Source organism: Corvus moneduloides, chromosome 10, assembly GCF_009650955.1.
Source record: "Corvus moneduloides isolate bCorMon1 chromosome 10, bCorMon1.pri, whole genome shotgun sequence".
Classification (NCBI taxonomy): domain Eukaryota; kingdom Metazoa; phylum Chordata; class Aves; order Passeriformes; family Corvidae; genus Corvus; species Corvus moneduloides.
In genome coordinates this window covers 16,080,009-16,224,187 of record NC_045485.1, presented here as the reverse complement: position 1 = coordinate 16,224,187, position 144,179 = coordinate 16,080,009, and the positions used below count along the sequence as shown (strand labels likewise).

The 144,179-nt window shown below is 45.2% G+C and overlaps 1 protein-coding gene and 1 long non-coding RNA gene across 3 annotated transcripts; one reads left to right on the top strand and one right to left on the bottom strand.

Moving 5' to 3' along the window:
* Positions 1-50,747: 50,747 nt before the first annotated feature.
* On the bottom strand, positions 50,748-110,055 carry MB21D2 (Mab-21 domain containing 2). 2 transcript variants are annotated; one of them, XM_032119810.1, is made up of 3 exons: positions 109,966-110,055; positions 108,823-109,027; positions 50,748-54,422 (listed from the first exon to the last, which is right to left on the bottom strand). In XM_032119810.1, exons 1-3 carry the CDS (start codon positions 110,038-110,040, stop codon positions 53,158-53,160), a joined length of 1,545 nt encoding a protein of 514 aa, XP_031975701.1. In that variant the 5' UTR covers positions 110,041-110,055; the 3' UTR covers positions 50,748-53,157. The 2 variants fall into 2 exon arrangements, with proteins under 2 accessions (XP_031975701.1, XP_031975702.1); XM_032119811.1 differs by lacking the exon at positions 109,966-110,055 and having other exon boundaries at positions 108,823-109,188.
* On the top strand, positions 83,871-99,211 carry LOC116448838. The gene is made up of 3 exons (XR_004242129.1): positions 83,871-83,887; positions 91,595-91,603; positions 99,101-99,211. It is a non-coding gene; the product is annotated as an uncharacterized LOC116448838 (long non-coding RNA).
* Positions 110,056-144,179: the final 34,124 nt, after the last annotated feature.

The window sequence follows — 144,179 nt, the reverse complement described above, 5'->3', positions numbered from 1 at the left end:
CTAGTTCCAGCTAGACAGTAGAAGACGTTTCAAGCAGCACCTTCCTCTAGACCAGGTTACTCAGAACCCCATCCAGCCTGATCCTGAGCACATCCATGGGTGGGGAGTCCACCACCTCTCTGGTAATTTAAGTCCTTCAGCAGGTTTTCTTAACAAGCTCTTTGACTTCTGGGCACCAGAGGCTTGTTTCCTCAGGGCTTGCACTGCAGTGTAGTGCATGAGGAGCCTTGGACTCCCCACCTCAAGCCCAGTTCTCTCACCACATGCCATGAAAGCATTTGCAGCTCCAGCCTTTTGGTACAAACCTATTCCTCCTCTTCTGTCCCTTACATTTAAGTACAAATCAATGTTTCCTGCCCTACACGCAGCATACAGACACTGTTTTTAAGGGAAACACAACTACAGAACAGAACCCAATACCACAAATCAGAAATGCAAAAAGCTGCTGGTGGATTTCTAGGAATGAGGGCCTGGGGAAGAAGGGGAGAGAGTTTGGCTAGAGGCAAAAGCAGCCTATAGAACAACCAGCAGCAGGCTGCCTATGTGTAACCATTCATTAATTCAGTTTATAACAGCCACAGCCCAAGGCAGAGTTGAACTCCTCTCTGCACGTAGGTGCATCATGCAGCAGCCTTCACAGCAAAGGCTCTGCTGAAAAATTCCCAGCCCTGTCCCTCTGCCGAGCCTGCTGCTCCACTCCTCATTCCTGCATGGAGCCACTGATGTTTTGGAGGGGGTGGGAGCCCGTCCCTTTCTGGCAACGCAGGCACCTCATGTAAATTCATTGAATAAATGCAGTCATTTCTCTCAGCTGATCCATCCCCACGTGCGTGTGCTGAAGCTGTGCCAGACCCTCAATGCAGCCAACTCTCCCACAGTTCATCACTCCTGAAGGTGAAACTGTTCGTCACCCTTGTCAGCATTTCCCCCTTTCCTTTCTCCTCCCCAACTGCCTTTTCTGAATTTCCTGGCCTTCCTTTCTCACAGGAGCCTGACTCTGCACAAGTCAAAATCAAACCCAGGCAGAGCCTTGAAAGAGACCTTGGAGAGTAAAGGACATTATAAAGTTATTTTAAGCTGAGGAAAACTGCATTTTCCCTTAGAGATTGACTTCAGTCTCTAGAGCCCTTGAATTTTTAGACTTAAATCTGTCTCCTTGATAAGGCTCCATAGTAGCTGAGACCCACAAAGAAGTTTCCAAAGCACAAGTTGGCATAAATAACTAGAAACAAAACTAGAGCATCATCACTAGATGCTCACATGAGCTCTGGCTTCTGCAGTCAGTCCATGTGAGCCTTTAGTCATCTGAAACAGCACAACCCTCAGCTCTTCATGGATGAGGAAAGCTGTGCTGGATTAGCTGGAGCCGATTCTTTCTCCCCTCTATATTTGAGTAACAACCAACGCTTAGTTCCAAGCCTGACTTGAAGAAATTACTCCAATTAAACGAGGGTCTGATGAGCAGAGCTGCAGTGTGGAGCCCACCCCACCTGCTACTGACCCCAAGCTCCATGCAGGTCGGCAACACCCCATCACATCCCACAGGGCTGGACAGAACACAAAAAAGATTTCCTTCCTGCAAGGGATGCTTGTCACCTCTGGATGCTGCTCTGAGCAGAACCCCCCACACTAACCATGCACATCCAGGGCTTTCAGTGGCTGTTTTGCCTTGTAAAGTGTAACTACTAGAAGCTGAAAACACATGGTCAAAACAGACTTCAGAATTCACAGACTCAAAACTTTTATCCAGCTGTGGAAGCTCTATGGGCTTAAGTTTACATCATCTTCACTTTTATTAACTTCAGCAGCTGTAGAAGCCTTCTCAAACAGGAAAATGAGGGTTTGGTTCTCTGATATTAAGAACCTTGGATAGTAAAGCAAGGGAGGTACTCAGAGCACACAGTGAGAAATCTGTCAGAAAAGATGGAAATAATCTATTATTTTAAAGAGCACACAAGCACCCAGCCAGCCAAGGAATCTTTCAATTTTTTAATTAGAGATGCTTCTCCGGCTTTTTTGAATTTGGGGAGGGAGTGATAGAGATCTTTATCAGACTCTTTTCCAGATTCAGTTATATAGCTCTAGCTCTGTATGCGCTTCTAAAGAAATTAAACATTACTTACTTTCCAGAAGTGACTGGTGATTGAGGATGCCTTAAATTGAGACTTTGAGACCCTTGATATGGCTTTTAATTGCATTTTAAAAAGTGTGCAATCATTTATCAAATCTGTTACCTTTCAAAGCATTGTCAAGTTAATTTCTTCAAAGAGGCACTAGTTTCCAACCACCAAAAAATTTCTGTCAATACCTTGAATGTTTTCAAAGTACATTTTCACACCCAGAGCAGCAATGACAGAAGTAATCCCATGGGGACATCCATAATAATACTTTTAAAAACAGGGTGCATCAGACTTGTTCCTTAAAAAAAAAAAAAAAAAAGGATCTCTACATGTCAAACCTACACAAAATTCAAACCTGAGGACAGCCAAAAATTCGGCATTACAGCTCAGATCCATTTGGTTCCCTCCCTGACTCCCTCTGCTCAGACAGGCAGTTTTTTGCATCTGCTCAGCACATGCAGCCTTGCCATGCTGCCAGAGCCAGGAGCCACACGCCCCTGCCAGTGGCAAGCAGCCCATCAGTAGCATCTCATTCCTGGAAAAGGCACAGCTTCAGACCCAGCAGAGCTCCAAACTATGGGGGAACAGACAGCCAATAGCAAAAGCAGAGAAGCTCCTTGCCTTTTTTCTCCTCATGCATTGTACAAGCTAATCTGTCTGTCATTGGATCTTGTGGAATCAAGACTACATCACCATTTGAAAACCCAGATCCTGATTCCAGCTAAAGGTCTCCTGGTAAATCAAAGATGCTCCTTAAACATGGTGACACAGTAATTACCTGCACACATGCTCCTCTAACAGGACACACTATGACACTAGAAGCCAAGCCACAGGCACTTCTTAGTCTGAGAGTCCAAGAGAAGCTGCTGCAGTTAATTGGGTTTAACCTGCACCACAAAGCATAGCACTGCATGTCTGGGTTGGACATATTGAAGCAAATCTGTGTTTTGATCTCGTTAGCCCGAGATCAGTGTTACCTTTTCCACAAGTAAATCTAATATCTGCTAAACTCTCTGCAGTCCTCACCCTCTAATGTGGACAGCATCAAGTCTAGCTCCCTCTGCATGTGGCTCCACCTGCATGCTTGGGGCTCAGATGTGACACACCTGCTTCAGCATTGGTAACTATACCATAACTTCTTAGTGAGATTTAGGAGGCAGTACTTGACCAGTGAATCCAGGCTGGCACTGTGTAATCGTGTGCTGCAGCTCTAAAGACACTGAAGGGAGGCAGCACATCTCCAAGGAGGAGCTGAGCCACGTGCAAAGCTTTGCAAACCACTTCTGCTTAGAGCTGCTTTGAATGGGCCACAGCCACCTCTGCCTGGCCTCCAGCTACAGGGATGAAGAGGCCTGAGCTTGCAGCAGTTCTGGAAGCTAAAGGTGTCAAAGTTTTGCCCATTTTTTTCTGTGCTCCCCTACTTCATGCATTAATAAGATCAAGCCACCACCTCCAGATTTCCCTCAGCTTTAGAGAGCTTGTTATTAAACACTGCAGAAACATATAAACCATATTTGAGCTCTCTAAAGACATATTCCCTGAAGGGGGAAAAATTTCCCTAGACTGTCACGCTCAGCTCCTCTATGCATCGTAACTGCAACTTAATACTTTTCAGGAGTAATGCCCTGAAGGAATGCCTGGAACCTGGACTGAAAGCACCAGTTACCAGACACAGACACCCAAAAGGGACCATGCTTCTCAAGTATTTGCAGTCTTAACAGGTAAATAAATAAATAAAAAAAAAAACCCTGAGTGCACATCAAAAGCATGGTAAAGGGACAAAGCTCGATCAGGGTGCGGACAGGCAAGATTACCAGCACATCCTGAAATGCTTCCAGGAGCTTTTTCTCCTTCCCTGCCCAGCTGCCAACCTGCTGAACTTGATCCTTGGCTGTAACTTCTTTGTAGAACTATCTTATTGATGCAGAAATGTTAAGAGTAAGTGGAGCTGCACCACAGCTGCAGTCATCATCAGATATTCTTCTCAGCAGCCACGGGATGATTTGTCACTTCTGCATCAACATCCATTTTGGGTGCTCAGCTCCACAAACAGTCCAAACAGTAGTCATTCATTTACTATTTGATCCATAAATAGACTTGGGTTGGCAAGAAACAGGTCACCAGGAAAATGTAATTCAGCAGACACAATCAGCAGCTATCACTACCCCCAGCAAACCAAAGTCACCCCTGGCAACTTCGAATCAATGAGCGCACAAGAATAACCAGCCCAGTTCCTGATGTCAACTTCTTCATAAATACACTTCCATTCATCTTCCATCTCTTCTCATCTCCCAACTCAAAGTCATCGTCCAGATCTCAAATACATAACAGAACAGGTCTTTTTTAGCACAACTCAGAAGGTCCAACCTTGTTTCTGCTTCCAGGTCAGGTTATTTCTCTCACTCCCACAATGTCTATGCTGGATCAACTGAATGTTGTTAGAGCTGCAGTCTCCGTTCTGAAGTGCTGATAGAGGAATTAGCTTTGAATTTACTTGTGTAACTTTAAATGCTAGAGGCGACTTAGAAAAAAGCCAAAACATTTTAGCAATGTTGCTCTAAATAAGCTAATTTGCTATCAGAGTTCAGGTGCCATTTGCCATCACTACTTCCTATCAGTTGCACAGACAGTGTGATAAACAGCTGCTGTTGTAGTTAATAAGCACAGGTATTTTTTGCACTTGTGTATACACACAAACAATAATGCAGAATGTGTATGTTCTTGGTCCATAGTCACCGGCCAAATAGAGCTGCTGTTTGGTACTACCAGAGAAATCTCTGTTACAAGAGGACAAAACTTCAGACCTGGAGCAATTCAGGGTACCATCCGACAGTACTCAGTGTACTTTTGGTGCACTTCTGACATTTGACACAGACAACACCTGGAACTGCTGGCTCCCAGGAGCTCCTAGGGGAAACAAAGTGCTCCCAGCTGGCTCTTTAAGAAGTTTTTTGGTCATAAATGCATTTTAATTGAAGCTTAATTAGAAGAAGCAATCTTGATTAAATTTACTTATGGAAAAGGTTTCTCAGGTCCAGGTTAGAAATAAAGACAAGTACTCTGAACAGATGGGGTTATCCAGGTATCCTGGACTATTTCACTGTCTGTAAATAAAGAGTGGGAAAGCATCTATAATACCAAGAAAAAGCTGTGGAAAAAAAAAAAATCATTTTTAACTGCCAGTAAAATGACCTGCAGCAGTTGCTGTGTATGTGGTTGCAGAAAGGCAGGATAATTCCCAAGATTCTACTTGGATTTAGCAGACAAGAGATAAGCATTTGATTCCCTGCTTGCCAAACACTCAAGGAGGCAGAAAACTAAGAACTGTTTCTGTGAAGCATATTGTTATTGCAAGGCTGCATCTTGCACGGCCGTGCTGGCCAGAGGCCCCACTGAGAGGGCGAGTTTGGAGAACTGGCTCCTTGAGCCAGCCCAGTCTTCCAACACTGCAGCAACTGGCATGAAAACCCTCCTCCCAGGCCGCTATGGAGAAAGCAGAGATTTATGCTTGTCATGTCCACAAAGAAAGTGTGATGGCTCTGTGCTTAGATGTAGAGCATCAACCGCTATATTAAGAATATATATTAAGCTATATTAAGAAGTATGAAGAATTTCCCAAACAGCTTTTATTGGTCAGGCACTAATCTCAACCCAGAATTTTATTAGGTATTACCTGCTATTTTCTTTTTCATTCTCACAACACCTGCAGGTGATAACTGTCAGAATGATATTAAAGGTTTGGTTTAGAAGCATCCGATTTTTACTTGAGAGCAATGCCAGCATCTCTTTTCTCTATTCACTAGGAAGATGCCAGTGTTTTCATGTGTCTGCTGTGTCAACAAAGACAGTTGGGGACCATTATAAATGCCCTCTACAGCAGGCACCATCCCAAAGTTCAGAACATTTCACAAACACTAACTAAGCCTTACGGCATCCACAGTGATTTATTATGACCTCCCTTTCACAGATGGACACACTGAGGTTGTGACTTGCCAGTGGACAATGCTATTTCTATTTCTGCTTCTGGCTCCAGCTTACAGAGCATCCTGGCACAGGTCCCTGCACCAAGCGCCTCCCTGGTGTGGGCAGCACTTCTCCACACACTTCCAAAAGCTTGCACCAGGCCTGCTCCTCATTTAACAAAGACACAGGACTCCGCACATCAGGAAAGGATCACAGCTTTGGAAGCTCCTGCAATGACTGTTCTGAAAGGCTAGCAACCTTCAGGGCTTCTCCTGGAAGCCTGAAGTCCAGGGCTCTAACTGTCCTTCAAAGAGGAAAGTTTAAATTGCAGCCCATAGGAAAAGCATGTGTATCTATACAGAAATGCAGCAGAATGAACCCGCTTGAATTAGTTTTTAAGTTTTTTTTAAAACACTCCTCCCCACTTTACCCCATGTTAACCAGCCCAGCAACACTGCCAGCATCAAGTTAGAGCTATGAGACACATTTATCAACAACCATTCCTCCAATAACTAAGTGAAAGGCTGTATGGAACCCTGCTGTTACCACAGAGAGGCACTTACCCCATCTCAAAGCTTATTTTATGCTCATAAGCTTATACCCCGATTTCATTCTCTGCTACAAGCAAGCTGTTTAAAGGGTTTCTAACTTAAAATGGAAAATGGCTTTTTTTAAGCTTAAAAGTTGCAACAGAATGCTCCACACGCCCAGCATGCCAAGCCAACATGCACAGAGCAAGACAACCATAATGCAGCATCTTCTTAGGCAGCTTCATAATACCTTCCTGCCTCAGGAGAGCCTTCCTTCACTCCCTGTTTTCCCCTCCTGCTGGCATATTTTTGTAAGCCCCTCAAGCATCATCTCAGTATTGCTGCTTCATTCTGGTATGCCAGGGTGCTGCTGGAGGTGCTCAAGGGTTTTAGCATTACCAGAGGTGTGCACAACTAACCTGTAGCTTGCAGCCTTCCTTCTCCCAGGCAGACAGATGTTAAGTTCAGCTGAAGCTATTAGGGAAGACAAACCAGGTTTCCATGGTTATGGGAGCCTGAGCTACTCATCTCAGGGAAAAATGCAATGCACGAACCACTGTTAGGAAGCAGCAGAAACAAGGCCAGACTTCTGGGCAGCTCTGTAGAGCAGCTCCTTGATGTTTTACATGCGAGCACCAGCACAAAAAAATCAACCAAACAACAACTTTCTTGACAGCCTGGAGATCTTCAGGCTTAGACAGCAACAGAGTCTTATACATGTTCCACTGCACTTGAGCTGTGACAATATCTGCAGCACAGATGGGCAGGGCTGTGCTTCTGGCCCTTGCTCACCTGGGAGAGCCTTACTACCCTCTAAAGGGGGTCCATGCTGCAGAATGAGGCATCTATTTATTACCAGAGAATAAACTGTCAATAGATCTGAGCTGCTGGTCTCACAGGCGAGGTGAAGCAGGTGCAGGCTGTTCTACAGGGCACGAATAAAAAGCTTGTGCATGAAAACCCTGTGAAGACAAAATCTGCAGGTGTGAATTTGCAAATCTGTCCCATTAAATTAGAAGGTTTTGGCTCAGCGTGCTGCAAAAATACACACAGAAAGCCATAGACCTCTCCTTCTCCAGAGAAGGCATAATACACATTCCTTCATGCTGTCCCAAAAGTAAAATGGTTTACGATCAAAAGCCTGCACTGCTTCAAACTGAAACACTGATGAGGCTGAGGATGCTGATACAATGAGGAAGTGACAACTGCAGAGCCCCAGCAAATTTCGGAGGCAGTGACTCTCCAGGGCAGGGAACATCACATTCTCAATCCCATTTACGGTGCTAGAATAGCAACACAGCTATGTTAATTCCCAGGCAAGGAAATTATTCTTTCAGAGCAGAATAAAATAGATTTCAGGGTTATTTTGGGAGTTCAGACCAGGGAATCAGTTGATCACCTTGCCCCATCCCCCCTGATATTTCTCTCTACAGCTACATGTTGACTGCCTGTCCTGACATCAGAGCAGCCCAGGCTTAGCAACACCTATGCCTGGTAATCAAACTCCACCAACACCTTGCAAACCTGTAAATCCTGTGCTGCCAAAGCAGCAACCAGCCAAGACTGAAGCTCATGACCTCCTGCCAGGGCAGGAACCATGTGCTCCACCAGCAATGGGCACTGCCATGCACACTCCCAGCTTGTTTCATTCCCCTAAGCCACTGCTCCATTGCATAGCACAGGGGTACCAGAGCTAATGAATGCTGGAATAGAGACACTTATCCAGTAAGGAATCAGATCAAGATAAGCCAATTACTTTTCCACAGTGTTTGACCCTGATCTACAATTAATAAATCAATGAAAATATTATTTTCCCTTCTTCTGAAGAGAAACAAGCTGTCACCATCAATAATGATGTATCCTAGTCTCTAGGATTTTCCAGTAGAGCAAAAAAGGCTTGAAGAAAAGAAACTCAGAAGCATCCAAGAAGGAGGGCTTTTTTTTCCTATTTCAGGGCAGATTTGGCTGGTATTGACCACTCAAGAATAACTTCACTTTCTAAAGAGTCAACTGTGGGACACTAATTTGTTCAACAAATGAGACTCTGTGGGGTGCAAAAGCACAAACACACACACGATGCCAAGGCAGTGATTAGATCCACACAAAAACTTCTCCAAAGTGCCTAGCTGGAAAATAGGCTTTCACAGATCCATATTCTGTAGGACAAACAATGATTTTGTAATTTCTTTGACCAGACCATACTGCATATTGCAGCAGACCTAAGCAATCTCCTCATAACCACACAAAAGAATTGCTGGAGCTCAGCACCTGCCCATCAGAATGTCTTAGGCAAACTGCTTGCTGAGGCAGACATTTGAGACTCTATTTAAAATATATTTGCCTTATCAAGGGTTATTCCTAAACAATTAGTGCCACTCTGCTCAAGGCTGTACATTATTCATTTAGCTCCTCTGAGGCACCCGAGAAGGATCCAAGATGTACAAGCCTTATGGGCAATTCAAACTCAGGGCAGGGATCTGATGCTGTTCTCTCCCCAGTAAAACTCTGCTGGCCAAAGGCACCCAAGAGTGGCTCATGAGCTCCTCAAGCTGCACACATCAAATGCATGGAGGTTTTTAATTTGTCCAGTCTGCCATTTACTGCAATGACTTGTGTGCCATAAAGTCTCATCCGCTTGACCTTCTCCCCCTAAATCCCTGCAATAAAAACTGCAGTAATTCGTGCTCCTTGCAACCAAACTTGATCCCTCTTCCCTGCATTCAAACCAAGTGCATTTTAACAGCACTGGGAATGCCTTGGGACACTCAGGTGCATCTGCTGTGGTTCATTTTCCTCTCTTAGGCAGAGATCAAGAAGGAAAGCCACACACACACACAAAGCACTGCTGCTCTGCGAGGGGCTGCAGGCTCTCAACAAAAGGAAATGTCCCTTCTCCTACTGATTACAGCCCTCAACTCAGCTTGGCTTTGGTCTCTGACTTGCAGAGTCAAATATCAATCTCAAGGGCTCTGGCTAGAATTGGGAAGAAACTGTCCTGCACTGGACAGGTAAGGATACCAAATGTCTGTGTCTGCATCCCACTAGGCATCCCTATTACTGCCTGGCAAGCAGGATGGCCTACAAATGAGTGAAGGTTTGGGCTGTCACACCTGTTTCTTGAAATGACCACACAGAGACTGAAAGGAAAGGAACTCTAGATCTATTATCAGTATAATCCTTCCATGTAATAAGCTAATAAGTATAGTTCCAAATAAATCAATAAACCCAAGTAACCAACAGAGGAAGGAATTTCTTGATGACAGAAACATCCATTAGTGTCTTGTTGGTTGAGCTTCAGAAAAGGCCTGGCAAATCTATAAATAGCTATACATAGTGTTTCCTATTCAAAAACAAGAACAAGAATGAAGTGCAAAGGCAAACTAATCTGTAAGGCTGGTGCCCAGTGACATGGAGTGCTGGCACACTTTTCTGTCATTCACACAGGGCCAGAGATTAAGTCAGTCTCTACACGGTTAAACAGCTTTCCAAAAGTAGTGCTGGCACGGGGTAAGGCAGCAGTGGAAGCAGGACTCTGCTGTCCCACAGCATATATCACAGAGCTGACACTTTTGATAGCTTTTCTCTCACAGCTCTGTGCAGCAGCCAGGGTTTGTCCCACCAGGACTACAGATCTGAGAAGAGGCAAACCCTCCCAGCATGGCCCTACATGCAGCTCTCACACAGCCAAGACTGAAACAACTCCAGAACCCGGCCAGCATCCCACCCTCCACCTGCACACCCCAACCTTTGCTGTGGGTGCTCCCAGCAAGCAGTGGGGGGCTGCCTCAAGCACAATACACCTCCAGGGCAGCTCAGTACAGACCACTGTTCCATGAGACCCTGGGCTAGGAAAAGCCCAGAAAATAGGTGAGATTGCACCAGCTGTATGATTGGTTCTGTGGCAGCAGGAGCCTCCAGGAGCTCTGCACTGACTCAGGTACCTCAGTTTGTAGCCCAGAATAAACTTGCTTTTCAGCTGTCCCCATGGAGCAGGGACCACTACCCACACTCAGACTGGAGCACAACCCTTTGGTTTTAAGTTACCATGACAAAGAAAGTAGCCAGGGTTTAAACTAATACTCCATGGTCCTGCCAACCCTACAGTCCATGCAGGAATGTACTACAGTAACATTCTCATGTCGACCCTAAGCTTCTGGTTGGTTTCTAGGTGGAATTTAACAAAACCAGGATTTTTTGGACTTGCATAAGAAGCAGCCTGTCACCCAGGTAAAACCCTTGAAGATAACTAGCCAGCAGCATAGATTTACACAAATTTAAGAAATCACTTCTCATGGCATACATTACTTTTTGAAGAAAGCCCACGCTATAAAACAGCTCTTATCTTGAGCCTTTTCCTTCAAGTTTTGAGAAGCGTCTTACTATTTGTTTGTTGCTTTTCAATACTATCTGAGCAGAGATTAGACAGCAACTGATGTTGTGAACACTGTGCATAGATCTTTGAGAAATATCCATCTTCCATACAGAGCAATCAACCATGAGACACTGAACCACTGAGACTGAATAGTTTCAATTTAGAGTAAAAGCAAAAACTAAATCTGCCCAGATATATGTTATTTTCTATATTAAGTCTAGGCTTTCCAATAAATTACACTTCATAAAAACCGGAGGACCAGGAAAGCTGTATTATCTTTTCACAAAGTGTATTCTTATGTGTCGGCTACAGAAATAAACACTATGATTTGATATCTCCTTTTCCATAACAGGCAGCAGTATCACCTACACATAGATACTTCTGCATACTTCCATTTCTACTAATTTCTTGGGATCTAAGGTCCTACCTACTCAAAGGTACATCTTAATGAATGCATACTCACCTCTCAATCTCTGAGCAGTTCACACCCATCTCTGGGAAAAACATACATTTAAATCTGCATTATGTAACCATTCCCCCGTACTCCCTGATTTTTCAGCAGGTAACTTGTTTTTGAAGTTGCAAATCAAAGGCTGACTTTGAAGGATGGGCTACGCCTCTAAGAGCACAGCTTCCATGCTTGCCACCCCAAGCAAAGGCATTGCTCTGTCCTCAGAGCAGCCCTCTTCTGAGTCAGTGTTACTCCTGCAGGGAGCCTAAGGCTTGGAGGCAGTCAAAACCTTTTTGCAGGTACTGAACTCTGATTTATAAGGACCACAGTACTCCTATGGGAATGCTCAGGATGCTGGCAGGTGGAGGAAGAAAGTGAACACCCTGGAGATCTAGCTTTCTCTTAACTCCACAAAAATCTTCATTTAAGACTTAAAAACTGCATCCTTTAATCTCTATAAATACACTGAAATATTTACACATGGGTCAATAGCAGAAAACATCACATTTCCTCAAAGCCCCTAAACCTGGGAATCGTACATGCTAAAAGCAAGCATAACTACTGTGCTGACTTATTGCTGCTCCATTTCTTTATGCCAAAGGGGGGCAACTGTATCCCCACTCAGAGATCATCTGCTTATGAACCAGGTCACAGATGCTTCCTCAACAAGCCCCCAGACTTTCTCTACTACCACTGTTGAGAATTGCCTTTTGGATTCCTACCCCACCCCACCAATTATGCAAGAACAACTCTGCATTTTCCAACAATGAGACAGTCATCAGGGTGACTGCAGTGAAGTATCATACAGGGCCAAATAAAAATGTTCTGCCGTCTTCAACTAACCCAAAAATAGTTGAAGAATATTTTTAATAAGTTCAGCTGCCTTTCCCTACTAACACACTGCTTCAAACTTGTGGTTCACACCCCCATTCTCTTATTAAGGGAAAGTCCCTGGAGAACTCAATCTTTCACACTGCAATAAGGAGTCTCCCTATCGTTCATTGTAGATACGAATTTTCTGATGTTCTATCTCAGAGTATCAAGGAAAAGGTGTTTTATTCCTAATTGTGCTAGAATGAGAGTTTTCCTTGAACTTTCAAGAGTGACCTTGAGCAAGTTGCTTTACTCTGTGCCTCATTTTCCTTTCTAGCACTGATAAAGCTTCCTTTTTGTAGCACTGATACTCATGCATGCAAAGAGCTATATAACAATTTAGTGTTGTATGTCACAAAGGTTGGCATTTCACCAGGCAGACTGATTTGAGAGGAGGAAAGAATGGAGTCCAGCTGCCAGACTCAGCTCCAGAAGCCACATGGCATTAGGAAAAATATTGAAATTGATGAGAATGAAGCTTTTGGGCTCTTTTGGCAAAACATGAAATGCCACATGAACATGTGTCACCTGAACATGCTTAAGATGCTGATCTAGGTTCAAACAGACGTATCAAAACAAAGCAATTCAATATTGATGAAGTGACTTCATGTCCCACAGATTTCCCATTCTGTCTGTTTTTTTAGTCTGGATAACTGCTAGTATTGAAACATTTGAACTTTTTAGGAAATAGGTATTTCAAAAGTTATTCAAGTCTATACCAGAGCCGAAAGGCTTTACCTTTGCCAGTATTTCTGATTGGCTCCTGGGACAGTAGTTGGGTACACAAGGTGAGCTGCAGTACCACCAGAAGGAGCTGGCATTGCTTGTTCCTGACTGTTGTAAAAACAGAACAATATGGACCATTTTCAGAAAAGAATTTTAGGTTCTTTGTGTTCTACCCTGTATTGTTGAAATAGCTACATTATTCAGGCAATATCAGGTGTGGAGCATTACAGCACCTCTGCTTAAGCACCAGCAGCATAAGATGCATACGAATCTGAGATGCTGACTTGAGATGTGCCAGTTCTATTGCTGGCACAGATGGGTGTGCCAGGACAGGGGAGACTGCAAAAATCAAAGGCAACATGACAAGGCAAAGACAGGAAAAGCACCCACTGATACAGGTGCTTATTGATTTGGGCCCCTCATTCCTCAACGGCAAATGTACACTTTTATGTAACTAATTAGTGGTGTGCCCTCATCAGGGTTTGGCAATATGGACTCATGGATCTCTCTGAACAGTCCCAAATACATCCATCACTCACAGAAACAGCCAACTAGTACCTGAGAGACCTCAAACATTAAAGCAGCACAACTCTCCTTCCCCTTCCCTCCCAAAAAGGCAATTATAAATAGCCACCTGCTAGAAGCACGCACATCCACACAAAGCCCTGGGTATTTACCTCCAGCAAAGAGCCATAAGATAACAATTACCCAAAGAATAACGTTCTTTCACATCATTTCTCTATGTTGCCTTTTTTATTACTGCAAATATTTGTCTTTGAAGATCATTTTCTGCATGAAAAATTAGACTTACTGTGCATAGAACCTTTACAGGTTATTAAGCCAGACCAACTATAACTATTTTAAACTTAGAATACAGTTGCTATAATAACTTTATAAAACACGTATGGATTTTAAAATTAAAGGTGATTATATACACAATTCATAACATCTTCATAGCTCTATAAAAATTCTCTGATATTTAAAAGTATTAAATGTTTTATGTAGGAGAACCCTCTCTTATCCTGAAGGATTTCAGTCCCACCAGGAAGTGCCTATCAATTGATTCTTTTTAGTAGGGAAAATATTAGCAATATCTTTTACAAAGAGGTCTAGTGTATCCTGCAAAATGGTGCAAACAAATGAACAAGCCCTCCAGTCCTGGTTGATGGAAACATTACCCATGCAGGACAAAATGTGAAGAGGGCAGTGATGCACACAGGCGTTTGATCACATGCACTCGTAACTCCATTTACCATTCAAGGGAATCTTCATCCGCCGGCCTCGCAGCAAACCAACTATAAAACAATTATGGGATTGCAATCTTCTGCCATCCCAATGATTGCAAGACTGTACAGCAAGTATTGGAGCTGACAGCACAGGAGGAGAAAAAGATGTTATGAAATGCCAGGTGATTAGCAATTGTAACAGAAATTGGACAATTACATAGACAGCTACTTCCGTCTCTTCGTCTGTGTTTCTGTAAGGGAGCCCTTCTGTGAGAGCATAGATCAGCCTAGAGAACACAGCAAACTTACAGGAACACTTCTCAGACCTCATGTTCTCCTAATGCCCCTGCATCGCTGTCTTTACCAGGGACAAGATTAGGGCTGAGGCACAGCAGGGACATTACCACCCATATAGGACTCACATCAAGTGACTGCCTAAACATACAGGCCTGACAACAGCTACAAAAAAACCCCACAGAATACAAGATGTTACCATGGTGATCAGCTGGAAAGAAAAGAAAGCAGAACTGAGGTTTCCTTGTGTCCTTGTCTATCCTGCCAAACAGGTCAGATGCACTTTCCTCCTTCTACAATCTTCAACCACCATTTAGGCTGCTGCAGCACTAATGCAATGCCTCCAGGCCCAACACTATGACCTTACCCATTGTTACTAAACACTGCTGCTCTGTTTGTTGCTGAAGTGGTGAAAAAATATTAGGAGTCATCATCCAAAAAATAACTAGTAAACTTCAACTTTGCTAATCATGATGGCAGCTAGCATGGGATGCATCTCTCCGGTTTAAACTCATCTGAGATGTTTCAGAGAACAGTTGTGAGCTATGAACTTCAGAGAAAGGTACAGAGGGAAGCTAACATCACGCCACTAGGCTGGGGGTGAACTTGTGCTTTAGTAGTATAATGGCTCAAAACCTTTTGGATTAGCAGGAGAAAACAAAACATCACTGCCTTGGTTTCAGAGCTGCATTACCCACTAACCTTCATTCCACTGAGCAGCACAAAAGATTTAAAAGCAATCTCAACACCTGAACATTCAGAGGTAAAATTTAACCCAGGAGTCCTGCTGCTCTGAACTGTCCTCTTCCTCATCACCAACAAGATGAATTTTCCAAAGTTCCCTAGCCAACAACACAACATCAACAGCTGGATCCAACCACTCCCAAATTGTAAATGCTACCCAGGCAAGGTCTCAGATCAGCACTGATCTGACACTAAAGCCACACTGGGTTCCTAATACTACTCCTACACAAGGTAATGAAGATGTCAACCCCAGAGCACACATGAACACATACTGTCCAGACAGCCTCCCACTTATGTCCAGGGCCAAAGTCACACAGTCCCCACGCACAGTAACTCCACTAACCAGAGGGTTCTGTAGCCACTTTTTCTTGATAGAGTACAGACAATAAGGGGGTAAACCCCGGTGATTTACAAGCTGGTGTATTGAACTTGGCACAGCTGTGTGAAACTCTGGCTCTCCATCCCCACACTTTTTTGCCAGCATGGGTTGAGCTGAGAGCCAAGGGGTTTCTTTTCCAGAGGAGCAGGAGCTGATTTATTGCCTCATGTAGCTGTAATTAGCCCCTCCAGGAACAGAAATGACAGTCCAATATGTCTTTCAGCAAAAAAGAAGGATCCAATATCAGGCCCATCCAGGTTTGTCTTATATCAAGGAAGTTCACTGAGTTCACTGCCCATGCTGCGATATTTCTGGATTGCTCCATCATTATCTAGGGTCATAATTAGGGACAAGCTGATTGTATTTTCCCCTCAAGGAGGTACATGAGCTTTTCAATTTGTTACACTCAGGGCATTCAGCAGTCATTGGCTGATAGCCACCTTGGTCACTATTTCTGGGACCATGCACCACCACTATAAATACATGGAGTTCATAGCCATCAGTGCCAGCTGGGGCTATTGTGGGACATGAGGTGAAAGCCACATAATTCATAAACCAAGACAGCACAATGTGATTTGAATGGTGCTTTTTTGGTAAAGCTACAAGATAATCTATCTAGATGAGATCACGTCTTTATGGAACTAAACAGTTTCACATGGCCTTCCCTGTCACTTGAGCCAATAATCACTGGCAGAGAAGGGGCAGAACACTTGCAGGTGGTATCTTCTGCACAGAAATATGTGATATAGCCAATTGTAACACCTGCTATTTAGTCATCAGTTCTGTTGAACTTTCCTGGGAAATCCTAGGGAGAAAGTAAGTTTTAAAGTTTTCAATAACTCATTACTGTTTGTTAACAGTATCAGTAACATAACAGTAATTAATAATTTTTTCCCCAAGGAAGTAATTTCAAAATGACTTCAAACTAACACGTTATTTAGAACTGAAATACAGTATTTTTGAAGAGAAGAATACACAGGCTTTCCTGACAATGTGTCTCTCCTTTCTGGCAAGCAGCACTGTGTCTCTTTTACAAAGGAAGTTAAAATGGAAACCTGGAAACAACCATTTTCCTCATCAACTTAAGCTCCAAACTTCAACAGATAGAAGATGTATAAGGTTGATTAGGGAAATAGTATAAGAGATAAAAACAGTGATAAAGCTTTATGGTCCATATGTACCTCCACCTGGAAAGGCCTTAAAAGCATCCCGTGAAATCCACAGCCCCACAGAAATCTGTAAGAGTTGGCTATTGTGATACCTCCTTACAAAAACAGCACACAGTAAAACTGTTTAGCTTGCAAACATGAGCTTTTACTCTCAGTTGCACTGTTTATACTACCACAGGTGTTGACAAACTCTTGTGAATCCAAGGCAAGAGCCATCAGAAAGTGCAGCGTCCAGGAAGCCCTTGACTGGCCTGGATGGTGAGGAAAATACTGGGTCCAATCCACTTCAGCACAGAAATTTCATAAAATTGGATTTTCCGCAAAATAGATCTGATTTTCAGGCACCTCCATTGCAAACAGGAGGGAGAAGAGGTAGATGCTTAACTTCAGTGCTCCTGACAGACAACAGCCCAGAGTGTCCTGCCTTAAGCTTTGCTAGAACACCAACTCCCCCTAAGGCTGCTGTCCCACACACTAAGGAGAGGGACTGTCCACAGGCAGGGAAATCGCCGAAGACAAAGTCCTCACACATGTGAGGAGGCAGGATGGAGAGCCAAGCACCAAGCACTCCTGCTGAGTACCATGGGCAGGCTCCGAGCCAAAGCCCAACTCACAGAACTGATGTACAGGTACTGGGGAGGGACTGAAGTGGGAGATACCCACCTACGTGGTCCTGATTTTCTCCAAGCCAATTGCCCACCACAGCTACTTTCTAGATCAGCTGGAGCTGCAGTCAGGACATGCTCTGTTTGGTTTGGATTACCAAATCACCATGCAGCTTCTGGGTAACAAAGCTGACTTCAGGAACACAAGAGCAGCAAGGCAGCTGTGCAGCAGCCTTACCTTTGAGGTTACTGAGTATAAACTCATGCTCCACATGAGCATAAATGCATTTTCAGTGATGGTGATGCCAGCTTTAACAGTGCTGAGATTGAGACTGTTCTGGATTCACTGTTCCCAAGAACCTTTAAATAAAAAAGGAACTTCCTTTGTTTTCAGGTATACAGCCATATATCTACAACGGGCCATCCATCCAAAAATTCCCACTGTTTGGCTGACTTGCACAGCACAGAGCACTGCTTGCACTAGAAGATCCCCCTGCATGCAAAGCTCAGCATCAGCCTCAATGCCCTGTTCTCAATTTCACAGACAGCAGAGCATGAGGCTAAATTCTGCACTTGGATCTGCTGTCATCAACCTTAGCATGGTGCCACAGAAGGGACAATTTAACCAAAACCAGTATTTTCTTACTATAAATAATTAAAATTTTAAACACACTCTGTTCTTTGTCTCTGTATACTGCCCACAGCTGTATGCTTTAGTATGTCAGGCTTGTCCTCACTAGTTCTGGGAACCTTCTAATCAAAGGGGGTGGGAAATTCATCCTTAGTGCCTTTACTTTTCCTTTTTTAAAGAAGCAAACAAAAAACCCCACAAAGTCTTGCTGTTCCTGGATGTTAATATTTTTTGAGAGGGGAATGCACTAAAAGCACCATTTAGGTCTGAGAGCCCAGAATTAATGTTACTGAGAGATGAATCATGCAAATAAAACTGACAGGTAAATCTAGATATCTGGCACTATGTTTAGTAGCAATGGCAGAGACACGTCTCAGCACAGAGCAACTTGTTGTAATTCATAGTCAGTTTTAAGATGAGGTGGATATTCTGACTTTTGAAGATACCATATAGTAATTTTAATAGCAGTTGCTAACACAAATGCCTCAAGGCTATATAACTTGTAAAGTAAATCACCTTCAAAGTGGTAGGAAGAAAGTAAAAGTTAAATAAGCCACAAATGTTTGGGTTTTTAGCATCACCTTGAAACAATATAAAATTACTTCTTTAAACCTTTACTACTTCTTCAATAGTTAACAATTGAGGTCTAAAGGCATTTAATTAGGTCTTAAACCATATAATCAGTATTATTTCCTCTGTTTTCAGTTCAGTAAGACATTAGAGACCTGAACTTTGCCTACTGCCCAAATGAGGCATTTACCTACACCAGTTCAAATTGAGAACAGCTCCATGTACTTCATTTAAAATCTTGACTGGAAGAGGAGACTCAGGACAGTAATTTTTAAACTTCTCTGCTGATTCCCCCATCACTTCTCATATTGCAACAAAATGGTTATAATTTGCAGTATGATATTTCTCCACTGGGGCACACTAATAGGAATGAAAAGTTTAAAAATTAACAGATGACTTTGTCAATACAATTATTTGATAATGTATGGCACCGGTTAACAGGCAGGCTCAGAATACCAGGAGCACTGGTCAATACTAAAAGGGAATATGAATTCAAAGCCAGAAAAATATCTCAAAAGCTCAGATTCAGCCTTCAAAAGATCAAATAAGCTGGAAATACTATAAAAAGCAGGTCTTGCTGAGGAAGCCTATTCTACTGTCAACCCAGTTATGCTGCAATGGCTTGTTAGTATCAAATTAGAAAATCCAAGTCTCCCTTCATGTATAATTAACTTTTTTTCCCCCTCCATTTACTAGAAGGTGCTGGATTCTACATCTTTTTTTCATTTTGTTGGCATTACTGCTGTTCCCCTGTCACTTACAGTGTGGTAGAGCCACTAGTATGTATAAGACTGAATTCAGGCCTATTCTAAAGGGGCATAGAAATGGACATTTCTGCATCACAGCAAGCACAGTGTGTGCAAGGATTCTCAAGCAGAGAATTAATTCATACTGTATGTCTTCTTGAAAAATTTCAGAAAACTAAGCTGACTCTCAATATCATCTATGATGAAATAATAATTCTGGATATGCGGAATATTTTGGTATTTGTTTATTATCTTTCTAAGGCCACTGCTGCAAAATATTCTTAACAAGTTTTATACTCACTGAAGTGCTCCCCCAAAATATATATTCAGGACTACACATCAATTAAGGATGAAGCGCTGAAGGCTGTCCTTCAAAGCAGAACTTTATTCCACTCTGCTCAATTTCATACAGGTTTGATCTTTCAAACTGCACAGACACCTGTAATTCCACTCCACCTCAAATCACAGTCAAACAAGCACCACAACATCTGGATCCTGCTCTTCAATGCCCCAAGTAAGGATAAACACTCAGAAATGAGAAGGGTGTAGAGACCAGTGTGCAAACGAGAGGGGGAAGTGGCGAGGTCCAGAATCCAGAACCAGAGAGTTCAAGCTCCTCAGTAGGGTCATGTCAGAGACCAACATCAACCGAAGATCCCTTCAGGTCTCTAGTCATACATTTGCTTGCACAGTGACTATCACAACACTTAAGCACACCCATTCTACCAATAACCTTGTCTGCCTGGACTTGGAGAGAAAAATAAACAATGATAGCACTTTGTATTGGAGTAAGCATGGCATACAACTCCCAGCGACCAGATGGGCCTCAGTCTTCCTGAGGAGGCCTTCCTGCTTGTCAGCCTCTTTTGGAAATAGCGTTATATGCCAGGAAAGTGTTTTTGCATTAATAATACATTCTCAGTGACTGAGAAGGAAGGCAACTTTCCCTCATTACGCCAATAAGACATTCAGCACTTCTGGAGGATTTGTGAAGAAAATCCAAGTAGCTACATTCAGCAAATTAACCTTACCTATTGAAGGCTGATGGCAGATAAAGCCAGCCTTAAGCCAGCCTCCAGTGGCAGGATGAAACATAGGAGGAAGAAGCACAGCTCAAGAAAAAACCAGTTTTCCAAATTAGAAATGCTGTTCCATGCTTCCCTGATTTCTTGCTTTGCACATGCTATTAAAAATAGCAAGCAGAAACGCCTTACTTCTCCAAGTGCACATCCTGATGCACACACAGCCTCCCTCGGCCACGCGGCACGCCGCAGGATTGCTCCGGCGCTCTACGGAGCGGCCATCATCGCCAGCCACAAGATCTCTACTGAAACATGACGACACCATAAATGGTTTAATTCAATCTGAGGAAAAAAGCCGTAGCTTTCAAGGTGCATCCCGCATAAGTATCAAATCATAAGGTTCATCCAAACCTGAGACCTGGGAGAAGAAACTCAATGAATTAGCCCGATGATTTGTAGTCTTATTGACTATAAAGAACACTCTGAAAAAACAGGAATATAGGAGATAGCAAACATCCTTGTATCACTGACAGGAAAATAGTCAACTTTTTCTTCAGTCATTTTAAGCATAACAGCATTATTAAAGTCTTTATACTTGGAGTGAAAGCATTAATTACTACACCCATCAGGAATATTTTTCATTGTCAAATTGCCTTTTACCATGCTAATAAACACCAAGATTTGCATGTAAAAATTAATAACATTACCTCATTTATAGGTCAAAACACACTGACTAAAATAGTTTCTGCAATTCTCCCTAAATAACTAGCTCTTGCATATCACGTTTTATGGCACATTAGAAATGAGTGCAATTCAGACAAGATTTGAATAGCTGAGTAGATAGGGAAAGATAAGAGCAGAGAAGAAAAATCTTGTGGTAAGCTAAGCCTAAAAAAAAAAGCTTAAAAAAATTTTTTTTTTTTTTAATTTCTGGACCCCAAGTGACCTAGGGATGAAACAGCTGTATGCAGGTCATTACTCAAAGTATCCACAGATTATGCCTCCAGCCACTCTATGTATAAATGGTATGTCAGAACAACTGAATGCATTTAAAAAAAAAAAAAAAAAAAATCACTTTCAATTACTCTCGCATTTCATTCAGTCTAAATGCAACATCCACAGTTCCCATGTAACTTGTGGAAGTGGGTTGAAGGATTTGGGTATTTTCATAAGAGCCAGATGACAAAGTCCTGCACCAATTTTTACGAGATTTAAGACTATTATGAGGGTCCTCTTCCCCCTTTGTTCAGTAACATGGTGTGTTTGTTGGTATGGAGGACTACGAGCACAGCCATTTACTTTTCCCCCCTCATTACCCACTTGAGCACATTCGAGGCCTGTTAGAGCACAGATACTTCCTGGGGTACCATATCTACTTCCCTCTGCATGAGATAGGCTTGGGTCACCCTTCTCATTCAGAAGTTGAGGATGCCCACCCACAGTATTTCAGCAGCTACCAAACGATGGCTAATAAAGGTATTAGACTGCTACCTGCTCTTCTAGGTGGCAGCAAATAGCCAAGGTTGGCTCATTTTGCAAGTACCACACAGCAACCCAAGCTCTTATCCTCTTTGAGCCCTCCCAGGACAGTCATATTTGTGTTGAGTTTAATGTGATTTCTAAAGCAAGAGGAACAGACATTTCTCTCCCTTTCTGAAATGCGTTCAAAAAAAGCAAGAATGCTGAGTGCTAACTTAGTGCCTGACATTCCCCTCCTCTTTCAGTGGAGACTGAGTCTGAAGAACAGCACCAAAGTAATCTCTCACAGCACCCAACTCCAGCCTCAGGGATAAGGTGTTAAGGTCAGGCAATCAGTGTTCCCCCACTATAGCAAAAGCTGGTACCTACACTGAAATGCACAGCCTGGGGGAGATAGCAAAAAAAAAGATCAGGCCACTTACGTACCTCCCCAAACACACTTCCCTGTGTCAAACTTCAAGCAGCCAGTTTGAGAACTGCAGATCTAAGTAACACGCCCTGCATCTCACACAGCACATCACTGTGAAAGGCTGAGAACAGGGAACTGCCTCCTCTATGGCAAATGCTCTGCCCAAAGAAGCCTCTGACCACCTTGACAGAGATGCAAGTATTCCCCAAAGAAAGAAAACAGTTTTGTAACAAAAGTAACCGTGCCACTATTTTGATTGTGTTACAAACAAGCACATAAGATGGCTTGTGTGACCCAGCCTTTCCCAAAGCAATCTGCACTACTCCAGCACATGTGTGTGACAGTATGTGCTGCAGACTCACCTCTAACAAACACAGGATGTGTCAAAAGTTTGACGTGAGCATTTCTGACAGCTTCAGGACATGAACTATGTCTTGGATCTTTAAGATCTCTCCTTTGATTGTTGAAGAAAGCCACAAAGGTGGGAACAGTGCACAGCAACCGCTAGAACTGCATGTTCTCACTTGCCACCCTCTCTCACCTTGTCCACAAAGTCTGTCTTCAATCCTAACATCCACCAGCTCTTGTTGGGTTTTGATCACAAGTTCTTCAAGGTGAAGATTCTGTCCTTTACAGGCATAGCATGCAGGCAGCTGCACAGAGGAAGCTGGCCCACAATGCTGGGGCTGGCCAAGGAGGCTTCAGAGCACTTCTGGTCGGACAAGATGGATTAAAACACACTGTCCATGCCCATATCCACAAGACAGCACAATGCAAAGAGCTCAGACCTGTTTGCCAGTCCCAGGAAGGGGAACTCTGTGCCCTAAGTAAATGGGATCTTACTGTTTAAGGCCTCCCACTTAAAGGTTTGAACATCCCATGCGTACGAACAGCAACATTGTGGCTTTTCTACAAAGCAAGAATCCTGCTCCCAGCATTGTGACTGGGAAGAGAACATGACTCAGGTAGCACTACTGTGGCAGCATCTGCTTAGGACAGTCACACTGCAGAGATGTCCTCTGCAGACATCTTCTCAAAGCCCTTCTGCTTTGGGACCCTGAGCAGAAGAGAGCTGTAAGGCCAGGTTCCCTGGCTTCTCCCACACAGCCTTCTGAACACAAGGATAAGGGTCCTGTGGGACCCACTGCATGGAGAATATCTCTCCAACAGGGCAGGACCATGGCTCAAGGGACTGACAAGAGCATCTCCACATCTCAGCTAACATGGTTTAGCTTTGCTGTCCCCATAGACCAGCTGACAAGAACAAGTCCTGCTGTATTTCCTAGCTAACAGCATGCATCCTATGCTGAAAGCAGCCTGCCCTGCACCCAGGCAATCAAGCTGCCCCAGAGCCACCAGAGCCTAGCACTGACATCCACGGACAGCAGAGAGTACCAAAAACTGGCTGGGCCCCTGAAGAAGGTTCAGGCAGGCAGCCTGCCCCTGCCCCCCCCCCATACAACACTGACACATCAAGACCCCAATCCCCACATCAGGCAAGATAAAAGTAGTAATCTGTGTTTTCTGGCAGTAAGGGAAAAAGGGATTTCTGTGTTCTCAGGAGTACAGAAAAGGATACAGCACCTTCAGAGGAAGGGAGTCCTCCCTGCAGCAAGGCTAGCCTGCAGTCCCTCTCTACTCCATCCAGAAGCCCAGGGATCCATTCCACACTGTGCGGCTTGACTCTTGTTCGGCCGATTCCTTTTCCAGCCTCTGAGTCTGAACATCAGTGCATGACATTTCTTCCTCTGCTAAGCATCTTTCTAACTGTGACTGAAGAATCTGGCAAATGACCAAGTATTCTTTAACCTCCACATTAACTATTGTTAGCTTTGGCAAAGTCCAGCTCCTGGGATGCCTGGTGTGGTATCGCTTACTGCTGCAGCCTACAGGAACTGCTGTAGTGGCGAGATTCAGAGAAGAGGGATCAGGTAGCAGATGCAAAACAGAGCTCTCACCCACGGTGCCCTCCATCCCCCCATTGCCTAATGAGCTTTGGGAACAGCCACAACTTTTAAGCTCCTTACTTCTGCAAAAGCTTTGGAGACAGTGAATGTGAAGAACAGAGTAAGTCAGAGAAGCTGTAAGTTAGATGAGGCCAAATGCTACTTTTAGATCACCAAGATGTGTTGGTAACACTGCAGCTCCATAGTGTTATTTATCTTTTAGGCATCATGAAGAGATAGAGATGTTTGGCTCTAGCCAGCTTTGTCTGCTGGAAGGCTGCACCACCTCCTCAATCCTCACCAGACCCTTCCTGGCTTGTAATTTTACTGCAAAAGTCCTAACAGTAAAGTCCTTAGTCCCACATCCCACTGCACAAAAACTAGGATATGTCCTTCTCCCCTCATTCTCATGAATAAGTCCAACCAGTGAAATCAGTTATGGCTGCTCTGAGCAGTGCCAGAGATGGCTCTTTAGCCCATTTTTACGGCAGACTGCAGGCTTTGCAAAGCATCAGCTCCAGCCATATTCAGACAACCAAGTTCTACTGATGGCAAATCGTATGCAGAAATGTCCACAGCAGTCATCAGGGATAGCTGAATTCAGGGACCAGACGGCAGGTTTTCTTAAACAGACTTCATGTTGCTTAATATAGCACACACTCTTCCCCAGTATCTGCACAACACTGAGTTGGAGATGTTCTGAGATTTGCACTGAGGAAGACTGGAGGGGTGGGAGAAAGGCTGCAGGAGGAAGCATTTAAAAAGCAAGAGATGACTTTGGAGAAACATCGTCTTCAAGCAACAATCTCCTAACAGAGGACTCGCAATACAGAGGCCTGGTTAGTAATGAAAACAAAATGTAAACCAGTGCCTAGTAAGGCAATGCAGTTGCAAGTCCATCTAGGATTAGTGTCAAAAGCTGAGGAGGTGAAGAGTTTAGTCTGGCTCATCCTTTCCATGGGGGGAGATGTCCTGCATTGTACCTCTCTATACACCTACACAAAACTGCTCCATGAGACCCGTGCACCACAGGCCTTCTCATGCTGCTCCAATGCCATTCAAGTTACAAAAATTACTTCAGTGCCAACACAACTGGATCCCTGCCGTGAGAAGACTTCCTTTGCCTTCTCGTTTCTTCACCGAGATGCCGAAGTTCCTTGTGTATTTCCTTTTACATCATCCTTGCTTTGGACCTGTCCCATTTTGGTGCCTTGATTTCTGCTGGTTTTGCTCTTGACAGCCCTTCTTTTTACATAGATAGGGGAAACCCGGAAGAGTATTTGTTCCCTACCTCTACCCCACGAAGGAAAATCTCTAGTAACAGCAAACTGCTCAGAATATTTTGCACAAAAACAAGTAGTGACTCTTGGGCTTGCCTATCCCTTCCACCAAAGCCAAGCACCTGGAAACACGGACTGCTGTGGAGCCCATCTTGCAATTAATAAACACCAGTACCAGCAGCCCCAAAATCTGCCTTATCAGACGCTCCCTGCCAATTCAGGCAGCGACTGCACCATAACAGTTGCTGTTTGCACAGGATAGGAGCTGGGTGACCCTCCTTCTGGAGGTGCTTTTGCCACCAGCTACCTGGACCCTTGCTGTTTTATTGCAGATGTTTCCTTCCTGCTCCCTGCACAGCTCCTCCAGCTACACAAGCACCACCTGAAGTTCCACTGAGAGCCTTTTGCCTGCTCGTGTAGTGCATGACAAGGCATGCAGTGTGTTATACTAAAGTCACAGTCCATTTGTTTCGCATCAAGACAAGTACCGACAGGACATTCAAAAGGCAAAGATGGCCCATCTCAGGTTAACTGTGAAAACAGCATGGACAGTAAAAATAAATTATCTTTAAGGCTAACATAACTGCTGTGAGCTTTTTAATTTAAGTAAAGTCTTTGCAGATACGCTTTCTTAGGAGGTACTTACCTGTCCCCAAGCCCTGGTAGTTCTATCGATCACTGCCCACAAGAAACTGTACTTTATAGGACATACTGCCTCCTTATGATTGAAATAGCTTCCTTCCTTAATCAGCATATAATCAGATATTCCCACACAGGAGAACTATAGCCCTGATTGACAAGATAGTTATAAAAATAAACCTGAGGTTTAAATATAGCTTGCTCGTCTCCCTGGAAGGTATGTAGTATTGTGTTATACAAGTCTACCATAATTTTCCTTGAATTAATATAGTCCATATTGTCCCACTGCCTTGATCACTATCAATTAAACTGCTCCCAGATTTGTGTTATACAGGAGAGCTGGCAGCTACGTTGGGTGGGAATGGCAACTCGCCTTTCCTCCGCATGGACTGACTTACCATCAGTATTTCATTGGCAATTAACACGTACAGGTTTTGAGTTCACGTACCAGTTGAATGTGTGATTTCCAACGAAACTGTAGAGGTGGATAGGTAAATAAGTGTGCAGGACCGCACAGCTACATATGGAAACAAAATGCATATGCTCAACCTGAAGAGATATATGTGGATGAGATATCTCTGTATGCAAACACACAAACTAGCCAGGCAAGATTTAATTATCTCCTCTTTCTAGGGTGGACAGCTCAATAGCACAATACTCATTGCATTTCTCCCAATCTATCAGGATATTCTGATGTATTAAATATGCAATATAACGAGGGCAGAGCTCTATAGCTCTGATCTCGTTTCAGAAAAAAGAAAAATTAGATTTTTTTTTTTTTTTTAAACCCATTCTAATCGTAAAATGCTTCTCATCTGTTAAAAACCTCCCCATTGCTGACTGGCTAAAAAAACATGGGACAGACCTCATATTTATTATGCAAATCCTCAGCATTAAGAAAACAAATCACCAACTAACATCTGTCTCGCCCTAAAGGAAAATAAATTAAAAAAATCAGCCACCCTTCCCCTCACTCCCTACGCAGCGGGCTGAGCACCCCGCGGGATCGGCAGGGACGCGCCTCCCGCCCGCTCCCCGCCGGTGCTGCAATGTCCCCAGCACAGCGGCAGCCTCGGCCGCCCGGCCCCGCACCAGCCCGGCCACTGCGGTCCTTTCGCCGCCGCCCCCCCCGCGCCCGACCCACCTTTCCCTTCCATCGCGGAGCCTTGCGAGCGCCGGCAAGTTGCGGGAAGACGCGCACACTCCTCAGCCGAGAGCCCGGCGGGTAGAGCCGGCCGCCGCTGCCTCGCTCCGCGGTAGGGACGGCGCTGTCACAGCCCCGGAGCTGCAAGCAAGCAAGCGGCGGGGGGGGACGGCGTGAGCCGCCGGGCCCCCCGCAGCCCCCGCGGCGCGGGGAGCGGCGCGGAGCGGGGCGCGGCCGCGGGGGAAGCGCGCGTTACCTGGGCGCCGGCGGGAGCTGTCCCTGGGCGAGCGGTGCTGCGGGGGCGAGTGGCTCCGCGGCCCGCCGCGCTGCCTGGCACCGCCCGCATGCGCGCCCCGCCCGCGCCCCGCCCCCGCGCCCGCACCGCGGCACCGCCGGGCCCGGCTGCGGGATCCGCGCCGCGCAGCGAGCGCGGCACCCGGCGAGCGGCGGCGGCTCCGGCCGCGCCGCCCCGTCCCGCGCCCCGGCGGGCGGCAGCGCTCGGGTGCACGGCGCGGGCACGGGGACCGGACAGCGCCGGCGGGAGCCCCCCGCCCCGGGCCGGGACCCCGCAGCCGTGCGCCGCACGGCCCCGCTGCTGCAGGAGCGCGGCCGGTGCCGCGGGTGCCCCGCAAACCCCCGGACCACGACTCCCCACACGCCGGGCGGGTCGGGGAGATCACTCCGCTCGTCCCCAGCCTCCCTGGATCCTGCGCGCCAGGCTGAGCCCGCACACCTGCAGACTCGGAGAGGATCTCTCAGGAGATGCCCAGTCTCAGGTTCAGGCCTTCCCTGGATGTGTTGTTTCAAGATTAATTATGCTGATTCATAAAACATCCACCTCATGGCTAGTTTATGCTTTTCCGCCTTCACATCCAGCCACTGGATTTCACTCATCCTCTAACTCATTAATAAAATAAGCAGTCCTCTGTTAATAAGAAGTTGATAAAACATTCATACCAGGATCAAGTCACTTTTTTTGGAGAACAAAGAGTTTATCCCTGTAAGAAAGTTTCTCCACACTGGAATTACCTCAAATTTTTTTCAGATTTTTAACTTTGGTGCAATGGGGATGGTAAACCCAGTTCTGTGTTTATTTTTACAATTTGTGCTACTGAAAAGGCAGCTCAAGGTATCCATTGTGCTGGGAGCTGTACAAATAGAGGATAGATGGCTCCGGCACCACGTAAGTTTCTAAACACAGGAACTTCTGTATTTAACAGTAACTCCTTTCTCACTGCTCTCCTTTATACAACATGATGTTCATATCATCCTTCTTACCTAGGGCTGGCAAAACACTCAGTGTAGTTACATGGTCTCTCATGCACTTCATTCTGGACTACTGCAAACCATCCTGCAGACACTACCTATGGGCATCCTCATCCCAAAGCCAAACCCTGAATTTGGTTATGGAGGTGAACATTGCACACATTACTCCACCTTAGAACACAGCCCCAACAGTTCAGAGCAACATCTGCTCAAATCTCAGCTGCCATCCCCCACAAGGTAGCAGGGAACTTTAACTTTTAGAGATGGCCTATTAGTGCAAAAACAATCAACTAGAAACAGCCCAGGATGAAGACCCAGCATGTAAAATTCAAATTTTAACTGGCTCCTACCCATTTATTAGGTCCTACACTATTGTGAAGAATGACATTAGGGCTTTTTTAATTTCAGGACTGAATAGTCAGGTACAGCAGGCAAGCTGTGAGTCAAACTGTGCTTAGAGAACTGATGAAGCAGACTTAGAGACTGAAGAGGCAACAGACAAGACATTTACTTTGACCTTCTAGTCAAATTATCAATTCTTTCTTTGACTGATGTGGGATCCTATTTCCCTTTTGCTATGTCTTTATCCACCATCAATGCCAGACTGACTAGACTACACTTCCACGGGCAATCTATGGGCTTTTTCTGAAAAGCGATGAAACAATGACTCATTCAAGGTCTATTAGTCCTCACTAATGTTCCAAAACACAATCAGAATATACAAAAGAGTGCTCCACAACTCCTCAGAGTTTTTTTATAACTCTTGGACTCAAGTTATCAACTCCCACAGATTAAAATCAGGCAGAATCTCAGAGAACATTGAAGTTCCTGGCATCCAAGTTCAAGAACAACTTTCAACAGAAAGAAGAGAAGGCAAAGAAACACCCTAACTTTTAAGGTACAGCAAGGCTGTTTACCAAGAACACCATCTAAGGCATCATTTATAATAGCAGCGACTGCACCAAAGAACTAGGAGCCTCATTTCAAAGCTGTGCACTCCCTGGAAAGCTAACAGCCATCAATAACTCAGCTTCACAGAAAAAGCTGGGTAACAGTTCCAAACTGAAGGCAGCAGGCTGAGCCCCACTGCCATGAGAATACATGAAGACCAAGTTTCCCAAATACAGGAAGTGTATTTTTCCAGTGTTTTGACAGGATCAGCCATAATAGGCTCCCCACTGGCAAAGATAAATTGAGATTTGGGGTTTTTGTGGCAGTCCTGTCAATGGAGGGGGACATGAATTAGCTGTTCAGAGGTCTCACTCTTGGAGAGCAAGGCAAAATTACATTCCTGTTATTTTTTTGTTTTGCTTTTGAGATGTGAAGCATTTCTTCCTTTGAGGTAACAGAGGGTAGAAACATAGTTCAAGCAAAACATCTAAACCCACTAATCCACACATTCAATTTTCAATCACAGTTTATCAAAGCTTCCTGGTCACATCTGGGATATCACAATTTCTCTTCCAAATCATGAAACCATCACAAGGCCCTAAGATTCATGTTCTTAAAAAGCCAGCTTGAAGAGAGAAGTCCCTCCCTTTGCTCCCTTCAAGGCTTCTCTCCTCAATGCAAAGAAGCAAATTCAAAGGAACAAATCCAGTGAATATTTTCCCTCCCTTGCCATTTACTGGTCATCTTTCAAATTACTTATCAGTAGAAAGAAATATAATATTGCCTGTGCTCTATTCTACATTAAAGTACATCCTGCATTAAAGTATCAAGTGAGCTGGACCAGCTCAAGTTAGATCACTCTTTCTCCTTTAGTCCCTCAGGAAAGTCTGAGCCTACTCTGGCTTTGCAAGTATCAAACATCAAATAACACCACACACACTAATGGCATCTCAGTAGTGCATCAAGTTCTTCCCCAAACCACAGCAAGAGAAAGCATTGCAGCACTCAGGAGGTGCAGATGTTCTGAGCCTGCAATCCTTCCTGCTCACACACTTTAGCCGAGATGGAAGAAGAAACTTTGAAGCACCACTCTGCTGTATCAAGTCCACAGGGTCACTGGGGTTGCTTCCTTCACATGTTCAAGCTTTGGGAGTAAGCTGGAATCATGGTACAAATAAGAAGGTGGCTCAATCCAACCACAAACCACTCTGTACAGACCCTCCTCTCCCAAGATGCCTCAGCATATACTTGGCCCCTGTCATGGCAAGGAGATGGCTGTTTGCAAAAGGCAGAGTTATTCCCTCTTGATGTTAGTCTTGAGTGGTTTCTGCAGGGCTGCAAACACAGGGCTTCTTCATGGCCACCTGCATTTTTGTTTGATCAGCAGGGCTCTTGCTCAGCCTGTGCTGCTGAAGACCTGCCCAGCTCCACCAGACTGACTCACTCTGAACAGCAGAGAGCTACCCCCTTGTCCCAAGGGTGGCAGGACAGTGTGTAAGGTCCTACTGGTAGAGGCGAGGTTCTACTTGACCAAGAGCTCAGCCTGTACAGGTGAGAGGGAACAGCAAGGACTCAGCTTGGCTGCTCTTACAGGGTGCTCCAGAGAGAAATAGAAATGTTTCCTGGGCCTTCAGCCCTTGAGGAACCTGCTGCTTCCCACCTTGATGATGGATGCTGGGCAGAGCCTACTACCTGCCCCTGTACCTTTCCATAAGCTGCTGCCGTAGAAACAGCCCCGAGCACAGACAGGATAAAGCCAAGTGGTCTTTTTGGCATTGCTACAGATCATAAGCCCACATGATGATCATACATGGCCTCCCAGCTGCTGCTGCTCCTGCCCATCTGCTACCCTGGCACAGAGCCTCCTTCTCTAAGAGGGAGCCTCCATTCAGGAGGGCAGAGACACCAGCCAGCCTGCAAGGTTGTGCACATAGCCACAGACGCTGCCATGCCTACATGGGGCACTTTTGCATGAGGCTGGAAATGCCAGGAGGGAGCAGATTGCCCGTGGTGGGATATCATCTGCCCAGTGCCAGTTTTTGGTGATGACCATCCAAAATGGAAACAAACCGTGGCAAAGAAGTACAATCTCAAGGGCCAGGGGACCTACTGGCTTCTATGCCAAGCTCTGCAGAAAACCAGCCACAAGCCAGCTTCACTTTCATTTCAAGAGAGAGTGCAAATTGAGATGATCATGTCTCAGCCTGTTCCCAAAGTGCCCAGAAGCCAACTTCAGCACCCAGATAAGAGTTCCCAGCCAGAAACAGAGCTGCTCTCACTGCAGGCGACAGAATAAACTTTGTCTCACACAAAGTTTAAAGACAATGTTTCTTACAGGCAATTAACAACTCAATCAAAGCTGAGTTCTGGCCAAGGGGGAGAATTAGCTACTAACCTTGATGTTCAGTGTGGCTCTAACCTCAAAGCCAGCTGCAATGGGGAGCAAGACTCAGCCAAGTGCTTATGAAAGTCCTTTTTTGAACTCTGAAGCATATACCCAAAACCACCAGTGGGCATTGTTAGCTAGCTGCCATCATTAGCCAGCAGAACAGATTCCTTAAAGACAGAAAAAGAAAACAGCTCTGTACCACGCCATGCTCAGAAGATGCTCACGTGCCATGAGCTGGGCTCAGATAAGCACAAGCCAGAGCAGCAGGTTCCAAGAAAGTAGGCCATGACACAGCAGCAGCAGGAAGGACCTCTAACACTACTGAGAAAGCGAAGAACACAGTGGGGGGAAAGAGGAGTAAACAGAGACCAGAATTTTTAAAAAATATAGATAGAGAAGAATACAAAAAAACATTCTAGAAGCTGTAATCCATCACCCTGATGATGAACAAAACACAAATGATTACTACATCATCAGCTGATGTCACCTCCTTGCATCACCCAAGTAGTTGCTAGAAGCAGAGTAAGTGCATTAGGAGCTGATGTGTGAAATAAAGATCAAAGTAATACAGAACCTTTGAGCTAGCACAGACTTAATTACATAAAATTATTGATTAAATGTTGTTGAGATTAATCAGAAAATATTATATTAATAAAGGAAAAAGCACTAATGTCCCAAAAGTACCAAAACAAGGGAGAAGTTTTGCAATTACTTGCTACTAAGTCAAAAATTACTATGGAAGATAACCATGGGTGGGGGAACCATCCTGTTATTGACACAGACGAAGTTCCTTCTGAGCACTTCTTCTGCTACTATTCTTCATAAGCATCCATATGCACCCATTTACACCAACAAGAGTCTTGATGTTGATTTTAACAGTAGTTAGATCTGACACAGCTCAACTCCCAATTTTAGTTTTCTGTGAGATACTGAGCACCCTGAGCTCACCAAAATCTATGGAAGGTGGAAGTCATTCTCAGTCCTTGCAGCAAAAGGCTTTGTGTTTTCAGGGCTAGCTCTCAGACCCTCTGAGACCCACCCCAGGCTTCTAGTTACTCAGCATAGTAAATAACTTTGTCACCTCCTCAACCAGATGGAGACAGGGAGGAAGCTGTCTGAAGTCAGGTTATTCTACCATTATAAAAGCTTGAGAATTTCATGTAAGTAGATAATATATGAAAATTAGCAGCTGAATGGAGCTCCTTAAGCTCTAGTCCCTTTTTGACTTGATTAGAAAAGGTAATTACATGCAGTTGGAATTTACGCAAGGTTAAAAAACTTTACAGGGCAGAGGCAGGAAAGAGCTTCCTGCTGACAGCTCAGCCCTCCTAAGAGCCAGGTGCTTGAATGCTTGCAGAGAATAGACTATTCACCTTAAAATCTTATTTGCCTGTATCTATTTCCTACAATTAAAAAAAAAAATCTATTAGCTCATCACTAATCTACAGCCATCAGGGCTGAGTAGTATTCACATTCTTTATCTGCTATTTCAAGAAATCATGGAAAGCTGACATCTACCAAGGCCCAGAAAGCAATTTCTTTGCCTTATCACCCCATAAGAGCCATTTCTAGAACCCTGATCTCTGCCCTCAGACACCACAGTCCTGAGATACCCCCTAAGGTGGCTATTCAATGCCAACACCCACCCCAAAATCCTAAGCATGTGTCAGACTGCTCCAGTGACCCTGGGGTAGGGAACAATAGAGTCTTGAGCACAAAGACTCATCTCCTATCCAGCTCCAACATCTTTTTCCATTTGTCTGTTTATCCTGTTCATTTTAATGCTATGTTTTGCAGAATGTTAGAAAATAACAAATGCAATAAAACCTGCAGAGCCAAGACTATTATCATCAGTGTGTTCATAGTGGAGCTTTTCCATGCCTCAGGGACTTGATGTCTGTGATATTTCAGGATGAAACTCAGTTTGTTCAAATACAAGAGACAGATAAGCACTGCTTGATACCAGCACCACTGACAGCCTTTTTGGCTGGACCAGTTCAGAGCTTAAACTCCTCTTGGCCTGTGTCATGAAAAATAGTGAGAAATGAAATTCAAATAAAAGTGAGATGTGCAATGGAAAACAAGGGGAAGAGAAGTGAAGAAGGGAAAATGGCAAAATCAGGGGACAATCCTAACTGAACTCACTCACTCTCACCTGAAAGAATAGCAAGAAGAGTTCTTAGGAGTGAAGCTCTTCACTGGGGAGTTCAGCTGCCTCACCCTTCTGCCCAACCAAATCTCATGCCTTTAACCTAAGCCTTGCAAAGCATGACTGCTTAGAAGGAGCTCAGCAAGTGAGTACAACTCTCCTCCTTTCTAAACGTTGCAGCAGCATTTTCAAAGTGACAGTTAAATATAAATGTAGAAAATAGCGGAGACTCAAGAAAGAATCGGGAGTTGCACTCAGTGTAGCCAGCAAGTTACTTCAGTCCCGTTCATTCTACAGCAGTTCCCCATCTCTGCTCTGTCCCAGACCTTTCAGCAAAGGACGAAGCAAGACTGAGATCATGGGCAGCATTTGTAACCTGCTGCCTGTTAGATGTTCAAATAGGCTGCAGCAAGTGTAACCCTGAGTTAGAAGAGCCACATGCTCCTGGGAAGAGTCTTCCTTTATTCGACCGAGCTTAACTCATGTTAAGTACAAGAGGCTGATTTTCCCATCAAGGAGAGATGTCCAAGCTGGGTTTGAGAGGCATTTGCAAGAACAAGGTCCTGAAAGCACTCAACACCTAGGTGAGATCAGAAAGGTTCCTGTTTCTCTGCCCATCTTCCACTCTTGCCTCTGAAGATCCTGCTGTGGCCCAGAAGCCCTGAAATAGCAGAGCTTTTTAGCTGTTGGAATTACACACACATGCCATGCAGACCAGAGCTGGCCATAACAGCTTAGCCAGCTAAGAGGCTGTCCAGGAGCACAGTCCTGCCCATCCCAGCCATGCCCAAAGCTGATCTCCTTTGGCTCCAGGAGGGTCAGATTGGAATCACTATTGTCCTTTCCCAAAATCTCATTTTCTACTGCACATAAAATAAGCCTTTTCTGCCCAGCATTTTTTAGCAGACTGATGAGGAAAAAGTGTGTTTCTGTTTCTTAGTTGAAATGGTTACCCTTTAAAATGTAAATATCAGAACCAAACAGCAGCTTCAGCAAACAGTGCCAAGAGGACTTTCCTCTCTTGTCAGTGGACTAGTTGCACAGGTACAGAATGGTGAGAAAAAGAAAACAGCAATCCCTTGGGCATTATTACAGTATTTGCTGCATGAGGGGTCAGGTTTGTAGAAACACAAACTCCAAGAGACATTTTTTCTGGGCTAGGGGAAGGATCACCTTGAAATCAAAACTTAGCATAGACAGAAGAAGCCTGGGATCAGTCTCATCAAGGAGGGAAAACTGTGTCAGTAAGAGAAAAAGATGCCAGTGGAGGTTTGTGTGGTGTGGGAGAAGGAACTTTACACAGTATGCATTAAAATAGCTGTGACCTGAGAATCCAGTGCCATACTCAAGTTAAGTGACATGTACTTTGAGGGCCTTACAGCAATGTCGGTTGTCACTGGAAAAGCAGGAATGGACTGAAGGTGAAGGGATGCTGAAAATCTCTGATTGAAGCAAATACCTGGATCTGCACAGAGATCTTTGAGACATACCTCTCTCCTCCTGTACTCAGACTGAGGAGAGGGGACAAGGCAAACACAAAGGCAATTTACTGCTTGGATTAGATCAGTCAAATAAGATGTAAAGGGAGGAGAGAAAGAGCCCAAGGACAGAGTGATATAGGACACTCAAACAAATTTAGATTGGAAAAGGCCAAAGGGAAGAACTGCATCCTCCAAGGAACTTTGTGGATAACAGTCTAGGGAGGGAAGGAAAGAACAGAGGAGTAACATCCCAAGTGAAAAGAGTAAGGACATAAGAGGAAAGAAGGGCTGGCTGATGAAGACACGTTGCAAGTCAAGGTGCAGTATTTAGAGAAATACGTGGGGGCTTGAATAGCAAGTTTGTTTTTTAAGGAAGAGCTGCCAGAAGAGAGGGTGGGCTGAAGGGAAAGAATAACAGCATGGACAGGAATAGATACAGGGAGTCTAGAAGATGGGAGAAGGTGCTGATGCTCACATCAGAGACAAGGGACAAGGACAAGAAAGGAGAGCATATCATCTTGCATTTCTTTTTAAATGTAAAAGAAGTTGAAGAGATTTTGGTCAGAAAAAGAAATGAAGGCAGAGGAGGAAGGTTTGGACTGACTCAAGGTGGCAGGAAGCCAGTTGTGACTGAATCCCATGCCAACAAGAAAGCTAGAGAAGGAAAACTATTTAGTCAGCAAGGTGGCAAAACTGGAAAAGTTTAGCACACTCAGCATGGCAATATGGTTTGAGACCCTCCAAGTAACGGGAGCAAAGCCCAGGATAGAGTGAACCAGGACTGGGAATCAACAAGTGCCACATTACAGTGGAGAAGACAAGGTTCAGAATGAGAGGAGATCAGCTAGAGCAAACAAGAGGATGGACAGCAAGGAAACAAGAAGATGCAATGTCAAGGCTAAAAGCACTAGAAGCACCAAGTGATGGGATGTGCAGCCAAGCAGGGGCAGGGGAAAAAAAATAATAAATAAAGCCAGCAGGTGGGAAAGGCAAAGGAATTGTTTTCCAGGGGAAGATGTTTTCCTGTCAGCCTCAAGAAAACACCGTCCAAGGGCTCCAAACTAAAATCATTTGCTGGAAACAATGCTTGATCCTGAAGACTTCCCACATCACGAATATGTCAGCAACAAAATAACATCCTCAGTGCAGGGGTCAGAGTTCCACCTCTAAGGTGACAGCCCCGGTAGAAGCGATGCTGAACTGAAACACCCTGGGCAGTGCGTGCAGGCTCCTTCCCGAGGCAGATCCCAGGCTGAGAGCTCCAGCTAAGCCGTCTCCCCCGTTCCCCGGCTGCAGCCCTCCTACGTGCACGAAGCACTGCAATTCTGGCATCTGCACAACGACACGAGCCACGTTTGCCACATGAAGGGAAAGCTCATCTCCCTGCCCGCTGCCACCTGCTATTCCTCCCATTGCTGCAGCACCCATTCTCTCCTGGGTTTTTTCCCCCCACTCCTCCTCCCCCCTGCGCTTTCCACCCGTGCAGAGCCTCCGTCCCCTCACAGCGGAGCATCCTGGTGCCGCAGCTGCCCCGCAGCGCTCCCGCTCCGGGGGAGGACCCGCAGCCCCGGGGGGCTCCCGAGGCTGCGCGCGCCGCCGCCCTCTCCCGGCGGGATCGGGAATTCCCGGGCTCGGCCGCGCCCGCTGGCGCCGGACCGCAGCGCTGAGCATCAGCCTCGCTCCGACAGCCCTCGTGGGGCCGGGGGCTGCGCAGGATACAGGTTTTGTACCTTTCTAAGCGCTGTAAATGCACATTGGCATTTCTCAAATGCATTACCGATACATCGCTTATAGGCACCGTGGTAAAAGCCCAGTGTGGATTGTGACACTCACCTGTGCATGGAGCTGCTCCAAACACACCCATTATCCCAAATATTAAGGTACAATTATCGCTGAGTAAGGCTCTGCTCAGCTACTAGAGCCAGGTTCATTCAGGACATGGAGAAAGTTACCTGTTTATTTTCCCTTTAGCAGCTGTTACTCCTATGTGCACACATTTAGGCAGCTCTCACAATAATCCATTTCTGGTTGGGGGAGTTAAATAAACTGGGTACCAGTTCCTCTGTAGGACCTCGTGCTTCAGGTGTTAGGAATCTAAATCCCTGCCTTTTGGACCAAATTTGGTAACAAGCCCACAGTCCCCCTTTTAGGCACCACTACCAACACATGCCCAGGCAGCTTCTTTCCCAACCCACAGTGGGAGAGCCTTGGAGGATTTCAGTATCACAATTGCCAGAATTCCTTGTTTATCACCTGCATGTAACTGCTTTGCCAGAGATGGGATCACTTCACCCAGCTCTCCTGCAGCAGTAGGAAAGGAGTCCTGCCTCAGCTGACACCACCTGTTCCTCCTACTGGACCGGATCATTCTCTTTACCACACCAATTCATTTAAATTGGCATCATACAACAGTTCCCTCACACATACACTTTGTGAGAATTCACAGAAAGCAAATGCAGGAGTCTCTGTAGCCCCCAAACCACTTGATAACAAACTTCTTACTTACAAACAGTGAGAAACACCCGGAGACTCCCATTGCAATGCCAGTGGCAACAGAGCACCACCACAAACCCTTATTTATTTAAATGCATTACAGATATTGCCTCAAACAAGGGACTCCAAGTGCTACAGATGCACAAGGGGGCAATCACCCACTATTTCTGCCTGATCCTGGCCTTGCAATCCCCATCCTGATTAAATTACTGAGGGTAGGATTATCAGCAGGATAATCAGATGCAGTGTCTAATCTGGATAACCCAGCATTACTGGGCCTCACGACACAGGATTTCACTGACCACCCAGCCAGGGCATTCCAGAGCATTACATCTCATTTTCACCACTTAAAGGATTCAAACACCCTAGAGACTTGTGCAGCAGGGAAAGCTAAGGAACATACTCACAATTTCAGTCAAATGCAGTAGTGTTTGCATAACTGCTGTGTTTCCAAGAACCCCAGAACCAGCACAACCAGGATTTCAGAGCAATCACTTATCTGAACAACTCACTGTGTATTTACAGGCTTCAGAAACTACACCTTTGGGTTTTTAATACAGCCTCAAGTTCTCAACCCATCTGTTAGGAGCAGCAACATGCAGCTTCATCTGTCTCAAAGCAATGGCACTGTCCAAACAGCTTTTTTTGGTCTGGATACCTCCCTCAACCCTCCTCCAGGATTTCCATTTTCTTGGCCTTAGCCTTGCCAAATAACATATGTGTTTGTAGGCAGCCATGAAACCTCCCAAGAGGTTTCTGAGGTTCTGAGGATAGGGACAAGTTCTGGAAATAAGAATTGTCTTATACTTGGAGGATTTCAATACCACAGTTGTAAAAATTCCTTGTTTACCACCTGCATGTAATTGCTCACCCCCAGTCTGGCTTCCCCTCAGCCAAGACTTTCCTCCCCATGGTTCTACAAGTTTCTCATTCTGGAACAGAAGGTAGGAGCTCAGTGATGTTCTGAAAAAAAGATCCAGCTTTGGGAATCTAAACTTGCTTAGCTCTCATCGCACAGCAAGCAGGGTTTTTGTTCAGTAACAAAATGGCCTGGATAAGGCACAAAGACAGAAAATGAACCTGATCTTTCACCTAGTCCTCCATTGTTCACAGACAGCATGAGAGGGTATTTTAAAATCTCTTCTGATGATCTGCACAGACTGAACTCCTGTTCTGCTCAAAAAATGAAACACTTAGAGGCTTTCATCACCTTATCAAAGTCCCTAGTGGCCCCTGCTTGCCCTCCTATGAAGAGTTTCATCTCCTTTTAGGAAGAGGATAAAGCTGTCCTTGAGCAAAGCTGCTTTTCAGTGAAGTATTGTTCTGTTTTTGTGAGAACATCAGACCTCCAGGTGTCCCTCAAACATGTATCCCTCAATAGTTTCAGCTCAGATTTTTTCCAAGCAGCTCACAGAAAATAGACTGTAGGCATCTGACTTGTGTTTGAAGGGCACATTAGAAATGTGCTTCATGGAAGAGATGTCTAGATTACATTTCTGATGCTGCATAACTGTGTGGGTCCATCTTATCTCCAATTACAAGGGCAAATACAAAAAAGAGGACTGGGAAGGAAGAAGTTGAGCTGAGAACAAATGAAAACATTGCTGGCTGCCTTCATTTCATGCTCACTGCCAAAAGCAAGGTCATGCAATACTATCTCCCTGCATTGTTAAAAATCTCAAAGGTAAAAGGGTACTATCATTTCAAGAATAAAAAATGGCTGCATGAAACAACCTTATCTCCCATGAGGGATGATGTCTTTTTACCCAGGATAACCACATCCTTCAGCAGCTACAAAAATGCACAAGATCTGGAGCATCACTGCTGATTTAGCTCATCTCCATATAGAAATCAACAGCCCTCATTCACTAAAGCATCAGGGATAGGAAACAGGAACAGCAGCTGGCTGAGTCAGACACCAAGAAGGGAGCACATTTATGGTGAGAATGTTCATCATGCACTTAATACCCAACAGGTAAAACAAAGGTAGATAAAGAAGCACCCTTCCCATTAGGTTTTCACATTAAACCAGAGGTTGAAATACAGAAAAGAGAAACTCCCATTCTACCACACTGGAAAATGGTAGGTAAAGGCAGTTATTAGAGCCTCATAGGAGGGAGAGCACAGGAGAACAAAGGTGGGGGTTTTTCTTTTCATACTCTAACATTAAAATTCTGAAATTGAGAGCTCTGACTTCTGCCCATTTCCAGTGATATACGACTCAGGCTATGCAGAGAGAAACAACAATGAAACTACCACCTGCCTGAAATTCTCACTTCAGGGCCAGTATAATGAGCCTCTCCAGCACTTGGTGGATTTGCTTCTTTGGAGTTTTGTTTGTATTTTTTAAAAGTCATCTATAGGGAAACTTTCCCTTGGCTCCACACCCTCAAAATAAGTCACACGAGGGCTTCACTAAGAAATCAGACAGCAACTGCTCTCATTTCCACGTCTAGGATCAGCAGAGATAGACAGCATAACCAGACTCCTTAGCTATGTTCACAGGCAAGCAGAGCTGTAACAACGGGATAGGAATTGTGGTCTAAACAACACTTCTCCAGAACAGGACTTTGCCATCCCAGGCCATTCTTTCCTTTCTTTAAGAAAGATAAGGAAATGAGGTGGTGTAGCACAGTGAGGAATTACAGCCTATAAAATGCAACAAGCCCAAATCAGGCTGCATTGCACGATTTTTGCTTTTAAAAACCTGGGGACTTTAGGAAGGCAGTAAGGACTTTGAGAACACAGCCTGGGACACTTGTGCATTACCATTAAAAATACACCTGTGCTCTGCTGATGACTCTCACATTGCTTGGGTCAGTGAAGTCATTCCTGCAAGCATTTCAGGCAGGGGTAATCCAAAGTCAACCTGCAGGTGACATGTGCCTCAAGTAAGGAAATAACATCAAGAGAGCTTGGAGCCCAGCTGGGCAAACTCTGGGCTTCACAGCAGGCACCCTGAAAGGCAAACAGGCCCTTCAAGCACCCATCCAGAGCAGAAACAGGGCTCACAGACACACCTGCACCCCAAACTGCATTGAGTGAGCCCCTGGAGCACAAACACAAAGCACATAGACCACAATACTCTACAGGGTCCCTCAACTCACACTGTAAAGGAATGCACCTTCCCAGCAGCTTGAAGCATAAGCCAAGGGAACATTTCACCTTCTCTCTGTGACACCTCACAAGGCTTTATAACCACTGATAAGCACCTGCTAAAGTCTAGCTCGCTAGTGACAGTAGCAAGCAAAGCTGACTGTATGCCAGGATGTGCCCTTTCTTTCCAGTCTGACCACACAATTCCCCACAGAAGGAAGTCTGCAGGCTGAGTAGTGTTACCACACAGGGAACCAACAGCTTCAGACAACTCAAGCCCAGCAGGTTTTCCAAGGCATCCTGCCTTCAAGATCAAACAAATCTCTCCTGCTTGGCTCTCCCCAAACCAGACTCCTCCAGAGAGCACATCTGGAAGGCAGTCACACTAACTTCTTGTTTTGTTTCCTTGATACTTTCCTAGGGAAAGAGCAGGCAGCAGGACAGTTGCTGCTTCAAATTCCCAGAACATTGCCTCAGGCTTTCCAGGCACCCCAGCTCCCGGCATACACAAGCAAGCCCTGGCCTTTCATCTCACTCAGTTCACAAGCTTGCTTGCAGCTTTGCTGTAATCACTAGATAAGAGGAAATAGAGAAGTGAGAACGACAAGTACACCCTTCCACCAAAATGAGAGTTCATCCTCTCCCACCATTTCACAGCTCAAGATGTACCCCCTTTACAACTGCAGGGTCTGCCTAAAGCTCCTCAGGGGCCAGGCTCAGGACACAGAGCTGCTTTTTACACTGTGCACAGATTCCCACCAGTACCACATAAAGGCTCACTTACTTCCCCATCCATCGCTGACCTTCCTCCGACAGCAGCCCCCAAACAGTCACCTTCAGAGCACAAAGACCTCTCCCTCAAAGACCTTCCTAAAGCCTCTCTTTCCTTCTTTATAACCTTGCTAATGGTTGCTAATGCCCGTCACCTGGGCTGTTGCTGTGCCCAGCCTTGCTGAGCACTCAGTTCCCTGGGATAGGACCAGCTCCAGCTGGGAAGGGTGAACCTTCCCAAATACAGCCATGGCCAGGTGTGCCACGATGGTCAGGGCAGCCCTGCAGAAAGAAACAAGAAAACAAAGAGGTTTTTTTTTCTCCTAATCCACTTTTCATTGTGTGACAAAGGGAGAAGGAGGTCAGTACTGCAATTGCTCCAGGTTACAGATGGAGTAAGATGTAATCCCAGACCCTGAGGACCTGCCTGTCATCAGTGGTCTCCCTCCACTCGTCACCTGTGTGTTCAGAGCAGATGAATTGGTTTTCAGCATGAGCACATTCCAGGTCCAGCCACTGGCACTCCTGAGGACATGCAGCTCCTGTTTAGCTGGTGTGAGCAGCAGGTTCTCGGCTACACGGGCTGTCAGGTCCAGCTTCAGGCTGAGTGGCTGGTCAGTGGCTGGCAATGCAGGATGCAGAGTGGGGGTGCCTGGGAGCTACACAGGAGGATGTAATAGCCAGGCACCAGATCTGCCTAGAGCTGAGTCAGGGGCATGTACCTCCTTTGGTAGGAATCAAGATAGGAGCTGAAAGGCACTGAGGAGATGAGGGGGGCAGAACCCAGCAAACTGTGTCCTGATAGGCTTGGAGATAGCCCAGGATGGCTCAACTGTCCTTGAGTGTGTGAGCAACAGACATTTGTCCCAAAAGGAGAGGTGCTCTTTTTTTAATTTTGGCTGCTATTACCTTCTGCAGATTCAGCAACTCTCTCTCTCTCTCTTTTTTTTTCCCCCCCCATAAGATACACAAACCACAAAAAATAGAGGAACTATTGGGAATTATTTAGGAAATAGAGAAGTCAGTCCTGTTTCTTTGCTTGTTTGAGCAGCTGTGCTCTCTGTGAGAGGTAGGGTTTGCATAAAGAGCATAAGAGCTGCACTTAACAGTTTCAGGTGCTGCATTTCCACTATTGATTGCCACCATTCAAGCCCAGCTTTAATGCCCGACAGCAGACAGAAGCTATGAGGCAGCTATGTCCCCACTGGGAGCAATGATATATTATCACTCTCTTTAAATGAACCTGGAGAAGTACTATATATATTTAACAGGAAGTCTTGTCTCTAACTGACTGCAAAGGAATTTCTGTGGTTGCAGAAGTGGAAACCAACATAGCCCCTCTGTGACTAGACTGAAAATCAGGTACTAAAAGTGAGTCATGCATACAGGAGATTATTTTACAAACACATTCATTAGTTCGTGTTGCTATTCTGTCCTCATGCCCCTCTCTTCATCTTTTGAATTCAGGCTGGCAAATGTGGACATTTGCTGAAGTACTGTGTGTTAAATTGACAACAGCAGATATCTTCCCCATCATCACCCTGACCTCAAAATATTGCCTTTTCCTGCCAGATGTGTGAAGGGACAAGACCATGGGCAGATGAGATGAGAAGGTTGTTTCCAGTAAGAACTGGGAGGCTGCAGTTCTGCTGCGAGACATTATTTAGCTTTGCAAGCAGAGGGGATGTGTTCCCATCTGGCAAATGCCACGCAGCCAAGAGATACCCGAGCTGGCTCTAAAAGAGCTCTTCCCAGAAATGGGAGCTGGTTGTGGTCTCATTAGTGCCATGGAAGGAGAGAGCAGGTCAGTGCAGGGCTGCCTTGCCTGGGAGAGCTGGGCTGGCCCCGCGTGGGGCTGTGCTGTTCAGGTGCTGAATGTCCCCAGGAAAACACCCAGGTGTTGACTCCAAGCCAAGCACAGAGCACTGGGAGGGGAGGCAGACAAACCCCATCTCCTCCTGGCTGTGCCTGGCCCTTGGCTCCCGGGCAGAGCTCTTTGGGCTCACAGGGTGCCTTGTCAAGGGAAGAGTTCAGTGAGAGCGGTAACTATTGAAGGAGAAATGGCATTTGGATCTTAAGAACCTTTTTGCAGTCAGGTCAGAGGAGTACATGTGGTTACACTGGGCCCAAGCAGCCCGTGGGGTGAGTTATTATATGACAATGTGTCTCGGTTTTGAAAGACAGGTGTCTGCTAAGGAAGGCAGAGGCCCCCCCCTTGAAGTGGCAGATATAACCCCTTTTCCCTCCAAGTTATTATATTTTGAAATCAAGGGCCTTTAGGCAAAGATGTGGGAAATAGGAATAACAGTTATTTACTCTATATATATATATGTGTATAACCAGTCAAACAAAACAACAACAACTATGGCAGTAACAGCAATCACAAACCCAGTGCCAGCCTTCTCGGCTGTCAGGCTATTTCCCCTCGGGTGCAGTTCCGCTCGCAGCCGGCAGGGGCGCTGGCGGCTCCCAGTGAGCAGGGCAGGTGCGATGGTTCCCCCGCGGCTGCAGGGGGCGCTCCGGAGCGAGCTCGGGAAACACGCGGCTCTGGTGCCCTGGGATCCTGGGAAGGGATGGAACAAAGGCTTCACAAACCCCTGGGCAGCCGATCCCGGGCTCTCAGGAACAGCAGGCTGAAACGGCAGGGACGGACGCAAATCCCGGGTGGCAGACGAGATGTATCCAGATGAGAAAAACCCACGGAGGCCCAGGCAGGCAGGGCGAGCAGGGCTACAGCGTAGCGGAAGCTCGAAGCAGCAGCGGGGCAGGGCAGCCACAGCCCGGTCTCCAGCAGGGCAGGGAAAGCGGCTTTTGGGGTCCCGGCGTTGTTTCCAGCAGAAAGAAAGAACGGCCAAAAAGAAAGAAGCAGCAGCTCCTTTCTCTGCAGCTTCTCTCTCCGGACGCTCAGAGCGAACTGACCCCACACCCAGGTGTAGACAAAGGAGTAGCCAGGTCCGCCCCACTCCCCTTTTGTCTTTCTTAAGTACAGCTATTTGTCCCCTAGCAACATGCATATGGGAGAAAATTCCTTTAACAGGAAAAAAAACAGACTAAACTAAAACCCCAACACAATGGCATTAAACAAGTATTTGAGGGACCAGGTCTGTGCCTGCAAGCACCAGCAGTGCTGGAGGGGTGTGACTCAGACGTCTTAAATATCTCACTGCTCCCTCAGACTTCAGATCTGTTTACACAAATAGGCACATTAACTCAGTTCTTTGTGATAAATAAATCCCGCCTCCAGTCATAAACCATGGTAATTCCTAATCCTTCAGCTTTGTGCAAAGATACATTTCATTTTTCAAGGCAGGTGCAGCTGCACAGCTGCAGGTATTTATGCCTGAAAGGTGAGCAGCCAACAGGATTTGGGACAGCTGTGAGCCACAGAGACACAACACTCCTGACTGCTCTGAGGGGCTGACTCCAGAGCCCATCACAGGGAAGGATAGCTGTACCTGTGCCCAAGACCTCCAGACCACACCTGAGACCTTTCCTGTGTGTGCCTGGGTGTGAAGGAATGGGGGGGCAGGAAAGGCAAGCCAGGCAGGACCTGGCCTACAAACACCATGCAGATCTCCTGGCACACTGTATGGGAGTTACAGAATGTGCCTCATCCTTGCACTGTGGAACAGCACTGACTTCCTTTTAATTTGAGACAAAAGTATCAAGGTAAGAAACACTTCACTGTTCAGGAGAATTTTTAAGACACTGATACAGCAAGAAATTGGAAGACTAAGAGTTCTATATGCAGCCACACACAGTGGAGCAGTCACACCTGGGTTTGTGTTTGCCTCCAAAACTGCATCTTTCCAAAGTTACCACAGCTGTGTAACCAGAGCAAAACCCATTCCAAGCAGAGCACAACAAAGTAAGGTTCCTTGTGAGGCAGCAGCTGAGCAGGAAATCCGAGTCTACCACAACATTAAAACTGATCATGTGAAGCTCCTTTTCACTCTTGCCCCTGCACTGTGGAAGGGCTGTGCACAAAGTATTGCTTCTTAGGTGTTTTGGGGTTTTTTTCCCACCCTTTTTCTCTTGAGCTATTCAGAAATGGCTTTCAAACCGACAGCACTGACTGGATTTAATCAGTTTCACAATGGAGCACAGCAGTGCAATCGCAGGTGCCAGTGCTCAGGTACTGCTCCCCACGCCCTGCAGCCTCACTCACCCCTCCCCACGGCCACGCTGCTGAGTTTTCACCTGCTCAATGAGCTGGAAAGTTAACAGGCCGGAGGGTTCGCTCAGTTTCCTCCATATATTTCTTTTCCTTGGGAGAGTGTGATTTCTGTGCATGCTGGACCAGTATGCCCTGGCAGCTTGGGCAGCTCTGTGTATCAGAGCAACAACCAGTGCCTCTGAATTATTTACTCCAACTCACATGAACCCGCATTTCTCTTCCTTTTCTGCCCAGTCACCACGGTGCGTGCTGCTCCACGAGTAAGCTGGAGAGACAGATGACACAGACGATGAAGTCGCACTAGGTGATTATAACAAAATATGACAAGGCACTTATGCAGCTCCATTCAGCAGCATTTCATTTCATTTGAGTTCATTATTGTGTAGCAGAACACCTCTGGAGAGTTTATTTAAAGACGGAGAGGGGAACGGGGCAGGCCAGGTGCAGTGGCAAAAAAGACCAGAGGAAACAGTTAAGACATATTTCTTTCCATATCTCCTGGTGCACTGAGTTTCACATTCTGCCTTCAGAGGGTTTTGATGCTGAAAAAAGCCATGCCTTGGGGAAAGAACAACTGAGGAACTGGTTTTGTGCTACTGACCTGGTAACATAGGCCTTGCTGGACTTAGTCACAATGGGCTGGTGGGATCCAGGACAGCTGGGTTCCCATTTCTAGAGGTCTCCTTTAACTGGTGCGCTCACGCTCTTTTCTAGAAACTTTCTGTAATGACTTCCCACCATTGTTCCATCCATTTTAATTATTAGCAAAGATGATGTTAGGGCAACCAGCTCGAGTATTCCACAAGATAACATATGTGCCCACAGCAGTCCAGGGGTTAAGTACAACACTTGTCAATCCCAGTTTTGCCACCACTGATTAACAAAATAATGTAATGAATATAGCACTGTGCACATCAAGCAAGATCAGCCAGAACCATTAGCAAATAGAGGAAACATCTGGGAGAAGCTAAATAAAGGTTGCAGCTTTGATTTTTTTCATTACAGCTCTTCTGCCTGTTAGGACATGTTAAAAAGTGTGGGTCTGGAGGTGGACCAGACAAGCTCTGGAGCCTAAACATCAAAACCACCAGAGACAGTTCTGGTCTCCATCCCTCATGGTGGCAGAAGGCATAAAGAGCCCCAGCAGCTGTGGCTGCTACATGACACACAAAGACACAAGGGTGCCTCTATCGTGGCACGAGTCGTGGAGACTGCTCCTGGTCACTGCACAAGTTATGGTGCTGGAAAGGTTATACTTTGCAGTGGCCTCCCTGCAGGAAGGATTATCTTCTTTGTGGTCTTTCAGATCAGACAAGTGGAGTTGTCTCTTTGTGTGTCAGCTGTAGGAAGCTGTCCCCTGGCCTGCCATCACTGGTGTACACAGACCCAGCCTGTACCCTCCAAACACAACCAAAATCTGCTCTGAGAGCACAGACTTCAGTCAGGAGCAGACTTACCCTGCAAGGGATGCTGAAGGTTGAAGACTGGTTTGCACAGAAGCACCTTGGCATTTATTGTGTGATCAGCTGCAGCCCGCAAAAGTGGCAATTAATACACTGTGTGCGTAAGCCTTGGCACACAGGAGGAAGGAGGACACAAAAGGTCACCAGCCCTTCATGAAAAATGCCCATTCCTTTCTCTGCACAGTGCTGAACAAATCATAAAACCCTCTCCCATCCTGTCAATGTCATGGTAGGGCGTAAGCAATAGGAGCCCTGGAGAGACAAAGCCATTAATGAGTGAAGTGCCTAACATCCTAGGCCAAAGCTATGATTTGTAGCCACTGAAGTGGACAAAACCAGCTCATCTCTCTACTCTCCACCTCCCCAAAATAAAGCTAAAACAAAGGAGTCAGAGGGGTTGAGAATCAGGGAGAAAAGTGGCTGTTTGGGCTCAATTTTCACTTTGCAATGGAGCTTGCTTGACTTCAGAATCGCGTATCATGTCTTCTCTGTGCCTAGAAAGACCACAGTCACGTCTTCCATACTGATATTCCTAACATGCAAAAACTGAGGGAAAGAAAGGGCTGAGTCAGTTTGAAGAGAGCCTGATGCCCCTGATATGCACCCACATCTCTTCCTGGCAAACCAGGCTGTCTGGAGACTGAATGAGAGTGTGTTCCTCTACCACAGAAGGCCAGTAAGATAAAAATAACCCCCAAAAGCCTACATTCAGCCTGAAAGCACAGTGCTGAGCCAGGGACAATGATAATAGGAAAACACAATAGTTCCTCAGAGCAGTCCTAAAATAATCAATTATAAATGGCAAAGGAGGAGGAGAAGGGAGTGTGGGCTATTTTATCACTATTCTAAAAACACTCAGAGGAAATAAATTTGGATTCACTTGACAGACAGTTCTCGAAAGTCTCAATGTTCTAAATATAATGCTGAATGTCCCTAAACCCAAAACATGTCAGCAAGAGTCCCTTGGCCAGGGTGTTCTTTTTCCCACCTCCCCTGGTTTAGCCTTTGCCCCATGATGGTTATTTGCCTTTCTGGAGAGCTTAATCAGGAACTATTAGAGACAGTGCTCTCTAAGCTGTATAATGTTAAAAGTCCATTAGCTCACCCCAAGCAAGGCTGGCAGGAGGGAGATGATGTACTTGCTGAAGTTGAACAAGCTATTTGCATGCTGAATACTTCTAATCACTGAGCAATGCCAGGAGAATGTGAACATTATTACACTCAGCTGCCCAGTGACCTTTCGAACACGCTCACTTTAATACAAGACAAAGTGGCAAAATGCATCCAGCACTGAACCTGCAAAAAGGGACAGATGGGTGTTTTTTAAGCAATTCTAGGCCCCTTTAAAAAATTTATGAGAAATAATCATTAGCAAAGTCTATCTTCCTTTCCCTCTGCCACAGTCACTTGCATTGTGCATGGCCACTTGTATTATGCATGGGTTAATAAAATACGATACATGTCTGCTTACTTTTGGCCTGACCACAATCAGCTTTATCCAGCAAAATACACATGCTTTGTTTCAAGCATATTTTCAAGTCTCCCAATGGAATTTATTGTGACTGCCACCTTTCAGTGGCTGTTTCAGCCAATTTGTAGCAGACCCAAGCCTGTCTCACAGCCCTCCATGAGGAGACCAAGGAGGGGAGGGGCACAGAGCTCAGGTGTCCAGCCCAGAGCCACCACTGCTGCCAAAACAATGTTGCTCTCCACTGGAACAAGGCAATCAGGGAAAGTCCAAGAATCTAGATCAAAATTAGTGCTATTTGTCACAATGACAACAGAAAAGACAGACCACTAAAAACCAGCTCTTTCAGAGGCTTTTGAGGACTGGCTTCTACTTTGGGCAGTGCATGGTTAAAGTCCTGCTGGTATTTTGCTGCAAAGAGTGACTCTGATGCTCAGTTGTAGTTTTCTGGTTAGAGCACCAACACTTCTCCAGGCTAAAGCATTGGAATATGTGCAGAAACCAATTTATCACAGCCAGACAAGAGTGACTGAGGTTTCACATAACATGCCTGAAGGAGCAGAGACTGCAGGCTTACACAAAGCTCTTGGTCTCTTGTTCCCTTCTGCCTTAAAATGAGTTCTCCCAACACAGCACGGAGTAACCCCCCCACTAGCTGGTGGTTTTGTCACCTCTGCAGCAGTTCAGGTGTCCCTCTGAAGAAGTGACAGCTTTTTCAGCATCTCCCAGAACTTACAATAACTGGAAGTCAAATTAGCTGCTTCTCCCATTGTCCTACTGGCCAGAAACCCTATGGAAAGAGCAAAGGCAAAAGCATGTTCCAAGAGTAGGACCAGAGCCAGGATGCCCAAGGAATACCACACCGAGGAGAAGTGGAGCATCTGAAGGGCACTTTTTCTTCCTCCCCACCATTCAAATGCCTCAAAGCCAGACCCTCTTGGCTGGGACTCCCTCCCTTTTAACCCTGTAGGAGTCAGTAACTCACAGACTCACAAAGGAGACCTCTTACATGCCACCAACCCCTCACAAACTGTCCCAGTCCTTTTGCAACATCACTCAGGACAGGGAGAAGCCAGCAGAAAGGTGGCTAATGGGCAAAAGGAAAAGAAAAAAAGAAATCTTATCTGCCACAGTAGTGGGTGCAGAACTGAAGCTCCCATGGAGATACTGGCTCACAGCACTGTCTTGTCTCGACATCAGCAGGAAGATGCCTACACTGCTAGTTTAAAGCAAATTCCCTCTTATTCCAGTGTTTGTCAGATTGGCCAAGTCTCTAACCCCATGGGGCTGAGTGCTCTAGAATGCTTGTGTGAATGACTTAAGAACTCTCTCATAGGAAAAGCACCATGGTTCCCTTGAAACTTGCAGAGAGAAGTAAAGAGTAAAAGGTCATTGGTATCTAAACCCACTGACTACTTTGAAATCCCACATAGAGACCTCTGCACTTCACAAGTCTGTGCCAGCATATACTCAAAGGCAATAGGGGACAATAGAAGAGGAAGAAAATAGTCTTTTGTGTTCTCAGATATACAGAATACTTGTCAATTCTCTGGGCTGGCAGCCTGCTTCATTAACTATAGTACGTGGAGAGGAGCAAATACCAGACAGATACAAACCTACTGCAGATTAGGATTCTGTCTCCCTGGAAGAGAGATGATCCAGGTAGAAGATACAACATTCTCACAAACCTACCTGGAAAACTGCTTTTCAGTCCAGTAAAAAGTCAAGCCTCCATTCCCCCCCAAAAAAAAAACAACCCAACACACAGAATGCAGGAAGAACAAGTACTTTTCAAAATGTTTTTTAATTAAAACCAAAAAAAGGAGCACACACCAGAGCTTGACATGGGCTAGTCAAACTGCTGGTCAGCAGGATGTTGAACCGGCATGAGGAAGGCTGTGTTTCTGCATATCTCAGGAGCACTGACACAGACAATGGGACTCCTGGGAGAGTACTCTGCCTGCCAGGCTGCTGCTGCTTTGTGCTGAGCAGATTTCTGATGTGGTGATGGGAAACTTCATCCTGCAGCCCAGACTCTTCTTTCAATAAACAGAAGTCCCAGAGACTGGGGAAGAAACCATTTCAACAAATCTGCATTTTCCAAGCATTTCTGGAGAGGATTCCCTGTTGTTTCTCCTGCCTCCCCAGGCAGGTTACACAGGTTTATATGGAGACTCATCTTTGGCAATAGCCACACGGGTAGGACCCGGTTCTGCTTCTGCTGAAGTCAATCCATCTCCTTCCCCAGACCAAACTGCAGCTGCACCAGGGCTCATGATCACGAGCCAGTTGTGCTTTAAGGTTAAATCCTTGTCCACTCCATCAGGCCAGCAACTTCTGAGAGCTTCTTGTAAGTGTGTACCAGTAAATTCAGGTAAATGTGAACATCTTGGCTATAGCAATGGGGTGTAAGTTATTTTCAATTATGCCCAAGAGATGGAGGAGCTAAAGTTTTGTTTTAAGACATGACTTGGGCACTAGATCAGGTATTGAAACCTCCCTGCCATCTAATAAAGCAGTTGCCAAAGCTGTTGGTGTGCTGCTCCACCAGCCTGGTTTCTTTACCAGAAAGGCTGGGCTGAAAAAGTGACACATTTTTCATACACAATTTTTATCAGTTAGAATTTACTAGATATGCACCTCATTTGTCTGTCAAATATTTAAAAAATACTTCAACCTGCTCTAATAATCACATTTTAACACATGCATCAAGTTTGGATCAGAACAGCGTCTCTGGGATAATCAGTAAGCCCAAATTGCTGATTTAAGGCCTAAATATCAGTCACTGGCCAGCCAGCCACAATAAGTCACTCTATCCTTGAACTCTTGGAATTATTTTTGGCTCAGACTAACCCTTGTTACCATACATTTTATCCTACACACAGAAGAAGTGTATGTGTTTTTCAAGGCTACTGTTGCACCACAAGTTTACATACAAACACAACTTTTGCAAACATGAGACCAGAGTAAGATCTCCCATATCCCAGGGTGAGTCAGAAAGTTCTCAGGAGTCCAGGGAATGGTAACTGCCAGAAAGGATCAGGCCTAATACATGCATTAGAGAAGCAAGGTAGCTCCTTTGCTCGAGGTCTGGCTGATTCACTTTGCACATACCACTGCTTTAGCATTACATCCTTATCTAATGGTAAACCTGTTTCAACAACATGCAATACATATTAATGCAATATGCACTGCAACACACAATACGCATCCAAAGAAATATGCCAATGCAAAACTCTGACTGCTCACACATAGCCGGGCTAACAAGGAAGAGTCTTTTACAAAAGACAATCAAGAAATCACCTGAAACCATGAGACCTGAGGGGTCTCAAGCAATCAGCAATATTGAGACCTAATAACAGATGCTAATTCATGAAAGAAACACAAACAGTGGGACTGAGGTAATGGCAGAGATTTCATTAGTGCAATTACATTTAAAATGGTATGTTCTTTAATAGAATTTAAATAAGGCTTTGAATAATTACACACACTAAAACTAACATTCCATAACCTTATTCCGCATGGAAAAGCAGCAGAAACAACCCTCTGGACTGTACAAGGTCCAATTAATGAACAATTACATTCAAAAAGTAGATCAAAACAGAAACAACTCTTTCCCCAAAAAGCTGCATCATCATCTTTAAAGTCAGCTCTCTCCCCTAGTATCAGAAATGTGAAGAACAGATGAACTGGGGTTCAGCCCAGTAGATTTGGCCTTGCCAAATTACCAGTAGTGCTTTCCAACCCAGCCTCTCCTCATTTCTTTAGGGTGATGGAAGCTCATGGAAAAAGAAGTGAATTTCTGAAGCAACGGAAGGTGAGTTGTCCTTTCTCCAGGCCCAACAATGTACATGAATTATGGAAGCTTGGAAAAAACCCCTACATTACATTACACTGTGGCTTGTGTTTATGATGCATGTCCTCCTTTAGAAACTACTCACAGACAATGGGGCAGGGTAGGTGAAAAAAATCAAAGCAGCATATGAAATAGTAATATACTGTTTCAAAATCTGCACTGTCCTGCAGAACCAGGATTTATAATTTATTCAGATTGTTCTCAATCGATCAAATCTACGTTGGATATGTAAAAACCAAGAGACTAAGTCATCAAGGAAAATCAAATGAAAAAACCTGCACACTGCAAGAGTTTTTAAAAACAAAACAAATAAAAATCCCAAGAAACATTGACGAAAGCTCAGAAAAATTTATCGTCAATTCTGAAGTGGGGCCTTGTGACATCATCTGGATTAATGAAGACAGAGATGGACTTCCCAGGGTTCTCAGTCACTAGCTGTTGCAACTTTTTGGCTAATCGGTCATCAGGCTGGTTGGGGTCCCCTCCATCTGACTGTGGGGAGGGGATGCTGGTGGTGCTGCCCCGCCGCTGGAGCTCCAGGGTGAGCCTGTTGGCTGCTTTGACGTGTTCGATGGCAGTTCGGAGGTGCTCGGCAGGGTCGGAGCGCACCGAGGACAGCTTCCGCGCGTGGAGCATGACGGTGTCTTCGGAGAGGTGCTCCAGCATATTGCACTGCGGGATGAAGTAGTTAGGGCACATCTTGTTGACCAAGCAGTGCTGGAGATCATCAATGAGACCCAGGAGGAAATGGGCTGCATAATCCTCCTGGGCCAGGTAGCTGGCTGGCAGCCTGTCACAAGCCCACAGCATCATGCTCCGCAGGTGATATGGACTAATGGCTTTGGGGCGGGACAGCAGTTTGATGATGATGGCTTTGCAGGCCTGGTAGGCTTGCATGAGGCTGCTGGAGATGCACTTTTTCAGCTGCACTTCACTCCTGGCAAATGACAGCCTCCATTCATTGTCCTTCTTCCCCTTGTAGGAACATGCAGGCACTAAGTAAAACCCACTTATGACTTCCTCCTCTGTGATCTTCCCATCCCAGAAGTGGTTCTCCATCAGCCAGCTCTGTGCCACAGCTGGCCAGCCTTTGAAGGACACCACAGGGACAATGTCATACAGCATGCGGCTGCTGCCCACTCCCAAAATGATGGATATGATAGTCCCGTTCTTTTCTACCTTCTCCACCTTTGGCATCCCTCGTTGGGGCTTCTTCTGGATCTCAGAGAGGACAACGCTAATGGATTCATAGAACCAGTCTGCAACTTTTGTTGGGGAGAAGAAGTAATTAGTAGCTCCATTGATATGGTCCACGATTGTGCAGCAGTCCTTCCATTTGCTGATGGTTCCTTCATCGAACAGGCGCAGGCTCAGCCAGGAGTGGCACAGGGCCGAGTGGCGCATGTCCAGCGTGACTGGTTGGTTGCGGTCATGCAGCTTCAGCGCAGGCACCAGCAGGGTGAAGTCCATGTCATAGTCTGTGCCCCGGGCATAAACATTCAGCTCATCAAGGTCAATGTCCACCACACCTTCCCGCACGCCTCCTGACAGCAGCAGATACTCGTTGGCTACAGGCAGCTTCTGGTCAAGTTTCTGAACCATGCCTGAAAAAGACAGAAAGAGAAGTCCTTTCATAAAAGGCAAAAAATTTCAGGATTCAGGACTTAACCAGGATTAAAATCCATTCCATATCAAGCAGGAAAAAAAAGCAACCAGAGGTATCTATCACTTTTGGTGTGGCAAAAATATGCATCAGGCCCAGCACTCAGACAACCTTTGATCTCACCTGACTCAGGGCATAGCCTTCCCTGGCATTCCTGGGAATGTATGAAGGCCATCCTAAACATCACACTGCGAGCAATGGAAAAAAACAGAAGCCTCTGGTGAGACACAGCAAAGCTACTTCCAGGACTAAATTTAGCTTTTTAAACACCTTCTAAACCAGTGTTTCACCATATTGACATTCATTTCCATGGTATCCAAATGTTTCACCAACACTCCAGAGAAAAGAGAATATTAATTGACTCACTATTCTTACTTTCTCTCTGGTATAGATAAAAGCTGGACCAGCATCAGGGAGTTGGTTTGTACATGAGTGAATGAATAGGTACAAATGTTAGTTCAAGCAAGTCTAATATTACAATCTGCTTTACATTTACTGATGAACAAGGCAACGTGAACAAAGGAAATGCATCCTTCTCTTATGGGTGAATGGAGCAGGTTAAAAGATCAGGCAATTAGAGAAGCCAGCTCTGAAATTGGTTCTTCAAGCTGCAATGACATAAAATATCTGATCAGCTCCCCGGAACACAGACATGAAGACAGATTTTTATTTTCAGCACCAAAACCAGACACTTCCCTTCACCCTGCAATGCCTGTACCAGTTGCACAAAGCCAGCTTTTCACTGGGTATTCTATATATACACCACACTATACTGTGTCCATTGAACACGAGCAGCAGACTGAGAAGAGACACTACACAGGAGCTGAGATATTAGCACCTCATTCAGTGTTCAAATTAGGCTTAAAATTGAGCTCTGCACTTCAACTGCTCTGTAGTCTGCTCCTGCTTTCTGGGCTGTTTCACTGCTGGCGTTTCTCTTGTGGTTCAACGCTTTTGGTTGCTTCCCAGCCTCAATTCAGCCACCACACCTCAGCCATGAGGGAACAAAGGCCAGTGGCTCTGAATGGAGATGCTGAAGCTGTTATAAGCACTGCAAAAGGTATAGATAGATACTTATTCCTTACAAGCACAAATGCACTAGTTTCTGCTGGCATGCATTACTGACTCCAGCTTCTGAAAGGTGATATGGTTTGTTTATATCAAGAATGGTCAAATGGACAACTTCCACTAAAAGGAAGCCAGTCTTAGAGAGACAGCAGTGGGAATAACTAGCCAGAGGCATAACAGAGTGAGCCAGAAAGCTGCCAGTCACTCTGTCAGCCCAGAAATCACAGGCAGACACATTAGGAATGTTTTTTACTGAGACACAAATGATCAGCACTACAGTCTGAGCACCCATTCTGTCATAGTCCCAGTGACTGCAGAGAGTTTCCTGTGGTAAAGCATCCCTGTAGGATCACAGACACTGTCTGTACTGAGTGGGTCATCCTAGCAGAGAGGAGCAGCAGCATCCCAAGGCACTGATGGCTGCACTAGGCTGAGTAGCAGAGAGACTCACCTGTTCTTTCCTGCATGCTAGGATAGCAACAAGGAAATGCTATCTGTATACATATAGGTAAGCCATGACCAGAGCAAAATCTAAAGCTCTGTGGACACTCGTTCCTTGGAAAAGCCAAGGAGACTATAGGAAGAGACCTCTGTGTGAAGCAGAACACATCTTGGGACAATAGTCAGTGTAACTGAAACCCTGCCATGTGAAATTCCTTGTTAAATACACTTTACCTGTTTCATTCCTTCCAAGAGCACTGGACCCAGTCCATTTTGCTGCACTGAGCTGGGATGATTTTCCTGCCAGCCAGGCAAGGACATAACCCCTTCCATTTCATGCAGCTCCAGGGGCTGCAATAGAAGGAAATAGCTCTCAAGGAGTGCTAAGAAACTCTTCCTGCTAAATCCTGAGTTAATCCCATTCTGCGATCTTGCCACACGTTGCCCTGTTCATCCTCAAAGGGTAATAACTAAGAAAAGCTTCTGTCAACCTCAAAAACATTTTCTGAGGCTTAGATACACAGTGAGCTATGTTACCCTGATCTGTGGAACGGCAAAGTCTTGCACAGGCTTCTCTATCCCAGAGGCCAAATAAGTAGCAGTCACTCCTTTGCTGTACCCAGAAGGGGTTTTCTAATGGGTACCTAAATTGACGTGACTTCTGCAGACAGTACTGACACACTGCCTCTGAATCCTCTCCTTGAACCAGTGCAAGCAGCCTCAGTGCTTTACACCTCTGTTGTAAGTTACGAGTCCAATACCCATGAAGTAGAGTCTGGATCAATCACATCATAGGGACAGGGAGCAATTCTTTCTTTTTCCCCAAAGATTAAAGTAGTACTGGCCCTAACTCTGGGGCAGCACAGCTACTCACGATATGAAGGGTTCTGATGGCCCATCCTGCCTCTACACTCACACAAAATTTCCCACTCAGAACTGTGATCTGCAGATGTTCCTGAGATAGGCACACAGAATGTAACTATCCTACAGAAGAAAATGCTTGAACCTACAGGATTCAATAAAGGATGCATTTTTCTAAGTGTTTTAAAACTTGAAGGATGAAAAATGCTCTGCGGCGTGCCCTTTGCACCAAACTTCTATCCCAGAGCCTTTGACTAAAAAGGAAAATCACGATTTTTCTAAAAGGTAGAGGTTCTCCACTATGGAATCTGCTGTTGGATGAGTTGCTCTCCTTCTCCTGAAGAGATTCTTTGTCCTTAAGTGGGAGTAACAGACTTGATAGTCTAACCCCATTCAACCAACAGCAAGTGGGACTCAAGCCCTGCCTTCTGTACACCGTCAATGAGTCATTTGATTTTCCCTCTCCAGAGCTCTAGAGTGACCAGCAGACAGGAAATATTGAAAAATAGTAAGGAAATGGTTACAGGAAATGATCTAATATATCATCAATATCTCTCTACCTGGCTGGCTGCAGTTTAAATTCAAACCCTTGAGCTCTGCTTGGCACAGAATTTCCCCTTCAAGTCCTAAACCAGCAACATCTGCAGCTCTGCCACAGAACAAGAGAAGGAATTTTTGCTAACGATCACAGCAGCATTGCTGATCCAACTGAAGTGGTGGAGCAGGGAGTTGAGATAAGGTCCCCTTGAGGAAAGTATATTTAGAATAGGCATAGAGCGTTCTATAAATAGTTTAGCTAGCCAAATTCAGGATTACCTAAGGCTTTAGGGGTTTGCAGTCTCTTCAAACTGCCCCCCTTACTCATAAATCTATTTAACATGTGAAGGGATTTCAAGGAATCCCGTCAGCCAACACTGTGTGGCACACACTACCCTGTCACAAAGCTTTCATCCCAAGTTTCTACAGCCCATGAATGTACAACAGAAGTAGGCATTCCAGTTCAGCAAGCATGTAAGTGCAAATACAAAGAAGAAAAACACCAAGACTGGTACTCAACCCAAGTACTTAATAGAACCAGTGGGCTATTTGAGCTCTGTTCATCTCAGTCCCAGGAACACCTGGGAGGAGGAGGCAATAGGGGTTACAGAAAACCTAATGAAATTTATAGAAGCCCTGTGGAGTTGTCTGTAAAGACCGAACCAGAATTTGTAGGGTCAAACACACAAAAAAATTATTTTAGCTGTAGGACCAGCTCTCGTGGCATCAAAGAGGGTTCACTGATACTTAAGAAGCCTCTTGCTGTTACTGGGCAAACCACATAATTTGCAGTAGTACTTTGTGTGACACTGAAAAGGTTATTTGGCAAAGCTAAGTGAGAGATTGGTGTACAGTTACCACTTCTTTCTAAAGCACCTTAAAGGAGTTCTGTTTTCCTAGACATGTAACTAGTTTAAGATCTTCCCAAGCTATTAAATTTGGCATCCTAACAGGTAAGTATGCTTGCAAGCATGAGAAAGGCAAGAATGTGAGAATCAGGAGCACCACCTGTAGGCCAGGCTTGCTGGTTGGTTTACTAAACACGAATTCATACTAACACAGGTGAGCAAGTGAGTTCTACCAACAGAACTTCATTCCTTTGTTGTTTCTTCAGTGTCAAGAAAAAAGGATTTATTTCTACTTCAAGCACTAAGACACAAAGAGAATAAAAACAGAGAAAAGAGATTTTACTTTATATAACAACTACATTTGGGACACATCCTTGAATGAACTGTGACTCTGATGCAGATGACCAGAGACTATTCTTTCCATTAAAAAAAATGAAAAAAAGGCAACACAAAGATGCTCTCCACCCATTACAGAATTTCAGATGAACTGATTTCATGACCATTGTAGTATGTGCTGGGATCCGCTGCTGTTTCATGACTAGCTTTGTGTAAATAAGGAGGAACACAAAGATTTGTCTTTGAAGAAACTGATCACAAGAAAAATATGACATAGAAACTTATTTCTAACATAAGTATTTCCTAATTTTGGGTTCCTTCTTGAAGCCTTTCTTCCTGATGCCTTAGATGTGCAACCATTGCCACCAAAAGAAAACACAGGAAAAACAAGATGCTGTTCTGTTAGTCTAACTTGGTCTCATCAAACTGAATGGGGTGATGTTCAGGGCAGTCACTGAATTCAGAGAGACTTCTGCTGCATGGGAACTAGAGAGAGGTCAAAGGAGCAATGGGTGCTCAGAAAGGTTCCACAAAGGAGAATCGGCAGAACCTTGCACACAGAAGAAGCCTTTCACAGGAATTCTTCCGGGAGCCAAGCCAGACCCAGGCACTAACTGGTGTATGCCCCCCTCGAGTTCCCTGGCAGTCTAGGGAAAAGATATATAGAAGGGATCTTCCTTGTATTTGTTATCTGTTATACAGGGAAAGCTAAGGATCATTCATACATCCACTGCTTCCCTCTTTTCTACTGCTTAATCCTTCCATAGGAGCCAGCATAGTCAGGACCAGTCATACTCTTGATTTTTCCTCTCAGGTTCATCCTATTTGATGCATAACCTTGAAAATGCCTTTTTTCTACATGAAAACATTACCATCCTTTAAGTCCCAAGACCTAAGGAAGTCTGACCTCCTGGATGATCAGAAAGTGGCTGGAATTGCTCAGACAGCAATAACCACACAATGGATGCTATTAGCAGACAACTAATTTGTAAGCTCAGGATGTCTCATGCTGGCCGGGCAATTCTTACCCTTGACTGCTATAAGAAATACACGAAACCCCAGGCTAGTCAAAAATACAAAGATCTTTTATCATTTTTTGTAAAGACACTAGACAGGGACTGTGAGGTTCCTTGACAATTCTGCTGCAAACAGCAGATCCTGCAGTATAGGAATGCTGCTCAAAGGAAAGATTTCTGCAGAGGTCTCCCAGCTATGCCTGAGCAATGTGTGTTGAATTTCAGAGGCTTCTTTAAGACAGGATGGGAGGCCGCTCTGATGCATCTGGACTGCACAGATTCTTCTGTTTCCCTTGGTAATTGCAAATCTATTTATGAGCAGCACAAGTTTTTGTTACGCAGGGAACTGGAAGAGTCAGCTCTTTAGAGGAGTCTTTAGTTACAAAGCACATTTTGAGAGGACTGTTGGCGGAAGCAGGCAGCGGGTGGGAGAAGAGTGGGGAGACTGAACCATGTGATACCAGTTTAGTCAAATATGGGATGTGAGCGAAGGAAGCTGCTCCTTGCAGACTGATACACCAGTGTCCTACTGATTCTACTCCTTTTAGAAATCTTGTGACATGGTGACAGAACACACTGCAGGGAGACAGCACCCCCTCGTAAAAGAAATCAGCTTCTTTCTCCAAAGTCTTCTTTAAAAACAATCTTAAAAGTAGTGTCCCAGTTTTTTTCCAGTTTTCATGTGTCCTGGTGGAAGCCACCCACCTCGCTGAAATCCTGTTTGGCAATGGAAAGGGGTGTTTCATGGTGCAAGCAGGGGAAAAAAAAAAAAAAGGAAAGAAAGAAAGAACCCAGATTCAAAGGGTGAGCCTGTACAGTGAAGACTGGTGCTGTCACAAACACCTACATCCACTCTGGCACCAAGACCAGCAGCAGTGTTCCTGTAGTGACCTGCTTGGCTAAACCAGTCCGGTCTCAGAGACCACAACAGCAGGACCAGATTGTTGCCAGAGCTGGAACCAGCATGTTCAGAGGGAGCCCCTGCACTGCTGTGCACCTCTGCTCTGGGCAGGAAGAGTTTGAGAGTCAGTTCCAAACTGATGCTGGGTTTCCAGCCTGCAAGTCTGCTTACCCAAGAGTCTTATCTCCAGAGTCATATTAGCCAAACTAAGATAGGAATGATGAAAGCTGAAAGCGTACATGGAATATGAAGTGCAAGTCAAAGAGGTGCTCTAGGGTCTGAAAAATGTGGGTGATGAGGTCTGAGAGCAGCTGACAGGCAGAACAGAAGGAAGAGGGGACAGAGAGGATAGTTATAAGAACAACTTGCTGCTACACCCCAGTTAACACTGCACACTGTGTCCATACAGTGTCCATATTTTCAAATGTGCATAAGACATAAAATTTCCTTTGGAAATGGCAGAAGATGCCATCTATCCTGGAACGGCAATCCCAGAGAAAAAAAAAATGCCAGGGGACAGATTGTTTTAATAGTTCCACCCTCTGGGACTGAGAGTGCACATTTGGCAAGGGCTACACAGGGTCTAGATGGGCCATTTCTGCTCACACCCCTACAGAGCACTGCTAAGTATTCAGCAAGATGTTTCACTGGGGGAGACTCACCAGGACTCCTCTCTTGGATCTGCTTACAAGGTAACAGCAGTGGGCACAAACCAGGTTGAGCATCTTGAGTGCAAACATGCAGCTTGCAGGAGAGGCTGTTCTGCTCTTGTTTTTCCTAGTCCCTTCACTGTTAGTGAGATCTTTACAGGAGCACAACAACCTCAGTGTGGTACATAACATGTCCATCTACTGTAGCATCCTGGCTCAGGCAATTGCTGCTGAGTGCTTTCAGGGGAAGAGCATTAAGAGCGAGGAAAGTGCAGCATAATAACTTTCCCTCTGCAATCGTCAAGCATTCTCTGTCTTTGCTATTTCCCAAACCAGAGGTAGTATTTGCAGCTTTGTCTTTAATAACACCGTCAGACTTATCTGCTTGGAATGCCTCTCACTGCTTTGTAAACCAGTTACATTTTTGCTATAGTCAGTGCCTGGCAGCACCGTGCTTCACAAAGCACATGAGTCAAAAGAATTTCCTTTTGCTGGCTTGCTAGGAAATAAATTCACCTAACCATGGCACCTTCCAGAGATCACTGAAGATCTCACACAGCTTCATCAGTCATCTTTTTTCCATGTTGAAAAGGTCAACTTACTTAAACTTTGTTTAGCCAACTGTCCTGATCTGCAATTGTGTGGGCCCTGGTATTGCTACACTCTTAAGTGAAATGAGATGGTCAACTCTGCATGACACATGGAAAGGTGACTTCTGGGTGAGTGCCTTCACGGTCCTCTGGGAAATACCTCAGCAGTCTTGCTTGATAAATTAGCCTCACTCCACTGCAGGTTTGCCCAATGTAATGGAGTCCTCCTCCCCAAAACTCAATTTCACCTTCAGGATGTTCCCCTTGCAAAAGCCAACACCAATCCCATCACTTTACAAGAGGTGTTGCTGACACTGGAAAAGAACTGTGGAAGTAGGACAGGGTAAGGTTTTGGAGACTGCACAGGAGAACAAGGTCCCCAGAACAAAGTCCCCTCAGTTAAGCTCTCATCCCAATCTGACGAGTCAGCACCAGGTGCCTCTCACAGAAAACACGTGGCAGCTCTCCACTGATGAGCAAAGCCATTCCCTTCCAGACCTGGGAACACATTCTCCTCTCATTCCAGTCAGCCACAGGGGCATGAGTAGATATCAGGCAGAACTTGACTCCAAGGCTATAAAAGCACTTTGGGCTCCTCCGGGATCGTTTTGTGTTCTCAGTTACTGTCTGGTATCTTTTGCCCATCCTGAAAGGGTTAAATTGCTACACCACTTTATGTTCTGGTGCCAGTTTGCTGTGCACAGAGGAATGTCACCACACCCTCACATCCTCTAAATAACATAAAAGCCTCCACTGTAAATGCACTTTGAGCTGTTCTACCAAGCCTCCTGCTTACAGTAATCCAACACACCAGAAATTCCCTCCCCAGCTGCTAAATTACCAGCTTGCTTTTTGTCCCTTTAGAAGTTGTTTTCTACAAAGGTAAATCACAGCCAAGAGCAAATCACAGCACTATTCCTTATGAACTGGGCCACAGCTAACACTGCCCATCCTCAAGGCCTGCCTGTTCTGTAATAACAGCTCTACCTTGCTGCAGAGCAGCAGGAGATTGGTCCTTGACTCAACAATTCTTCACTAAATCATCCAGAAAAATTAAACTTACATGTGGAGTACACATGGTGACTAACAGCCACCAGGGAGCTGATGAATAACCACAGCTGTAATTCATGTCCTTGATTTTCCCTTAAAATCCACCAAACTTGGCTCCTGGGGTCAATGACATGATCAGAATGGCATCCCTTTCAATTGCTTTCATTCTCTTCATCTACCAATGACTAAATCTATTTAGGTTTATACAATGGGACATGTCAGAAAAAGAAGGAATGAAAGATGATTCCAGGAAACTAGCCAAGCACCAAAAGAGGGCTGGAAATCCTGAGTTCTGAGTACAGAAGGAAAGCAGGTATCTTCAGAAGCTTTTCTGAGGCATTTAGTGGAGAAAATTACATGAACTGAATCTTCTCTCCAGGCTTTAGAATTCACTGGACTCCATCCATACAGACCTAATCTGGACCCTTTGACAACTCCTGTATCCAAACACTGGGAGAAGCCAAGACAGATAGGCCAAATACAGCTGAGACAACCAATGCCAGAAGCACAATATAATTTTTCTCTTGCACGTGAGCATGGATTGGACTAGCAAGATGAGGCAGGGAAAGCAGATCTTTGTCAGAGACTGCTGGAATCAAAAAGGCTTAAACAATACAGTTGTGTCTGAGATCATGAAGTTAAGAGCAAGCTTTCCTGCTGTACTAGCCAACTTCCCACTCACCACTGAGAACATGGCCAAAGTCACGTGGAGCTGGATCAAGTCACCTATAGGAGATGCTTTTGCTAAAATGTATATATGTCCATATGTACAGCATCAGCTGTACAAAAACTGCTGGTTGGCTTTGACATTCATGCAAAATTCTTCTTCATCCATATCACCAAGAGAAGTTGACAAAGGCCAAATTTGTTGTTAGCAGAAAACAGAGCAACTCTCCTGAGATGAATGAAAATTTCAAGAGCATTTCTCCTTGCTTTCCATGGGAGACAGGCAGAGGAAAACCTAAGCCCTCCGAACTTGCCTGTCCATGTCCCATTGCTCCTACCATCCTGCCCCAGCTTCATCTTGCAGAGGTCCTATTTGACAGCACACAAAAGCCAGCAGAAGTTTCTAACCAAAATCTCAGATTCTACAGCCATTTTTTTGCAGCTGAGCACTGTCATCTGTCAAAGAGCACAGCAGGAAGCACTGTGTGGATTCAATCTCCATCGAGCGCCAAGCCCACAGCCCCAGCAGCTGTCAAGGATCTCTTATCCCTGCAGCACAGGCAGAGGCCAGGAAACATGGAACTGAATAATTAGAGTGAAAGAGAAAGGAAAGAGCAACTACTGCTACAGCAGGGTAGAACCTGGACCACTTTGTGTGAAGGTACGCAGTAAAATGCCACTGTCACTTTGGCACAGGACAGCAAAGGTGAAATGCAGTCACCTTAAGAAAGCAACAGTAAGAAGTCACATTGCCAGGTGGCCCTGAAAGATTCAGGTGTTGCATCTTCCCTCCTTCCAGTGTAAGGTGTGAATTGGCTGGTGGGAAGGAGGAGCTGGTGGAGCCGGCAGTGCTCACTGGCCAATGCCCTGGAAGCATTTGCAGTGAGATGAGGGCTGTGTTTTTGGAGCAGTTCTCTGTTACCAGGAACAGGGCTTGAAATGCCCTTTGCACAGAACTCCCATCCCACTTTACCCACTCTGCTCATTCAGGAGAAATTCCAAGAGAACAACCACATCTGTTGCAAAGCCTTTTTGTGCTTACCTGGAATGAAATAAAGCCTCACACACACATTTATTTAAAGAAAGGCCTGGTGATCTCTCAGCTCATCAGGATGAAAGCTACATTGCAAGGTGAAGGAGAGAGGAGAAAGCAAAATTGTTGCTGATCAAATATAAAATTTGCAAAGTATGTTCCAGGAAGAAGTCCCCACCAACAGCCTATCCCAAAGTAATGTCTAATCTAAAAATCTAGTGGAAAATGGCATAAGCAAGAGTTGGGTCCAGCAACTGTCAGAAACTTATGCAAAGACCTCACAAAGTAGGATCTCAAGATCTTCTTGCAACGGAAAGCTGATGACACTCAAACCTCATTCTTCAAATCTCATATCCTATCAGGGGTGCTTCACCTTCCTGACTCTGAAAGCTCAGGTAAGCAGAATCCCATCCACCAATCCCCTAGTGTCTTAGGAAGCAGTGTCCCCAGCCCAAACATACATGAAAAGACAGGCCATGAAATCATAACAATGTCTTCCTGGTTTCATTTTCTCCAGCCATTTTTGCAAGGACAGAGGAAAGGCAACTACTGCTCAAAATTCAGTAGAAGTAGAATTCAATAGAATAGAAAATTCAGTTAGCTGACTTAGCTTTACCCTGAAAATGTGAGAACTAGAAATGCTTTGTTTACACTCTATTTAACAGAGAACCTCATATCACTCCAGTAATATGCCTTAAGGAAAACCACAGTATACTGGTAGAATTTCCCTACCTGCATTTGAAGTTTCTTTCAAAAATTAAACTACCTTCTTTATTGTCTTACACAGTAAGATTTTTAATCCTATAAATTAAAAAAAACCTGGATTTTTAATCCTATAAATTCCCTGTACAACTATGAAAAATGCTAAGAAGCTTTGTTCACAAATGACGATAAAGAAATTATTCTTAGAAGAGGCAGGTACATGGAGAATACAGATCCTTCAAATGGATTCAGTATTTAGAAATCTCAGCTCTATTTTACAGATGTTGCTGTGAAAACACTCTGTAAAATTTCCCTGTGAATATTCAGCTCCTGCAAAGCTTGCTATCTCTTGCATGAAAACACTTTCCAGCACAACAGAGATGGATATTGTTTGAATACAGTCCTGCTACACAGAAAGTAACAAATAACAAAGTGCTTGCTGGTTTTCCACTAACAGCTGGTCCCCACACTGTGATTAACAGACAAAGAAAGAAGATTACAGACCTCCTAAATTTGCTACCACAGTCTTCAGAATTAACTGCATGAGGTAGAAGCAGGAATATGAGGGTGTGAGCTGGTCCTGTAACAAGGATGCTTGTCCCTGAAGTCAGACAAAGCTGATGTACAGCTCACAACCAGCAGAAATGTGAGCACAATCCTACTTGTTTGTTCCTGGCTGTACTTTAGGAAGGGGCTGGCAGAGACAGAAAAATACTGGTTTGTAGCTGAAGCCAATCAGCACCAAAGCACAGATCGTCCACTGAGCTGCACTGCTGCTCTGGCTGGTATTGTTCTACTTGTGCCCAGGTAGACCTGCCTTGGATGACAGGCTGAGCCCAGATCTGAGGCCCCTGAGCTTCTCTGCTCTCCTTGGTTCAGACACAGCCCACAGGGAGGAGTGTAAAAAGACCTTTCAGATTTCCTTCCCCACTTGATGGGGTTTGGGGCACTTCCTAGTTAAGCTCAGGTATCAGGCAGCTCTTATCCACAGGCAGAGCCCAGAGGAGGGCAAAAGTACGTCAGTTCCCAAACAGTCACTGGCATTCTCTGCCTATAGATAGGGGCACCACTAGGAGGACCCTGCAAAATAGAATTTGTTAAAACACAACACCCTGCCCCAAATTATATTCTGTGTACTCAGAAATTAAGCCGGAAATATTCCAATGAACTTCGTGGTTGAGGAAGAAGCAGCCCTTTACTCCTTCCCAGAGAGATGGCTTATGAAATCACAATGCTGCTAAAACATCTATTTGCTTTCCCAAGCTGAGGACATTCTACTTTGCTGCTGGTTCTTTAGATCACCATATTGACCTTTAAATCTTACTTCAAACTTTACTGCCGCCTTAACGAGAAGGCAGGAAACATTCCGCCGTGCTGTGGGTATGTTCATTGTCCTTCCGTGTAAAAGGTCCGGGGAAGCCGTGCCAGCTCCAGCAGCAGCGGTGCGTGCGGTGCTCTGTGCCGGCAGCAGATGGCAGGAGCGCACCGGCGTGCGCGGAGCCAGCGCCGCATCCGGCGGGACACGCCGGGAATGCTCTGCCGCCGCACCGGGACAAGGCACGCAGACACACACACCAACATCCCTCCCCACCACCTGACAGGGCTTACAGTGGAGAGCAAGCCAGCTCTGACACAATTAGAGCTTCGGGACCAGCGCCAGGCTACCAAACCGCATTCGCTCCATCATTTTCACCGGGTGTACGCCAGGAGTCCTCTGGTAGCAAACAATGTACGGGGTTGGGAGCGAGATGCACCTTTAAGAGGTTACGCCAGAAGATAGACACCAAACCTGTCTACAAATCCTATTTAATGCCAGATTTTCAGCCTGTGATGATTGAAGGGAAAGGCCAGCATTTTTGTCTAAGCCATCTGTACACAGCTCCTTTTGTGTCGTTTCTCTTTGAGTATTTATGCCACTTTGCACAGCAGCACAACTGAGTGAGCACCACGGCTTCAAAGGAGAACAACTGCTGTTTATAGAAGCACTGTCAAGAATTTATTGCTAATGCATTTTGATAAGTTATGAAAAGAGAATGAATCATTGCAGGTAAATTTAGTTCAAAAATCAGATTTTCTATTTCTTCATCGAAAACCAAGTAAGCTCTCAGCAAGCACAGAACTGCCACAGGAGCAGTTCTTGTGTTCAATGGCAGCAGGTACTTCAGTTTAAGGACAGAGCCCTCCAGAGAGTTGGATTAAAGGTGAAATCAAAATCTAACTAATCCGTTTCCCTTATTTATTTTCCTCAGAACAGAGTGAATACAATAAAAGTACTCTAGGAGCAATCAAAATTAAATGCAAAGGGGATCATCTAGGAATGCAAATACATCCATGTGTATTTGAAGAGCAGGGCTGGGATTTTGTAACTGTTTCAGGGCAATAAACAGAGTCTATCTGGAAATGAGGGAGGAGCAGAAAGCATTAAGAAAAAAACCAACAAAAACTGTTATTGTGAAGTCCTATTTGCCTGTTTTAATCCAGTTTATAAAATTTCTGAACTAAATAAATTTCAAATGCGCCTAAATAGCAGAGACAAAGGAAGCTAAAACTAGCTTCTTAGTTAATGGAATTATATTCCTGTTTTGTCAGTGTGACTTCTCAGGGATTTAAAATACAGACCCTCCTCTGTGAACGACGTGCTGCAGAAGTTATAGCATTAACTGTAATACAGTTAGGTTACAGCAGGACTCCACCTGTAGGACCAAGATCCATCAAACTGTCCATGTGTCAGCTGAGTTACAGGCTAGTGAAGGAACAAATCCAGAGTGGGAAGCGGGTGTGCTTAACGCAGCCTTAGATGTGTGTGCTCAAACAGATAGCTGTGAACATCTGGCAACACAGAACAACATATCTGGGATGAGGGAGCATCAAAGGAAAAAACCCAAGCATCCTTTGAGTCTACAGAAATAGCGAACTACCACCACAAGCACTGTGTTGGTAATGCTGCCACTGTGTGAACTACAGCACCATGCCCAGCAACAGCATCAGCTCTCAGGGGGACTGAGTGTCTCCTACAGACACTTCAGAAGCTGCATTTAAATAGCTATTGTCACACCCACACTGTAGCTGTAGGCCAGCAAAAACCTTAATGGAGGACACAACCATATTTTTTACCCCAGAACACTCCCCAGCCTTTGAACACTGTTCAGACACTGTCATAGGAGACACTACTGGGGTGCCTCTCTTGCTGGCTCCAGACATGCATATCCAGAAGCAACCCACCAGCAAGCCCATTTCAAGCTTCAGAATTGATTTCCAGATTTTGGAACATAATCACTGGACAGGAGAGTGATGCAGGATGTCCTGTCATGTTCTTCCCCCCCCGCCCCCAACCCCATATTCAGTCAGGAGTCTGGAAAAAGGGAGGTGGGTGGGTAACTCTAAATCTTCATACCCATTGTCCCATTCCACTCCAGTTAAAAGGAAAGGGCCAAGCCCCAGAAGTCATTGTGGGGGACAGGTCATTTGTTGCAAGGGGATTGGGTGGAGGTACAGTTTAAAGACCACAGGAGGAAATTCTCTCCTTTGGGAAAGTCAGGGTAGCAGGGACAACAAAAGGAACACATCTGGAAAACAGCAGACGAAACAGAAAAAGTGAGTGAAGTGGCAAACAGAGGCCACATAGGGCCATAAAACTTGTAGATTCCATGAGGAATACTTGTCGAATCCAATGGGATGCAGTCTGAGTTTAAAGCAAAATTGTGACAGTTCAGAAGACATACACAGTTTTTAAGCATTGAACAGCAACACTCACTAGAGCGCCTTGACTTTGTTACTCACTCTGCCAAGGGTAGGTGAGCTGGGCATGGAGAAGAGAGTGGCCAGAGATTCCGCAATTCAGTGCCATGCTTTTGAAAGCCCAGAGTATTTCAGCTCAGAGGCCTGAGACCAGAGTTTGTGTAACAGAAGAAACAAATGTGGAAACAAGTGAAGCAAAGACTGCCTACGGCAGGGAGGAAATGCAGGAATTGGGCTTCAGGGGAGCCTGCACTGCTAAAGAGCAATCGCTTGATTGCATGAAGGACGAATGCTGGGAGGTGTCTGACTCTCCTGCCTGCTTGAAATGCTCAGCACACAAACAGCCCTGGCTCAGTGAGTCCCAAACCACAGCAGCATTCCCCACACCAGTGGCTGAAGTGAAAGCAGCTTCTCTCACCTATTTCCCCTCCTGCTTAACTGAGCTGAGCTGAATTTGTGATCATCACGCAAGCCTTGTATCTCTTGCAAGCTGAAGCACTTTTCTGGCTCTTCCAAACGCATCAACTAGGATCAGAGGCTGCTCTGCCAATCCTTGTGTTCAAAACCTGGAGCATGGACTTCGCCCATGGAAACATGGAAGGAACACGAGGTCCATTGCTTGTCCCCAAGCTATAAGCTCCCAGACTGCCTTCCTGACTTCCTTCCCCCACTCAGAAACAAAGCTGGAATTCTCACAGCATCATCTACTGGCTCCAGAAGCTGGAGCTTTAATGACAGCATAAAATTTAACATCATACTTGATCAAAAAGAGAAACAAAAAATGTGATTATGAGTTGGCACCATTGCAAGGCACTCAGCTGGTATTTTGCCCCCTGCACTGGAGAATGGCAGGGACAAGCCCAACCACTAGAGACTTGCACAAACACAGCTCAGGTGTAAACCCCCTTGCCCCTCACTGCTCAGGGCAGAGTTGGTGTGTGATGGTGAGAGACAACCTCTCTGCCGACGTGGCAGTGGCATGACATGCCAGCAGCCTCCAGGGTAACAGAGGAGGACATTTTTTACCTCTTCTCTATTATTGCTTCAAATGTGTGTCTCCACACACCATCCCCCTGTCTGCCCTTCAAGGTCACACACACACACCATTAAGACAAGGGCTAGGACAGACAACCACACTGCTGCCAGTATGGATGCTCTTCCCATTTTATGTCTTTTAAAAGCTGTTAACTTGAAGCAGAGAGAAAAAGAATCAATAAACTGAGAAGTTGCAATCTCTTTTGGGTATCTTAAAGAGCCTGGCTTTTGGCTATTTTCAGCAAATTAGTGTGGGGCTCTTACACACTTATTTCTGCTCTCTGTGAGGTGAAAGCAGGACGGCCGCCAGCTCTGTGACTCATACAAACACAGGGGAGGAAACATAAAACAAGCTGCCTGCTTGCTCTTTCCAAGGGTTTAATCACACCCTTTGTAACTATTTGATGTGCCTGCTCCAGCGCATTCAAAGTTGCAGCATGAGAACAAGCAGGGCTGGGGCTGGGCTTCAACAGCTTTTGCACACAATTGCTGCCACAGCCCCATCTCAAACTTCCCACTTAACAGAGAGAGGAAAATAGAGATCTGTCTGCACTTTTGAGACAGTAGCTCTCAACAGTCCCTGGCAGCTGGACAGAAATAACTGTTATGTTTTGTTACAAACCATTTTTGGCTAGGACACACAAGAAGATCCATTCTCATCCATCACCTCCATGTACCAACCTAACAAACACTTACAGAGCTGTTCCTCCCAAAGTCTCCAAATCCTGAGCCATAGACAAGTATTTGTATTGGACTCAAGTTCAAGCACTTGGCAAAGATGTGCTGGAGGAGCTTGACAAATGTTCAATATTTATTATTTGGCCTTATTGCCAATTCTTGTCTTCTGTCTTTTTCTGAAGATCCAAGTTTCTGGTGTCCTAAGGCAGGCAAAAGTCTCGGCTTAAATTTATGTAAAGACATGAGCAATTCCTATCCATCACAGCTGCAAATAACCAAAAATACCCTGAAGGAGATGAGTCTCACTTAAAAGCAGAAGAAAACAGAACAGAAATAAAAATACACCAAGAGCTTTTAATTTTAGAGTCCAACTCAGCTTCTGAATGCCTCAAGTTTAGCAAACCAGCTCACTGCTATTCCCTCTAAACTTTCCTTTGGATGGCTGGCATCAGCTCTCACTACAAATTCATTGAGTAAAAAAATGGTGAAGCAAAACCCACTGGGTCTCATAATAGGGAGATGGAGAGATGGCACTGAGGAAAGGGACAGAGGGATCCCATGTATTGTTCCCTGGGACAGTGATGTCCTGGGAACACACTCCAAAAAGGAATCTGCCTGCAGCCCTAGGGATGGCAGGGGCAGGGTATATTCTTCCCTGGACAGAGAGCTTCCTCCTCTGGAGCGCAGGAGTGCAGTGCATCTTTTCCCAGCACCTACTGGTCCCTGTCCTGCTGTGATCTTCTAAGTGCCCACTTTCACATCACAAACTCTGCTGGATTTCTAATATCCCTTCACAGTTCTTCCACACAGGCAAACTCCCTCCAGACTCAAAGCAAAACAGCAGCAATGCACACTTGTACTGGAGGTGCCAGAAACACCACAGTGAGCAGGGAAGAAAAGCTCTGTTCCAGGGACCACTTCCTGCCAGGTCCTGCAGTGCAGCACAATTTGGGTGCTTCTACCAGGGACAGAAGCAAAAGGCTTCCAGGAGCTTAGAGAGCCCTCACTTGCTCACCAGCTTTACTGCTGGGCTCCTCACTTGCTTCCCTGCTCAGCCTGAGTTAATTATTCCCACCAGAGCACAGTGCTTGCCCCACTGCGGCATCTGGAACAAGCATTCACACAGGGCAGTGCTGTGACTTGGTGCAAAGGAGGACAGAAAAGCAAGTTGAGTTTAGCAGTTCTTCTAAGGCAACACACACCAGCATACCCAAAAGCTGGCTCCTGCCTTCCCTTCCAGCTACTGTCATAGCTCTCACAATCCCACACCAGGCCAGGTGAGGCTGTGTCCAGGGCTCCGCGCACCTCCAGGCTCCTCCACCTTCAGCTGATGACCCAGAACATCCCCTGGGACACTGACCAAAGGAAGGGGACAGGCCTATCAGTACCCCACTTCACCCAGCTCTCAGGACTGCCAGACCTCTGCTGATACCCAGAGCCCAGCAGCAGCAAACCTCTGCAATGCCACGCTCTAACACCAACAGCTGCAGCCTTCATTGCTGCCTGAGGATTATCCTCCTCTGACCCCCCTGCAGCTCCTCTCTGTGATCTGCCCACCTCACTCCACAACTTGGCATAAGGCCAGGCTCCCCCGCCTCCAATCTCCGTTACTCCATCTGTCCAAGTCCTAGCCTTTTTCAGCACCCATCTGATGCACCAAGGGCACAGCCGCTCAGCCCCAGAGCCTTCCACCCATCAGACACCTCCCAAAGGGCTCCTCAGGGGCTCACAGATAGAGACAAAATGAAGGTTTGAATGCCATGCTCCTTCAGACCACTCATTTTTCCTTCCCCCATCTGTGTGCACACAGGGAGCCAAGAGCCTCACTCCCTCGCTATTTCTGGATGTGGGCAGACCCTCCTCAGCCTCTCCTACTGAAGATGTCTGACATAGCAGACAGGCCAGCGCCTGGCATTTGGTTACCTTTCAGGCTCTCCGTTTAGCTTCTACCCAGAGATAACAGATCCCTGCCAAGAAACTTAGTTGTCGAGGAGACCACTTTCAAACAACAGTTTGCTAGAAACTATGTTATTACCTAGGGTAGCACATCTCCACTGTGGAGCACTAGGGTTAACTGCCTGCTAGCTCTGCCTTAGTTAAAATACAGCCTCAGAGAGAGAGAAAATCAAAATGAAGTTGGCAGCATAACCAAGTCCCAAAGTTCATAATTTCACATATATACAGGATTCTCTGGAGGCAAGGCAAGGTCACCAAAGAGAGCTGGGGTCCGCCTCCCCCTCACTCTCTTACACTGATTTTACAATCCAAATTCAAGCCAAAATGCAAAGAAACAGATCCTAGCCTTTCACTGACATTGACTGTGCCTCCTCTGGGAACTACATATTTCAGGTGGCAATATTTAACCTAGAAACAAATGAAAGCAGAAGCAGCTGTACAGGGAGAGCACAAGACCAGACAGGTGGGTTGGGATGGTGCTGAGCAGAGGGATGGCAGGCGCCTAATGAAAGATGTAGCCAAAGGGCATGCAAAGAGTTTCACTCTATGGATGCAGTTTTCTACCTCCCACTGCATGTTTCCTCCCAGCCCTGGTAGAGGACAGATCTCTAGGGCAATAAAAGCTCCTTTTCTATTTGCCTCTGCCTTCAGCAATAACAATTCCTATTTTCTCTGCTTCCTTCTTCAGACACTGGGTTAGCTAAGAGGGAGAAATCTGCCACTTCCACCCCTCTTACATTACAAATAAAGCTCCCTCACAGCAGAATTACGAGCTACCAATAACTTCACCAACAGTGAAAAGGCAGCCAGAGAACAGCAGCCAGGCCAGGAACAAAGAGTGCATGTGGGTAATAGGGAAGAGTTACCCTGCACGTAATCTTCAAAATCAGCCAGAAATGAAGCAGTTGCAGGAAAGAAAGGCATTTGCAAAACTACCAGGTGTCAGCTGATCTATTTCTAATTGCCTGAAATGACAGCTCCTGACAGCATAAAGCTAATCTTACATCTCTGGAGAGGAGTTTCAAAGGTAGGAGATATTTCCTGGCATGGGGAAAAAGCTGAGCTGGGAATTCAGGTTATAAGGCACATAACAGAGTGGGAGCCATTTAAAGGTCTTCAATCACTTACTACAACACAGAGCTTTATTTGGTGCAGCCTCTTCCGTACAAAACAAGTAAAAACAGCAACTGGTGAGACATGAAAATCAGAGATAGTGAGCTTGTACCAGAGACATCTAAGGGCAATGATGATCTGCTGTTATGGCTTCAAGCAGTGATTTAAGACTCCATAATTAATTATTTTCTTTATGCTGGCCATGAATGAGGGGCGAAGTACCAAGGGTTATAGCTCCATCTTCAAGATAAAGCAAGCCTGAAAATGCACTGGATGTAAAGGAACAAAATTTAGCAAAGAACTCAGAATATGAAGTTGAGAGTTTCATTCCATACCAAGTTTTTTGCTCAGTCTCCTACCGTAACAAAGATCTAGACAGTTAAGCTTCTTATGCAGTTTGTCTAGAGATGAAATTCAGCACCAGTTTATCACATGGCAAAGTCTTCTCTGAAGAACCTTCCACTAAAAGAGCAGAAAGTATTAGCAGGTAAATTCTTTTTACTGTATACAGTTATTGAAATCTGAATTCAGCCTACCAGGTCAAACTAAAGATTACAATAAAATTTTAAGCCCCGAATTTCTTTTCTCCTTTTTTTTTTTTTTCCCTCAGGTCACTACATTTTCACACTTTATTCTCAATAGTGTGCATTTAGGATCTCTGTCAATTTGTATAAACTCTAAAAATTATCACATTGAGAGGCCCTCTATGCCCCCAGCACCATGGTGAATGCATGGTGACTCCCTTAACCTAAGTGGTATGTTTTTTCCCTGGGAAAACAGGTTCACAGCCCAGCACCAAAAGACCATTTGGTCCCTTATTGGGCCACTGGAGGCCCCTAGAATTAATGCTGAGTGGAGGAAGAAAGTACCTTAGAGAGGAAACAGCAACTCCAGAAATATGTCTCCAGTGAAACAGTGGGTCTTAGAAAAAAAACTGGAAAAAAAAAAGGTAAAATGCTGTGCTGAATTCTGTGTTTTTTAAATATCAAATAAATCCACAGAGCAGTACAGAAGACAGAAATCCACTATGGCCAAGATGAAAACATTCTGAAATTTGACTTCCTTTGGAGTTGAAACAAAGGACAAAACTTCTGAAATTATTCACACGAGGAAAAGTCTAAAAATATTTCAGGTACAGGAACAGCAAATAGAAAATACACAAAACATTTCAAAAACTTCAAGTGTTCTGTTCCAGAAAAGAAACATCAAATCTCATTATTTTTCCTTTACCACAGAAAATCAGGGCAATGCAGTCTTGTGAGTTACCCCACTCAGATGGAAAATGATCAAAGGTTTTTGCTACAGCTCTGCTTATCTGGTGTTTAAAACAGCTTCACCCACGGCCTTTGCCTTCCAGAGCAGGATGCTCTGGACTGAGAGGCCAAACGGTTGGCCAAGAGCAGCAGAGGCCAACTTTTCCTTCTTGGTAACCAGTGGAGGACACGTGTGTGCACAAGGGAGTGGCGGTGCCCGTGCAGACGGACAGGAGCGGGACTCCATCCCACAGCACCGGAAACCCACAGCCAGGCCTGGCTGCCCCGACACGCACAGGACAAAGGCGAACAAGCTGGAACCCAGCCGGGAGCACTCTGCCAAAGCTGTTTGCCAGAGGGAAATCCCAAAAGACTATGGCCTGGAGCCAAGGATGTGGGCAGAGGGAGTTAAAGAAGTCCATCTAAAGTTGACTGAATTTCCTTCTCCTCCAATTGCTCTGCAGTGTCCTCAGGACTGATGGGGTCTTTCTGTGGAACAGGTGTCAGGATGAGGAGTGGAGCTCCTTTGGAAAAACCCAGGAGAATGGGCAGAAGTATCTGTGAGGGTCAATACAAGCCACTCCTTGCTTTAATGACAAATGACCACACAAACCACTGCTTCCACATGGAAAAATGCCAGTATCTTGTGCACCTAAGTGACATACATATATGAGCAGCAGCACTACATAAGGACTTAGGAAAGATCTGGTGCCAAGACGGACACCAAGCAGCTGGTTCAGGACCACAATACAGGACTGGATTTTCCACAGAGTGGGAAAGGACCCAGACGATCCAAGTAATTTCTAATCTGGGAAAGTACAACAAAACCAGAGAGTTTGGTATCCACAGTTCATACCAGGACTTGGCCCCCTTTGCTCAAAAAAAGCCCTAGAGATACTCAAACAGAAAGAAATGAGACTGGGAGATCAACCAAAACCAATTAGCAGACTCCAGCCAGAAGGCAGAATTATCCTTGCCATTACTGGCATGCTGAATTTCAGCTGCAGATGAAGGCTGCAAACCTTGACAGTAGGAGAAAATCAGCTTCAGGGCTTCCAACAGGCAGGTCCCAAAACACATAGTTAGATTTATTTAACAAACAAAATACACTACAACTAGCATTTTCTCTTATCACTGTTAAGTGGGGATTTTCCAGTTTGGTTATTTTTAACTCTTTGTAGTTTCCTAAAAAATTCCAGGGTAGGCACTGACTTTCTTAGTGGATATATAGCCTCCAGTAAGCTTGTTTCTCCCATCCACGTTTCACAAGCCCTGGAGCAGTTAATATTCTTTTTTAAAGTTAATTGAGTTGGGCTGAATGAGCAAGATGTCAGTCAGGAAAGCATCAGCATGTTCTGAGGGCTCAAACATCCAGAGGGGTGGGGCAGAAATGAAGAGTTGAAAAGGATGTGACATATCCATCCCCAGGACTCAACAGATCACTGTCATGAGATATCCCTGGTCATTCTTTCCATGGCCAGTTATCGATGCTCATGTATATGTGTGGGCAGACACCAATCCCCTTTCTCAAGATGCAGAGCAAGTAGTAATCCCAAAGAAGCTCCGCTGAGGTCCAAAAGATTTCTCCATGAGTAAGGTACAACTCAGTGAGAGCAAGAACATCAAAGACAGCCTATAGCAAGTCTGTAGCTCTCCTATCCTGGATTGATTTATTAATTTCTTCTGTGCTGGTGATTATAAAGAGGGGGAAGGGGATGAGGAGACAGAGACAAGGCCCTTGTGTGCAATGAAATTAAATGCACAGCAGCAGCCATCATTAATGATGCATTATGGAGTAACAAAGGGAGCCCAGTTGATTGACACTCCCTAACAAGTTGTGTATAATAAACACAAGGTTCCTGATTATGGGATATGTTCCCCCTCACATTAATGATGATGTTTATTGTCATAAACGTACCCCACTTGAAAGGGAAGAGGCACCCAAAATAAAAGGAGGATTGACCGGGAGATGCTTGACTGAAGAAGCCACGAGGCCACCTTGCTGAGATCTGTACAGAGCAAAATGCACGAGGCTGAGAAGTCATCCAGGAAAATAAGCGGCTGCAAAACAAGTATGAAGATCAGGGGCACGGATGCTCTGGATTTAGTTTCCTCAGAACAGGATCTGGACTGTATTTTTATGATCTTCCCAAAATAGATGAATATTAGTGTAGAACCTTGGTTCCACAGCACATCGGCTTCTACACAGAGCACAGAAGCTGCCTGGGGAGTCTGCTTGGAGGTACAGGCAGCCCTGCTCACCCACCTGCTCAGAGGAGCACCCCGACACAGGAGACAGGCTGCTTTCCTTCTCTCAGCACCAGCCTGGCTAAGGGGTTGATAGAGCAGACCTGGAGTGTCAGCACTTAACCAGGACTGCCCACTCTGAACTGGTGGGGATCCAGCCAGTTCATTCTGACACATTCCTGACCCCCAGGATCTCACTCGCCCTCAACAGCTTGTCCTTCCCTCCCTGATAACTCTTAATGCAATTACTGTTATCTCCATCCCTCATTCCTCTAGCAGAACTCTCTTACTCCTTCCATTTGACCCTAAAGATTAGAGGCTGCACAGAGCTCATGACAGTCCATGGGTGATAGACTACAAGGCACTACTGGCTGGGTTCAAGCCACAGCCCCTCAAGCAGGTGGAGTCCAAGCAAAGGGCTGTATGGTCCTCAGAGGACTAGGACACATCCCAGGCCACTCAAGCCATGCAGAACTGCACCAGTTCAGATTTCCCAAACCCTGTCTTACCAGCAGAGAATTTATCTCCAATAGAAACAGGGTCATCTAATGAGGGACAGAATTCTCTTAAAGGGAGGGTTAACTTCACTGCAGGGTTTGAACACTTTTTTCTCCTCAGGACTGAATACAAAATGAAATTGGATGAAAGGACACAAGCTCAAGAGAAGCAGAGGGATTATTCCTAACCAGAAGTGCTCACATTCAGAAATGCATCTGAGCAAGCACCCCAAACAAGCCCATTTCCAGACATTTCTACAGGCCAGAGGTTAGGCCCTGTAGCATGGCATGTGGAAGGTTACTGTCAGACATTGAACAGAGGGTGTAAACTCTGAGTTTCCCAGAGAGCAATTAAAAGAGAAAAGCAGGAAATTTGCAGCTCTGTAATTAATGCCAGTGAGAAGTCAGAACAGAGGGTGACATCACCACAGCTAATTACAGCTAGGGGGAAGGGTAGGACTAATCATTATCCTGACCCTGTGATCCATATCTGACTTGCTTCAATTGTGCTCCTGGCCAGACTTCCCAGGATGAGCATGATTCCCATGGCATGTCTTTGGCTCTGTTCATGCCAAGCATGTGTGAGGCTAGACCTCCATATATTTCACATAGTTATTAAAAAGAGAGAGTAGTCAGGAATGAGTCTGGGGACAGATCATAGGGCTGCCCATGGGTCTTGCAGCAAGACAGTCCCTTAAAGCTTCTGCTGTAAGAAGATCCTGTAAGGCACAGAGGAGCTGCCAGGCCTGACCTCTCTTCCCCTTCCCGCATTTAACTGCCCAAATCCCTTTTTCCACACCCACCCCAGAGCTGGCGTTATTCCAGCAGTCAGAAATAAGTAGACATCTGGCACCAAATGTGAGTGAAGCACTTCTGCACTCCTTGTGCCAAGACAATTCTCCCCAGGCTGTCACCATCGGTGGCCTGGAAGCTGCTATTTCCACATGCACGCAGGGGATGGATGGCAGGGCTCTATAGCTCATTGCCACTGCTGGGTAGATGGGTCACAGAGCAACAAAAGCCAGAAAATGCAGGAGTTGTTTGAGGGAGGTCTGCTCTCATCTGCCGACCAGATCTGGGAAGACACTGTTGATACATCTTGCTGTCCTGATGCTATCAGTATTCTGGGAGGAGCCCATGAAAGGAACTCTGTGCCACCATAGGAAAAAGTCAAAGGTATGTCCAGATCTGAAAAGCAATTGTTGTAGTGCTACACACGGTCACTAAAACTTCAGGGTACCAAATTTTCAGCCATTGTCTTCAGCTGCCCTGTTCAGCCATTGCAGCTGATCCTCAGAATCTGTTTAACCCTCTGACTCAGTGGTATTTAGCTCTCCCAGTGCCATGCAAAAGGATACCAGAAGATTGACAAGTGGTCTGCAGAAATGCAACACTACAGCAAAAAATCCCTCTGAAACAGGAACCGAAACAAGGCAGCCAGCATACTGTAGCCTGTGCCCTGCACCACCCTGAAGGGACATACATCCACTCTGCCATGTAAAGGAAATGATTTCTGAGGTTCTTTGAGTGAAATGGCATATCAGTAGTGGGAGCTGTCAGTTGCAAGAAAAACTAAACAAGGTCAAAAATTAACCAGATAGAAAAAGAAAAGCTACATCTAGAGGAAAGGGAAGGGGAAGTTGCATCATCTTGGTTTTATTAAGATTGTTCTTTATAGAAAATGTGACGTTAATATGTGGAGTAACTATTTTGGCATTGCATGAAAGCAGCAGGCTCAGTGCAGAAGCAGAGAAAGTAACCAGTTTCTGATGAACTCTTCAGGGTGAATCCTGTGCAGCAAGTTAAACCTGACAGCATAAAGAAAGGAAACCCACCCTACAGAATTTTACTTTGAGTCTTGATACAGGAGGTGTTAGTAACACACAAAAATTATTTTTAAATGCTTTTCTAAATCACTGTGTATATGAAGCATACCTGCCAAAAATATTTATCTATTATATTTAAATATTGTCAGCTACTGCACATATTATATGTTAATGAAAAATTTTTGGTAGCATTTAGATATGCTTCAATAATGTTTCAAAGATTAAAAACATGATGGAAATCTACAGCATGGCTTCAAAGTAAGACATCAGTCAGTTTATACAGAAAACCACAGTAACAGACCTGTAATACCTAACTGCTAGTCTGCAAAGGTTCATTACAAATTCCTTTTAAAATCTTTCTCACATCCTTTTCCCCTTTCCCTGTTCTTGTTTTCAAAAAGACTGCAGGAATCCCCTGGATTAAGGGAGAACTCATAGTCCAGTAGCATGCAATACTCAGTCAGTCCTAAGGCTATTACAGCACGCTGCTCCCATGCAGAGATAAGCAGTGGGTTAGAAAAATATCTGAGCAGTTCCAAACATCAAGATGATTTCACACCTCGATGGAAAACATGCAGGCTAATATTGCAGCAGTCATTATGGCATTCAGAATACAGTCATGCTAAAATCCACAGAAGAATACAGCTACATTCCTTCATAGGATGAGAAGACTGATCCATACACCACTGAAACCAATAAGATTTTTTTTCCATTAAGTGGGAACTGGGTTGTATCCTACAAAACATTTACTCCATGAGCTTTCACGAGACACAGAAGAGCAGAACAGCTCCACTGCCAATGCTGAGATACACCAGCACACAGTGATTTGTAATGCAGACTGCACGTGCTTATTTTCTTTCCTACTAGAAGGGAAGAGCTGATTACAGAATGAGGTAGGTAATGAGGTTACATAGCTGGGCACTGCAAATAATAAATAAACAGGAATAAATACATGAACTCATGACTATCTAAGGAATAAAGCTAAGGTAAAATCGATAGCACCACTTCTGCATATGCCAGAAAGGTCATGCATGCAGGTTTTGAGAACAGTCACATGTTAATGGGACGTTTTGAGAAGACAGTTTAGATGACATATATAAGCAGTCCTAGCAGAATGCAATAGTTCTTAAAGAGCTTTAAGTGGCAAGTTTTTGTAGCACATAGACTAGTATTTTATGACCTCTGAGCACACAGGCTTCTAAAGTCACAAAAACACACTAGGGCAACCTAACACATATGTATGGCCTTAAAAATCAACCCAGCCATCTGTGTCACCTGCTGTTGGAGGTGAAGAAGCTGACCCAGTGTGTGTTTCAAAGTCTCACTCAAAGCCCCATGGTGGGTGTTAAGGCAACAGGGGCAGAGCGAGGGCTGGGGCATCAGAAATAGGACTGGAATAGAAACCCAGCAACATGTGTGTATGTGTGTGAAGAGTTGGGTAGGAGGAAAAAATCCAGCACTGAACATTATCAGGCCTTCACCTAACAATCCTGGCCAAAAGGTATCCAACTGCAGCAGATTTCCAACTTGGGAAATCTCTTTCCACCCTGCAGTTTTACAGAATGGACACCAGAGCCTGAACTTCCTGCCACGGAAAAAGCCATTTTAACAGAAATCTAATGAATGGCTGATGACACCCCTGCCTACTAATAAATATTAGATAAAACTGATGAAAAGCAATTAGCAGAGGGGATAGTGGATGGGGGAGGGGAAGGTAGAGAAACACACAAGTGATCAGGCCCACAAAGAGCTGTTCATGTTTGGTCATAACATTTGTTCCAGCAAAACAAGCTTTGTGAATTACATGTTTTGGATCAAAATCTTTCAAAAAGACTGTGCCCCACAGTCTGCTACAGAGCACATCCCTGGCTGATCTCAGAGAGAAGGACCTCTGTTGTACAAGCCACCCATTCAGACACTGGTCAAACACTCAGCAGCATTACCTTCCTGTTAGCAGAACTCTTGAGTTCCATATCCAAACCCCTTGAAAAAGAGGGTCTGAGAAAGGGGGTGGATAATATACTTTAAATTCCACTGCTGTGAGTAAGGGTTGTTTCAGAAGTCAGAAAACATGCATTTATCTCTTTAACATGCTTGGAGATTCTTTTAGTCAAAGTGCTGGAGACAAGGGCTCAGCAAATGAAGAAGGAATGAGAAGGTATCGAGCTGCAAAATACAACGGCAGCCACATCAAAGAAGCTCACACGAGTGAAAAAAGCCAAGCAGCTGATCTGTCTGCACAACTGAACGGCTGTGCCATTTATTTTTAAACACTGTTATTGCTCATGATACTTGCATCTACTTTTCCTCTCTCACCCACACTGGAGCAGCTGCCCTGCTTGTGTGAAAAGGGAACCTATGAGCTCCAGCACTCATTAGGGTGATGCCTCACACAAGCAGGCTCTGACTGGGATGCCAGTGTGACAAGTCTGTGCGAAAGGGAAAAATGACAGGGTGGGAGAAAGATTGTGGCAAAGAAACAGTCAGTGTTCAACAATACTAGAAAAACAATCCTGGATCAGTTCACTGAACACAGACTGTGTGACAGTGAGAAGGACTAGAAACTTCAAGGGCAAGTGTGAAAAGGCAGAGTAGCCTAAGAAGAGCCTACAGCAATACCTCCTCTGACACACCTTCCCCAACTTTCAGCAGTGTGTGGCTAAGAGGTTTCTGCATGCAGCCTTGTAAATGCTAAATAGTCACTTGACAGGCAAATTGTCTATGAATTTGCACAACTCCTTTTAAACCCATTTGTATTTTAACCTTCATGTGTCATGGGGCAACAAGCACTGTGCTGCAGCTATGGGTCATGAGAAATGCTTGCATTTCAGTGGCCACCTGCTAAGTTTATTGGTGCCTGTAATTCTTCTGCAGCATGGAAGACAATCAAAATTCATATCAAATCACCCTTTCCACCCCACTCACTGTCGTTCCTATCAAGTGAAAAAGGAGTAAAGCACATAGGGGAGACTCCTTCTAGATTGCAGTTGCAAATGCCACGGGCCAGTTCATTATTTTAAGCCTAAAGGAGTATCTTAACAGTTTGGGCTGCTCTATAGCTGCTTTAGAAGGAAGAGAAAGATTATATACTGACCCAGGCCTGATGATCAGAAAAAAATCTTCACTACCAGGCAATGACAAGTCTGGGCAGAGTGCTTCTGTAAATGGTATGAACATTATCAGTCCAGACAAGTCCCACTGCAGAACAGAGACTGGGGCAGAGAGGAAGGCACCAGGGCACACACATCCCTTCTGGCACTGCTGGCTAACAAACCCTGCTCCAGGGGAAAGAACTGACAAACTATGTTCAGCTTGTGCATTGTTAAATTAAAGGTGATACATGGGAGATTTGTAAGAAGAGCTGTAATATAAGAATGTTGTCAGGACTAAAGGGAAGATATGGGAATTTGTTAGCAAAACCCACTTTCCCTGTCCATCCCACCCTGCTATGTATCAGTCAGACTAGAGCTACAATCACCTCAGAGAAGAAGCGACTGCCTACTGAGCCCACCCCTCTGCCTGTAAAGCCAGCTGTCTGGTTGTTTCAGGAGAGGATGAAAAACTCTTGAGGTGTCTCTTAACTGTGCTACCACAGGACAGCAGGAGAGGATTATTCCTGACAGCCTGTGGGGTGGCACTCCCCAGAACCTGCTTCCATCCTGGATCCCAGGCAGCCTGGCAGCAGCACTGAGCACCAACATCCTCCAAAGCAGTGCCCAACAGCTCTGTGGTTCCCTACACAGTGGCTGGAACCTTACGCTTTGTGGAGGACAGCAGCGACTCGCATTCCTGAGGAACCATCTGACAGGGGTCTCATTGGGAATCTGGGTGCAAGCTCCCAAGGCTAGACTCTCCCCTTAACTAGAGAGGTCTGTGGGCCAGGCAGCAGCTTCCAGGACACTACTGCAACCCTTTGTTTGCTCTTCCTAGAAGCACCACGCGGATCTGCACCAAGCTCTGTCTTGAAAGGCAGCGAGAAAGGAGAGCAGTGTTGCACAGAGATTTCACTTCCATGCAGCCAGCAGCATCATGGGTTATTCGAAGCAATTTTTCCACCCAGGACATTTCAGGCCCAAGGCTAGCACTTCACAAAAGGACAAAGGAGAACAATACTTCACAGGTTCTGTTTCCCAGCCTTTTCTTTCAAGAGTCCTCTAAGTCCCAGCACACAGTAGAGTCCAAACTTACTAGTGTTGCATACAAATCTTCATTAACTCAGTACTGTCCAGAGATTGATAGAGGAAAGAGGGAACAAGCCTGGCCTATTCCAAGACAAACTCTCAGTACAGGTTGCATTGCCGATGTTCATAGAATCACAGAATCGTTCAGGTTGAAAAAGACCTTTAAGATCATCAAGTACAACTGTTAACCTGTCACTACCAAGTCTGTCACTAAACTATGTCCCTAAGGGCCACATGTACAATCTTTTAATTATGTCCAGGTATGGTGATTCAGCCACTTTCCTGGGTAGCCTGTTCCAATGCTTGAAAAACCTTCCTATGAAGAAGTTTTCCCTAATACCCAACATAAACCTCCCCTCATGCCACCTGAGGCCACTTCCTCTCGGACTATTGCTTGTTACCAGGGAGAAGAGACCAACCTCCACCCGGCTACAACCTTTCAGGCAGTGAACAGAGAGCAATCAAGTCTCCCCTCAGCCTCCCTTTCTCCGGCTAAACAACCCCAGTTCCATCAGCCACTCCTCATAAGACTTCTGCTCCAGACCCTTCCCCAGCTCCATTGCCCCTCTCTGGACAGCTCCAGCACCTCGATGTCTTTCTGGTAGAGAGTGGCCCATCAGTTACATCCTTCTCTTTGTGTCCCTCTCCCTTAATAAGCTCTTGCACACATTACATGCTTTTGTGCAGGCATCAAGCAGTCTTCTGTTGTAGAGGCACTTGTCTCCTTCTGTGGAGCTTAGTGATGTAGGAATGCTGGGTTTTCCCACCTAATCCTCTTGCTAAGGGTGAATCTGTCTCCAAATTCTCTTTGCATCACCCCAAGATGCTCTATGGCATACATGGGAGAAGGGGGATCAAAACACTGTGTGGAAAAACACAGGGTTCTTTCTGGTGGTTATTTTTTGAAATCCTGCAGTCAGAGGGTCCCTGGGGTGTGGGACAACTGTGCCTATTAGGGACACTGCATTTAACACCTTAGTCTCCACTGCTTAATATTTCAAGTGATAATTCTGAAACAAACTCCTATTTAGCTCACAAGATTAGTTCAGTACCAGCCTCTGCTCTTGCCTATTGCTTTACCAGTCTCACTTGCCTCTCTTCTGTCAATGCTCGGCTCATTCTTTTTCAACCCCCTAAAGCAGCCTAGCCGTTCTACCTTGCTCAACTTCACACTCTGTGCACTGTAATGATGTGGTGCTGTGTCTTGCCTTAATGTTATGTCACCAATTACTGCTTAGGGAGGTATTTGGGGGCTCCCGTAGCCCTGTGTTCCTATGGTTTATAGCCACAAATTAGAGAACCCCATAACTTTAAATCACATCATCATGCTCCAACGCCACCTACAGTAACAAAGTCCCTATTTCTCCTCCACTGTGTGGGTTTGGCAAACCTGCTCCTTGCATCACCGCACAAAGACATCTTTCTTCTCTTTAGAAGCTGCCTGCTTGTAACCTTTGGTTAAGTCAGAGCCATTCCCACTCTGAACAAACATTCCAGGCTTATATACTTTATACCAGCTCCCAATGGCCTTTCTCTGACAGCTCCTCGCTAGCTAAGGGAGAATGTCATGGAAGAATACAGAGAAGACACGAAATCCACAGCTGAAGAATGTCCCTCATCAACCTTACCCGTGCCAGTGTGTGCCACAACCACTGGTTTATGCATTACGACACTTTTAAGGGCCTGGGAAGGCTCATAAGGAACCATCTGCCCCTGCCTTCTGTGGCCAGGTTCACAGAAGCGTTCTCGGCCACGTTTTGTTAGCTTGAGAATAATGTATCACCCCCTTGGCATTTTTTTAACAGGCTTTTGTTTCCAGATATGACACTTAGAGGGAAATCTAATCTTCATGCAGGCACCTGCTGACACTCAGGAGGACTCAGAGGCAGTAGGTGTGTGCAGCTTCATCTCTTACTTACACACACCATCCCAGGCTGGACAGAAAGCACAGCACAGCCAGCCAGGAGCATGGCCACTTAAACCCATTAGAGGGGTCTTTGCTGTGACTAAGCAGCACAATGAGATTAGGCAGGAAGAGTGGGGGGATGGGGAGGACCCTGCAGCCCTGTGTCACACACAAGATTTTAAGCACTACACATAACAAGAGCAAAGTGTGGATGTGAGTCAGGGCATGCTTGGAGTTCAGGGCACAGGATAATTTTTTTATCTGCAAGACTCCCGTTTAGTTTGCTGCAGCCCTGATCATGGTGCTACACAGGCAGTGAAGGGCTCATCCAGGAGAGCAGAGCGCAGTATCTAGGTCAGTACAGCTGAGGTGCCTACCCTGAGGCAAGGAGAGAGTGAGGCTACCACAGAGATTTGTCTCCTCTTTGAAAGGGGCACAAAGGGATTCTGAACCTCCTGGATTTAAATCCTGGCAGAGGTCAGTGCCAGCTTCTTTTCAATATCTCCTAAGAAGGTCAACATGATAAAAGCTCACCCCCTCAGTACTCAAAGCAATTAGCAACCACTTGAGCAGCACCAATAGCTTCTCCTCCTCTCCCCTAGTTTTATTACCAAGCAAGTCTCTGAGTGGGTTCAAAGGAACAGATGTCTTCATTGTGCCTTCCCCCTACTTTTGCTCACAGGAAGAGGTGGAGCAGAGAGAAATTAGTTTCCTTCAAATAATATTTTTTGCTTACTCTATCCTCTCCACTATTCAATGGTTGCAGAGCTAGGGAGGAGACTGCAAACTTCTGATATTGCAGCAACTTATTCAGAGTGACTAAAAACTTTCACACTTGGAATACATGAAACAGCCTCTTTATCCAAATAGCACCCACACTTTAATTCAGAATCTTTGTGATAAAAGTGATTATAAACTTGGTAAATATGTTTTACTTCATCTTTGTATCCAGCTGGGATTGGGTTTGTGGTTACTGGGTGGTTTTTCACCTATCAAGGGACACCTCAGTCTGCAATATGCAGCATTTTACTGCTTAGCACCAAAGCATGCATGCAGTTCTGTGTGAAATCCCAGGGGCCAAAAAGTACTCTATCATTAAAAGTAACTTGGTAGCAACACAAAAGCAGTATTAACCCCGCCCCTACTGCAAGCTCTTCCATCAGCATCACCAAAAAATGCAAGAGATGCAACTGAATTGCCATTGAAGCCCTGCGGCATGAGCCCAGTCTCTTTGCCACTTGGTGCCGCCTTTTGCTCACAGGCAAAGGCAGGAAAAAGCTTTCCTGGAAAAAAAGTGAAAGAACCTTTGCAAGAATTTGCTGACAGAGCCTGCCCTTACTAACCTGAAAGGACATCAAGCCTCCTGCTTTGAAAGCACCAGCCCCTGAACTCTGAGCTGCATGAAAATCTCCTCTGGCTGGATAGAGAACAGACATTTTAAGCACAAAAGAAGCCAGAGCACAGCTGGGATCCCAACTGCCTTATTTAATAATTCCATAGAAAGAGGCATGGCAGAGTGTGCAAACAGTGCCCCCTCAACAGGCAGCTACAGAGCATGGGGAGCACCATCCACTGTTCAAAAGATCACCATCTCCCACGGAATACCAAGGTTGCCTGCAACAGTGTGCAGTAGCCCAAGCCTGCCACACTTGACCTCTTTCAAATTACCAGGAGCTGTAGCAGTGCCATTGGGTAGAGACTACTTTTTTGGCTGCTCTGCTCACGGCCACAGGAGATCTGATTTATAGACCACAGTCCAGAACCAAACAGCAATAGGCAGGTATCCTAATTTCTAATGGAAAGTAGATAGGATTGCTAAACCACAGAATGAGCTCCCAGAGGACAAATACTGAGAGCAACTATCGTGCCAAGCTGTGAACTGCTTTCCCATGGGACCAGAATGACAACCCTGAGTTTCTCATCTCCACCCCCTCCTGACTCAGCAGCTGCAGAAAAAAACCCTTAGTTCTTCCTATAGTTTTCTTTATTAGGGCAGAATGTAGTATGTATTTCAGCAGAAGACTGACAGAGCTAAAGTTTTTCTGGGAACATGGAGAAGAGACAATTCCCACCATCCCCTGTAGACATTTCCTTCCTCTGATGCATCCATGAGTGAGGCTACTAGTACCCCATGTTCTGGCTGGTGGAGGCTGCTGGTACCCTGCAAACATTTTGCACAAATGTCTTTTCTGACAGTCATAGACACAAGACTATAGACTCCACATTCTCTGGTACTAAGCCTTGCTACACTGTATTCCCCATAAATGCCCTGTGTGCAGTAAAACCATGTCTTGCTCAGCAGTTGAGATTAAGACTTCCCTATTATGGATTACAAAATAACCAGTTTCTCCTCTTTGGGCTATACTCCCCAGGCACCACCATCAGAACACTTCACTTGGACTTCAGCCATGTATAAACATTTAACCAGGTTTAGGGTTAAAGTGCTCCAATGTACAACATCAGCAGTAAAGTCCAAAGAGCCATGCTGTTAAGACATACTGACTGAATTTGATCAAGCACTTCTGCTCATTCTCTGCACTCCTCAGTCTGCATATAAGCAAGTTTTAAACAAACAAATGTGACTTTCAGGCAACTGCCCAGTCCCATCTCTGGCATGATTCTATGTATACATATAGCCTTAGAAAAGCTCATTCCAGTGGCTTTCTGGGAAACTGCCAAGTGTGACTACAAAGGGAAAAATAGGTGAGCTAATCACATTCCTATTAATGAAAACAGAATTTTCTCCATCTCAGCAGAAGGTGGAAGGAAATACATTTGGCCAAGAGGATCCCGGTGATCTCTGTGCTGATGGTATTTGACTATAAAGGAACACTTGCAGTGGGAGCAGCACACACAGTCTGTGTGTAAGCACCTCCACACATTAACCAAGCCTATTGCAAATACATTTCTGTATTTCTTTCAGGTTCTCAGGCTGGCAGCACCCAGTTCTGGTCACTCCCATGCCTCCCTGGCATCATGGCACAAGACCTCTGTGCACCCCTCATCCCATCACTCTGTTAGGCCTTTGCTACATCAAAGGGAACTGTACCTGATGTGGCTGCAGTTACAGACATGGATGGCAGAGCCAGCCCAGCATTTCTACCAAGTTATTCCTTCTCTCAACACAACTCCCAGCTGAGAGTTCTGGAAAATGTTTTGGCACCAGTCTTAGCTGAATCATCTAGTAATATAAGCCACATCTGTTCCACACACATGATCTGGAAAACATCTTTTCTTTAGCAATTTCACAGGAGGAGAAGGTAAAATTGATAGCAGCTGGGCTTATGGCCTTGAGCATGCTGCATACCAAGGGAATCAGCTTTTCAGCCTGATTGCAAAAGGGAAATCAGTCCAGTTTATTCTTCATAACTCACTAAACCACCTCAACTATTACTAGAGACAGTGAGCAAATCCCTGCCAAATCCCTGAACAGAGGAACCTCCAAAAACAAATAAGACAAACCCTGAGAGACTGTCAGCAGGGATTTTTGCTGAGATGCAGAGAGAAACAATCAAAACACCAAGAAACTACAAACAGTCCAGTCAATGGTTAATACAACCCAATGAAAGTGAAAGTTAACAAAGCAGCAGAAGGCACAAGACTACTAAAAATGCTTCTGCTACTTATTTCCTGAAAACATCTTAAAAGCAAAGGTTGCAGTTTTCAAATGATCTTTACACAAACTGAAGTACAACGGGGCTCTGTCCCCAACCAAGAAGTCCTAGAGGTACTGGCAATATAAACCAAAAACCTCTATTTCAGCATGAAAAGCTGGTTTAAATATTACCGCTAACCATTGACCCTTGTGGGATGGCTCTGCTGGATATGTATCAGGTGCAATAGCACTGCTGCTTCATTCCCTGCCAGGACATCATCAGACAGTGTGGGTGCCTTGCTGGTCACAGCACCAGGAGCCACAAGGACCCTCTTCTGGGACAGAAGTCTTGGGTAGCAAAGCCAGCTATCATGCTGCCTCTTTTCTGAAGCCTGACATTTGGCAATCCAGCAAGTACAACTTCACCTGCAGTAATCATAATGTGTATGCATCCTCTGGTGTCCAGAAGAAAAAACTAAAGAGATGGAGGAACCCAAGCTCCTTGCAGAGTGCCCAGCACCACCAGGCACAGTATGCCATTCCAAATCAGTGACTGAACTCTCAGCTCTCTAAAAGGCAGATTAAAACTACTTGCTGCATTGGGACAGAAATTAAAAAAAAAAAAAAAAAAATTAAGAAGAGAAGGATTTAATAGCTCTGCTCACTCACAGACCTCCTTGAAAAAAGCTGCAAAGAGTTAAGATAGAAGTTAAGGTAAAGCTTAAGTTTTGCCCTCATCAACCTTGGCTGCATGTTTTCAATGCCAATGAAGACACTGTAAGAGTTGGAGGAAAAATAAAATGAGAGCAGACAGATAAGAGGATTTTGCAGTGATCCAAGCCAAGCACTACTGTCTTACACTGTCCTTGAAAAGGGAAGTGAGAGGTCTCTTTGGAGAGAGCACTAGAAGTACATAAGCAATATGTCTAAGAGAATTTTAGGTTGCAAAGGCCACAATATGACCTGAATAATAAAAAAATTTCATCTCTCTGTTTCTCTTGGGCACTAAAAACAACTAAGCAAACTTGCAAAAAAGAGTCAAACCTTTCACACACTTTCCTTCTCTCTCCTCAAACACCATTTCAGTATCTCCTAGCTCTAGTCTTCCCTCATGGCAAGATAGCACAAAGAAAGGTTTGGGTTTTTTACTTACATAGTGCTTAAATATAGAGAAAACAGAGCCAGTCTGAACTGGAAACAAAACGTGTTGTAAACTGTTGTGAGTGATTAAAATTACTTCAAGAACGGTCTTAAAAAATATTAACAGGACTTACAACAACTGGTTTCAAAGTTAAGCTGCAAATGAGAATCCATAGCACCATTTTCAAGCTCACTTCAAGGTGATGAGGATTCACACTAGGAAGACTGTGGTAACATGGTCAGGCCCTCCATTGTGTGCATCTGTCTTCTCAACTCTTCACTGTCATGTGTGGAGACTTCAGTTTGGCTCACTACTTGGAAAAGTGCACTTCACAAACCTGAAAACTTGTCAAGAAATGCAGGAACCATTGTTCCATTTACTATGGATCTTCCCTAGGGAGAACCTTGTGTAAATCAAGATGCTGGGGACAGGAAAAACAGGCGTACTTGCAAACTGGTATCTTGTTGCTTTTCTTCAATGTTGCAAAGTTTGCATTTGACTATTTTGAAACAAATTTTCTTTAGCCATAAATAACTATTGTATTTGGCTATTGGGAAAGGATAGATAACTGTCGGACACAAACAGATGGACACAAATAAAAAAGTTTAATTACGAAAACAATTGGCTGACTGTGATTCATGGCATATGTATGGCACTGTATCATAAGGCATAGAGACACTTTTATGTCCACCTTTCCTCTGCTTCTGTGTAGCCTTCTCCTAAACTGTGGTTTTGTTAGGTCAAGGGCACTTCATACGAATTCCTAATTTCTGGAGAATAGATCAGCTCGGGGGTTTTGAGGAGATTTAGTTTTAGTTTTACTCTTTTAAGAAAAAATGACATTAGTTTCTAGCTTCTCCCATTATATAAAGAATCTTGAACTAACAACAGTAGAATTTCAAAAGAGGAAATTTATTTGGAAACAAGGAGATCAGCATTCTTGAATTACTATCATTTTATTACTGGAAAGGAAAGACCTTTGCTTTTCCAGAAAACAATCATCATGCAGTTTGGACTGAAAGCAATCACACCTCTAGATGGACAGAGAAAAAGAAGGAGGGAGGATGGGAGAGAGGGTGAAGCTTGTGTGCAACCCAACCCTGCCTATGAAATGGAAACAACTGGTATGTCTTCCCTGTAGGCTGAGGCTGGGTAAGTAAACATTCACTTCCCTGGTCTGTGCAAACAGGTGCCACCAGGGAAAATGGAGCTATCTCGGTGTGGCAGAACATGCTTGTGGTGTGACAGCCTGGCTCTGTCAGGTGTAAATGCACTTCAGGTGTTCGGAGATCTTCACCTCCAAAGGAGACTTTAGGCGGGGTTAGCACTGCACATGCACCTCATTTAGGAGTGCTTCTGGCAATTTACAGGTAAAGAAAATATGTGTGCTGGGAAAAACAGGTCATAAAAAACCAAGACTAAATATAGACTAAAATGCAGCAAACTGCACTTTGTGGCTACAGTAAGTGGAGTCCTGAGACACTTCCTGACAGATCGCTGGTAAGCACAGACTATTTTTCCCTCCCTCAGACAGCAAAGAGGATCCAGCCCTTCCCACCACTTAAAATTCAATATTGCAAGAGACTGCCGACTCCTCTGTACATCGGAAGCAATGGGGGAAGCGAACAAAGCTGCTTTACTTTCTCTAATCTTTCTCCCTTGTGTGCCTGCACCAGATGGTGCCGAGCTGCAGGTTGGAGAGAGATAATAAACCCAGAGGAAAAAAATATTGTAATATTAGGTTATAAAACAGCTGACCTTCAAATATGACGTCAGCTCCTGTTTAATTGATGGGACAGGTCCAGACAGACAGACGCATGCACCCTGGGATGCCCATACTCAGCACCTTCCTTTCTAATATGGGAAGAAGCCATACGGCAGCACTGTTGAAATGGACTGCTCAACCTTTAGAGGTGTGAGAATGAGCAGAGAAAAAGTCAGAGTCTCCTTTTAACTTCAGACAGGCAGAACCACTTGTGGAAAGCATTCTTGCTGAAAGTGGTTTTGCTTAAACCCTAATCACCAGTCTCTACTGATAATAGCCTGCCTTGCCCACCATAAGGGAAGTGAAATAACCCCCGAGTTAGATAGCACAGATCTTCCAGAAGATGAAAATTATCAAATATAAGATGGTTTTAAGCTTCTGGCTACTCTGGTCCAGAAGATTGCTTCCAACTGCTGTCACTACAAGCACTGCTATGAACCGTGGTTTTAAACAGCATATTAGAGACAGGCATTATCTTGCTTCAGTCAAGCACAAGCTCTGGAAAACTATCACAGCATACTGTAAATTCTTGCAACCTTTTTTGATATGCTGATGTCAAACAATTCCAACCAGCCTAGTCTTGGATGAAAATTTTCTATGATGTCCAGCTTTGGGTTAAAGCAAAACACGCTAAACAGTACTCCTGCTGATGAAATGGAAAGCTAGGTTACTGTGAGGAAGATGGAGCAGCGTAAAGTGCATAGGCCTGAGAGTGGGAAGTCCTGGATGGCTCTCTGCCTCCCCTGCAAACATCTGCAGCATAGAAGAAGGCATCTCCCCCTCCTTGGCAAGGAAGTCATCTCCTGTCCATCTGCCACAGCTGTCTTTGCATGTTGATGAAAAGGGCTTTAAGACTATTAATTGATTTGAGAAACATTAGATTCTGGTTTAGTGCTTCCACTGCTCTCTAGGCAAAGGTGACAGACAACAGCCTCAGCTAGAACAGCGTGCATCTCATGAGGAGGAAGCATTTCACCAGTCTCAAGAGAAATCTATACAGACTCCCAGCAGCAAGGGACAAAGCCACACTGAGTGACAACACTGAACAGTTCAGTATTTACTAGACATGTACAAAAACAAAATAGCTTGTTGTAAGCAGCTCAGTGCTGAAACACTGAATTTCAGTTTTCTTGCTGCATCAAAGATACTTCAATCAGTGAGGAACAAAGCCAAGAGCAGAGACACTCAGTTCCTGTGTCCCAGCGGAGTGTCTGCACCCAGACACCAATACAAACATCCCTCAGTCACATCATTGCCGTACCAGGTCTGCCTGGCTCTGCTCTCTGGAGCCAGACAGATGCCTGGACATTGGCCAGCACACAGGTCCCTCACCAAACTAGTGCTTCATCATCCTGTGAACAGCCCTGTAACTTGCCTCTATCCTTCTCAGAAACCAAAGGTTGCTGGCCGAGAAAATGCCTTCCTAGGAACTCAGAAATTCTGCAGAGAGATTGGAATCAGGGCAGCAGTGATTTAACATCAACCATTAAAAGCAGTTTAAAATTTTATGGTCAGAGACAATAAATCCTGTCCAGACATTTGCAGCTTGCAAGCCAGGCCATAGGCAGGGCACAAATAGCTCTGCTGCAAGATGACCAGGAACAAATTTAAGTGCATTTTATACAGAACACAAGCCCTGGATTGCTTCAAACCCCTGCTTTGTCCAGCACCTAGATGAGTAGATACAGGGTCACGAAAGGAGGTGCTCAAGCAACCAATATTTGCCAGTTAAAATAGATGGGGCCAAGAAATGAGGAATAAGGAAGAACAATGCTGAACTGTAGTGCAAATCTGGAACATTATCTTCCTTGATGCACAACAGAATAGCATCAGCCTTGAAAACAATCTTACAGTTTCCTCCAGAATCACCCTGGGTTTTCATTTTGGTCAAAGGTTGCTTCTCATACTGCCTTTAGTATCTCAAATAGCTTGAATCACTAGTTATCAAGTGTGGCACTGAACGCCTGCATGTCTAGGAATTCTGAATTCACACGGTTTGGATGAGACTCCAAGATGCGCTGTTGGGATCTTTCAGAGATGCTGGTCACACGATTATTCTGCCATGCTGAGGACACAAATTGCTTTGCCTTCCTTTGTCAGCTGGTTTTCAAAGCAAATAGGAGGACCTTCAACTATCCACCAGAAACAGAGACAGGGATTGACTAAGGAGTGTCCTTGTTACCACTTCTGCTACAAAACAAACCCACAGACTCCTGCTGCCTTGCCCTGTGAGACACACGCAGAAAAAGGCACACAGTTCACAGAGCCGTGCACAAAGCCAAGCAGGTGATGGGGCCTATATGACCGGTTTCCTAACTTCCTCCCATATGGGTCAAGAGCAGACCTCCCACATCCTCCAACAGGAACAATTTAAGTAGGTGGAGGCTAAAGATGGAGCTGCATCAGCATGGAGGGGACATCAAAAGAGAGGTTTGCATCAGTGATACCAGCTCTACCCTCCCACAGGCTTTCTCCTCTTACCTCCTTAGATCAATTGCCCTGTAATTGTGAGCAATACAACACTACCTACAGTCCCTTCAATATTTCAGTCACTAAAGTTGTAATGCCTTAAAAACAAAGGAATTGGGAGAGGGGATGGTGAAGGGAGAGAGGTGAAGCTGTGCTGTGTCAGGGAAAGGGAAGAGGCCTTTCTCCAGCTCTTTGATGTTGACTCCTGCTGTTCTAAATGGAACCTTACCCAGGAAAATAAATCTTCAGTTAAAGAATACTGCAAACCACAATGGGGTTTTATCCTGGCAATACCAACCCCACACCAGCTTCTAAAGCTCTTAGTTGAACAGAGGGTGAGCAGCAGCAACACTGTGCTGAAGTCCACATTCCTAAAATTCCCCAGCAAATGCAGGCACGCTCAGAGAAGGCAGCTTAGGGGTTATTAGCTGAAAATTCAGGTTCAGATGTGCCATGGAACAGAGGTCAGGGCAGGGACACAACTCCTTGTCTCTCCTGCACATTCGTTTGAAAACCTTCAAGCGTTCTCAGCATAGCAGTCTCTCTGCTCTCACTACCCACCATTGCACAAAGCGTATTTTGCTCGTGTTCCTTCAGTCTGTGCTGTCTCTGGGGCTGGAGATCCACACGGCAGCAGCCTCCTGGAGATCTCATGAAAACAGCAGCCAGCAGCTCCCACCCTACCCCTGATAACCACTACATCTCTGTGAGGGAGGAGAGTCTCCATGCAGCAGAAATCAACAAGCCTGCTTGTTTCTTATTCCAAAGCGAAGACAAAGATGGGGTTTGTTCAGCTGAGCAGAACAGCCAAGCATTTCAAGGAGGGCAGGAAAAAATGTGGGTATTTTTGATTTTGGTTTGGACCAAGTACCTTGGAAAAGGGTGGGCATAGGAATATTTTAATAAGAAAAGTTTAAAATTTGAAATGCAGAGGAAAAAATTCTAAATGCTCTACACCTGTTCAGTAACACTGCTCCTCTGGAGACAAAGGGGACTGGGAGGAGGGGATAAAATAGGGGAAAAAATCCAATGCTTCAAGCTTTTATTATCCTACCTTTAGAATAGAATGGAGTCACTAAACCTTTCTGAGTTTTAGAGCAGAAGGAAAATGGAAACAAACACTTGATTTTTTGGATATCTTTTAGAAAAAAAATGGCCCACTAATACTTAAAAAGCAAAGTTGAAAGGTAGCAGGGACATAGAACAATGAAATGTGACAGTAAAAGGAGATCTGTAAATTCCACATATAGCAACTAAAGGAAAAGAACTGTGAAGGTAGAGAATTAATTCCTCTTATTTGGTAGAAGTTTTCTGATAAATCAGTTTGCTAATCAAATAACACAATCCTTTTTTTTTTTTTAAAGTTATTAATTTGCAGTGTTTAATAGGAACATTTTCAGCCTTAGACTCTGAGCTGCATTTGGCAGCTACAGTGCTAATAATTAACTGTTAAAATATTTTGCTCCTTCAGCTCACCAGCTCCCTTAAAATGTCCTGTGGCAGAAGCCAATGTGCTGTTTGACCAGGAAATTAGTTGTCTTGGAGACATCTTCACATGCAACAGCAGCTCAGTCAGTCACTTTGAGTGATGCCACCCAGCAATCTGCACATTACCTTCAAACACAAAATGAGGATATCAAAGCCACTAAAAGAGAAATCATCACCTGCAAGAAACATGCTATTCTTCTCTCATGCACTGTTAGCTGAAGGAAGAGCTGTAGCAAGATGAGAGTTCTGATCTCAAAATGCACTGCTACCTTCCTGCGTAATTAGATCACTAAAAGGCTAATGGTGTTCCTGTTCATACAACCATTTATAGGAAAATTATACTCTATGCTGGTCTTGCAGAATCAGTTTCAGGCCAAACCTGCAGGCACCACTTCTAAATCAGAAAGTTATTAAAAGGTTGGACAAAGAGGTAATCCAGAAGTGTGACCACTAGCTATAACTAAACCTCTTGGATTAAAAAAAGAGTTACAACTTAAAGCCATTCTGAAGTACCAGGCATCAATTTACAAAGACTACAAATCAGTTATTTCCAAGGTAAACCACTAATCCTACATTATATGACCTGATTAAATAAGATGCTTATCTTCTAGTCACCCTAATGGAATGCTAAAATGGTGCTATTCTTGGAAAGAAAATGTGGAACCAATCCTGCCCAGCTTGAAGATGCAGACAGGGATGCACCAAACTTCCTCTCACCAGCTCTATACACATATGCAAAATGCCAAGGCAGAAAACGAGTCAAATGCCAGACAGATTGCAATCATGCCAGTGCATGTCTGGGACCCCAAACAACATGTCTGGAATTCAGGATTATGAATAAGAGGGCATAATGTCTTTAATTGCCCTCAAAACACCTCTTACATGGCAATAGGCTTCTGTTAAGCTTTCTCCTGCCCCAAAAGACAGGTTGGTGGCCTAGCAGGTGGTGAACCTAGTGCACCAAAACCACGAAGCATCCTCAATTCTCTTCAGCACATGGTGTGATGAACCAATGTAGTCAAAATGAACAGAGCCTTATTCCCCTCCTGAGCCTCAAGCACCACTGGAGATGGTGATCCCTGAAGGCCTTATGCAAGTACAGAAAGGTGCACTTAATGATGCCACATCTTTGCTAACTCAGTGGCTTCTGAAACCACAAATCTATTAACCCTGAGTCTGCATATTTGTGGCACAAAACATAAAGACAAGTCTCCTGCACATTTTTTTTCATAGTATCACATACGACTTGGGAGTAGTCCAATTCCTGTGCAAACAGGGATACATGCAAATGCTTGAAACCTTCAGGAAGAAAGACACAGGCTCTGTACAGAATATTACTGCCACAGCTCCAGTTAAGGGTAAAAAGAAAAGCCTTGTCCCAGTTGTAATAAAAGGTTCCCCTGGGCTGCAAGAAGAGTAGTTTTGTTCACAGAATCTGTGCATCTCAGCTGAATTAGTTAATGTGTGTTGAACACACTGAAAATTGTGAAGTGGTATATAAATGCTAAGGGTTGTTATTTATTATTGTCTTGGTGCACAACAGCGGAAACCAGTGCCATTAACAGACACGAATTAAGAACAACAGGAGGTCTATCAACATGCTGTGGGTCTGGGGATTTTCTTCATTTGTCTCCCTCACTCCTGTCTCCCTCAGACAGAAATCTCTTCCATAGGACTCCTACAGTCCTCGCCAAGCAGTGCTGGCCTTGGCCCAGTGAAGCCTGTCACACTGGAACAGCTCTGTTGGGAGGGGGTGAGACCTCCACACAGAATAAAATAAAGGCATATACACATTTTAAAGGTAGAGTTACTTAAAAGAAATTGAGAACTTGGTGACATACACAGAACAATAGAGTGATTCATATATATACAAGCAATGTCTTACAAGACTGGTCTCAGCATAAGAGCAGATTTTTAAATATTGAATTTTTTACCTGAATTGTTAAGCAGCTTAGATAAAAATATGATTCCAGATCTCCTGTATGTGACTTGGGTGAAGGAGTGAGAGGGTTTTTCTAGTTTTTAAAGCAACTCATGAGTGCCCCAGTTTGGAGCCAGAATTTAGGTTTAAGAGGATCAAAGTAATTATTTTTAACTTTGATTTTCTAGACTAACTTGTAATGTAACTCTGCAGCTCTGATAATATGAAAATAGTTTTGCTTAGTTTTTATATAGCACATATGAATCTCTCCCCAAGACAATGAAAATAACTGCAGAGAAACAGTCTTTCTTTGATGTTATAAGCCTGTGTCAAAGGGGTTAGTTTCACTGTAATGCTGTTGCTTCAACTGCACATCCAAAAAAATTCACAGGGTATTGAGAAAAAAAGAGGGTTCAGGGTCAAACTTTTACAGACAAGTTATTACATAATGCAAGCCTCTGAGAGATGCTCAATCAAATTGTAATGGTTCCTTTTTCTCAATAATGCACTTAGATGTGCATTACAGCTCGCACACTGGAAAAAAAAATGGGCATTTAATTCAGCTAGTCAGAGACATGCTGCACTGGCAGAGAGACTTGCATTGCTCTTATTTTCCTCTAGTTACTGATTGCTTAGCACATGGTTGCCCTACTGTCTACAAAATACAGATATTTCAGCAACTCAAGCTTTAAGGGCCTTATATCAAGGGGCCAATACCAATACCTGATCTGCCATTCAGCACACTGTATGCAGCTTTAAAAGATGAATTTCAGAGGCCCTGAAGTGCTGTTACAGTGACATTCTCGTCTCTATTTGCAGAGCTGCACTTTTTCTTTTTAATACCATTAAACCAAAAGTTTATTTTAAACAGCAATTCACAATCCATGCCGGAACAGAAGCAAGCTTTGCTGGTTGTATCTCAAGGACTAACTACTGCAGAGCAGTTTCTCAGCTATCCCTGCATACAGATTTGCATCCACACCCAGGCTTCAGAATCACATAGAACGAAGAGGAGTGGGTTTCAGAGAATCACTGAATATGCTGAGTTGGAAGGGACCCACAAGGATCACTGAGTCCAGCTCCTGGATCTGCACACCACCATTCCCAACAGTCACACCATGTGCCTGAGAGCATTGTCTAAACTCTTCTTGAGCTCTGCCAGACTTGCTGCTGTGACCACTTCCCTGAGGAGGCTGTTCCAGTGCCCAACCACCCTCTGGGGAAGAACCGTTTTCTAATATCCAACCTAAACCTCCTGTGACTCAGCTTCAGGCCATTTCCTGGGGCCCTGTAACTGGTCACCAGAGAGAAGGGATCAGTGTCTGCCCCTTCTCTTCCCCTCAGGAGGAAGCTGAAACTGCACTGAGTCTCCTCAGTCTCCTCCAGGCTGAACAGATCCTGTGCCCTCAGCTGCTCCTCCCTCATTCAGCTTCCCCTCAAGGTCCTTCACCATTCATTGTCCTCCTTTGGATGCTCTCTAATAGTATCATGTCTTTCCTATATTGTGTTGCCTAAAACTGCCCTAAGCACTTGAGGTGAGGCCGCCCCAGTGCAGAGCAGAGGGGGACAATCCCCTCCCTTGCCCGGCTGGCGATGCTGTGCCTGATGGAAAGGTAATTAGGTGGTTACCTTGTCATAAAGGGAAATTGGATTCAACAAGCAGGACTCTCCTCTCATGAAGCTGTGCTGGCTGTGACCAATGACTGCGTTGTCTTTCAAGTGTTTTTCAACACCTCCCAGAATAATCTTCTCCATAACTTTACCAAGCACTGAAGTGAGACTGACAGGCCTGTAGTTTCTGGAGTCCTCTTTCTTGCCCTTCTTGAGAATCAGGAATGTTTGCCAGCTTCTAGACAGCTTGTCTAGACTTGTTTGGATTCCCAAGACCACTCAAAAGTCATTAAGAGAGGTTTTGTAATAACATCAGCAGGTCTTTGGAAATTCTTGGATGAATCCCACCAGGCTCCATAGATTTTTAAGGATGCAGCAGGAGCAGCAGATCCCACACAATTTCATGGTTGACTGGGAGCAGATCATTCTCTCAGTCATGGTCCTCCAGCTCAGGACACTGAGACCCCCTTGGTCCATCATTCTCCCTTCCAAACTAGTTTAAAGTCTAGGAGCACCTCTGGATGAATATGACCATGCCTTGCCCTGAATGCTGGCAAAGGAAGAGGTGCATTTAGAACGAGATGAGGGCATTTCCCCACTGCTCACAAGACAACCCTTATTTCATGTGAAGCAGTCAGGTCCTTCATTTGCTCTCAGCTCCAGACTCCTCGGGGTGCCAGACAATCCTGTACAATCACATTCAAGAGTGGCGATGTACAAAAAAAGTTTACATGAATTGGTCACAAAGTACCTACAAGAGCTTGCTAGATCATGCAAAATGCCCTCTAGAACAGGTTCCTTTTGCACTGAGCTAAGGACAGAGATTAGAGTTATCAGCTTTGACACTCAGCAGGAATGTGTCACAAAGGATTAAATCATTATTTCATGAAGTGTCAGCAAAGGCAGCTTTCCTGCTGTTCTACCACTAACTTATACATTAATTAGTAAGGTGCAAAACAAACACAAAACATCTCCAAGCACGTGCCTGTGGATCGGACACAGCCAGAGCTATTAGCACAGGATTCATTTCCAAGAGGAGTTACCCAAAGCATCACAAAGAAATAGCTCTTCAGACTATTAAAATGCAAGGAGTAGAAGTGCTGAAGGGAAACACACAGAAGCTAATTGCAATATTTGTCTTAGCATTTTTGATAGATGTTTAATAATGCTCCTTCACAACCTCAGCACCTGATTTTCTAAACCAGGTCAAATGTGCACCACTGAATAAAAACATCCATCCTTGAGAGAGAGTTGTGGAGCAGTGCCAAAAGATCCCACAACAGGAACAGGAGAGTTGAGAGAAGACATTTTAGAACAAAAAAAAGCACACTGCCTAACAGATTATACAGTAAAGCAAGAACTGACTTTGTTATTTCCAGATGAAACTGCAAGGGTTTTCTAGCTGCTCAGCACTTCTGGACCAAATCATTTAGGAACTCTCACTCCATCAGTGGGTGGAAGAAGTTCTGTCTGGTCTGACTACAAGCCACAGTAGAGAAGATCTAGGCAGATCAATGACATCCCACACATAAACCTCTACTTTTCTACTAAATTATGACCTTAGAAGTTTGTCATCGGACAAGAAAAAGAAAACAAATAAAAAGATTCACTGCTAATGGCTATCCAAGCAGGATTTCTAGTTTTGGCCATGTCTTGTATTTTCCTCTTGCCTTCTGTCCCTAACTGATGCCTTCAACTGAGAGACATTGCCTGACACTGCCAAATTGCATCAGTATGCACACTATGGACAGGATGCATTCTTTAAACTAATTTGTCCCAGTTTTGCTTTGGGATCCCTTCAGTACAAAATAAGATTACTTGTTAGAACTGGGTCAGGTTGTAATCTCTCTCACAGAGGTTGAATTGTACTTGATCTCAAAGCCTTTGACAGGGCAACTATTTGCCTTCATTATCTAAATACTTTTCATAGCAAGACTCTCAAAACCAGACTTCCTTTACATGGGAGCGTTGCATGATTAAACCATCCTGTCATGAAAAACTGCAGCACCTTGATGTTCCACTCTTCCAGTACCACCCCACCTTTCACAGACTGCTGAAGCACAGGAGACAAGGAAGGCTTCTCACAGTACCAAGGCCTACTAGGTACCATTATATTCAGAAACTTGTACAGGTCTATATAAATTTGGGGGCAGTTCAGAACAGTGGTCTAGGGTGTCCTCACTCTGACTCAGTGTTTCACCCACAGAATGATTTTCTTAGATTGAAATAGGTGCCACCCACCTCCTGTTCTACCAGCTGAAGCCACCCAACGCTGTGAAAATGTCTGCCCACAGCCCTAAACATGAGTGGGTGGCAGTAACTACCACTGCTGTGTCAAAGACATGGATATTATGAACCTTAGAGCAACCAATCACCCCCACGCAATGGTATGCAAATTGTACTTTTGACACCAGCATGCTTATAACAAAATGCATTAACAACCTACTAATTAAATGCTTTAAATTAGGTTAAAATCAGACTGACAGTTGAAACAATGCCTTAATAGGATTGTTATAACTTTCTTAGCATCAAGTGTTTATTAAAAGCTCAAAAGTCAAATATGCTGGGGAGCAGGGAATCCATCTTCTTCAAACTGAATGATTCCTATACAACCACACAGTCACTGGAATAGTGCTTTGAAAGAACTGCAGAAAGTTTATCTAATGCAGAAGTACATGATTCAGAGACCTGTCAGTTTGGCTGAAGGACTAAGGCACAGATTAATCCACTCAGTCCAGGACAATTGCTATTTACAGTAAAAGCGAATGCAACAGAATGGTAGAAATTAAAGCAAACAGTGGAGTTCTCTTAATGAAACACAGCAAAATCCATAGCTGCATCTGTCAATTGAAACATCAGCTGCTGCTGAAAGATTTATTTAGAATGTTTCATAAGCTGCCTTCTGGTTCCACTAGCAAAAAAAAAACAAAAACAAAAAAAAACCAAGGCCAACCCCCCTATTTTTGTTAGTCAGATAATAAGAGAGGTTTCTGTTAACAGAAGTCATAAAGCTTCACTGGATATAAAATACATAATTAAGATGGGGAACCTATGAAATATAGTTGTAAGTTCCAATAAAGCTACAGTTCAGCTCCTGAACTCACATCACACTACAAGTCATCAGGACAAGACTTGGACCAATAACTTGAGACATGCAGCTAGAGGTCATTTTCCAGCCCTCTCACCCTTGCTCCCACACAGGCTCACTGCTCTTTTCCCACTAAAGGACATTCTGTGAATTCAACCTCCTAAACTGCTTTCTGCTTAGCTCCCATGATAGGTCCTCTGCTTTTCCAAGGGAAAAAAACAGGGCAGATACTCCCCTTTGCTTCCCCAGAACTCCACCTACTCTATTGCTTGTTTCATACCCCAAAGACAGGCAAATTAAAGACAGTCTAAATGTAATATGGTATGTTGTACACATGAAGGGACTGTCACTCTCAAGGAATTTTCTCCTTGTTCAGAGGATAGCAGGGCAAGCTACCAGTGGGCAGAATGAATGGTTTTCTTTTAGGACATGGAACTTAACCCATCCCAGCTGTTGCTAAGGGAAAACCCATCTCAGGAGATATGTCACCCTATATAATGCATTCGACTCTTAAGCCTCTCTTTTCACAGCAAATGAGCTACAGCTCTTGCTTCTTAAGTGAGCTTCATACACCAGCATCACCCACACAAAGGTGATGGACTCAATGGAAGGTCATTTTTCTTAGACTCAGAGAGACCTGACAGGTCTCTAGCTGCAGCTGGCACCACAGGGTTTCACACAGATATGCTTGAAGGTGCAATTTGCCATCTTAATCACTGTTCACAGTGTCATGCTGAAGCAGCCCTTGCAACTCAAGACTGGAGGGATCTACATCTCTTCCTGGAACTTTCTCACCTAACCAATCCTGCAGGGTCTGACCTGGGAAGAAAAAGATTCCAGAGGTATGCCTGGGAAAAGCATCTTTGCAGCAAAAGGACCGGGACATGCACCTAAATGTGCACCTAAATGCGAAATGCACATGTCAAGGCCCAAGAAAAGGTGCAAAAGGTTCAGCTGTACAGGAGACAAAGCAGGAACCTGGTGTTTGTCAAATAAAAATTAAGACAGACAATACCAACTGTCCAAAAAAATTGACCAGCTTGGAGATTCCCTTTGAGAAGTCCAGGCAGGACTTCAACCTTCTGAGTTTCCTCCAGACTGGACATTGTCTATGGGCTACTCTGGGTCTCTGAGTACACATCCAACCTGCAGATTACCAAAGCTCTAATTAAACATGTCCTCCAGCCTTCCTGAACAACGTTGGCGTCATCTTTAATTTAGCTTCACCTATAATAGTAGCTAGCTGCTTAAAAGAAAGTTGAACAACTGGTTTCTGACTAGTATTGCCCCAAATATTTTAGCATTCATGCAGTCATATGGAAAAAAAAAGGAAAAGTCAAAACCTCAACAACTCCTGTATCCTGGTTACCATCCTCCACTATAATTATAAAATTGCCCTTAAAACATAATTGCATAATTGGGCTTGGCAAGTATTCACCCAAATCTTTTACAAATATTCCACAGACTGAAGGAACAGGCGGTGGGCAGTCTGACAAGCCTGCCACGAGAATTTGTGCCCTTAGGACATGTTCCTAGCTATTACACTAAATACTTTGCATCACAGACTAATGTTTCAAAACAGTAGTTGAGCAAGTGAAGTACCAGCATCTTAAAACAAATTGAGACAAAGATTTTCAATCTGTTTTCACTGATGACACATATATGGACCAGCAACCCCTGTGAACAAAGAGACAGAGGAGGCTACCAAACCTTTTAAACTAATTCCCAATGAGATGAAATTGGTTGATTTCTGACAGGTAGAACCAAATGGAAACTACCAATGCTTTGTAGGCTTACTTTACCACTTTAGTACACTGTCCCCTAATTAAGAAAAACCAAAACCACCAAGAAACCCCCACAGCCTCAAGTGCAAATACAGAAATATGTGGTCTGTGGGGAGAGGAGACACAAGTGAAGCCAGAAATGAAATCTGCAATACAGTAAGGTTGTTTTTAACAGCTGTGCATTATGCATTCAGTAGCACAGGGAATGCCAGCAGGGAGCCTTTATTAACATAGGCCTCAGAGTACAGCGTGCTCCTATCATGATTGGCCTCTCTTGAGAGAAGACGCACACACACAAAAGACTTAACCCTAGAGAGATCACTCCAATCCTGTTGCTATTTCATCAGCTCAACACTACAACAGGAACCAGAGAATTTCCATGATGTATCCTAGACAAACAGGCAACACTTCAAACAATGTCTGAAATCTAATCTACAGTAGATTTTATCAGCAAGTTATGGCAGGTAGGGAAGGGGAGAAAAAAATGCCACACAAACCCACACAAGAGTCACACTGCCAACGCTGTTCTGCTGCACAGACCTCAGGTACAGGGAGGGACTGGAAAATTCTTTCCTTGTAGAAGCTGCTGATAAAAGCAAGCTGTTGTGAGGACACCTGTGTTGTCAGCATAGCAATCTGCACCTCCACAGCACATATTTTAGGGGCTCATCAATCCAAGAAACAGCTGGAAGCCTTGCTACAGATGCAGGGGCTCAGCAGGGTAGCTCACTCCATTTGGGAAGCTGGTATTGGCAGCGGAAATCATTTGCTGATGCCAGCCCTGCTTCCACTCTGAGACTTGCCTCTATCACAAACACTTGCTAGAACACCCAGCGCAGCACCAGGCAGACACCAGAGAATTAGGAAATGATCTCAGAATAGGCTCACCATGTCTCCTGTATCAGGTGCTGAGACAAGTTCTCTAGAGGTCTTGTCAACAGCTCTAACTTGCAGCTGGTTGCAGATGCTCAAAGTATGGCCTGCCCTGGTGGGCACTTCCCACAGAAGTAACCACTGAAGTGACAAAAAGATACACTAGAGGCCTTAAAAACCCAAAAGGCCACTTTAGCACCAATTTAGTCCTTTCGCTCAATTGATTTCTCAGGAAGGAGAATGGCATGAAAAGTCCTAAGCATCCATCCTCTGGCTCTGCTGAGAAGTCTCATAGTAGATAGAAACAAAACACCAACCCAAAGAGCTTGAAAGTTGCTCCAGATGACTGAACCCTGATGTGTACCTGGAGTGGAGAATATAGCTCTGTGTAGTCTGTACTTATTCTCTCTGTTCCTTTCTCTTGTTAATAAATAAAATTCTAGAGTTAGTATTCCAAATAACATGAGCTGGTTTGAGGCAGCAATAGCACTAGAAATTTCAAGGGGCTATTTTATATGCAATGTTCTAGCTCCCAAGAGCATAATGTATGTATTTTTTAAGCCTATCACGTCTGTGCATTAAAGCACTTTTTACTTAGGTGCTGAACAGAAAGAGACAGGTAGTGTCTATTAAAGAATTTCCTGAAAGTACTTGTACTGCAAGAGTACTGCAAGAACAATACTCTCTAGGTCAGGTACCCTTAAAAGGTTTTTAATATGACTGCTATGCACCTCTCATCACAATGGCAGCAAGTGCTTTAAAAATCAAAATATCATTGACTGTAATATCATCATTTGATAAAAATACTCTTTTATCACTATTTAAGCACGAAACTGAGTCATCAGGGGAATAAGTAATTTCTTAGCCAGCCCTCTGCCCAGCACACAAGACTGTCTTTTCTCCATCTTTTTCTTGGTTACTACAGCCGTCCCTCCTCTGAAGCTCAGTTATACCTGAGTCAAAGAGACAAGTATTTATCAGTCATAGCTCAGTGTGAGTACAGGAAGTTACCCAGCAAAGGCACCAAAATACACCTGTTGTTTTGGTGTAGGGTGTTGGCAAGACCATATGGTCTTGGTGACTGTGAAAGGGACTGTGAATGTCCAGGAACTACCCACATTCAGAAAATACTCACTTCCCCCACCAGGGAGGTAAGTCATTTGCAGTCCTGTTCTAATGCTTGGGGCACATGATTTTGGACAAATGCACAACAAGTAGTACCTCTCCCTAATTTTCTCACAGTCCAACTCTTTAGATCTCCTGGAGATCAGTTGCTTTTAGCTAGGGCAAGACAACACAGATGAAAAAGAGTTAATACAAATTAATAGCGAAGTCTGACCTAGAGGGCAAGCCATGAAGAGTACAAACATCTGAGAATCTGCACAAGGTCTCCTCACCTATCATTCATCCACCAATTACACACCAATGTAATTAAATCAGGAAAGCTATGTTTAATTTTCCTATCATCACCCGATGAGATAAGAGCAGTACGTATGGGAGGGATCAGGCACAGGGGAAAGAGCTATTTATTAATAAGTTAAATCCTTTTAGATTTAAGAGCCTCTTTTGCTAAGAAGGATCTGACCCATGAACACAACTTCTGGGTCTAATGCAGACAAATCAGACATCCCATCTCCACTTCTGTCCTGGGCTCGGTCCTCAAGTCTCTTCTTTTATTCAGAAACAAGACTTAGTGAAAATTATCAGGTACAACTTAGACAGAAATAAAGCTTTTGTTGAAGCCAAAGGTTTAGCTATACATTTAAAACCGAAGAATGCTCATCTCCCAGTCATTATATTAACAAAGACAACCACATTAATTTACATTATTTCTAAACAGCCTAAGGCTCGCTGTTTCATGAACGGCAAGGCATTAGAATGCATTTGCAGAAATACAAGGCATGCTCCAGTTCATTCTTCTTTCTTCTATTGCCCTCTCTCACATGAGGCAGTGGTCCCTGTACTTTGCAAAGACTATTTATGCTTAAACAGGATCATACAAAGCTTTCTCTACTTGCTAGCCACACTGCAGCTATAGCTGTTTTCTCTCCACTCTTCTTTGCTCCATCCAATCGAGTCATGCTTCCTCAGCCAGTTATTTAAAGCCCTGATTGAAAAATGTATCAGATCACAATAGGGGATGACTTCCACCAGATCAGGTTTTCAAGAACAAAAATCCTACAGGCTTTCATGCAACCATGGCTTCACCACATCTTTTTTTTGTTGTTGTTTAACTCAGAAGGAAAAAATATTTATAACTGCAACTATAAATATACATGCTATTGACTTTTCAACTTGTTGTCCTTGTTCTCAGGCTAAATTTAGTCTGCTATATCCTGTCCAGCCCTTGGTGAAAAAGCAACACACACATAAAATTGTGCAAATCCCATACAGCAGGCAATTATACTTATCCAGGTACCTTACAAGATAACCAGCAGGACAGGTAGGTAGATTCTCACTACAGAGTATAGGTATGTTCATGGCTATAGAGGAAGTGGTCTATTACAGTGACCATCCTTCGATACAGAAAACAATAATTATTGCAATAGGGGAGCTCTGTGTTTCTGGATAAGTGATGTAGGTTATCCAGAGTGTACATGTAGACCATACACTTGGCTAAAGTATGCTTTAAGGGTGTATGTGCACCTCTGAGCTACAAAGAACCATCCACTGGCCACAGCAGCTGTTTACGCAAAAATGTTTGAGAGAATGTTTAAGACAATGATTCAAACTTGGATAACTGATTTCAAGGTCTAATCTGCATGTTAAAGAGCATCCTTTTGTATCCTGAAGGCTCTTATTCATCTGAGTGATTTCTTAGTTACTTCAAGGTAAATATTTATCAGAAACTGACTACCTGGAGAATCAGAGCTGTTAGGCGTTTTACTATTACTCTTAAGAAACCTTAGTCATGCCAGAGCCCAGGTGATTTCCGCAAGGGCCAACACATGCTTCACCCTGGTTTAAGGATCCCTGCCCGCGATTCAAACTTTCACGCAGATGAGGACTCCCCCGCCACAATCTGACTTGCTCCACACGCTGCGAGTTTTGCAACATAAGCAAGGCAGTTCGGGAGATGCTCCTGTACAAGCATCCGCCGGTCTAATAACCAAAATAAGGGGTCAAAAAAAAAAAAAAAGGGACTGTTTCCTACGCCTCGACACTTGGGAGAAACAATAAAGGGTCGGGCTCGTCTCGCCTGCAGCTCTGCTAGCTCGGCGTCTTTCTTGAGCACCGGTTAGCTCTGCGACCCAGCCTTTCCTCTGTGCTTATAAATACATCGCTGCCAAAGGCTAGCTGGATAGGACAAGAAAAAAAATAGTGTCCTGGGGGTGAGAGCCGCCCTGCGACCGGGGACCCCCCCAGCCCGGCGCGCCCGCGGCGCGGGGAAAGGGTCCGCTGGTGCCGCACCGCCGGGAGCCCTGCCCGGGGGTCCCCGGCCGGCATCGCCCCCGCCCCGCACGGTCCCTGCCCTACCCAGCATGGAGAAGATGAAGTCCTTCGCCGTGTGGATCTCCAGGGCTCGCTGGTCGTCGTACTCCCTCTGATCGTGCTTGGTGAATTCCTGGATGAGTTTATTTAATTCCTCCACCCTGGCTCCCGATCGGAAATCCAGCTCCGGCAAGGGAGGCTTGCTGGTGGTGCCGGCGGACCCTGCCTTGCTGGCGAGAGGCGCCGCCATCTTCATGAAGAAAAAAAAAAAAAAAAAAAAAAAAGGAAAGAAAGGGAGAGGGGGAAAAAAAGAAAAAAAAGGAGGGGTTTGCACTGTTGCAATGGAAGAATGCGAGCGGCGGCGCAGCGGCAAGCCCGGGCGCGGGGCTGGCCGCCGGCGCGGAGCGCGGAGCGGCGCCGGCCGCCGCGATCAACAAGCGGCCGCGCGGGCTCAGCCCCCGCCCGCGCCGCGCCCGCGGCACCGCGGAGCCTCCCGCCCGCTGCCGCGCCGGGGGGGGAGCGCAGCGCAGCGCAGCGGGGCCTGTCCGCCCCGGGCCGGGGCGGCGGGGGGGTTGCTCCGCTGCCGGCGTCACGGCGGGCGGGTGCTGAGCCTGCAGCCAGACCGCTGGCTCGGGATAAAATCCTTTTTTTTTTTTCTTCTTCTTTTTTTAAATTTGAATTTAATTTTAAACTTCAGCAAAATCCTTGTTCTGCAAGTGGATTAATAACTGGCTGGGAACTCTGCTCCTGCCACATGTTCCCAAGGCATTCTGTGTTTATTCCTTTTTAGCTTCTTACGGTATCTGGAAGATTGCTTTATATATACATATATGCGTATATATATAAGAAGTGATTTTATCGTATATCTTAGGAGAAATGACCAAGATAAAGTACAGTTACTGCTGCGCTTGACACCAACACTACCTCGAAGCTCCTGGGAGCTACATAGACAAAGGGTAGGAGGGAAATGGGATCTCGGAAGACTTGCCTGAGGTCAAATAGCCTGTGGCAAGGAGCCCAGACCTCTGATCTTCATCCATTTCTCTCATCGACAAGACTACACCCTTTTCTTCTGTATGTATTTTTAATGCCTCCTAACTTTTCAACCTGCAGTGGTTTTCTCCCTTCAGCCCGATCTTCTGTGCCTTGACCCACCATTGAATATATACAGCACGATCCATTACATACCTTAGTATATCCACTGGAAGAGCTGTCCGTCTTCCTGCCCAGGGAGCGTACAAATATATTGTGTTTGCTTTCCATAGGGCATTTAGATGCTATGGCACTGATGCAAACTGCTTGGATATGTATTATCCTCTCAAGATTCTTGGCAGGAAACAAAGCTTTCAGCTCAGTCTCAGACTACGGTAAGATGTGTCTACCAAAATCGGGCATGAGCATTCAGAGAAATAATTGGAAGATGAAACTAAGCTCAGTGTGAAGAAGTTGCAGGCCGGTGTGAAGAGGTTACAGGTCGGTTTGCCTGATACTTTGTAAATACGGATGCCAGTCTTTAAACCTGAGCTTAGGGATGTTGCTTAGTTCCTCTGAACCATTATCTTGATCAGAAATGGAAGTTCAGAACAAGGGTAGGTTTGGACCCTGTAACAGAAACCGCAGACCATTCGAAGCAGAACGCTTGATGCCTCTGGCTTTGTTCTGTAGCCACTTATACAGTTTCGAGGGCACTGATATGCTCATTATCTAAGAAATTATGTCCCAGAGGTAAAGGCAGGAGGGTGTGTGTGTGTGTGTGTGTGTGTGTGCACATGCCCTCTGCTGGGTACTCAGGCGCTGTTGTGTTCAGACACTGCTCACAGCCGACTGACACACATCGACTTCATTCACCATCGGAGCCTTGGTGATCATCTGCCTTGTCACATGAACCTCTGACTAGCACCTTGACTGACTTTGACCAAGCACCTCTCCTTTTCTCCGTCCCCAGCAAAGCCTACAGAAAAACAAAAACCCAATTAACTGACAGCACTAGCACAATGCAGGATCTGACTTGCAGAAGAGCAATTAGCAGTGTGCAGTGTTGGTGGCCTGCCCTGGGGGATTAGTTCTGCTAGCCCGGCTCAGCCCATGCCCTCGCATGCTAGGCTGCTGTGGTCACTGCCTGTCTGAGCACTCGGGACCTCTTTCCTCCTGCCCCTCCCAGGGTTTGAGGGCCCTGGTTCTCTTTCCCTGCAGTGTGTGTGGCTGGGGTGACAATCTCATACAGGCGGAGAGCTCCCTCTTGTGATAATGCTGCTCCCACAGAAGTCACAGTAGCTCCAGAACCCCAACCCACTTCAAGACCTTCTGTGTTGCCCTGTCCATCTCTGAACACCTCTAAGTCCCCTGTGTGCCTGTCATAACCATTTTTAGCTGTGTGAGTATCCTTGTTTCCCTTTCACGTGGTGCAAGCCGCCAGCAACTCTGCTGTATGCATCACTGGCACGACTTAGGCAAAGCAGACCAATCGTTTTATAGCAGTTACAGTTTTCATCCCCAATCCTCTTGCCTCATCTTTTTCAAGCTGATGATCTCCACAAGCTTCATGGACTGGGTAGCTTTCTTTCCTAACCATATCTTATTTGCTTCAGCATATTTCAATACTGGAACTGCCAGTCATTTCTTTATGAGCATTTTGTCTCAGATTCTCTCTTTCAGTGGAAGGACCTCCAAACAGTCCCATCAACTCTCCACCCACATCAACCACAGACTTACATTATCATTTTCCTCCCTCTTCATTTAACAGGTTTAAATCCCATTCAGTGACAACTTCATAGCTAGCTTTCGTTGCCTGAATTCACTAAGCACCTATTGACAACATGAAGTACTTCAGATACAGCTAATGCCAGAAGCAATGGCCATTTCAGTTTGTCTTTTTTAATGGCACCTCTGCTTGAAGTTATAGTGACCTTCATATTTAGGGAAATTTTCCATTAGATCAGGGTGGTAACTTGTCCATGCTTCTTGCTCATCTGAATTTGTTTTATTCCTGGTACTATTCAGAAACTGCTCAAATCCAAAAATGTGCTTCATTCAGTGTCTGAGTTCAAACCAAGACTGTTCACCAAGAGCAGCATCAAGTAAGCAGTTTTAATTTTCTTCAGGAGTGTCTGACAGGTACTGCACCTCTCTACCTCACCTCAATGCTAAGAGAAATTTTGCTTCATGAAGAGAAGTTGTACTTGTAAAATATCCTTTTTACTACCTTCTCTAGAAACCTTTGAATGGGCTTGGGTTTCCTCAATGGCAAGTAGGATCTGCCTCACCATCATGTGCTTGTTAATACCCTTGAAACTGCATCAGCTTGCAATTTTACCTCATCACATCAGTGTAATTTAAGATCTCTGAATAAATACACAGTTAATTCAAGTCTTACGTAAATCAAGCACTGGGGATTACTTGAGCAAATAAATGAGAATGAGATTGCAAATAGTGTTGGCCCGGAGTTTTCTACCAAATCTTTTTTCTTTTTGAAATTGAACTCTTGTGGAAAAAATGCAGCATCCCCAAAGCGCCTTTTGTGAGGATTATTTGGGGCCTGGAAGGAACACATGGCCTCTGCTGTGCTGGCCCCAAGACTTGCCAGTGAGGACATTCACCTTATTTGGGATAGGGATTGAAAACCTGGATTACTAAACTGTTTCTCACCTGCACTAGAATCTGTGCTCTCCCTCTCACATTCACCCTTGCTTTCTTCCATGTGTTCTCTCTTTCCTTCAAACAGCCTTCCTCTTTTCCTCCTTCAAAACAGACTTTCTCTTCCTTTTCTCTTGCAGGACAGATACACTCCTTTCTTTTCAGTGCTATTTCCAACATTCAGAAATAGAACATACCACAGAGAAATGATGTGAAAGAGAAGAAATAACAGTTCTCACTTCTGTAGCATGACCTGGGACCTCAAAAAGCTTTTCACACTTGAATAGGCTGTCTCAAAAAACTGCTGGATAGCAAGTGAGTATTAATACTATCATCCTGAGACTGGCAAAACAGTACTGCAGTAGCTATGAAGAACAATTGGCCCAGGATACCAAGGGAGAAAGACCAGGCAACTCATGGCCTGATGCTCAGTGCATTTCATTTAGATGCTGTAAACTGGTAGAGGGAATTAATTGGAACAGGATCCAGAAGTAAGATGGTGCCTGAGATACATCATCTTAGAATATTTCACTGCAGTTGGTAATTAGAGCATGATACAAAATGAGCTAAATTCATCCCTCATTTCATGGAAATTGTACCCAGTTTTTTGATTTTAAAAGTAGACTTCAGAAAGATCTCCCTTTTCTGTACTTAGCACTGCAGCAGCTGTAGCTCAAAACTTCATATGGCATGGGACTTCACCAGCAGGAAAATTGCTGACTGGAAGTGCTCTATTTTCTCCATCTGAGTGGCTGCAATTTCTTCTTCGTATTATTGCGGTACCTTCTAAGCTGTTCAAGGGTCCTTTGTGCCTTGTGTTGCAGAAACCTGGTCCTGGCCTATGGAACAGGCTGTCTGTGCAGATAAGAATGACAGAGCAGGGAAATGAGCTGCTCACATAGAGGGAGTCGCTCAGTGGCAGACCAAGGATCCTGCTGTGCCATCCTCCTCCCTCTCCTTCACTGGCTTTGCACTCAACTGTGCTCTTCCCATAGCTGAATCATGGCCAAGATTTCTCCCTCTTCTTCTGCCTGTACACTTTCTCTGTGGGGCCTCAGTTCCCAGATCTGCACCAGTCCAGTAGGAAGGAGCCCAGAGAAGCACCAAACCAAGTTTCACGTTAATCAGGACCTCACTTTCATTTGGCTGGTGATATCCTAGTGTACTTCAGGTGCTTCACTGCTCTTTAGATCTTTCCCTCCACTAGCAGTCCCTAGTCTGGTTCTGGAGCAAGGCATTTTGGGACTCCTGGACAGAATTGCCGTGATGTCACCAAAGCTCTCTTTGCGCTTTTTTGTATCAGGTCTTCCCCTCCTTCTGATGCCAGAAACTGCCTGTATTTCACACACCCCAAAAATATCTTCAAAACAGCACTTACAGGTAGCAGTCTTCAGGCTCCAGAAGGCTGGGATCTACAAAGGCTGGATTTAGTGCAGGCTCAGGGCACACAGAGTCTTTCAGATGAAGTCTGGACTCATGAGGTCTCCCTGGCTCTGCCAGTCAAGTTACATGCTTCAAAGGGCAAGACTTGGAGGAACTGCAGTCACAGAGCCCCATCACAGCACTCCCAGACTCTGGAGATCTGGAACTGGTAAAGCATTGGGCTCCTGCTCTGTATCCAGGATTCCCTCTTGATTTCTGCCACTTGTAGTGTAAAACCAGCTCAATTCTGGCCCATGGACTCCATTAATATCACCACCTGAAGCTGTCTCCACATGGGACATGTGTGGTCACAACTACTACATTTGCCAGCCAAACTAGCATGGATTATACTCAATTGTGTCCCTCTCCAAACACCTAGTGTCCCCCAGATGTCTCCCAGAGACCATGACAAGCTCTGCTCCCTCCTTATTCCCCCTCCAGGCACCACAGACTTTGTGTCCGTAGCTAAAAATCTGTGTGATTTACAGCCACAATCTCAATATGCAAAGGATTATGTCAGACCAATAGCATGCAGCACACACCACAATCTTCAGACAGTTTTAAAAAGGTGTGTGTTGCTTCCTTGACAGACTTAAACTTTTTTTCCAGATTAAAAAAAGAAAAAGCCTTCCCCTGTGAAGAGTTGCGATCTGCACCCTGTCAGTAGAACACAGCATCGAGCCTTCCACGTGGCAGCAGGGGTGTGCTCATTAAAATTTTTTGAAAAATAACATTGCATCTGTCATAGCCAGCCTCAAATTACCCATACTCAGGATGCTTAAAACATTGTCTAAAAGAAGAGCAGATGCTCTTAAATAAGGTTCTAAGAAGCAGACTCCTGATTCTCAACCAGCTTCAGGCAACAACTATTGGAAGTCCCCAGGTGGATCATTTACTATTTTTGCCTCAGTGTCTTTTTTTGGTCTTTTTTTGGTGAAAATATACTGGTGATCTGTTTATCTTATTATTGTAATGTGTCATTAGATTGTAGCCAGACACCTCTGAAGTTGATCTGATAAACTTCACACTCTCTAAATGGCCTGGCTCCGAGCCTCTGTAAGCAATGTTTGGATAGATTGCTGCTGCTCATTTCCTGTATTTATGTTAATTTTCTGTCATTAGTTTTATTTTTAAATTGGGATTTTCTCAAGCAGTAAAATTTGGATTCATATCTGAGCAGTGTTGAGCATTGCAGTGCTGCACTGGAGCTAATGCTTTGGTACAGGGATATGGCCAGAACATTAAACCCCTCATCCATGGGCAAATTCTTCCTACATGGAGAGGATACAGATCTGTGTTTGGGTTTGGTTCCATATGTAATAAATGAATTTTGGTGGGGCAGTTTGGGGAACACAAACAGCATGACATGCTGCCTTACACATCTATATGTATTATATACAGCTTGTCTACTCATTGCTGTTGTTCATTTGTAGCTAATTTCTTGTATTACAATAATATCAAAAGCCACAAATTATAATCAGGGCCCTATTGTACTGGAAAACAGATATAAACATAATGAAGAAGTGGTCATTAGCACTTCTGTTTCAGTTCCTTGTATGCTCAGAGACCTCACTCAGAGACTCTCTTCCCATCCAGGAGCTTAGAAACATTACCAGTGGGTCTGTGCCTGCAGTGATGTTCAGACCTAGAAGACCCAATTACACCATTTCTCTTGAGCCACCCTCTGCTCACAAGGTGACTACCAGCAACAGTTTAACTCTCACATCATATTCTGCAGCTCTTGAGCAGATTTCAACACGGCACTTTACATGCAAACTCAGTAAAATAGCAACTGTGATTTAGACATACCTGCTACCTCTTTGGAGCCTCATAATGTACCAGTTGCAGCATCATTTCTTACTTAAAACCCCACATTGAATTCACAGGTGACTCAGTTCTCCAGGCCATTGTGTAGTGGTCACAGCTGTAAAATGGCTGTAGCTGTAAAAGATGGATATTTTTCCAAGTTTGAAAACAAGAAATACTCCAACACCCAGGCTCTTTTCTGTGGAGAACACACTTCTTACTAGTTGTCATAAAGGTGTGGGAAAATGGAGGTTTGCAGGAAATGCTACAATTCCCTGTGGCAGCATCCACACAAAGAGCAAACAGTCCCTTGGTCACGTGTTGAAAGCGAATAGTCCCTTTCTTCTGCTTTTCCCCACATTCCGCTTCCTGTTAGAATACCCCAATCTGTAAATGATTGTCAAACCACACTGACTTATATATCAATTTCCTTTTCATTAGCATGAAGATCTAAGAGATTTCTTTGTGCCTTTATATAAAAATCCATTAACATAAAATGAAATCCAGGAGGCCTGAGCTCTGTACTGTATTTAACTGCCCTATTTTACTAAAAACCTCTCTGCATCTGGCCAATGCTGACAGATTTTTAAGAGCTCGTTTTTTGTATTGCTGAGAAGCAGCTTTCAGCACAGCTTTGGCTGGTGCATGGGTTCATATATGAGAAAGGGAAAATCTGAGATGGATAAACAAAAAGCAGGAACAATCTATAATAACAAAAAACATCTCCTGTAATTCTTGTGACAGCCTGAAAATATGTCAGATAAAACATTTTAGAGATCTATAATAATGAGTAGGAGTTTGTGTCCTGAACACAGGACTTGCCTGTCTGCCAAGACAGACAATTGCAAAGGAAAAATAATGAAAAAATGGGAGGGGAGGAAGGAAAGTTACAGAAAAACAAGGTAATTGTGCTTTTCACAAAAGATATTAGTGAGCCAGGACTTGGTCAGAACTGCAACACGCATGAATGGTTTTTCTAGCTTTAGTTCAACTTACAAATCTAATAACTAAAATAATTTGTTTTCTACTTCCAGTACTGAGTATGCTTTTTTTTCTGCTGTCTGGAATGGTTTGTATTTACTCTTAATTGTTTTGTTTTAGCAGCTGGCATATGAATATCTGCAATATAAATGGGTCCCTGGGAAATGAAAAGCACCTTTTAGTCTGAGATTATCAAATACCTTTTGTCATGTGGACTTTCAATGCATGGGTATGCAATGTTGGGATACCTGGCACAGGTATGCAATGTTGGGATACCTTTGTAACATTTTCCTAATTTAATTTTTCTCAAAAAAACCCCTCAAGCATCCTTCAGTGCTAGAATCCCTCTGTGACTCCTGTGTGAAAGCTTGGCATGTTGTCACCTGGAAAGTCACATAAAGCCACTGTGTTTCCTCTTCTATCCTCACCTCTTTTGCAGAAACGTGCAAATCCTGAAGTTGCTGCTGACATCTGTCTTCCATTTTCCCTGCTGGGTACTTTCAAGAGGTGACTGAGGATAGATGCCTAGACTTTCTGTGACTTCTGCAAACACTTGTGTCTGGAAGCCTTAGCTGTACTGCTGAAACCCAGGGCAACTCTGGCAGCACACACTGGAGTCAGGCACCGTTCAGCGTGTTCTCCATCAGGTGGTGAAATAACACATCTGTTGAACAGCACACAACTACACTCAGCAAGGTCTTTTCCTTCAAGGTTGTATAAGAAGAGAGCAAAAGCTTTTAGCATAAACCAAAAAAAGAACACAAATACCCATCAGAAATGGAAAACTCCCAAAGCAGCTATAGTGTAACCCTTACTCCTTATTGCTGACCGAGGGGTTGGAAAAGGAGCTTGGTATCACCCCTAAATACACAAAGCACCTGACAGTGCCCCACCACACTGCAACTGCAAGCATTCCTCGGAGGCTTAAGCATGTTGACAGTGAGACCAGATCTGTGTAGCAAACCACTGCACAACTAAGACCCAGTTATCCCTAGGTGACACTACTGATGTCTGTGAGGTGGAAGTGAGGGTGCAGAGCAGGATTCAGGGAGTCTTTTTCTGTCAGTGCAACAAATACTAGGGGAGGAAGAAACAGGCTATCTCACAGTACAGCACAGTCTGCTCAGGAGGGAGCTGTGATTTCAGCTGAAAGAACTGGCTGCTGTTCAGCTGAAGGAAGTAAACAAGGAATTGATCAGTATATTACACATGCAATCATGGGTTCTTGCATGCCAACTCCCAGGGTATGATCAAATTCCACTATCAACTTACCATGTTAGTTTATGGAGCTGTAATCCAAAGTAAAGCTCTTCACAGCTCCCTAAAGCTGCAGAGTTTAGGTGGGAACAAGGGTCTGCCAGCAGTAACTCCATGCAGGATGAAAACCTTAGGTTTTTTCTGCCTTTCTTGGCTATGTGATGCATTTTCACAGGGTTATGAAGATGGTCTCTTCATGCTGTCCTTTTCCCAGAAGCCAGACCACTGGTCTGTGCTGTCTATTTTTGCTTTTCTTACTTTAATCAGTGTGCATTATAAACAAAGGTGTACAGCATAATAGAATCCCCTGGATATATTTGTAAATAAAAGGCTTTAAAAAACCTTTTATAGGGAAGCCCTATAGACATTAATAGATAGTGAACACTTTTCTAGAGGCATTGTTATTCCACTAGTCTATACAATTCAATAACAAATTATATTCCTGCTATCAAATCCCAAAGGATGATTCAGAAAACCATTGGAAAGGATCTAATTCTCTGTAATTTTCTGCAGTAATTAAGATAAAAGCCTTTCAGGGTCTCCTCTATTACAATGCATGCGATTTTTCCACAGGAAAACAAGTGATCAGTTTAAATTCCCCCTGGTTACTTAAGCAAAGTAAAGCTGGTAAATACTGAAGGTTTATTAAGATAAAATTTCCTTTCATTTCCATGGGAAATTCACTTAATTTCAGGAGACAATGAGGGCTAAGGATTAGGCTCCCTGTATTTTATAACAGGACATCAAACTCCATCTTCTGCTAGAGACAAAGAGTTTCAGTGATTTTGCCACATCTTCCCTTTGAGCTGGCAGGGAATGTGTGCTCTGTGGAGGCTTTGCACACAGCAGCAGGTGCCATTCCATTAACACCAGGAGACTGAGTGCAGCAGTGAACTCGGGGCTTTGAGAGCCATGGCACATCTGGGGAGCTGCAGAGTGCTAATTGAAATACCACTAATGTTTTCCCCATCATGTGCTTGGAAAGCTATCTGAGGACAGAGACGGTGTTTCTGGAATGTAGTACTGAGTTCTTGTGAAACCCATGTATTTTTTTAGCCCTTGTCTCCACATTTGCTGCCCCAGGAGAGGCACTAATGACCTCTGCAGGGAACTAAATGCAGAGCCTTAGGAAGAGGTCACACATACGAGAGAAGAATGAGACATAAAAGCCATGGTGACATATGGAAGAGCTTAAAGGCAAATATCACTCCTATGCCATGCTTTGTTGGAGCTCCCTTTGTGAGGCTGTGACCTATACTTTGAACTACATAAAGCTGAGGTCAGACCTCTGTGAAATCCTGACCTTGATGCCAACAAGAAGAGCCTTTTCACTGATTTTTCTGTGTTTCTGGTGTGAGAGATCTGTCCGTAGCCCTGTCGTAAGTCTGCTCCAGGTAGTGCCCTCTCTGCCCATCCTAATGGCTTTTCCTCCAGCCTCCTCCACTCCACCCTTCTCCTCCACCACTCTTTGAGGCTAACAGCGAACTGCCCACAGTATAATGACAGCAGTAATAGCTTCTACAGTGTGGCATTTCTCATTCCCAGATCTCTTCAGGGCCAAGTGCTTTAATATCACTGACCTTTTACATGTGGCTTATAGCTAGCTCTTCCTTGGAGAGACCAGAGCCAAAGCTGGGTACAGAATATAGCACTTTGGATTTAGTTGTCTTCACTAAGTCTTGTACCCGTATCTTTCCCTATCTCGTTGCCTGTCTCCCAGACACAGTGTGAAAGGAAGCTATTCCAGTTTCCAGGAGCAATGGCAGGACCCTACTGATAATACAGAAAGGTCATTAGGGGCTAGTAGGGCTCTGAGAAATCATCCCTTACCTTAGCAAAGACTGAAAGCCTGCAGAAAAATGGCTTATCAAAGATGTTCATCACCTCTGCTTCCCAGGGGGCGTTTGGAGGTGTTGGATATACTCATCGGTTACAAGACTTCCTGCTGGAATTGCTGCATCAATTAGCCACATGAAAATTGTCATCCTGCTCTCTCCACTTCAAACAGATCTTTCCTTTCAGTATGTGGTGCCCTCTTCATCTTTATCCCAGAGTTATTTATTTCATCTGGTGGCACTTTGCAAAATCTCCTGGCCTTGATAGTTATTTTGCCTCCATGTACCAAAGTGTGAGTTTGATTACATCACTGTCCCAACCACTCTAAATCCCAGCCACGTATCAGTAAACTTAAAGTAAGTCACAATGAGTTCAGAAACAAATGACTTACAAAAATAAATCTTCACTCCAACACATCAGTGCCAGTACTGTACCAGCAAGTAAACCATAAATCTTCAGAGCACCACTACAGAATGTCACTGTACTACTCCAGAGACCAGAGGACAGAGAGTACTTTCTGAATTAGCTGATTCTGCTTTTGATAAATGTAATGGCTTTTGCTTGATATTTTATAAAATTATGTAATTCATGAATGGTACGTCATTTGACACTGTGAGAGTGGGGAAAAGGGATGGAAGGGGTTTTCATTTCCTCCAGACTAAGTGGTTCTCTGACCTTAAGCAAGCCCCTACACTGTGGGTGCCTGGTCCCCCACTTGCCAAGCAGGAACATTTGAGATGAAGCTGAGTTGAGAGTCACTAACCTTCACTCATAGTGTCCCTCAACAGTCTGCCTACCTTTTGAGTTCTTGTGGAAATCCTTTGGAGAATCTCGATGTGGCTTTTGACCACAGTGGACTTAAGGGTGCTCTGAACCTCCCTGCTAAACTGGAGGATTCAGACCATCAGAAAATTCACTGTGGCCAAAACCCACCACTAGTAATTTCTCCTGTACATTAACTTTTATTAGGAGTTTGCACAAGGCTACAAAGTTCTCATTTCACAATGAATATTTTTCCACGTTCAGAGTGACAGAAGTCAGTATATTTTTTTCCAGAGTTTCCAGGGGACTTGTTTTATCTAGCTGTACAGATAGCCATTCAGCTGTAGCCAAACCATCATAAATCATTTCCTGCTGTTTTTACAGACAGGTATTTTGTTCCTATGTGACAGTGAGTCCCCACCTTTTCAAAAGCCTTCTGCCCATAAGTGATGTTTGCCTTAGTGTATAGTGGAAGCATACAAGAGCTCCCACAGTACTTTTTGTTGATATTTTTGCGGCACACAAGTCTTTTAGAAGCCCCTTTGCATGAATGAATTTTATACAAACAAAATAGTTTCAAGATTCTGAGCTGAAAAGCACTGTGTAAGTGCCTAGGGTTATTTTCAATTAACAATATCTAATTCCAAGCACACCATGAATCACATTTTTCTTCTCTCTTTAGAGCCAACATGTTAATCCTTTGAAACAAAAATGGCTGCATTTTAATGAGAGTTTAAAAGGGTGAAAGTTCTGCTCTAGTACACTGAGCATAATAGAATATTTTTGTGATGTATATCTTCCAACCACTCACTTTAATTTTCATAATAATATCTGGAGAGAAGCCTGTTTTATCTCTGGGCTCTCCTCATTCACTCCACTGAGCTTTCAGTGTGTGTAACATGGTTAATTTGAAGTTGATATTTACTTTTCCTTATGGGCACTAGGTTACAGTAACACCAAAAAGATTTAGAGTGTTTTCCTCTCCAGGTTGACTTGTACAACATATCTCAGAGAAGTATTAATTTTAATTGTGTTTTTACACTCTATTTCCTGGCATTAGGACGTAAGAATTCCTTGTTGGATTAAGTCCTGAGCTGAAGGTGTGGGCTATTAGCACGCAAAAGCCTTCCAGTGTCTGGCACAGATCCTATGTGGGTCTGCTGTGTGTTGGCTCATGTCCTTCAGTGATGTCTCAAGTCATATGATGTAGTTTGGAGAAGAAAGGATAACCTTGTCCACCTGTGAAGCACTATAAAGCAGCAGGCAAGGCTACCAGCAAGGGTAGGAGAGAAGTTGCAAGTTAAGAAGGAAATTTCCTATCCTGTTCATGCAAGGCCAATACCTTGTCCACAACTCCTCTCTAGTGTGATTTTGTGGCTTTCATAACATGGTTCTCTGTTGCTTTAGCCCATATTCAAGCCAGGAGTGTGGGGTGAAAATGAGGTGTCTAAAAATACCTCTATGTGCCCTTTTTTCCCCTTTGTGTTCTGCTCTAGAGCTGAGAAGTCCAGGTAGGTGTTTATGTTGCCGATGGGGAGGGGTGGAAGTGCCCATGCAGAAGGTATTCCCAAAGACTTATTTCTTATCCTGAGACCTCTGAACTGAAGTAGGTGAAGCAGGTGGATGACACCAGACTTTGGCTGTGAGCCCAGTGTGATAGCAGTCCACTGCAGAGGTTTGTGTTTTCCACTGATGTATAGACAGCTACAATCTGACTTCAAACAGCATCTTGAGCTGGGCAAAACTGGCTTCTTCATTTTATGGGAAAAGGGAGATTTAAGGAAGCCTGTATAATATTACTTCAAGGCTTGAGGAAAAAGCCTACCTTTAGGCAGAAAATCCAACTGAATGAATCAGGCATCTCTCGAGTTCCTTTGATTACTCTGATCAGGGCATGTAAACAACATGCTGCTAGAGGAGAAGAAAATAAAGACATTAAGTAGGAAGAAGAAAGGCTCTAACAGCTGCTCAGGAAGGAGTAAAATAGACACATAAAACCAGCAAAATGTTATGGGTAAAACTGCAACAAATCATCTTTTCAGCCAACCCAGCCCAGGTACTGAGTTGTCACCCACTGCATTGTAACAGACAAGCAGAGCTGGGCAGATCCATAATGCAGAGTTGTTATGGAACTGGATAGACAGCTGGCTGACCATGTTTTGGCTGCAATGCACAGTGGCTGGTGTCTCTACCTATTCATGCTCTCTGCAGGTAATTTAGCTCCTGACTCCTCAAGCTATCCTGTTTCACCTTTCTCAGTTCTGTTCAGTTACTATCAATGAACTATGACTTTTTAGTTTGCTTTAAGTATATTTATTCAACTTTCAGCAGGAAAGGTGTAATAGAAGCTGAGCCTGCAGCATCCTAGGAACCTGACACCGTACACTGTGTACTAAAGTCAAAAGGTTGATCAGCCAGTCAGTCAGCTTCTGTCCACTCTGTAACACCAGCACATTTTACTGTAAAATTTGGGTAGCTGTCACCAGTTCTCCTCATATAGCCCCTACAATGAAAATGTCACAGGTAAGTTAAATTTCGTTTTCTTGCTGGCAGATTTTTCTAACTACATCAGTTTGCCTTTTCTAACCAGCGTACAATGTGTTGGGGCATTCCATGCAGTGTGGCTTCCTCAAGCAGATCTGTGAGCCTGCAAGATGAAAGAAGTTTTAAAGTTGTTTATCTGCCTACTTGAGGGTCCTCCATCCCAGAAAGGAACACAGTCAGCAACTATGCACTCTCCAGTGAAAGCAGAGGGTGAAAAGAGGCCCCCAAACTTAAAATACAATTTTGTGTGTGCAAATCCTGGCAGATGCAAAAATTTTTACCTGCCTAGTTACAGAAATTAAGGGTGGGATGAACTGTAGCTATAATGATGAAGTAGACAATGACAACACAAGAGCACTTGCCAATCTTATTCATACCCATGAGCCATCAGATATTCTGTAGTTATATGTGATGCATGAGCAAGAGGTAAGTGGACACATCCTCCATTAACTGTCTGCTTAATTTTTTTCGTCTATTTTGGATTACAGATGAATTTACAGCCTCTTGTATTACAAATGAAACCATAAAATCACATCCCTTCTTCCACTAGATTTACAGATGGGTAATTTGTACAGATGGGCAAATGTACAGATTTACAATTCTCTCCTGGACTGATTCATAGCAGTATCTCTCTGCTTCACTGCCGGGTCAGTACCTCCTGCAATTTCCTTTCTCTGCCACATCCACTTACCCTGGCTGCAATCTCTCCGGATGTGACTGATGTCACTTGTGTCCAAATCAGCTCAGGACAGGAGAGAAACAGTAGACAGAAAAGGACAATGCTACCAGTGTTAGTATGGTGGCTGGATTCTCATGGCTCATTCAGACAAAAGCAAAAGAAAATTAATTTGCTAATGAAAATTAATGCTATAGGCATAACAGTGAGCTTGCAACACCTGATCCTGTTATCACTGAGGGATTTCAGATGCAATTTTCACTGAGTTCAATAAAATTTCCCTGGTTTATAGCAAGGAAGATCAGTCCTTACATTCAGCATGCTGTTTAAAATATACATGAGAGTTCTCCTTTCCATTGTGGCAGAACAAAAGCCATTCTCACAGCTCTAGCTGGAGAGGCTTTGGGGCAAAATGCATGTCAGCATGTTACCTCAATTGACTGATTTCTTTGCTGCACAGATGAACAAACTAGGAGTCATCAACTTCAGCACATGACAGGAATCAGAGCACCTGTCCCCTTGCACTCTGTGCTCTGCATGAGATGAAAGAAAAAAGCAAGTAGATCAGTGGTTGTGAAGCAGAGCAGCTAAGTGAGCACTGAAACAGCCTTGCAACACGCCTGGCCTGGCCTGGCCTGACCTGACCACTCCCTCTTGACCCAGATTTACACCTCTGCCAATTCCCGTAATGAGCATGAGTTCAGTGCTTCTGCTCTCTCCTAACCAACATCTTCTCTAACAGCAGAGACAGCTCGCTCTTAATAATCAGGCAGGAGGTTTTATTACTTTGATGGAGTGAAAGAGAAACTGGAAGGAAGACGAGACTCCAGAGCATCACTTCCAGACTGTGTTTCAGTGTATCCAAGTGTTTGACAGCCATACTGGTTCCTGCACTTCACCAGTACTGCTGCTCATTCCCATTCACTTGCTGCAATGAACTCCCTTGGTGGTAGAAGGGTCTGAGACTTTGCTTACCAGGCCAGTAGTGAATACAGAGTTGCATTCTTTAGCCATTTTCTTCTTCTAAAAGCCAGATCAGCTCCCTTTTCTTGTTCTTAACATGGGCCTCAGAAACAGTTGCACTGATATAATTAAGAGGTTATGTGGGGTGAGATGTAGGCTATGAGTATTCCCTTGATCACTGACTTTGCCACATCCTCAGAACATAAAACCCTGCCCCATAGTGAGATCTCGTAGGGTAAAATTCACCTGTAGACAGAAGCCTAACACAAGAGCAACATGCAGTTTTAGAAGTCTGATTTGTTCTTAAATATTGCTCATGTCAGACACGTTTAATGCTAGTTCACAAGAGCTGGTTATGAATTCAAACTTTACTGTGTCAGATGCTGTGCCAAAAAAATAAGAAAAAAAAAAGTAGGATCTCTGCCTCAGAGAGCTCTCACACAGGCATGAGTCTGTGAAGAAACACAGAAACAAGACCATATATTGGCCAACATGACAGATGGAGAGTTCTGCACCCACATTCACCCAGCATCACATTCCTGGTGTTGCAGGAAAGGAGACTTTCAAAAAAGTGAAAATCACAGGTTTATTTTATTTTTCTCCTTCCATGTGGAAGGCCTATAGAAATATCAGTTTTGTATCATCTCTCCAGGCTCACTGGCATGGTTTTAGTGATCTTCAACATTTCTGAACATTTGGCTGTGATACTCAAGGCATCAGGGACATGCTAGAAATTGTCCTGCAGCCTCACCATGTTTGAGTCTGATTACCCTTGACCAAGCTGGGTAGCTTTGCAGACATTTTTCTCATCTCTTCTCAATGACACGTACAGAAAAGTACGGAAACAGAGCCAGGCTTTGTCCACAGACAGTGAAAACACACACGTACACACAGACTGAAAGCCCTAGGAAATTTTCCAGAGTCACAAAAGGCCGGTATTCACCTTGCCGTATTTCTGTCATGAAATGCTTCACTTGTATTGTAGAGCAGAAATAAGTGTTGAGATTATGGGCACTAATTATGTGTTTATTCACAGATCTATAACCCATAAATAAATTACAATATTTCCTTATACTACAGACAACAAACCTCATAACCAAACTTCTGTTCCTGGTGCAAACAAATTTGGACTGACAGTTTCCTGCTCCAAACCAAATGTGTATTTTGACATCTTGGAAACATGGCTGCAGTGTCACTAATGTCAGTTAGCTAAAGCTCTCAGAAAGCTCTGGTGCTTCAGCCAGATTCCAGAAGGAGGGTTTAGAAGACTAACTCTAAGCAGAGGCACTTGGAAAAGTTTCCTGTCAAAGGTAACACACATGGTGTTTAGGAAGATCCACCAGCACATTTTGGAGCTGATCCAACACCCACTGAAGACCTCAAGGTAAATTCATTTATTGGCTGCACTCTGCCATGGATGGATTCTCATGATGAAGAGACCAGGAAGAAGTAACAGAGTGTTATGATTGATAAAGCATAACAGAAGGGGATACACAGGACCTTGAACAATGGAGCAGACATTTCCTTCAGCTTTGTGACCAAACATTTTCACAGGACTCTTTCCCTGCTCTGGGTCTTTGCCCTTACTATGGTAGTGATGTAGTGTGAAACCTCAGGGCTTGCTGGTCAGTGAAATTTTGAAAGGCAGCCTGCAATACAGTAAGTTGCAGAGTGAAAATGGAAAAGCCATTCTTGATTCGCTCAAGGAGGAAGTGCTAGAAACCCAAAAGCAGAATGTTTCCTTCTGAGCAACCCTGAACCTTATTATGAAACCAAATCAAAAGAAGTTGATACTTGGGTACATACTTAAATCACCTGAATTTTGAGAGGTGCAGCTCCCATGGATAGCCAAAGATTAATGGATTTGAGAAGGTAAATGTCAGCTCATTTTGGGTGAGCAGAATTGCCTAGAATCAGACACAGGCTATGGAGAAATGTGAATTCAGCATTGAATCGATATTTCAGTCTCTTAACCATCAAGGATGCTCCTGCTTCTCTTTCCAACTGATTAAGCAATGAGGTGAAATGCTGGGATCAAGGATAGCTGTTATTCACAGCTATGTCATGTGTGTCTTTGCATTCAGAAGCAATTTTATTCATCTGTCAAGAGAAACAGGTCAGGATAAATTTCCAAGTTGTGTGGGAGGATGCAGCCATGAAGCTCACAGCAACAAGGCCCCAGCACAGCAACCTCATGCTGTCATAAGCAGATGGCAAATGGGGAGTTGTGAACTGGGGGCTGGCTGGACAGGACCCCCACCTTTTTCCCTGCACCAAGATCCATAACAATCATGCTGCAACACTGGCTGCAGAAGGTTAATTTTGGGCATTTCCCCTGCAAGTCTGACCTAATGAGATATAGAAGTGTCCGTGTGCGGCTTCTGCAGCTGCCTTGTCATTAGAGGTGCTCATTTCCTGGGTGGGCATGTGATTTCCCATTTCTCTGGGTTAGGAAAATAACATAATTATACTCTGAATTCAAATCTGCTCCAGTTTAGGAAGAAGCAGGGTCTGATATGCATAATTTTTAAATGAATGGCACATTGCCATTACACAGGCAACAGTATAAATTTCTCTTCTGTGTGAATTTTTATTTCAACATGTCAAGAGTCACTTTCATTTGTACTTAAAGCCCAGAATGAATCAGTGCTAGCACGAACTTTGAAAAAAAAATAAAGGCATACCCATTAATAATAAATTAATAAATAGGTGACCATCCAGCTTCCTAACTTCTGTTCAAGGAGTCAGGCTAGTTGCACTGGTGGCCACAGAAACACTACTGTAATCTGTCAACAGATTTTCATACAGGTATTTTTTTCATTTAATTTTAATTTAATTTTCGTTTCTTAATTTACTCACTTTGTACTTGACTGTGATTTTGTATGGTGGATATCTCATATTTAAAACGTAAGTCTGTTATTTTACTGTAAAACCATGCAGAACTCTCTTCTTTCTCTATCTCCCCCATTAATATTTCACAGATGGGAAATTCAAGCACCAGACTCATGCATAGCTGAGCAATAAACAAAACCTCTGGATTGTAAAGGGCCTAATTTTCACAGAAATGTTATTTAGAAAGGCTTTGGGCTTAAAATGCCCATAGTTGAGAAATGGAAATTAGGTTGTAAGTTGCTGGCTGGAGATATGATAGCTCTCTCCTTATTTGCTTCCCTTTTACTCAGCAAGAAGATCATTGAAATAGTGTGGCCTTGAATTTGGATCAAGAAATCTCTTCAGCATTTGTGTCCTCTTGCTCATGAGAAAGGGCACAATATTTTAGGGAACTGTAGTGCTCCACAGCCAAGGCAAAGGATGAAGATAACTGAATTTATTGGGACCAGATCCCATTTTGGATGGCAGGGGAGGCTACAAAACACACACTCCTATCCAAATGCTGCTTATATCCCAGCCAAGCTGTTTTGTTCCCTACTGCCAAAGAGCAGCACTCACTGCCCTAAGCCTAACCCTAAGCCTAACCCTAAGCCTAACCCTAACCCTAAACCTAACCCTAACCCTTTCTCCAGAAAGCAGAGGATGTTTTCTTTGCAGCATCACCCCACACTCCTGCCCCATATACATTTGCAAGGATGTTCTAACTGCCTCCTTCATTAGGAAGGAGTGAAAGTCTCCTCTCTGTGCCCTAGAAACAGTAAGTCCCTGCTGGTCTTACAGACTGCCATGATACTGAGTGCCATTAGTCCTGCTGATTCTGTGGGTGACAGAGCTCTGCAGACATTCCTTCAGGCTGTCCCCTCCATGCTAATATGTTATCTGGACTCCTCCAGCTCTAAGTGGATCATTTCCTCTCTCATTTATCTCATCTCATGGAACCCTGGAGGTTTGCTCACATTTATTTTTGGCTCTGGTGGAGCAGATTTGCCTGTTTCAGTTCGATTTACCTTCATTCACAGACATTTATATTTCTCCTTCTTAGAGAGGCCAGTATTAAACCAACCTGTTCTTGCTGATAATACTTTTGTTATCAGCATTTTGCTCTTTATTCACTGGGAACCTGGATACCCTGTCTCCATCAGTAACCTGAAGCAGCTGGAGAGGTACCCAAACTGTGCAGACACCTGTGTTTTGAGGACAGCTCCCTGTGCAGCTCAGGGCTGGATTGTAGGCTCCTACAAAGCTGAAGCTGGAGGATGGGTTTCAAGCAGCAGCAAAGCCAACAGCTCAGCCTTCAAGTAGGGAGCAAACAGTATAGCCAAGGGATATTTGCTCTGGCACAGAAGGAATGCCTGGAGAGCCACTGAGGGTTGTTTCCCTGGGAGTAAAGCATGGTACTGAGGCACACTCCACATAGTACAATTTGAGCTCTCCTGCAACTTGGTCAGACACAGACATTATCCCTCACCCTCTAAGACACATCTGTAGGATCCATGGGCTGGGCTGACAAGGATACTACAAGTTCCTTTAACTGGTAAGGAGTAACACTGCTCCCACAGCTGGAAGGCACAGCTCAGGCCCTGCAGGGAGAAATACTGAGCTGAATATCATTCCCCACATCCAGCTGTAACTTAAAGAGCAAGGGAGACCTGCTCCCTCCCCCACCCCGTGCTTCAGGACAGGGATTATGGTGTCTAAGGAACCATGAAGGAGAAACTCTCTCAACAGTATTTCAAGTCTTCTCTGCAGCCTATTCTTGCCATTGTCCTGACAAGTGTAAATCATGTCTCAGTATAAATATACCCAGTACATCTGTCACATCCAGGTGGCAATGTCGGCTACGCTGTTTGTAAATCCACTGAGAATAATGTATTTGTGCTGTGGGATGACATCCCATAATGAGATTGTGATATTCCACAGCCCAAGATTTGCTATTTGTGACAAAGATGGATTTCATGAACAGAAAGGCTGCCAAGAGATCTCCTGGACTTAGGGGACATTCATAAGCTGGGGATCCTTCTAACCTACTCAGCCATAACTCAAATACAAGGGTGATACTTTCTCTTGCTTTTGAAACTAAAAAAATAAACACCATTAGCTGCATATCTGACCATATATTTGCATTCAAAACATGACAAAGTACTAAATAACTAAATGTAAAAAAGCACAGTCAAGAACTGCATATATTTACAAGCCAACCTATCATATTGATCCAATTACACTTAATGTAGCAAGTATAATAGTAAAAAAATTCATTTCCATGTCTAGAACAAGTTTTTCTTTTTTTCTTTCCTCAGAGATTTAGAAATTGAATCCTTTTAATAATGAAATTCTGATTTTTTTTTTCTTTGCTCCCAGGAGTAGCTTATTTATGAAAAGCTTAAATAAAGTCTTCATCCTTTCTTGTGAAAATACATATATGTCGCGATAGAGGGGAAACCCAGACGCTCAATATGAGTGATCAGCAGGAATCCGATTTATTGGTTGTACCAAAACTCTTTATATACTAACAATAATAGGCTTTATGCATATTCGTAATGGCGCATTCTAAGTGGTTCACGTTGACTAAGCTGATTCTAAACCCCTCCTTAGACCCCCTTTTGTGGTCAGCACTTCTGCCTTTTTCCCTGGCCTTCTAACCACAGATGTCCATTGTTTTGCTGCCAAAACCTAACCTTGCTGGCTCTGCAAATAAACCCATAGTTCAGCAGTAAGACTCAATGGTGGTTCAGTTACTGAGCAAGATACATGTAATATTCTGTAACTTCAGTTGTTACACAGGATGTGTGGTGCATTGTCTTATGAGACCTTCCTCAGCTAGCTGCAAGGGCCTATGTACCCGTTCTCACGTAGCCAGCTTCTCAAATCAGTAAGCTGCAAAGAATCTGTATATCCCAAATCTATATGTCCCTTTTCATGTAACCAATCTCTCACAATTCCCCCATTTATATTAGTTTGAGCAAGCAAAACTCCCTGAGTTAGTTGATCTACACGTTTGGCTAAACAAGAAAATATAATGCGTGCTCCAAGCAATAGCAAAAGTACGATGCCAACCCATCTAAGACCTTCTTTTATGAGACTTACGGCCCGAACTCCAAGTCCTCCAAAGGTCCCTTGAAACCATCTATCGAAAGGACTGTCCTGAACAGTGAGCTTTTTGGTATGTTCAGTGAGCCATTGAAGCTGAGAGTGGATTGATTTACTGTGATCTGATAAATTAAAGCAGCACATTCCTTCTATGTCTTTGCATCCATGTCCATGTGCTAACAGTAGGAAATCAATGGCTGCACGATTTTGCAGTAATGCGTGGCGTAAGCTATCCACGTCTGCAACAAGCTCACCTATCAGGTATGAGGTGACATTTGCTTGCTTGCCTGTCCAACATGCCAACCTTCTAAGCTGAGTGAGGGCATGTGCTGATGCAGCTCCTGGGACTAAAAGAGAAGCAAAAAAGACAGCAGGAGTTTTCCATAACAACACATCGTCTCGGCAATTAGGATCTAATGGAAGAGTGCTTCGTCATGCTCGCTTGTGTGTAATATTTAACAGTTGCTGAATGCTAGGGGCAAACAGCGTTAGTTTCCCAAAATAGCACGGTCCTCCCACCGGTTTAGAAGGCATTCCTGGCCACCCCCTGTCCCCACAAATGAGGAAAGTTCCTGAGGGCAAAGCCCTAGGTTCTTGTGGAGGATTATAAAAAACCCTAACCCTAACCCTAACCCTAAACATAACCCTAACCCTAACCTTAACCCTAACCCCTAACACTAACCCTAACCCTAACCTTAACCCTAACCCGAACCTTGGCATGCCCTTCGCATGGTGAGTATGCCTGGTGCTCCTGGCTTTGTGGTTTTCTGAACCCTAAGCCTAGGCATAACCCTAACCCTAACCCTAACCCTAGACTGAGCCAGAAATCGGGCATTGGTCTGTGGTGAGTTCCGAGCAGAATGACGAAGAGGGAGCAAGGATTTGGATGTGCTAGGCTCAACTTGGCCTGCCTTTTGCATGGTGAGTATCCCTGGAGCTCCTGGCTTTGTGGTTTTCTGAACCCTAAGCCTAGGCATAACCCTAACCCTAACCCTAACCCTAACCCTAAGCCTAGACTGAGCCAGAAATCGGGCATTGGTCTGTGGTGAGTTCCGAGCAGAATGACGAAGAGGGAGCAAGGATTTGGATGTGCTAGGCTCAACTTGGCCTGCGTTTTGCATGGTGAGTATCCCTGGAGCTCCTGGCTTTGTGGTTTTCTGAACCCTAAGCCTAGGCATAACCCTAACCCTAACCCTAACCCTAACCCTAGACTGAGCCAGAAATCGGGCATTGGGTTGTGGCGAGTTCCGAGCAGAATGACGAAGAGGGAGCAAGGATTTGGATGTGCTAGGCTCAACTTGGCCTGCGTTTTGCATGGTGAGTATCCCTGGAGCTCCTGGCTTTGTGGTTTTCTGAACCCTAAGCCTAGGCATAACCCTAACCCTAACCCTAAGCCTAGACTGAGCCAGAAATCGGGCATTGGTCTGTGGTGAGTTCCGAGCAGAATGACGAAGAGGGAGCAAGGATTTGGATGTGCTACGCTCAACTTGGCCTGCCTTTTGCATGGTGAGTATCCCTGGAGCTCCTGGCTTTGTGGTTCTCGGAACCCTAAGCCTAGGCATAACCCTCACCCTAACCCTAAGCCTAGACTGAGCCAGAAATCGGGCATTGGGCTGTGGCGAGTTTCAAGCAGAATGACGAAGAGGGAGCAAGGATTTGGATGTGCTACGCTCAACTTGGCCTGCGTTTTGCATGGTGAGTATCCCTGGAGCTCCTGGCTTTGTGGTTTTCTGAACCCTAATCTGAGGCATAACTCTAACCCTAACCCTAACCCTAACCCTAGACTGAGCCAGAAATCGGGCATTGGGCTGTGGTGAGTTCCGAGCAGAATGACGAAGAGGGAGCAAGGATTTGGATGTGCTAGGCTCAACTTGGCCTGTGTTTTGCATGGTGAGTATCCCTGGAGCTCCTGGCTTTGTGGTTTTCTGAACCCTAAGCCTAGGCATAACCCTAACCCTAACCCTAACCCTAACCCTAAGCCTAGACTGAGCCAGAAATCGGGCATTGGTCTGTGGTGAGTTCCGAGCAGAATGACGAAGAGGGAGCAAGGACTTGCATGTGCTAGGCTCAACTTGGCCTGCGTTTTGCATGGTGAGTATCCCTGGAGCTCCTGGCTTGTGGTTTTCTGAACCCTAAGCCTAGGCATAACCCTAACCCTAACCCTAACCCTAACCCTAAGCCTAGACTGAGCCAGAAATCGGGCATTGGTCTGTGGTGAGTTCTGAGCAGAATGATGAAGAGGGAGCAAGGATTTGGATGTGCTAGGCTCAACTTGGCCTGCGTTTTGCATGGTGAGTATCCCTGGAGCTCCTGGCTTTGTGGTTTTCTGAACCCTAAGCCGAGGCATAACATTAACCCTAACCCTAACCCTAACCCTAAGCCTAGACTGAGCCAGAAATCGGGCATTGGTCTGTGGTGAGTTCCGAGCAGAATGACGAAGAGGGAGCAAGGATTTGGATGTGCTACGCTCAACTTGGCCTGCGTTTTGCATGGTGAGTATCCCTGGAGCTCCTGGCTTTGTGGTTTTCTGAACCCTAAGCCGAGGCATAACCCTAACCCTAACCCTAACCCTAACCCTAACCCTAAGCCTAGACTGAGCCAGAAATCGGGCATTGGGCTGTGGTGAGTTCCGAGCAGAATGACGAAGAGGGAGCAAGGATTTGGATGTGCTAGGCTCAACTTGGCCTGCCTTTTGCATGGTGAGTATCCCTGGAGCTCCTGGCCTTGTGGTTTTCTGAACCCTAAGCCGAGGCATAACCCTAACCCTAACCCTAACCCTAAGCCTAGACTGAGCCAGAAATCGGGCATTGGTCTGTGGTGAGTTCTGAGCAGAATGACGAAGAGGGAGCAAGGATTTGGATGTGCTAGGCTCAACTTGGCCTGAGTTTTGCATGGTGAGTATCCCTGGAGCTCCTGGCTTTGTGGTTTTCTGAACCCTAAGCCTAGGCATAACCCTAACCCAAACCCTAACCCTTACCCTAACCCTAGACTGAGCCAGAAATCGGGCATTGGTCTGTGGTGAGTTCCGAGCAGAATGACGAAGAGGGAGCAAGGATTTGGATGTGCTAGGCTCAACTTGGCCTGCCTTTTGCATGGTGAGTATCCCTGGAGCTCCTGGCTTTGTGGTTTTCTGAACCCTAAGCCTAGGCATAACCCTAACCCTAAGCCTAGACTGAGCCAGAAATCGGGCATTGGTCTGTGGTGAGTTCTGAGCAGAATGACGAAGAGGGAGCAAGGATTTGGATGTGCTAGGCTCAACTTGGCCTGCGTTTTGCATGGTGAGTATCCCTGGAGCTCCTGGCTTTGTGGTTTTCTGAACCCTAAGCCTAGGCATAACCCTAACCCTAACCCTAACCCTTACCCTAACCCTAGACTGAGCCAGAAATCGGGCATTGGTCTGTGGTGAGTTCCGAGCAGAATGACGAAGAGGGAGCAAGGATTTGGATGTGCTACGCTCAACTTGGCCTGCCTTTTGCATGGTGAGTATCCCTGGAGCTCCTGGCTTTGTGGTTTTCTGAACCCTAAGCCTAGGCATAACCCTAACCCTAACCCTAACCCTAACCCTAAGCCTAGACTGAGCCAGAAATCGGGCATTGGTCTGTGGTGAGTTCTGAGCAGAATGACGAAGAGGGAGCAAGGATTTGGATGTGCTAGGCTCAACTTGGCCTGCGTTTTGCATGGTGAGTATCCCTGGAGCTCCTGGCTTTGTGGTTTTCTGAACCCTAAGCCTGGGTGTAACCCTAACCCTAACCCCAACCCTAAGCCTAGACTGAGCCAGAAATCGGGCATTGGTCTGTGGTGAGTTCTGAGCAGAATGATGAAGAGGGAGCAAGGATTTGGATGTGCTAGGCTCAACTTGGCCTGCCTTTTGCATGGTGAGTATCCCTGGAGCTCCTGGCTTTGTGGTTTTCTGAACCCTAAGCCTAGGCATAACCCTAACCCTAACCCTAACCCTTACCCTAACCCTAGACTGAGCCAGAAATCGGGCATTGGTCTGTGGTGAGTTCCGAGCAGAATGACGAAGAGGGAGCAAGGATTTGGATGTGCTAGGCTCAACTTGGCCTGCGTTTTGCAAGGTGAGTATCCCTGGAGCTCCTGGCTTTTTGGTTTTCTGAACCCTAAGCCGAGGCAGAACCCGAACCCTAACCCTAACCCTAGACTGAGCCAGAAATCGGGCATTGGTCTGTGGTGAGTTCCGAGCAGAATGACGAAGAGGGAGCAAGGACTTGCATGTGCTACGCTCAACTTGGCCTGCGTTTTGCATGGTGAGTATCCCTGGAGCTCCTGGCCTTGTGGTTTTCTGAACCCTAAGCCTAGGCATAACCCTAACCCTAACCCTAACCCTAACTCTAACCCTAAGCCTAGACTGAGCCAGAAATCGGGCATTGGTCTGTGGTGAGTTCCGAGCAGAATGACGAAGAGGGAGCAAGGACTTGCATGTGCTACGCTCAACTTGGCCTGCGTTTTGCATGGTGAGTATCCCTGGAGCTCCTGGCTTTGTGGTTTTCTGAACCCTAAGCCTAGGCATAACCCTAACCCTAACCCTAACCCTAACCCTAAGCCTAGACTGAGCCAGAAATCGGGCATTGGTCTGTGGTGAGTTCTGAGCAGAATGACGAAGAGGGAGCAAGGATTTGGATGTGCTAGGCTCAACTTGGCCTGCGTTTTGCATGGTGAGTATCCCTGGAGCTCCTGGCTTTGTGGTTTACTGAACCCTAAGCCGAGGCATAACCCTAACCCTAACCCTAACCCTAACCCTAAGCCTAGACTGAGCCAGAAATCGGGCATTGGTCTGTGGTGAGTTCTGAGCAGAATGACGAAGAGGGAGCAAGGATTTGGATGTGCTACGCTCAACTTGGCCTGCCTTTTGCATGGTGAGTATCCCTGGAGCTCCTGGCTTTGTGGTTTTCTGAACCCTAAGCCTAGGCATAACCCTAACCCTAACACTTACCCTAAGCCTAGACTGAGCCAGAAATCGGGCATTGGTCTGTGGTGAGTTCTGAGCAGAATGACGAAGAGCAGCAAGGATTTGGATGTGCTAGGCTCAACTTGGCCTGCGTTTTGCATGGTGAGTATCCCTGGAGCTCCTGGCTTTTTGGTTTTCTGAACCCTAAGCCTAGGCATAACCCTAACCCTAACCCTAACCCTAAGCCTAGACTGAGCCAGAAATCGGGCATTGGTCTGTGGTGAGTTCCGAGCAGAATGACGAAGAGGGAGCAAGGATTTGGATGTGCTAGGCTCAACTTGGCCTGCCTTTTGCATGGTGAGTATCCCTGGAGCTCCTGGCTTTGTGGTTTTCTGAACCCTAAGCCTAGGCATAACCCTAACCCTAACCCTAACCCTAAGCCTAGACTGAGCCAGAAATCGGGCATTGGTCTGTGGTGAGTTCTGAGCAGAATGACGAAGAGGGAGCAAGGACTTGCATGTGCTAGGCTCAACTTGGCCTGCGTTTTGCATGGTGAGTATCCCTGGAGCTCCTGGCTTTGTGGTTTTCTGAACCCTAAGCCGAGGCATAACCCTAACCCTAACCCTAACTCTAACCCTAAGCCTAGACTGAGCCAGAAATCGGGCATTGGTCTGTGGTGAGTTCCGAGCAGAATGACGAAGAGGGAGCAAGGACTTGGATGTGCTAGGCTCAACTTGGCCTGCGTTTTGCATGGTGAGTATCCCTGGAGCTCCTGGCTTTGTGGTTTTCTGAACCCTAAGCCTAGGCATAACCCTAACCCTAACCCTAACCCTAACCCTAAGCCTAGACTGAGCCAGAAATCGGGCATTGGTCTGTGGTGAGTTCCGAGCAGAATGACGAAGAGGGAGCAAGGACTTGGATGTGCTAGGCTCAACTTGGCCTGCGTTTTGCATGGTGAGTATCCCTGGAGCTCCTGGCTTTGTGGTTTTCTGAACCCTAAGCCTAGGCATAACCCTAACCCTAACCCTAACCCTAACCCTAAGCCTAGACTGAGCCAGAAATCGGGCATTGGTCTGTGGTGAGTTCTGAGCAGAATGACGAAGAGGGAGCAAGGATTTGGATGTGCTAGGCTCAACTTGGCCTGCGTTTTGCATGGTGAGTATCCCTGGAGCTCCTGGCTTTGTGGTTTTCTGAACCCTAAGCCTAGGCATAACCCTAACCCTAACCCTAACCCTTACCCTAACCCTAGACTGAGCCAGAAATCGGGCATTGGGCTGTGGTGAGTTCCGAGCAGAATGACGAAGAGGGAGCAAGGATTTGGATGTGCTAGGCTCAACTTGGCCTGCCTTTTGCATGGTGAGTATCCCTGGAGCTCCTGGCTTTGTGGTTTTCTGAACCCTAAGCCGAGGCATAACCCTAACCCTAACCCTAACCCTAACCCTAACCCTAAGCCTAGACTGAGCCAGAAATCGGGCATTGGTCTGTGGTGAGTTCCGAGGAGAATGACGAAGAGGGAGCAAGGATTTGGATGTGCTAGGCTCAACTTGGCCTGCGTTTTGCATGGTGAGTATCCCTGGAGCTCCTGGCTTTTTGGTTTTCTGAACCCTAAGCCTAGGCATAACCCTAACCCTAACCCTAACCCTAAGCCTAGACTGAGCCAGAAATCGGGCATTGGTCTGTGGTGAGTTCTGAGCAGAATGACGAAGAGGGAGCAAGGATTTGGATGTGCTAGGCTCAACTTGGCCTGCCTTTTGCATGGTGAGTATCCCTGGAGCTCCTGGCTTTGTGGTTTTCTGAACCCTAAGCCGAGGCATAACCCTAACCCTAACCCTAACCCTAACCCTAAGCCTAGACTGAGCCAGAAATCGGGCATTGGGCTGTGGTGAGTTCCGAGGAGAATGACGAAGAGGGAGCAAGGATTTGGATGTGCTAGGCTCAACTTGGCCTGCGTTTTGCATGGTGAGTATCCCTGGAGCTCCTGGCTTTGTGGTTTTCTGAACCCTAAGCCGAGGCATAACCCTAACCCTAACCCTAACCCTAAGCCTAGACTGAGCCAGAAATCGGGCATTGGTCTGTGGTGAGTTCCGAGCAGAATGACGAAGAGGGAGCAAGGATTTGGATGTGCTAGGCTCAACTTGGCCTGTGTTTTGCATGGTGAGTATCCCTGGAGCTCCTGGCTTTTTGGTTTTCTGAACCCTAAGCCTAGGCATAACCCTAACCCTAACCCTAACCCTAACCCTAACCCTAAGCCTAGACTGAGCCAGAAATCGGGCATTGGTCTGTGGTGAGTTCTGAGCAGAATGACGAAGAGGGAGCAAGGATTTGGATGTGCTAGGCTCAACTTGGCCTGCGTTTTGCATGGTGAGTATCCCTGGAGCTCCTGGCTTTGTGGTTTTCTGAACCCTAAGCCGAGGCATAACCCTAACCCTAACCCTAACCCTTACCCTAAGCCTAGACTGAGCCAGAAATCGGGCATTGGTCTGTGGTGAGTTCTGAGCAGAATGACGAAGAGGGAGCAAGGATTTGGATGTGCTAGGCTCAACTTGGCCTGCGTTTTGCATGGTGAGTATCCCTGGAGCTCCTGGCTTTGTGGTTTTCTGAACCCTAAGCCTGAGGCATAACCTACCTAACCCTAACCCTAACCCTAACCCTAGACTGAGCCAGAAATCGGGCATTGGTCTGTGGTGAGTTCCGAGCAGAATGACGAAGAGGGAGCAAGGATTTGGATGTGCTAGGCTCAACTTGGCCTGCGTTTTGCATGGTGAGTATCCCTGGAGCTCCTGGCTTTGTGGTTTTCTGAACCCTAAGCCTAGGCATAACCCTAACCCTAACCCTAACCCTAACCCTAAGCCTAGACTGAGCCAGAAATCGGGCATTGGTCTGTGGTGAGTTCCGAGCAGAATGACGAAGAGGGAGCAAGGACTTGCATGTGCTACGCTCAACTTGGCCTGCGTTTTGCATGGTGAGTATCCCTGGAGCTCCTGGCCTTGTGGTTTTCTGAACCCTAAGCCTAGGCATAACCCTAACCCTAACCCTAACCCTAACCCTAAGCCTAGACTGAGCCAGAAATCGGGCATTGGTCTGTGGTGAGTTCTGAGCAGAATGACGAAGAGGGAGCAAGGATTTGGATGTGCTAGGCTCAACTTGGCCTGCGTTTTGCATGGTGAGTATCCCTGGAGCTCCTGGCTTTGTGGTTTTCTGAACCCTAAGCCGAGGCATAACCCTAACCCTAACCCTAACCCTAACCCTAAGCCTAGACTGAGCCAGAAATCGGGCATTGGTCTGTGGTGAGTTCCGAGCAGAATGACGAAGAGGGAGCAAGGATTTGGATGTGCTACGCTCAACTTGGCCTGCGTTTTGCATGGTGAGTATCCCTGGAGCTCCTGGCTTTGTGGTTTTCTGAACCCTAAGCCGAGGCATAACCCTAACCCTAACCCTAACCCTAACCCTAACCCTAAGCCTAGACTGAGCCAGAAATCGGGCATTGGGCTGTGGTGAGTTCCGAGCAGAATGACGAAGAGGGAGCAAGGATTTGGATGTGCTAGGCTCAACTTGGCCTGCCTTTTGCATGGTGAGTATCCCTGGAGCTCCTGGCTTTGTGGTTTTCTGAACCCTAAGCCGAGGCATAACCCTAACCCTAACCCTAACCCTAAGCCTAGACTGAGCCAGAAATCGGGCATTGGTCTGTGGTGAGTTCTGAGCAGAATGACGAAGAGGGAGCAAGGATTTGGATGTGCTAGGCTCAACTTGGCCTGCGTTTTGCATGGTGAGTATCCCTGGAGCTCCTGGCTTTGTGGTTTTCTGAACCCTAAGCCTAGGCATAACCCTAACCCTAACCCTAACCCTTACCCTAACCCTAGACTGAGCCAGAAATCGGGCATTGGTCTGTGGTGAGTTCCGAGCAGAATGACGAAGAGGGAGCAAGGATTTGGATGTGCTAGGCTCAACTTGGCCTGCCTTTTGCATGGTGAGTATCCCTGGAGCTCCTGGCTTTGTGGTTTTCTGAACCCTAAGCCTAGGCATAACCCTAACCCTAAGCCTAGACTGAGCCAGAAATCGGGCATTGGTCTGTGGTGAGTTCTGAGCAGAATGACGAAGAGGGAGCAAGGATTTGGATGTGCTAGGCTCAACTTGGCCTGCGTTTTGCATGGTGAGTATCCCTGGAGCTCCTGGCTTTGTGGTTTTCTGAACCCTAAGCCTAGGCATAACCCTAACCCTAACCCTAACCCTTACCCTAACCCTAGACTGAGCCAGAAATCGGGCATTGGTCTGTGGTGAGTTCCGAGCAGAATGACGAAGAGGGAGCAAGGATTTGGATGTGCTACGCTCAACTTGGCCTGCCTTTTGCATGGTGAGTATCCCTGGAGCTCCTGGCTTTGTGGTTTTCTGAACCCTAAGCCTAGGCATAACCCTAACCCTAACCCTAACCCTAACCCTAAGCCTAGACTGAGCCAGAAATCGGGCATTGGTCTGTGGTGAGTTCTGAGCAGAATGACGAAGAGGGAGCAAGGATTTGGATGTGCTAGGCTCAACTTGGCCTGCGTTTTGCATGGTGAGTATCCCTGGAGCTCCTGGCTTTGTGGTTTTCTGAACCCTAAGCCGAGGCATAACCCTAACCCTAACCCTAACCCTAACCCTAAGCCTAGACTGAGCCAGAAATCGGGCATTGGTCTGTGGTGAGTTCTGAGCAGAATGACGAAGAGGGAGCAAGGATTTGGATGTGCTAGGCTCAACTTGGCCTGCCTTTTGCATGGTGAGTATCCCTGGAGCTCCTGGCTTTGTGGTTTTCTGAACCCTAAGCCTAGGCATAACCCTAACCCTAACCCTAACCCTAACCCTTACCCTAACCCTAGACTGAGCCAGAAATCGGGCATTGGTCTGTGGTGAGTTCCGAGCAGAATGACGAAGAGGGAGCAAGGATTTGGATGTGCTAGGCTCAACTTGGCCTGCGTTTTGCATGGTGAGTATCCCTGGAGCTCCTGGCTTTTTGGTTTTCTGAACCCTAAGCCGAGGCAGAACCCTAACCCTAACCCTAACCCTAGACTGAGCCAGAAATCGGGCATTGGTCTGTGGTGAGTTCCGAGCAGAATGACGAAGAGGGAGCAAGGACTTGCATGTGCTACGCTCAACTTGGCCTGCGTTTTGCATGGTGAGTATCCCTGGAGCTCCTGGCCTTGTGGTTTTCTGAACCCTAAGCCTAGGCATAACCCTAACCCTAACCCTAACCCTAACTCTAACCCTAAGCCTAGACTGAGCCAGAAATCGGGCATTGGTCTGTGGTGAGTTCCGAGCAGAATGACGAAGAGGGAGCAAGGACTTTGCATGTGCTACGCTCAACTTGGCCTGCGTTTTGCATGGTGAGTATCCCTGGAGCTCCTGGCTTTGTGGTTTTCTGAACCCTAAGCCTAGGCATAACCCTAACCCTAACCCTAACCCTAACCCTAAGCCTAGACTGAGCCAGAAATCGGGCATTGGTCTGTGGTGAGTTCTGAGCAGAATGACGAAGAGGGAGCAAGGATTTGGATGTGCTAGGCTCAACTTGGCCTGCGTTTTGCATGGTGAGTATCCCTGGAGCTCCTGGCTTTGTGGTTTTCTGAACCCTAAGCCGAGGCATAACCCTAACCCTAACCCTAACCCTAACCCTAAGCCTAGACTGAGCCAGAAATCGGGCATTGGTCTGTGGTGAGTTCTGAGCAGAATGACGAAGAGGGAGCAAGGATTTGGATGTGCTACGCTCAACTTGGCCTGCCTTTTGCATGGTGAGTATCCCTGGAGCTCCTGGCTTTGTGGTTTTCTGAACCCTAAGCCTAGGCATAACCCTAACCCTAACCCTAAGCCTAGACTGAGCCAGAAATCGGGCATTGGTCTGTGGTGAGTTCTGAGCAGAATGACGAAGAGGGAGCAAGGATTTGGATGTGCTAGGCTCAACTTGGCCTGCGTTTTGCATGGTGAGTATCCCTGGAGCTCCTGGCTTTGTGGTTTTCTGAACCCTAAGCCTAGGCATAACCCTAACCCTAACCCTAACCCTAAGCCTAGACTGAGCCAGAAATCGGGCATTGGTCTGTGGTGAGTTCCGAGCAGAATGACGAAGAGGGAGCAAGGATTTGGATGTGCTAGGCTCAACTTGGCCTGCGTTTTGCATGGTGAGTATCCCTGGAGCTCCTGGCTTTGTGGTTTTCTGAACCCTAAGCCTAGGCATAACCCTAACCCTAACCCTAACCCTAAGCCTAGACTGAGCCAGAAATCGGGCATTGGTCTGTGGTGAGTTCTGAGCAGAATGACGAAGAGGGAGCAAGGATTTTGGATGTGCTAGGCTCAACTTGGCCTGCGTTTTGCATGGTGAGTATCCCTGGAGCTCCTGGCTTTGTGGTTTTCTGAACCCTAAGCCTAGGCATAACCCTAACCCTAACCCTAACCCTAACCCTAAGCCTAGACTGAGCCAGAAATCGGGCATTGGTCTGTGGTGAGTTCTGAGCAGAATGACGAAGAGGGAGCAAGGATTTGGATGTGCTAGGCTCAACTTGGCCTGCGTTTTGCATGGTGAGTATCCCTGGAGCTCCTGGCTTTGTGGTTTTCTGAACCCTAAGCCTAGGCATAACCCTAACCCTAACCCTAACCCTAACCCTAAGCCTAGACTGAGCCAGAAATCGGGCATTGGTCTGTGGTGAGTTCCGAGCAGAATGACGAAGAGGGAGCAAGGATTTGGATGTGCTAGGCTCAACTTGGCCTGCGTTTTGCATGGTGAGTATCCCTGGAGCTCCTGGCTTTGTGGTTTTCTGAACCCTAAGCCTAGGCATAACCCTAACCCTAACCCTAAGCCCAGACTGAGCCAGAAATCGGGCATTGGGCTGTGGCGAGTTCCGAGCAGAATGACGAAGAGGGAGCAAGGATTTGGATGTGCTAGGCTCAACTTGGCCTGCCTTTTGCATGGTGAGTATCCCTGGAGCTCCTGGCTTTGTGGTTTTCTGAACCCTAAGCCTAGGCATAACCCTAACCCTAACCCTAACCCTAACCCTAAGCCTAGACTGAGCCAGAAATCGGGCATTGGTCTGTGGTGAGTTCCGAGCAGAATGACGAAGAGGGAGCAAGGACTTGCATGTGCTAGGCTCAACTTGGCCTGCGTTTTGCATGGTGAGTATCCCTGGAGCTCCTGGCTTTGTGGTTTTCTGAACCCTAAGCCTAGGCATAACCCTAACCCTAACCCTAACCCTAACCCTAAGCCTAGACTGAGCCAGAAATCGGGCATTGGGCTGTGGTGAGTTCTGAGCAGAATGACGAAGAGGGAGCAAGGATTTGGATGTGCTAGGCTCAACTTGGCCTGAGTTTTGCATGGTGAGTATCCCTGGAGCTCCTGGCTTTGTGGTTTTCTGAACCCTAAGCCTAGGCATAACCCTAACCCTAACCCTAACCCTAACCCTAAGCCCAGACTGAGCCAGAAATCGGGCATTGGGCTGTGGTGAGTTCCGAGCAGAATGACGAAGAGGGAGCAAGGATTTGGATGTGCTAGGCTCAACTTGGCCTGCCTTTTGCATGGTGAGTATCCCTGGAGCTCCTGGCTTTGTGGTTTTCTGAACCCTAAGCCGAGGCATAACCCTAACCCTAACCCTAACCCTAACCCTAACCCTAAGCCTAGACTGAGCCAGAAATCGGGCATTGGTCTGTGGTGAGTTCCGAGCAGAATGACGAAGAGGGAGCAAGGATTTGGATGTGCTAGGCTCAACTTGGCCTGCGTTTTGCATGGTGAGTATCCCTGGAGCTCCTGGCTTTTTGGTTTTCTGAACCCTAAGCCTAGGCATAACCCTAACCCTAACCCTAACCCTAACCCTAAGCCTAGACTGAGCCAGAAATCGGGCATTGGTCTGTGGTGAGTTCTGAGCAGAATGACGAAGAGGGAGCAAGGATTTGGATGTGCTAGGCTCAACTTGGCCTGCCTTTTGCATGGTGAGTATCCCTGGAGCTCCTGGCTTTGTGGTTTTCTGAACCCTAAGCCGAGGCATAACCCTAACCCTAACCCTAACCCTAACCCTAAGCCTAGACTGAGCCAGAAATCGGGCATTGGTCTGTGGTGAGTTCCGAGCAGAATGACGAAGAGGGAGCAAGGATTTGGATGTGCTAGGCTCAACTTGGCCTGCGTTTTGCATGGTGAGTATCCCTGGAGCTCCTGGCTTTGTGGTTTTCTGAACCCTAAGCCGAGGCATAACCCTAACCCTAACCCTAAGCCTAGACTGAGCCAGAAATCGGGCATTGGTCTGTGGTGAGTTCCGAGCAGAATGACGAAGAGGGAGCAAGGATTTGGATGTGCTAGGCTCAACTTGGCCTGTGTTTTGCATGGTGAGTATCCCTGGAGCTCCTGGCTTTTTGGTTTTCTGAACCCTAAGCCTAGGCATAACCCTAACCCTAACCCTAACCCTAACCCTAAGCCTAGACTGAGCCAGAAATCGGGCATTGGTCTGTGGTGAGTTCTGAGCAGAATGACGAAGAGGGAGCAAGGATTTGGATGTGCTAGGCTCAACTTGGCCTGCGTTTTGCATGGTGAGTATCCCTGGAGCTCCTGGCTTTGTGGTTTTCTGAACCCTAAGCCGAGGCATAACCCTAACCCTAACCCTAACCCTAACCCTAACCCTAACCCTAAGCCTA

Coding starts and splice junctions, on each gene's coding strand:
- MB21D2 (XM_032119810.1), bottom strand. CDS start 110,040: ATGGAAAGCAAACACAATATATTTGTACGCTCCCTGGGCAGGAAGACG. Junction 109,028..109,965: donor CTTCCAGTGGATATACTAAG/GTATGTAATGGA, acceptor TTCTTCATGAAG/ATGGCGGCGCCTCTCGCCAG. Junction 54,423..108,822: donor CTTCATCTTCTCCATGCTGG/GTAGGGCAGGGA, acceptor TGTCTTTTTCAG/GCATGGTTCAGAAACTTGAC.